Source organism: Phaethon aethereus (genome assembly GCF_964289735.1).
Source record: "Phaethon aethereus genome assembly, chromosome: 10".
Classification (NCBI taxonomy): Eukaryota; Metazoa; Chordata; class Aves; order Phaethontiformes; family Phaethontidae; genus Phaethon; species Phaethon aethereus.
The window spans coordinates 20,286,836-20,431,014 of NC_138586.1; positions in this window are offsets into that span (position 1 = coordinate 20,286,836).

Genomic DNA, 144,179 nt, shown 5'->3' on the forward strand with positions numbered 1-144,179 from the left:
AGGAAGGATATTTAGGAAAGTCGTAATAGCTATGAAGATCAGAGAGAATTTATTAAATATATATAATTTGAATTTTATAACCTATAAATCCTTAATGATAATATTGTTCTATGCTTCTCAATTTAATAATTCACTATAAATTTTACAGTTCATTACAATAGAAACTAATTATTCTATTCCCACATTTGTCTTCAAGTAGAAGATGTGGGAAAATGAAGGCAGGCAGACACTTCAGTGGCATAAATTTAGAATATTTAAGTTTTAACAAGAAACTTTCAGGGTGTCCCAGTACACTTCAGTGGGTGTTCTTTTCAATTTTAGTATGTTTCTTACTGTTTCTAAGTGATGGTAACTTAAAAAAACGTGAAATAGAACTTCAAAAACAATTTCCAAATGTCTCCATTCAGGAAGTAACAGTAGTAATAATTTTCTTGCTTGCTTGCTAATGATAGTAAATGGAGACACCAGAGAATTCTTTGGGAAGAGAGAAAAGGGGTAATTAGAGCTGATGGGGAGAAATGGATTATGTAAATTGGACATACCTTTCTCCAGAGAATCAGGTTCATAAATCGGAATGACAGGCAAATATTAGGGAACTGGTTCACAACCATTCATTTTCAAACTGTGGTGAGATGTCAGATTCTTCAATCCTGTAGTGTTTTCACATCACAGATGATGGCAGCTGTTGTAACAGAAAATGAAACGAGTAAATTGCCTGGAAATGTCACTGTAGTGTCCAGCATGAAATAGCAAGAGAGGTGAGTGGCATTTTTTGGAATGTCCATTTTCATTAGTAGGTATAAATTTGCTGTTGCTGAGGCTGGTAGTAATCACATTGTTTCCTAGTCATCATTTCAAAGATATGCAGCGAAGATTCACAATTCACACATTCTTAAATATGTATTGGTGTGGATATGTAATATTTTCTGGTTCTGTATTTTTAGGTTGTGCTTATTTCATTTTCAGCTTGCAGCTTACAGTTGGAAATTTGTTTTTTATGACCTCTGAGATTCTAAAGTAATCATTTTCTCAGTGTAAGGTGGGTTGCCAAGTACGCCTTGAATATATATTAATAAATTTGATATAGTTGCCTTTCTACTTTCATAATCAAGAAGTAAATTTCCCGTACCATGACAAGCAGGGTTTTGGTGATCACCTGGAAGTTACATTCTTTCTAAAGAAGCTAGAGACAATTTGAGATAAAACCATACTTCTCCAAATGTGAGACATTGTAGCTCTGATGAATTATTGTTGACATCCACATTCAAAAAGAAAAGACGGCTCATATTTAAGAGAGCTTCCAAAGTAATATTGAAACCTGAGATCTAAAAGACCTATTAGGAACCGTGTGCACACAAAATCTCCTGCTGTTACCATGTTTCAAGATGCAGGAAATCACAGAATCACAGAATCACAGAATCACAGAATCACTAGGTTGGAAAGGACCTTTAAGATCATCAAGTCCAACCATTAATCCAGAACCACCATGTCCCCTAAACCATGTCCTGAAGCGCCACATCCACACGTTTTTTGAACACTTCCAGGGATGGCGACTCCACCACCTCCCTGGGCAGCCTGTTCCAATGCCTGACCACCCTCTCAGTGAAGAAATTTTTCCTAATATCCAATCTAAACCTCCCCTGGCGCAACTTGAGGCCATTTCCTCTTGTCCTATCACTAGTTACTTGGGAGAAGAGACCAACACCCTCGTCGCCACAACCCCCTTTCAGGTAGTTGTAGAGAGCGATAAGGTCTCCCCTCAGCCTCCTCTTCTCCAGACTAAACAACCCCAGTTCCCTCAGCCGCTCCTCATATGACATGTGCTCCAGACCCCTCACCAGCTTCGTTGCCCTTCTCTGGACACGCTCCAGCACCTCAACATCCTTCTTGTAGTGATGGAGAACAATAAACCAGGCAGAAGAGAGAGATGATCCGAATTTGCTAATTATTGTTTGTTGCTTCAGAGAACAATACAAAGTTTTCTGGAATAGAAAGGAAAGACATTCTTAATTCTTTCAAATGTGAACTTCACTCAGCTGTATCAGGACAGAGTTAGCTGTGTTATCTCAAATCCCATTTTGTGTTTCCATACATGTAGCTTATTCAAATGCATCATTTTGCTGTTTCACTTCTTCCTGGAATGGCCAGGAGCTATCAAATAAGGTTAGTAATAAGATCATGTCCTGAGGCACCGTTAGATATAGCACAGAATTTTTCACACTAAACTACAATCATGCAAAACTGAACATAATTATTCTGTGTATCCTCATTTCACTGCAAAGGCTTTCTTTTATTCAAAGCTTTATTTAGAAAAAGAAAAAAAGTGTGCCATACACAACATTTCAGACATTCTATGTAAAGATGAAGACCAGTATCTCATAAAGTGATCCTACCATGTCCTCTGCCCAAAGAATAGGGAGAGCTGTAATCCTGGCAACTGGCACAGGATTAGAGAAAAACCCTAAAATGCCAGAAAGACATTTCCACTCACAGATGAGATTTCCACTGCAGGTTTTGGAAGCCCCTTTGCTTTCAGTGAGCACCAAGCCGTGGGATCTCAGCAGCCCATCCAGTTAAAGGACATTAGTCTATATATTATCCTCTTGTCGTTGTATTACTTAGCTGTCGAAGGATACTGGATGGCCACCGAAATTATTTCTCGTGTGCAGACAAATCTGTAGAAGGCAAAAGAACCTCGTGTATTTTATGCTTCCTATGTCGTATGTTGCAAAGAATCTCCGAATTCAGAGTTGAAAATGTATCTGTTAAAATTTTTAGAAATGAAATCTTCTGGACTGTTTAGCCATTATCAGCTTTAGTGCCAGCAAATTTGTTCCTCTTGGCGATTTTAATATTCATAAAATTAACATTAATGACTCCATACCCAGTGCGTTTCTATCACTGTTTAGATTCATTACGTCTTCTCTAACATATTCAACTCCTTAGTAATTTTCTCAATCTCATTGATATGGTGTAACATTTTTCCAGTAAATTGAATAGCTACCTAATCCCTCTTTGATCATTTTATAGTAAACTGTGAAGTTTATTTCCAGAAAGCAGATTGTTAACTGTGAAAATCCGTAAATTATTCATCTCCTAGAAACTACTTTAATGCTGATTTAGTTGTCAAGTATATTTTTATATGATGGTTTTAATTAAGTTTTTCAAAAGTTTTCCAGTATATGACCCTACTTCACATACAGTTTGAACTAAAAATATGTTGGTTGCTTTGTTTCCTGATTTTTTTTCTGGAGTACAAGAGATGCTGTATGTATAGGAATAATGCGCTGTATTGACTTCTTACTCCATTCATGGTTGCAAGGGCCGCTTCCCCACCCAATTATGTGTGACCCTGGCAAACGATGGTGAAGGTGGGAAGAAAAAGCAATCTGAGCCAAAAGGTACACAGTAGTTATTTCTCTGTATGTGGGGTTGAGAAAAGATGAGTGTACTGCAATGAAAGGTTGATTAGAAGAATATGCTGCAGAGGTATGGCAGAATGTTAAAGTGTGATTCATCTTGTAAAGAGACTACTTGGCTCAGCCAGAGTGAGCTTTGTATTCTTAAAACTTCTGGTCAGGAAATTGCTACTTTCTTCCAGAGTTGGAAGATTTTTTTCCCCTTAAAAAAGCAGAAAGTAATGGAGGATGGCATATGACTACATTTTATTAATAATTTGCATTAATCGGTCCTATCCATGTTGACCATTTCAATGCATCCAAGGCTGCATACAGTTTTTCCAACTCTCTTGCTGTTGCAAAATATTGCTCCTCTGTGATAGCCTCACGTTCCATTAAATCAACTTTGCCACTTCTTTGTACAACCATACAACAGCTCTTCGTACTGGGACAATTGACGGTTGGTACATGCTAACTTTGAATATACCGTGTCCCATTCAGCAAGTCTGTGCATAGTAAAGGAAAATGTATACATGCATGTCTAGCATTCTGAAAGTTCATTTGCTATGATGGATAACCCCACTTCAGCTACCCTAATTTATAGACTGATAGGTTGTAGCTATACTAATAAATCAGAGGGATGGAACAGACTGCGTTCATAACATCAAGTTCATAGAGCTTCCAGAACAGATTCAAAAAAAGTCAGAATATCTACTGGGAATAGTCCGTGGTCTGAGCTAAATTCTGATACAGGATTTATAACTCTACCAGAACTCTTTTAGCAATTTCATAGTATAGGCAATTGAATTTCAGTCCCAGTAATTGTTTATTCCTTTGTGCCGTTAAATTTAATACTGTATGTGTAGCTGTTGGGTCTATGTGTGTGGAACCTTTCCTGTCACAGCTATTCCCAGGAGTATAGCATTTTTATACGTGTGTCCAACAGCACAGTGATTGCATAGATAGCATATGGGATAAAAATGACTGAAAGGCTACAGAAAGTTAAATAACTCTTACAGGTTCTGAAAACCTTGTTGGTGATGTTACTCTAAAAAAAAGTTTAAAATACCTTAGTGAATCCTGCAATTACAATTTAATAGAATTCTGGATAGCTTTAGAGAATTGTTGAGGAACTAGTGCATGTTCAGTTCCTGCAAGCTTGTTTGCTGTGGCAGGAATCTCAGCTTTACCTATGGCATATATAGCCTAGTTCTTCTCTCAGAAAGTTATGTCCTTTGTCTCACTTAAGAACCCACTGCCTCAGAACCTTCAAGTCCTTCTCACATTGAAATGCATTAGGCAAGATTGTACATAGCAAAAAGAATTAAAAAATAATGCTGACTGGAAATTTTTCTAATTATCTCTTTATTTGTATATTAAAAATACGTTAACAGCAGCAAAAATTCAGATCAGGTGAAAAATGGGATTCTAATATCTCCACTCAAAACTAGATAACAAATATTCACCGGCACTTCTGCCAGCAATGAGGATGTTGTCAGTCTTCATTACAGTATATCAGGATATCTTTTAAACAATTTTCTGTGGCGATCTGGAAAAATTCAGATGTTGCTGACATTTTCTGTGTTTAAGTGATATACTGGAACAACTGCCTGTGGGTATATATAGCAATGTATTTCTTGCAGTCCTCTTCTGGTTTCATCTTCTAATATGCCTGGAACAGATAGTAGTTTTCATTTTTTCGCCGCTCTCAGCCACGCTATCCATGTCTTATGTGCAGTGTCATTCACTGGCGAGTGTGTGTTGCGTTAAGAGGCAGAGCAATTTGGCAGAAACTAAACCCCCTTGCTTTCCAGTCGTTCCTCAGATATCAGAGGGACTGGGGGCGGCTGAGCTTAGGTTCTGAGTGATGCCCAAAGTTAGCGTTAGTAGTCTGGTCACGCCCAACAGCTTCGTTGGACTATCACGGGTCCGGATGCTCTACTAACATCACACTACCTGCTCAGCCGGACACCTCCTGAACTCACACGGCTGCACTCAGAGGTACGGTCACGTTCAAGGACACACACACACGGCTGAGTCAATCAATACTGAGATTTATTGAAGCAACAGATGCACAAGTTCTTTTGGATTGCTGGTGATAAATTCACTGTCTACAAAGCACGTGTAATAGATTAAATATGGCCGGGTTACACCACGTGTGGGGTAATAAAACAACTCTATATAGAGATTCCTAAAGTTCCTGGGGATTCACTCGGGATAGCCAAGTGTTTGAACCTCACCAAAGGCATCCCAATGGGGGGGAAGAGAGGGTCAGCCTGTCGGCGGTTCCTAAAAGTCAGGAGTGATGGTATCTTCCCTGACATCCAGTTCTTTTCACACTATTTTATAGTGTTTTACTTTGCAGGTGGAGCTTGAGTGACTCTAGTCATACATACCTTTATCAAGATTGGTTCAGAATTCTCTCGCTTCGTGTTTAAAGGTACAGACTAGGAAAAATTCAGTGCACATGCTCATTGAGGGGTGGTCGCACCTTGGGAGATGGGTAACTTTTGAGAGGGGTGTGCGTTTTAGTATTATAATGATATTATAATAAGCAAAGTTCACTCCAAGTACAGCATTTCGTCAGAAACAGACAGACCGTTGGCTCAGGGTAGTGAATATGCAGCTTATCGGTTCCATTGTACCTTCGAGTTCTCTATATCTCACAGAGCCTGGCCGCGGTGTCTCCACTCCGCTCCACCCTCTGTACAGTTCCTCTTAGAGTCAGCACATCAAGTTCCCCTGTTGTGGTAACATCTAAGGTTAGAGGCCTAGGGAACTCCTGTGGAATGGATCCCTTGCATACCAGCCGCATTGCACCCTGGAAGCTTCTTCAGTGCTGTACCTTTCTTTAAAACATGGATATAAGCTAGATTTCTAGGTCACCTCCAGCAATCATTCCACAGAGTACTCTGCATGTTGGTATGTCTATGTATTTGCTGAACACTGAGAATGAAGAGGTCTTGCCTATTTATAACTAAAAGCAATTATTTTTGCTCTGAATTTATGACAGCTCCAGCTGTGATTGTTTAGATAATATTTAATGTTTATTCTTGTACCATCCTATCCATGAAGAGCTTCATGCCTTCTGCGGAAGGAGAATCTTCAGTACTGTTTGGTAAAGCAAGCTGGTAAATGCAAGCTACGTCCCAAATGTGTACGGCATGGTACCCTTTCTAAGTATGAATAAATCTGAAATGTATTCTCTTGGAACAGAAGCCGTTACTGACTGCCTCAGTCCCATCTGCTAAATGCAATTTTAATACAGTTTCTTTGGTTTTCCTTACTTTTTATACACAAGCATGTAAATTCTTTCTTCCTAAATCTCTTGTTGCAGTTCATGGTGTTACTTTCACCAAGCCCCTTCTACCAGCATTGTCTGTATGATCGTATATTAACTACAGGTAGTAATCTGTCCTGCAGCTTGTTCTGTAATGTGCTTCCACAGTGGCAGTACTCTGTTATTGTGCGTGAGCAGGAGTAAAAGACCAAAGGTTCCTCTCAGCCTTGGATGGTTCTTGACATACCGTACCCTAATGCTTGGCTGTGGCATTTTGTTCGCTGTTGAATCCATGAAGAGGCTGTCTAAGCTTTTGTTGAGGTTAACAAACTCCTTAAGAGAAGGCAGGCCACAAACAATGAAATAAATAGCCAGTAAGATCAGTCTATTTGTCTTCTTTCAGCTAATGACATGATAAGGTTCTGAGTTTGCTGCTGCTGTTAAGTACTGAATAGTCAAGAAAAAGGTAGAATATTGTGGACCAGAAATCTGCATTAATTAGGCTGGAGGGTGTATCCCAGTAATACCAGTATCAGTATCACTAAGTCTTTGTATCAAGCAATTTCAAAGACTGAGGCTGTGTTGCGAGAGCGGTAAGGGATATACGCAGGCCTATTTTGTAATACCTTGGCATTAAGATTTTAACTATGCTTGTTAGTTGTGAGTATGCTGAGATGACGATTAATTGCTAGATTAAAAAGAACTCTTTGATCTTGAAATATTTAATGCCTGCTGTCCATGGAGACTGATATTAAAACAACTAACTTCTGTAAAAGTTCATGTAACACCAGTCTTGTCTTATCTTTACGTAGGCCCTTTCATTAGTTGAAGCAGAGAGAAATTTTACTGTTGTAATTCAGAGCCCAAAGACCCTCAGAGGTCATAACAAGTAATGCTACAGGAAGGCTTCAGTTATCTGCTCACCTCACTTAAACGCTGGCACAGACATAAAAATGGATTGAAACAGATTAAGTCAGCAGTGAGAGCCGTCTCTACACAGGGAAGACATGGAATGCGCACCAGTTTAAGTACAGCCGGACAGACTGGGATTTTCAGAGAAATCTACTAAAATTACATTTGTGTGTTCTGGTGTTAATAGCAGTTAGCTCTCTTACAGGCAGAAAATAGCTACCTGGTTGCCTGAGCGCAGCTGAACCTTGAACAGAAAAGACTCTGCTACTGTAAATGCAACTGGATTCGGTGATCTGGCAGTGGAGCTACGGCAAATCTAGTTCTGGTAATGTGAATTAGCGTGGGAAATTGGGGTCTGTGGTTCATTCACAGGTCGTACAAGGTTGACAGTCAGAGTAACTTCGTGCTGAAATACCAGATAGTGCTGAAAGAGAGAAGGTGATGTCACATGTTTCATTTTCCGCTACAGGGATGGTAACATCTGGCCAAGTGATAATGAACAGCTGGGGGAAGCACAGCTTTACGTTGCCACAGCTGTTTGCTTAGTGAGCGTGAGTCGGAGCTTTCCATCTCCTACCGTGCTATAACCTCATGACTTCACTAGAAGTAGACTTGAGATTTCTACTTGACTTTTTCCTAGGCTCCCTGTTGCCAACAGGAACTTCACTTGTTTTTACTATCAGAATGGTGTAAGCAAAAGAAGGGTTTTGTACTACTACTCTGCTAGATTCCTGACATATTATGTTAAATTTTAATGGATTAGGGGGTTGGGGTGGGTGTCTGTCTGTTAAAACAGGAATGCCTCTTTAAACAGACAACTTACTTAGCTCTGCATATAAATCTCATTTGTATTTGGAGCGTTTGTGAGACACAAAATAATCACATAAAGAAAGGTAAGGCCGGTGAAGCATTTTTCCAGATTAATAGCAAATTTAAAATTTAGTCCCTTCCTGTAATGGCAAGGCATATTTGGCGTTTGTGAGTTCATCTGCAGGAACATCCTTTCATCAGGCTTCTTCCACTGCAGGAGCTTCTGGCATATCTGGCCACTCAGTCACTGACATTTTCATGAGAACTGTAATGCTCCCTCTTAGAGCTCGTCATGGAGAGATCTGGCTGAGATGTGAGAGCTGGTGACTGGTGATGGACAGGAAGCTAGATCAGATGAGATCTTCATGAGATCAGATGAGTCTTTTCTGACCTTAAAATCATGCAATAAAAATAACAACAATAAATCAAAATACCTTGAAGTTTCACGCTTGAATATTACAAAAGAATAAAATTTACTTTGCCTGCCACTTGCTACATGGCTGTTAAGTTTAAAAGCTTACTTTGATAATTCATAATATGCAAAGGATTCCGGTATGGTCTTGTAGGTTATGAAGACAACATAAAACTTTCCTGAATCCTAGACTTCAAATGCATAGTTTATACCACTGAGGTTCTTGACTATTATTTTGATCAACTTCTTATATAAAGTCTATAAATCAACTCTTAAAAATAACTTTTGCTTCAAATACAAAATTAACTCCCATGGCTGAGTGTTTATGTACACTGATGTTATTTCTTCATCAGGGAACTGCTCAGTGGGGTGACCACCTACATAATCAGGACATTAATTTTCTATCATAATGTTTAAATCTGGTGGGAATTATTAAATGCATTTTCAAGTATTAAAACTAAGTTGTGAAATGAAACATACTTCTGCTTCATTTACTTTACGTTAGTAGGATCTTTCCTGTAAGATAAGATGCAGCTGTACTTTGCTTTTGGTCTTGCTACCAATGATTTATTTGTTATTTTTTCCTACTCATTGCCTAACTTTGTGCTCTATATTGCAGATTCAGCAGAGATGGGCAACTGAGACTTAAAGTTGAAATAGACTTTTCAGAAAGCAGTCATTATTTAGGTTTTTAACACTGAACCTTCCTGTCATATTGATCTATAGCTCATTGATTGATTGAAATAGATCACATGCCTCCTACTCTAACAAGCTAAGCTGTTGCTGGCATGCTTCAGACACAACTGGGTTCTGTTCAGGAAAGCCCTCATTGGGATTAGCTGGTATGCATTATCACATGCATTTGTTGAATATTCCAAGATGAAAGATGAAATTTTTGCCCCAGTGAAGCCAGTAGGAATTTTGAAATTCACTTTGATGGAGCTGTGTGTTCATGTAGGCTTTCTGTTTCCAAAATCCGTGGAGTTCAATGTCCTCATCTTATTCCTGTAATATACAGATGAAATATCCAGGCTCATATGAGACAGAAAATGCTGTTTTTAGCTGCCCAAAAGATGGTTTTTAGTAAAATGCTCAACATTTATTTGGGACTAGGTCATCTTCTGGTTTAGGAGATTAAATGACCTAGTCACATCTCCCACATCTCCCTGCTGGACTGACCAGCAAAAGATCAGAATACAGGGGTCTTCAGAATGCCAAGGCTTGGACTTCATACTCAAGAAACATAAACCCAGGACAGATAAAGATGTTTCCAAACTAAGGTTAAGAAGATTGTGTTTTTCATGGACTCCCAAGCATTCCAAGGATCTCATTAGAAACATATTGATAATCAATCTAAATCAACAAAAACTGGATTTAACGGAATGAACTTTCCTTTCTGGCAGACACACAAGCCATCTATTTGTATAGTATCAATCTTACCCATAGTGACTCAAGAAGCTGTTTTGATTTTCAGTAGGGTTTACTGGGCAGATACCATCCATATCCACAGGTTAAAATTGGGAACAGGACTTGGAAGAAGGCAAAATACCAACTCTGTAGTTCTAGTAGTTCCGTACTGTGTGTAGAAAGGTGCGTAAATACATCTCTGTACACCCATACACATACAGTGTACATCCCTGCTTCCTGTATTTAGCTTTGGAAAATGCAGAAGCACCATCTCCTCCATACCCGTGTAACATGCTAAGCATTGTTTGAGTAGTATGTACCACTACCGTATTAATAACAATGTAAGATTTGAAGAAAATCTATTAACTTGGTAGTCAATAAATTCCCAGGTGTATGCACAGAGAGTGTATACCTTAGGGTTCCTATTTCACACCTTGACAGCCTTTACCATTGTATCAAGGAAGCATTGCAAACGGGCTGTATAATCCTCATTGCTGGGATAATATTATGCCTATGCAGGGAAAAGCCTCTGAGCAAAACAAAGCAATGTATTCTGGGGCCTGTATGGCGTTATCATGATTCCTCTCAAATATTGCATTTTAGGCTGTTACGTTCTGATATGTGAGAGCTTGTTATCTGGGTAAAGTCATCCCGTGCCCCCTTAAGGGTTAAGGAGAGGGCAAGTGTGTTAGCTTTAAAGATGCCCAGTGTCAATGCAACCATGGAAAGCAAATCAGTTACAAAGCATAAAACTCAATGTGTGGGAATAGTAATGAAGTATTATTTACAAAAATATTAGAAATACAGATCATTCCTTTCTGTCACCTTTGTTTAAAATCTAATGAATGTATGCCAAGACGGAATGGCAACCTTCCAGAAAACCGTCCTGTGATGTCTTCACCCTCAAGTCTTTCATATTTATTATCTCCAAGGTCCAGGCTGGTGTCTATGTCAGGCAGAGCCAAGAGAAACTACAAAGATTTCCTCTATTGTTTTCTGAAAATTGCCGTGGCCTCTGCAATGTGTTATTTGCTCTTTCCCTTCCGCTCGCACTCTCAGTTCCTTCGGCAGCGCTCTGTAGCCACGTCCTATCTTCGCTAAGGGGAAAATACGATAATGAGAAGACAGATGGGATCCTCTTCATGAACTCTAATCTCTTTCACTTTCATTGGTGACAGGTGCTGGAATGAATTCTGTGCTAATGGGAACTCCTGAACTACTGGGGTAAAATTTAAATGCCTGGCAGAGGAAAATTATCATATGGTTAAAGTACCAGACTTTGGTTCAGGAGCTCTTCTGAAGACTTTTGTTTGATTTGTGGCATGACACTTAATCTTCAGTACTTCATCCATAAAGTGTGGATAATATTCCCTTCTTTTAGTCCAAGAAAGGGTGATGATTCACAGAGGCTAGAAAGGAAAAGACTTATAAAATTATTGCTTGAATTTTAAAAGGCTCATGTTAATGCACTGTGTAGAGGATCTGGAGCACATATTAAATGAATTATTACTGTTTTCACTTCCTATGAGCTATCGTTTCTTTTCAGCCCTTGAACAGCCTAAGTTTCTGATACAAGGTTTACTCTGAGCAAACACTTGCCCTCTCGGAATTGGTTTTATTTCAGATTGAAGGAGAGAAAGGGGAATAAATGAATAAGGAACTAATACGAGATCAACGTGAGAGAGAAGGCAGGAACCATTCTCTTCATCACAGCCATTTTGAGTAGATTTTCAGTCCTGTGTTGAAGCAGAGCGTGTGGGAGAGCATTAGTTAAAGTGATGTAAATGAAACAGAGAATGAGGTGGCCACTTACACCTCCATAACCCAGGAAACCTAGTATTTTAGCACAAATCTCCATTTATCTCTGCTGCAGCATTACATCACTCATAAACTAAGAATTATCTGCTGTTTATGTATGAACTCTTCTCTTTTTTCCTTGTCAGCAAGGTGAGGCAGAGGTCTGGAAAAAGAGGAGGTGGCATTAGGGGTGCAGGGGGGGTGTCAGCACAGGTTGAAGACCCAGACCTACCTGCCTCTATGGGAGGCGAGTGCCAGAGGAACAGTTTTTGCAGATGGCTCCTTTCCTTGGTCTTGCAACAGGGTAACAAACTCCACTGGGAAAGTCCCTCACAAAAAGTAGCTTATTTCTTAGCATAAGAGAGTATGCTGTGTTCCTCCTTCCACCCCCAATTTCCCCAGAAATACCTTATTTGTTAGAACTTCTTCATCCATTTCATCCAAATATTTTCATCCAACTTCCTTTAACATCAAACCTGATACCTTATGTCTCAATATTTTAGGATGTTGGGTCTGAATCGTTTGTATACTCTTGGCTATTGAAATCACTTTTCTTTCTTTTATGATAACCTTTCCACTACCATTTTCTTTCAGCTCCTCTCTTAAAAAAACTTGCATTTCAGTGCTCAGATGACTTGCTAAATGTCATAAAATTATTTGTGAATTTCTAAAAATTATTTGTGAATTTCTAGTGAATGTTCTTGGGAAAAAAAGGGCAATAAGAGTGAGAAGAATGCTGATAATACATGACTCGGCTCTGTAAGGCTCTTACAACAGAAAACTTGGAATTCATTCAAAAATAGATTGCAGATAATGCTCTTATTACATGAAGTACAAAGTTAAAAAGGGGTTACTGTTCTTGTAATCCAGTTTACTTGTGAAATTTAGGAGCATTATAAACCCTGAACAGTTTGTGGCAGATGTGATATTTAGGTGGCCTTGGTATATTTAGAATAAGCTTTTCTAAAAACCATGGTGGAAATTTTTATTTTGTGCCCTTCTTTCTGATACTGGATGGAAATATGCAGATATTTTTTCTCTTTAAAAGTTTTGTCGCTGATCATCATTCCAAGGACCTTTGAAACGTTACTTGTAACAGAAAGACCAGATTAACCAAGAATGTAATTAGGAAAATCAAACATTGCTTATTATAAAAATGAGTCCTTTTTTCGGTTCTGCGATATGTTTTCTTAGCATATACTTCCATGCAGTTGTTACACTTTGTGCAAAATATGGGTACGAGGTGAAGGTCACCACAAGGCGCACAAACAGCGAGTGGTATTTTCTCTTTTCTTATATCCTTCCTGTATGTGAGTTAGGAGTGATACAGCATTTTGAAATGATATGTTAATGAAAGGAGATGATCTTCTACTGCTAGATCACAGGCCTTAGCCACGGACTGTGCAGCTCAAGTCTGGGATAGCTCTGTAGCATCACAGATGGATAAAGAATGGTGCAGAACGTCTGTTGCGTGATTGTACGGACCGGAGGGAGCAGGTGACTCTTCTGTTTTCTCCTACCATGCATCTCTTTAGCTAAGGACTGTGTGTGGTAGCTGTTCGCTTCTCACCTTAGCTTCTTAACAGAGTCCCTGTTTCCTCTATATTGCTATTTTTTGGATAACACAGAAACTCTCCTGATCTGTGCAGACTTCATCAGCAACATAAGCTTATTAAAGCCAGAAAAATGGGAGAGTTTTTCTCCTTTTTGAAAATCTTTTGTAGTATGGCTCTTGTCCTTGCTACTGTAAGTCTTTGCAGTATCACATAACACTTCATCTAATAACTCTTCTTCAACCTTGTACACACCAATTCATATTGCCCTCTCGGAATTGGTTTTATTTCAGATTGAAGGAGAGAAAGGGGAATAAATGAATAAGGAACTAATACGAGATAACCACAAGCAAACCTCCTATCAGGAATGAAGAGGATCACTTCTGCATATCCTTTAGCTCAACAGGAGAGTTTACAAGAGAATAAATGCATCTTAGGTATATAAATGTTTTCTTTCTTTTGGCAACAGGTTTTCTAGAAAATTGCAGCATTCTGATGTCGGTTAAAAACCTTCTCCCCAGAGGAGTATTTTAGACGTGATGTTTGGGCAAAATACATTTATGGGGGAGGGGGCTTTGTTTTTTCAGTACCTGCATTATTCAGTGCTGAGTGCATCACTTCTTATCGTGATCCAAATAGAGATGCTGCTAGGAAGCTTTCATGTTACAATGTTCAAAGAAAAGGTCGCTTTGCATTGACTGTTTCTTGCCCTAATTTTAATTAAAAATTCACATGAGATTTTCTTTCTCTTATTGTTCAGTTTTAGGCATCTGTTTGTTGTAAGAAAAGGAGAACATGAAGGATTTCAGATATTTTCTCTTCTGAGAACAGGTAAATCACCCTGTAAACTTACTAATGTTTAATGCTTTCTGATGCCAATTCCTTCAGCTTTGTAGATAGATTCCTTTTAGTTTCCCCCAGTTTTCTTCCTGTGCATCTTGGCATTTTGTCACTTGGTTAAGAATACTTGTCAGGCTCATCAAGAGCCCTCTTCTCACCAAGGTGCCCCAACACCTTTGCAGCTCCTGTTCCTCCTAAGAAACCAAAGCTAAACCACAAAGACCTCCAAGCCACCTGCAACAAATCCATACCCTCCACCACCTCTCTCAACTGCTTCTGAACAGCGTCCTGCCACGGTCACTGCCTGACATCTCCACCCAGAGTACCCTGCCCTGTCAGGAGTAAGAAGAGGACTTCAGCACCTGGGAACCATTGTGGACAGTTGGGGCCATCTTAAAATGCTGATGATAAATCTGCTAGTGTTCTTCTGGCCGATCTGTGAGTAACCCATGAAACACCATCTCTGAATTATTCTAAGAAATGAACCTCTTCTAAGTCTACTCTGTTGAATGCATGTTCGTCACGCTCAAGAACACCGACACACTGCGAGGTCTGTTTCTCGACATAGCTGTTGTGAAAAGTCTATCTGATAGTCAGACAAAACTTGAAATTGGTATTTTTCATGAGGAATTTTAGAGGTAACCATAGTTGACCTAACGTCCAAAATGTCCATTTAAATTCAATCTAATGAATATTATGCATGGAGACTTTGTTATGTGAAGTAAGAATTGAAAGCATTTATGTCCTTATAAAGTTAAATATTACATTTGTTTTTAAAACTTGGAAAACCAGTTTGTTTAATATGGTGCTGTTAGTTTAAAAAAAGCAAGCTGATATCTAATGATGGCTTTTAATGCACTGACAAGTGTCTTAGTTTTCAGGATAATGATAATCAGGATAATTACTGATAAAACAGTACAAATAAATGCTATCTATCTATTATTTTCAATCGCTGGCTTAATACACAACAGGTTATTGTTACCTGAGTTATGTCCCTCTTCCTATTAATTTCCATTTCATGTTGCTATATTCTCATCCACTATGCTAGCTATGTCATTGGCCTGGAATAGCTGTGTCCCTGAGAAGGACTGTATCTCTGGTGGGTTTCCAGTGAAAAATGAGAGAAAATACTGCGAAGTATGGTGAGGACAGCCTATGATATTTTTCTGTAACAGGAAAAAAAGAATCCTCTGCAAAAATCAAAGTAGCTGTCTCCTTAGAGCTTACTTAGCAAAACTAAATTCCTTTAGCATAACAGAGTTTTATCAGAAAAATTAATAAAATAATTTTACATGGAAAGATTTTAGCTTTCATGAGTTTCACTGATAATGTTAAAGAATTACATAGGTTTTCAAAACCATGTAGTTCTAGGTCAGTTTAATCCACCCGGTGTCGCAAGATTTCTGTGTATCAAGTACTGTATTTTACCAGTACTTTCTTTAGGGTAAGCTATATCCTAAAGAAAGGGATCACCTTGGACAGACTAGCAAGGTTGTCATTCAAGAAGCATAAACCTTCTCCCCTGAGCAATTAGGGAACAAGCTCACTACTGACCAACTAACCCTGCCAGTTATGCTTCACTGAGGGGTAACTTGTCAAATGTCACTTTTTAGCCTGAAAACTAGAATTCGTGAGTGCTCTTTAAGATGAGTAGCTGCTGCAAGGAGATTTGTTTCTTTCAATAAAGAACCTGCTGAAAGTCACAACCACAAGGTTGTTGGGTCTTAAGGCTCAAATCAGGCATCAGAATGGGCCTGTGTGAACCTCACTGAGGTTCAACGAGGACAAGTGCAGGGTCCTGCACCTGGGTTGGGCCAACCCCTGGTATCAGCACAGGCTGGGGGATGAAGGGATTGAGAGCAGCCCTGCCGAGAAGGACTTGGGGGTGCTGGTGGATGAAAAGCTGGACAGGAGCCGGCAATGTGTGCTTGCAGCCCAGAAGCCAACCATCAATGCTGCATCAAAAGAAGCGTGGCCAGGAGGTCGAGGGAGGGGGTTCTGCCCTTCTGCTCTGCTCTGGTGAGACCCCACTGCAGTGCTGCGTCCAGCTCTGGAGCCCTCAGCACAGGAGAGACGTGGACCTGTTGGAGTGAGCCCAGTGGAGGGCCACCAAAATGATCAGGGGGCTGGAACACATCTCTGATGAGGACAGGCTGAGAGGGTTGGGACTGTTCAGCCTGGAGGCGAGAAGGCTCCAGGGACACCTTATTGCAGCCTGCCAGTACTTTAAGGGGGCTTATAAGAAAGATGGGGACAGACTTTTTAGCAGGGCCTGTAGTGATAGGACAAGGGGTAATGGTTTTAAACTGAAAGAGGGTAGATTTAGCCTAGAGATAAGGAAGACATTTTTCACAATGAGGATGGTAAAATCCTGGTGCACGTTTCCCAGATACCTCATCCCTGGGAACATTCCAGGTCAGGTTGGACGGGGCTCTGAGCAACCTGATCAAGTTGAAGATGTTCCTGCTCATTGCAGGGGGGTGGACTACATGGCCTCTAAAGGTCCCTTCCAACCCACAGATTCTATGATTCTATGATCAGATAGGGGTATTCCTGTCTGCTTGGCCCAACAGCAGCTGAATTCAAGTGTAAGGTGGTTGTTGTTTGGCTGAGAAATAGTGACAGCAAGTTGGGGGATTTTCTTACTGTGACATATTTGTTTGTAAAAAAATAAAATAGTGGTTTATCTTTCCTTGACAAGTGGTAGGTATAAAATAAACAAGCAGCATTCCTCCTCTCACTTTTCTGGAAGGACAGTGAATGCTGGGCTCTGAATCTGTGCTGCTTTAGGAGGTGCAGAGCTGTCCTTCCCAGTTTCTGTGTTGTAGTTTTGTCTCCACTGTGCACTTGTGAAATAATGTAGGAATTACGCCTGTTAGGTCCACGCTTCTCTCTGACCACTTTGTCTCAGGTGGTAGCACCAGGCACCCTCTTTTGTGATTTTACTATACAGAGGAGTCTAATCTCAGTGCTTAGTATTCTTTTATTTAAATGAGATCAGTTAACGTATTTGCTTCCAACTCCCATAGAGGAGGACTATTAACACCTCATTCCTAACAATGTATCTACAAAACTCCGTGCATATCAAGTAGTATATGGAAATGTCCTCTGCTTGCAGGTTAGCCACTAGACTTGTTATTGTTCCTAAATTCTAGTAGCCTAACAGAAGAGTGTGCTCATGCAGAGAGATCTTACTAGAACTATAAGAAGGATTTTGTGAAATTTGTTGCGGGCATAACATTGTACGTGATCAAATCAGTTAGTGCACCTGACTGGAACAGCTGTATTTTGTTCCTTAAGGAAGGACAACTCTGAAGACTTGGCTGAAATAGGCTATGATTCTGTTTTTTGCACTAGGAAAGGGTTAATGCCTTTAGTGGATGGTTTGAAAGTGAGGATTGACAGTGGCTAAAGGAGTGAGCTTGACATTCAAGAAAACCACAAATACAAGCAGGTGAAACTGTAACAAGCAGTAATTGCAGGCCAGTTACTTTTTTTTAACAATTCTGCACCAATGAATGTGAAATAGAAGAAAATAAAAAGTCTTTCCCCAACACAGAGACTATGGATAAACTTTTAAGGCAGAAAGTTTGTAGAACAACTTCTTGTAGTAGTAGTGTGTCTGATGTTTATTGCATTTGCTGGTAAGCTTGGAAGTTTTCTTAATAGGATGGTCAGGAATCAGTCAAACAGAGAAACTATAGCCTGGGAAAAAAACGTACCCTTTTGTTCTCTTTTATTGGCTTGAATTTTCTCCAAGTGAGTAAGTCAAGCAGAACAGGAAGTCTTGAAAGCATTTGTTCTCTTGCTCGTCTAAACTTGGCTGCTCTGCAGTGCTACAATCCCAAATCAGCAGCTGAAGAGGTGAGATTTAAAAACTGTGGATAGAGTTTGAATTAAATCAGAATTTCAAAAACTGAATTTCAGTGTTTCTCTGTTAGAAATGAGAGAAGCCACTTCTACCTAGGTTAAAATAGACAAGCTCATCTGGATGATGTCCTCTTCTTCCTAAGCTTTGGATTTATATTGTGTTTTTATTGTTCAAGGCTATGGTGCTTTTCAGTTCCCTGATGTTCTCTAGTATGTTTAGAGTTTTAAAAAGCTGTTATTTTATTTTGAACAATCCTCAACTGCCTGGAATAAAAAGAATTTGTTTGGATCCTCTGAGGAGAGAAAGGGAGAGGGAAGTGTTTGTTCCTTTGTGTTTCTTGATGCACAGCATGCGTAGAGCACTAGATATGTGTTGCTGTTTTTTTCTCTAGCTTTGGTGAGGAAGCAGAGAAGTGCTGAGGGAGTATGTCTTCTTCTGGGTTCCAGTTCAGATCTCTCGTAATGTGCTATGTAGAAAAGGAAAGGGAAAGATACAAAAATCTGAAAACATCCTTTAACTAAGTTGAGTTGAGTGAGGTACACACATGACTTTGCTCTATACCCTGTTAGATGTGGTCATATTGCGTGCTGTGACTTGACTCACAGTCACTCGGTGCAGATTGGTGCATACACTCCATTACTTTCCAGTCTGAAGTGTACTGTCTCCTGTAACAGGCAACTCAAAGTTAAAATTGCCCTGCTGCTTTATGTAGCTTTGTTTTACAGAATATAATACTACACTTAAGAATTTTGTTGTTCTCATCAAAATGACATAGATTAACCTAACTTCTGTGAGAAAACATAGGGAGCCTGACAGCTTGTTTGCTAATCATGATAGAATATTGATAAAAATGTAGAATGGGTTGTCTTTGATTAGCTGGCTTAAATATACGCTATGAACAACATTTAATGCAATGATCTGTCATTTTGTGCTTGACTGAGTAGTTTTAGAAGTGAAATAAAGCGGACTTTTATGAGAAAGTCATACAGGAGATAGCTCAACACATGTGTGTTAATTGTTGCCGCTTTTCTCTCTTTTTATGAGATTTCAGAACATTTTGTGTTTTTTACAAGAATTCACTGGTGTGCTGGGGACCAAGGTTTTATGTACAAAGAACAGTAACTGGATAAGAGCCAAAAAGAAAAACAAACGCACATTGTTAAATTTATAGCCTACATGAAATACGTAATTCTCTATTCTGCTTATTAACCTCTTCTGCAATCTAGTTTGCATGCAGAAAATGAAATCCCCTACTAGGATAAAGGGCTACATAAAGGGCTTATGTAGTGTTATGTAGTGTAGTAATATTAAAATACAAGGTGTGTAGCTTGGTGGCTGGAAAAAAATAAAATCCCTCAAACCCAAAGTAATAACTGACTTGTTGTAATAAACATGGCCAGTGCACAACTTAGTTTAAAGTTCTCTTCTGGCAACTGACAGGTCATTTTGTCCTCTCATCCCTTATGGTTACTTGCATCCTCACTTGAAAAACGTATGGCCAGATCTGAAAATATTATCTCAGTACCAAAATGCAGTGGGACTCTTAGGAGTGAGTGGTACTCCATCACAGTGGTAATGATTGGTGGTGTTTGGGATGTTTTGGGTTATTTTTTAAAGAATGATAATTCTATTTTCATCTTGTGACTAAATATTCTTGACTATGTGTACTTTGAGTGGTTTTGCCTACACTTTTAATTGTTCACGAAAACTCCCTAGAATAATGTGTATTTTAAAATATTGTTATAATCATCTTGATATGATTATTTTCAAGGTAATTTTGAAAATATGAAACTTGCTTATACAAAAAAAATACTAATGAAACCTCTTCTACTTGCTGACTAGAACTGTTTGCACTTCATGTAAAAACTCGAAAACATCTTGCAGGTGAATCAAAAAATTGATAGAGGTTTGCCAAAACCAAACAAAATGCTTGATAGGCTCATTCTGCAGATGAGACTGTTGCTCAGGTGGCTTCCACAGTTCTGCCTAGAAGCAAGCGGAATTGTGGAAGGCACATTTCCAGGCAGAAAGTGAAGTAAGAATTTATACCCCAAGGAAAAATACTGGGAAACACACAATGAGGTATTTCATAGCTTCTTGAAGAGGAAGGATTCATTACATTTTCGCCAATGCTGATGCAGATTATTCCCTTCAAGTAGTTATTTGCTCAGAGATGCTTTCACTTCTTCAAGGGAAGCATAAGTAGTATCTCCCTGGGTGCTTATCTTAGTGTTTGTTTAGGGCAGATTCCGATTTATCTTCCAGATATCTTCATCTTTGCTGTTCAAGGAGAAATTCAGAGCTGACTCAGAAACTTAACCTTTGTCTCATCAGAGAATGCTGGTTTTATTTTACAGGATACATAACAATCAGCTATACACATTTATGAAATCTAAGTATTATTGTTCATGCGGGGTTGAGAAAAAAGAGGGAGCACTTACAATATTAACAGACAGATGTCAAGTATTTACGTTTCTCTCTGAACGTGTTCTAATTTTAAAGGGCCTTGTGGTAGGAATGTAGTATCAGAACAGGATGTTTTGCAAAACTAAGTAAACAAAATACTACACACATTGTAAACATTGCTGCAAAACGTAACTTGTGTTGGAAAAAAATTTGTCCCTTATATAATTGATGGAAAGAGAAAAGAATTCTAATCAGCCCCTAGCATTATACCAGTTGAATGTAATTCATACATAAGGCTCTGCATATGCCTTTTATACCTGCTGTGTGACTTTTACTTGTATTGTACTATTTTCTTATGAACTGCATTCTTATTTCTAACCGCTATTTGTCTCCTAAATATATAATATATTTTAAATATATTTTGCATTTACAGGGAAATGCCAATTTGGAGTCCTCTGTGGTCGCTGACTTTTCCTTTAGAGAGAAAATAGGAATTCAGGGTAACAGAAATGGTAGCAGTTAATTAAAGTAGTTACCTACAATGCTATTACATGGCAAAGTAAGGCTTGGGATGGAACACTTTCTCTCTCTCATCCTCAGCAATTTTGGATTTGAAATCTGGATGGCTTCATAGATTTCGTCTTTCTCTATAGGCAAATGAAGCCATTGGAGAGAAAAAAGGATTTACAGTTCCTGCCGTTCCAATCCAGCTGTTAAGTATCTCCCACTTAAAGTTTTTCCTTCAGTGTCCATTGGTTTACATATATAGATAAACAATGTTGGTGTCAGACATCACATAATTTTTAAAATTTATGCTCATATAAATTGAGAACTGTGTATTTGACCATGTTTCTCTCTCCTGTAGTCTTCTTTAAGAAACCACATTGTTTTTAGGTTCTCTCTTATGGTGAATCAGTTCTGAGAGACAGGGAGCACAAGACCCAAAACATGTTTCCATCTCCGTGGTAGAACACACACCACAACATCACTATATACACGAAACAGTTTATTTTATGAATAGTCTAGTAGCATATCAGGAATAAACGTCTTTTATCCATAGCTTTATTTACTTGGACCATCACAGAGGAGGCATTCATGTCTAGAAGAAGAGTTTGTTGGGGAAACAAAATGTAAAGATTTACTGAGTTCTAAGAGTTTCAGAATTAGTCTTTTTTTTTTTCCCCTCAGGTGTTTAGGAGAAATTAGGAACTAGCTGTATCCTCGTGCTCAACTAAAACATAGTCATTCCTTTTCTCCCTTTTACCAAAAGGTAAAGTGAACTTATAAAGGTATTTTCAGGTTTTATGATGAGCTAATGTCTGTTGGAGGCAATACTGGCAAGAGCCATTGCACAAGCAAATGCTCACTCATAGGGGCTGGTGGCAGCAGAGCTCCTGTGCTGAGCGCAGCTCCTCCCGGAGCGCGACGAAGCTTCAAAGGACCAGCTGTGCTGTTTCCAGCTTCTCCTCTGGAGCTATAGCCTTCTTCAAGAATGGCAACATGGAGACATTCTCCGATTCCCCCTTGTCCCGCTCTTGAGAATAGATGTCTGAGAAAGGTCAGAGCAACTGCTGCTGAAACAAAAAGCCGTAGTTCGGAATGAGCTGTCTGAAGGAATTTTGTTTATTTTTTCTTCTGTTGTGGTGCATAAAAGGAACAGGGTTGGCAGCACTTATCACAGTGGAAAGAGCAACACTAAAAATTACAAAAGAGGACTTGACAAACATGTAAAGTGGTTTTTAATTTCAGACACCCTGGAGCATGATGCATTTGAAAATTTTTAATTGGGAGCTCGAAGTTGGATAGATTTAATTGCAAATGATAGTTGGAAGTCCTGAGCCCAATGAGTACAAACAAGAGCGTATATAGTTTTGAAGCTTTCTTTTAATGTTAGAGAGCCACCATGTGCATAAGATGTGCCTTGTTTGTATCTTCTGTGCCGTGACCCCTCCTTCCACAAGTGACCGAGTTAATCTCTGATTTTCAGAGTATGTATTTTTGTATCTTGGAAGCTATAAAATGCACATATTAAAAGAATACGAGTGGGGGGACTCATAAACCTCAGGCCAGCTGCCTAACTGCAGGAACCACATAGGGCTTTTTGTCTGCCAGTGTGAAGGCTGATAGCACTCCATGCAAGTACCGCATGTTGTCAGCTGTCAAGTCAAAATCACTCTGCTACATCCCGAACAGGGTTATAGCATATTTCTTCAGAGAAAAAAATTCTGAGTTTATATAATCTGTTGGTTTGGGGTTTTTTTGAGGAGGGTGGTGGTGGCTTTTTCATCCTTTGTTAGGCTTGCTTTATAAATATGTGTATTTCAGTAATTCTTTCAGATTTACTCAAATTCTCCAACAGACAAATTGCATATAAGTATGTCAACACCTTACTTAAATGCAGGGTTTGGGGTTTTGGTTGTTTTTATCATACTGGCACAGTATGTTCAAACAATGTTCAACTACATCCCTGTTTATACTGGTGTAAATACGTAGGTCTACAGAATTAATGCGGTCCATCTGCGGGTCGGCAAACTTACATATTCTTCTGATAAATGGTGAATGCCTCATTTAGAGGGTTTTTCATTCTTATTGTTAGGCACTGTTAGTGCCTGCGCTGGTTAAAGCTTGGAGAGCTTAGCGCAGCCGATGATTCTGCCTACAAGCATGTCATATAGGAGACTTTCTCCTTCATTCTGGTCCCTGAAGGTATCTCTGTTTAGAGAAACATTTTTAATTGCTCTTTATAATGTTGCAAAACTTCCTTTGGGCTTTGTTAGAGACAGTTACAGATAGAGAAGGAATCTTATCTGTAAGGCAGGAAAAATTACCGACTCGAGACTAGATATACTGATGTTGTAATCGGCCTGAAAGACAGATCGCTTTCTTCCAGCGTTAGAGATTGGTGGCCAGTTACTGCCTGTGTTATGCTGCTGTCTGAAGTTTTCATGTGGTCTCCAGGTATTGACCCAAGTAAAGACTTGCTAAAATCAAACTAAGAAACTGTTAGAATATTTTGTTTGTTTTGCTGGCGCTTTGATTTTGTATTTTTCCATACTTGTTCATTTGGAGCTTAGAAGTTGATTTGTTTTTGTTCTTCTATTGTCAGGGAGATAGTTGGAAAAATAATGACATTTGTATAACAGAGAGCTAGCTGATGATACACCACGCTAAGTGCAAACTTTCCCAGATAAAAGTGGCTTTTAGAGCAAAACTTCTTAACCTTTTGAGTAATGTAGGAGTGAAACGTTGGTACTAGTGTTCTAGCATTTTCTCAATCACAATGGGATGCTGAATTATGTAATTTTATATATGCATAATTTTTCTAATATATATGTCTCCAGGTGGGTGAAAGTTTTCTCAAACGGTTTAAAAATAGCAACCATATAATATTAGTATCTTATTCATTTATCTGTTGTGCTTTTCAGAAGATCAAAGCTTTATAATTTGTTGGAAATATGTAAGAATTACATGGTTAACTTAATGAAATGGTTTTGCTCCTCCATTGAGTACAGACATCATTAGTATTGGAAGAATATTACTGAAATCCAGGCTTCACTGAGAAACAAGGCTTAGTATAGCTATTTTGTGCAATATTCCTTTCAAAATGCAATTAGTGAAAGTACTTTTCCCATTAAAAGCTTGTATAGGGCCGGTCAAAATAACAAACTGTTTTTTCGAAGAAATGCAATTGTTTCAGTCTACACATTAGCTTGTGAAGGTGGGGTGTAGGGTTTTTGGTTTTGTATTTCTTTTGAGAATTCAAGACATTGGGGAGGAATACATAAAAAGAAATAAGTGGAAACTGAAGTAACTAATGAGCTGCTTTGTGTTCATGTGTTTTTCTGTGAAACTACTAAACTAATTTTGAAAAAAATGTTCATTATACAGTCTTGCTTCCATGACAGCCATTTTTATTGAAAAAATAGTACACATTTCACTGATTAGTTAATTATTCTCTGTTGCCATACTGCCTTTCTTATTCTGTAAGTTAATTTTTATTTTAGGTGAATAGCAAATGAATGTAAAGTATCTATGAAAAACTGTTGGGTGGCTGGTAATGGAAGGAAGGAGAATTTGTCTTCCAGTCAATTAAATACTGAAAAATGCTGCATAATTCTCTAAAATTTTAATTAATTTGTAGGAGCAATTGGGCCATACTTCTTCCTTTTTATTCTGATATTCCATTTAATTTTCTGTACTTTCACTAAAAGTAAGCAACTGCATACATTAAAGCTGCCGTGGGAAAGAAGTAGGTTAAGGATTTAGGTCAAATTACATGTATATATACCTAAATTATATATTGTATGCCCATGAGGAGATAAGAGCTCAGTTTTCAGCAATGCCGTCCTAAGATACTAAGGACTTTGAAAGTTACCACTTTGTGTAAGTGTAACTTTCGGAGTTGCTGGGTTCTTGCATTGAGAAGATAAAATATGAGTGATATCTTGTGGGGGGTTTGGGGTTTTTTTTTGCCTTTGCCTTTATAAATTTCCTCTTTTAATCATAACAGCTCTTCCTCTCATCTCACTTTACTGCCCTTTTCACACGGAAGAAGAAAAGTTATATCATCTTAGTGAAGAGTTAAGGCCACTTTTTTAAGGTGTCCAGTTATGAATTGCTCTAATAAATTAAAGAGTTCTATTTTCACACCTTATAAATAGCCATCAAATTCTGGCCATTAGGCACTTGTTATCTACTGGTGACAGTTTCTTAGAACAGTTGACTATTTTCATTATCATACCTGATCATTGCATATTATTTCATTATTTTGACAGTTCTTTTGCATCAGGAATTATGTTTTCTTACTCTCTATTCCATCTCAAAGGAAAGGGGCAGCTACTCAAGCACAAAGCTGATTTCCTAGTTTATTTTCTATGATAAGTTGGCCCTAGTGGTGTTTGGGGACCTTGAACACTGGTACATTTCTGACTGATCTAAGGATCATTCTTTTGTGACTAACATGAGCTAAAGACTGAACTTCCTAAGGTATGTTTGAAAAATTCAGAAAAGCTTATCTTGGATTTTTGTTATGTTTGTCATGACTAGAATTAATCATATCCACTCACACTATTTATATCTGTATGTTCCTTCAAATAGTCAAGATCAAAGCCATTTCTAATCATTAAAAAGCCAACATACGTATATCTTAAATGCAGGCAGAAAGGAATGCAAATTTTAAAGCAAACAAAGAGCAGTTCTGCAAAACCGTGCTTCCCACACATTCCTGTTTGATTGATTGTCACTTAATATTTTATTAGGTAGCAAAGCCTAATCCCTCTTGTGAGATCTCTTGGTCCCCTCTCCCCCTGCCCCTCCTTCAGAATATCTAACATTTAAACCCATCTCCCTCTGGTGAATAAATCTATTTTTAACCTGTTTTCAGTACTAATCTCATTTAACCTGGTTTTAGTATGCATTAGGCAGAAACAATGTAATTTAAGAATTATGAGATTTTGCACTGGGAATGGGAAAGCAGTAAATGATTCCAATACTTCAATAAACTATTATTGGTGAAAATATACTTCACTTATAAAAGAATGGTGCAGTAGGTGAAATACAGACTTTGCTTTTCTTGCCAAACGTGGCACAAAACACAAAGTACAAGAATCAAAGCTGTTCACTGGGGTTTATGTTAATTGTCTGCTTCACCTTTGGGCAAGGGGTATTAGCGTATTATTATTCCCATGGTCATGGTAAATATTCTGTTCTAAATGACTTTTTGGTTGTTTATACTGTTGGCTGAATAGCAAGAAGGGACCAAAGATCTGGGCAGTCTGGGTTTTCAATCTATAATTGGTTTGCTCTTAATTTATAATCTATAATCGGTTTGCTCTTAATCATCGAATTTGCTCTTAACTCTTAAATTCATTGTGGTACATTGCGAAAAAGATTTTAAAATTAAGATTGTTCTAAGAGAAATGTATCAATTGTATCTTCATTTTAAAAGAGAATCTGGTTTATAGCTGAAGAGGGGTATTCAGTGTAAGAGTGAATCAATCTTTATCTTTGCAGACTAAAAGTAAAAGGAGAGTTTCGATGTGCACTGCCTGTGCTGATGCAGTTGCATTTGTTGTCCCAACAGTTCTTGCTGAATACACTCCCTTTTGGTGCCAAACTAAGCCAATAGAAGAGCCAGAAGTTACCAACAGCCTAAATTTAGTCATTTGAGGAAAACACTGCAGATGGTGGAGGCTTTCAGATACCCACTCATTTGCAGCCCAGGAAAGGTGTTTTCTGGTATTACTTAAGTAGAACAAAGGCAACTGCAAAGTTGAAGTGTGGATAGCTTTTCTTTGAAGTATTTAATGTATTTTAATTAAGAATATTATGAAGGTAGCTGTCAAGTTGTGAAGTAGCTATACAAAAGCATGGAAATATATATAGTGAAGCAAACTGAAAGGAGGTGTTATTTCCTAGCTCCAGATTTAATCATTACATTTTCCCTACAAATATGCATTTGAACATACAAGAAAATTTTTATCTGTCTCTCCTTATGGCTCTGCATATACTGACTTTCACTACTTAATCCTGGGTTCAGTTTTACTAGGATGAATTTTGTGAAAAGGATATTGAATTTCAAATCATTAAAACTTTGCTCGAGACAATTGGCCTTGACGATTGGTGGGCCAGTTTTATGAGGTTTGCAACAAAAAATGAGGTTTCCAACAAAAGAGCATAAAGAGTGCCATGTGCTGCTTGGCACAAGTTCTGAACTGACAGAGGTTGTGGTTGGTTGTCCCCTGCCAGCGGCTGAGGACTACATAGCTGCTCATTCACCCCCCGTGCCCGGCTGGATGGGGCAGAGAATAGAAGAGCAAAAGCAAGAAAATTCTTGTGTCAAGTTAAAGACAGTCTAATAAGTGAAAGAAAGAGGAAATAAAAAAAAAAACAAACAAAACAAGTGACGCAAAGATAATGGGCACCTGCCACAAGCAGACCAAAGCCCAGCCAGTCTCTGAGCAGTGGCTACTTTGGAAAGACTATCCCCAGTTTTACTGCCGAGTGTGACGTTATAGGGCATGGACTATCCCTTTGGCCAGTTTGGGTCAGCTGTCCTGGCTGTGCCCCTTCCCAGCCTCTTTTCCAGCTGTCCAAAAATTATACATGTGTAGTGTTCAGAAGTATGCAAACAGCGCATGAAAGAAGACAGTACATTCAGATACATTTATTCTGTAAGACCCAGGAAAGATTCTGTTTTGTTTTAAGCACTTTTTTTTTTTAAATTTGTTACCATTTGGGGAATACATATTTCTTCCTTAAGGAATAATGGGTCACTGTGTTGGAATCTTTGTTATCAGTATTTCCATAAATAAGAAATCCACATTAAGACAAGACGTTCCATTGAAATCAAGACAGTGTGAGAAATAAATTAGTAAAGGGAATATGACCTGTTTGTTTACTCTGCTCCCATTACTGCCTAGTTCCTTGGCTTTCTCTGGTAGTCCATGACTGTAGAGAAGAACTGTATTTGGCATTTAACTATTTTATAGCCATACACTCAGTTACAGATGAATGCTATTGTTCAGTCAGATTGTGGACATTGTTGAGTTTTCATAAATCAGATTTGTTCCTGTTTTAAAACTGTCAGAAAATGTTGTGCAAATGAACTTCAGTCCACTGCATCTGAGTCCAGTTAATTGGAATTTACCCTATTAAAAGAATGGTATGGTTTGGATTGTACCAGTCATATCTGTAGACAAAACTCAAGCTTTTGATTTTGTTTGCTACATTTTCAAAGGAACATTTTCTATTGGACAACATTTTTTGTTAACTCGATTTTTATTCACTGCAATATTTTCACTTTCTAATATTTTCTCTCTTTTAAAGAAAGTAAACTCTATCAAGTTTATCTTCAGTTTCTGTTTCCATTTGCTCTTTACAAGTGAACAATGCATCTGAAGACTTCTTTTCTTCTAAGTCTTTGAACTGTGAGACAATTACATTTCCATGGTAGGAACAGGTAGCAGATTACATGTATAATGGTGTTTTCTTCCTCAAGAATTTGTTGAAACAGAGGGACTTTGGACACGCTGAGAATTGAGAACTTTAAGAAGAAACCACTACAGCAAAAAATCTGTTGCTTTGGCTTTAATAACTTTCATATTTGGTGGAATTAAGATTAAAAAAAATGGCTAGGAATATCTTAACTCATAAAGGGAAACATATATAGTGGCTGAGTAGAAGAAAAATTACTTACAGATCCTTCCCACTTAAGGTCTGTTTGTTAGCTGCTGAATTAATGTGGTTGTAGACCTATAGATTGCTATTTTTTTCTTTTTTTACTGCTATGAAGAGATGCAGTTTTTATACCAGTGTGTTTTGATGGTTCGTGTCTCTTAATGCAGAATAATTAAGTGAAACGTGATCCTACACCAGCACTCAGGGTTGAACTTAAGAGTCCTATGAGGCATAGGACATTAGAGTCTTCATTTTGCAATATAAACGAAGCGGTTTGAACACAAAGCCCCAGCTTTTCATCAAAACACTTGTTAGCATGTGGGTCACAAAGTTTTAACAACTCCCTGTAGCTGCTGAGAAGGCAACTTCTGGAAGTGCCAGACTGGGTTTTGACTACGCTCTTTTATTCCAAGGAATTCCTCCCTTACCAATTGTCAGGCTTTCCTTTAAACTTCTTAAATTGACTCCTCCTTTTTCTAAGGAGTCTTTTTGTAATTCACTGGTTATTCTGTAATCTAAGTTGTGCTAAGAGTAAACCTATCATCTCCTCCATCCCATAAGAACTCTCATAACACATTTCATGATACACATATTTCACATATATACAAATAAAGTTAAACTTCACTGTTTTTTTTAAAATAAAGTTTTGTAGCAATTTCTTGTTGCTACTCTGAGCTACAATTTTATGTATTGTAATGATATATTATTGGTGTAATCATGAGGAGTTTTCCCCTAACTTGATTTAAAAGTCCATTTATTTCCATGCTGCTTTTCTTTTCCCCGTAGTCTTCTTGGGGATATTAAAAGCTTTTTTCTTTATCTTTCTTTCTTTTTTTTTTCAGACTGTAAAACTAAGAATTTGCTAAACCATTTTGGCTTATGTTTTGCAGGAACAAGTTGCTGACCTGCTCAAAAAATGCCTTTGCTAATTCAATAGAATGTTTTCTACATTTCAGTACTACTATGTGCAGTGGTACTTGAGTATTTGGTTACAATTTTAGGTTCTAAATTGTTACGAAAATTTTGACACCACACAGTGAATGTCAGTTATTGGAGTCAGTTTAGTATATATTCCTCTGTATTTCACTTTTAAAACATGTTTGACTTCACAGAGTGTGCTGTGGAAATTACAGGAACCACAGTGTCTTCTTCTGTCTTTTTCATTTTTCTTTTTAAATTGCAATATTAGTTTGTTTAATTTGACAAGTTCTGATGACCAAAATGTGATGCTGAAAGGCTTGAATAATAGCTCAGATGATTTTGTCCGTTTGGAAGAGAAATGTGCCAGAGACAAGCTGTCCTCTCTGGCAATCTTATTAGAAAGATTGAGAAATGAATGGAGCTATTAGAAAACCCAGTTAGAACGTATATCTGAAGAATTATGGCTCTGCCCACAGGGGTGAAAAGCAATGGCTCCATTTAGATTTTCAGAATTACATTTTCTAGAAATGTCGCAGAGGAGTAAAGAAGACTCCATCTTCATCGCTCATCACATAATTGGCTGAACTACTGTCAAGGTTCATCAGACTCCTAATGTTGTTGGCATTAGTCTCAAAAACTCCAAGACAAAGATAAGATTTTTGCTGTGACATATAATCAAAAAGATATTACTTTTTAAAGATAAATAGTTCATTCTATTCTCTGATCTAGATCTAATAAACTAAGATCAAAAGCAGGCTTTTTTTTTTGCTATGTTATAAAATGCTACTTTTGGAACAGAAGTCAAAGCTTATTCTGTTTCTTCACTATTGCAATTCTGCAAAACTGGACCTTATCAAAGAGTATTGGTTGTTCTTATTTCATGGCTATGCTTTAGAATTAATGATTTCTGATAAAAGTACTAAGTTGCTGCCAAAAAATACAAATTTCAGATTGTTCTGACTTCCTGACTAAGTCTTCATGCCTTTGCATAGATTTTACATAAATCTTCATTAGAATTAAATGAAATAGAAAAATATGTTAGATAAAGAGGCTTAAATAAACATTAAATGGCATTATACTTTTGATTGTTCTAGTCTGATAGGATTGTAAGGTGGCTTTTTTTATTATAAGTTTCTCCTCTTTACTGACCTAACACTTACACTGAGCTGGTATTCATTTATTTCCTACGGATTTTTTTGTGTACTGTATTTATTAATCAGTAAGTAACAGATGGACAAGCAACATATGATGAATCAGTGGGTTAAATCTAAAAAACAGGCGTATTCAAACAAGAAACAACATGACTCGGTGGATTTAATATTTACAATTGTTTTAGGTTTAATGTGTGTGATTTATTTTCATCGCGTTGTTGAAATTGTAGTTATTTTCCTGATGGTTAACTGGTAACAAAGGTTAGCGTTCCACCGGGGTAGTAATGACCAGCGCTTAACCAAGGCGGTTCCAGTATGTTTACCCCGGGGCACGGAAGAGCATGTCCGACGCATCGCAGCCTCTCGGGGGAGAGGCGGGCGGAGGGGAGAGCGCAGCGGCGGCAGGCTGGCGCAGCCTGCGCTCTGCCCCGGGGGCCGCCTTTGCCCGCTTGCCCTGCCACCAAGCGAGCAGCGGGCGACAATCGGGGAGGCTGGTCCCTGGAGCGCAGGCTGGGCGTTTCTGCATTAGGGCGCAGCTGCAGCTGCAGCCACGTTTCCAAGGTAATTCCAGGCTCGTGGGTTTTCTTATGCATCTGCTGCATCTTTACTGTAAAATATTAATAGAAGTGTAGTTAACAAGTAATAGTTTGCCAAAAGTCTTGGCTGTGGCTGAATTACTGGTACTGTCCAGTTTTATGCTCTGGCTTGCTCGTTTGTAGGTTTAGCTTCTAGTAGTGCATTTAAGTAGTTTTCTGGGATCTCTGCATTGTGCTATAAATGAAAGCGAGGTCATGCACCCAATGTGACAGTCAGGTGTCATTCTCGGTTCTGAATGTTGGTATGGGCTTTTGTTGCACTATTTGCAAGTTTCTGGAATATGAAAAAGATGTAGGGCATGAGGCAGGAACAGGTGATTGTAAATGTACCTCAGCTTAAGTACGATTTGGGCCTATGTTCTTTCTGTTTGGAAAGAATCAATTATCTTAGTTAATACTGCATCATTTGTTTATCTTTTGTACCTCATGTAAAAGACCTCTTCTAATTTCTGTTTAACCCTAACATGTTTGATACTGATTCCTTTTTTTCTTCTGCTCTGATTGTCTGTGTCCAATGTCACATAGAAGGCATGTTATTACAGTCTGACATCACAATTAATGGGTAGATGATGAGGTTTAATTTTATTCTGAGCCCACAGGGCCTGAATTAGAGAATTTGTGAAGAATGCAAACATATTTCCCATTTTCAAATACGATTTTGTTGATTACTGAAAGAAAACAATATTGAGGCCAGCAATGGACATTTTTATAGTTCACGATCTAGTTTGTAATAATCTTTGTAGTTAGGCTGTCTGTATCACTAGATTTTGAAGTGCATTGGGTGGTCTATACTCTCAGCTCATTATTTTGTTTTTTATGACCAGCTTAACTCTTGTTGTTAACCTACCTGGAATTTCTTTTGTACAAGGTAATGGTGCTTACACTATCAGAAGAATATTTTAATGTTTAATGTATTTTAAAGTTAAAATTGTTATTTTAATTTATTTTGTTTCAAACACACAGTTTCATTCCTGTTTTATATTTAGTTCTGGATTTCATCAGAGGATAGCTGTCCCAAGAGAAATGTTCTCATCGCCAAAGTATTTTCAATGGTACATTGCTACAACAAGGAAGTGAAGGACAACTTCAGACTTGCTGTGTGAGTATACTTCAGCTTGTTTTGAGATTTTGAATAGGTTTTAGTAAAAAGATTTATGGAATTCCTATAACTGCTGTTGAATATATTGGTTTAGAAGGGTAGAATGGCAATTAAACTTAGATGATTGTTGATTATAATAGAGAGTTAAGTTGTTATAGCAACTGGAGCTCTCATCGTACCACTGTGCACAGAAAAGCACATACTAAAGAAAAGTGAAAAAAGACTGATCTTTTCCTTTCTCCCAATAGTCTGTAATCATAATTATCGTAATTGATATTCAGAATTTTTCCTTTTGCTGTTTCTAGTACTTAAACATTACTATGCAAATACAGTTAATTCTGCAATCACCAGACTTACTTCACTGGAATAATTCTATTTGTTCAGTTAATACTGGATTTCAGTTCTCTCTATCATTTTAACGATTTAAATAAAAAATACGTAATTCTTTCAGTCCTTTTACAATTTATAGGGAGATAAGGTTTTGTTATTTTTCATTCCTTTTCAACTGTTAAGGAGATGTAATGTTGTGCTCTGTCATAGTGTTGTTAAAGCTTGGTATATTCTGCTCATTATAAACCATAACAGTGCAATTAGTCAACAGTAGTTAATGGAAGAATTGAGGCAAGAATATTTTCCGTGTGCTCAATGTATTGGATTAGATTAAAGGTATTAAAAATGCAAGTCCAAGACTTCTATTCCAATTTATGCCAGCTGATTATTTGGACTGGTATGATGTTTTTCATCAAATTGTGGGTGTCTTGGGGAGTCTTTCAGAGACTATCTTAATCAGCTGGCAGCACTTTGAAAGTTCTGTAGGTGTGACACAACTGAAAGTTAGGGATTCTTGAATTTATTTCCTGTTCTGCCCCTGATCAGAGACACTAGCTAATTTATAGATGAGAAGGAGCCATGATTCACTGTCTGTGGAAACCTTGCATCTCGCAACAGGTGTGTTCTTTTTTTTTTTTTTGTCCCTGCAGTACGGCAGAACTCTGCTTTTGGGTTGACTCTGATTTATTACCAATTCTTTTGACCTGTGCCAGATTAGAAGACTATAGTTCCATGTGGAATAAGCAACAAGTTTTTAATAACATTTTCATAGAGTCATTTTTGAATGATTCTGTTCCTTGAAATAACGACACTATAGAATAGCAGTGTTTTCCTTCTAAGTTGGTCATCAGAAGATGTGAATACTGGAGTCTGTTAGCTACAGGAAATTGTATTTGGATGTACTGGATTTGCATGCCCAGGTTTTGGTAGCGGGGGGCTACAGGGGTGGCTTCTGTGAGAAGCTGCCAGAAGCTTCCCCTGTGTCAATCAGCTTCCCCAAGCACCAGTGCCAGCAGCTCCAAGATGGACCCGTCACTGGCCAAGGCTGAGCCCATCAGTGATGGTGGCAGCACCTCTGGGATAACAGAGTTCAGAACAGAAAAAACCCAGACAGTGCAACTGCAGCCAGAGAGAGGAGTGAGAACGTGTGAGAGGAGCAGCCCTGCAGCCCCCAGCCCAGAGCAGGAGGGGCAGGAGGGGATCCAGGCACCGGAGCAGAGGTTCCCCAGCAGCCCCTGAAGGATGGCACCCGTGGGGGACCCAGGCTGGAGCGGCTCGTGAAGAACTGCAGCCTGTGGGAAGGACTCACACTGGAGAAGTTGGTGGAGGACTGTCTGCCGTGGGAGGGACCCCACGCTGGAGCAGGGGAGGAGTGTGAGGAGCCTCCCCCTGAGGAGGAAGGAGCGGCAGAGACAAGGTGTGATGAACTGACCACAACAACCGTTCCCCGTCCCCCTGCGCCGCTGGCGGGGAGGAAGGAGAGAATTTGGGAGCAAAGTTGAGCCCAGGAAGAAGGGAGGGGTGGGGGGAATGTGTTTTAAGATTTGGTTTTAGAGACATTACCCTACTCTGATTTGATTTGCAATAAATTAATTTCCTCAAGTCCAGTCTGTTTTGCCCGTGATGGTAATGGCTGACGGATCCCTGTCCTTATCTCGACCCACCAGCCTTTCGTTACATTTTCTGTCCCCTGTCCAGCTGAGGAGTGACAGCGCGGCTTTGGTGGACACCTGGCATCCAGCCAAGCTCAACCCACCACATTGGACTTCTGCCTTCATTTGGTTAAAAGCACAGGCACTTCTGTACTTTGTTTCACAACAACTGCAAAAAAGTGTTGTTTTAAACTTACAGGACAAGAGAAGTTAGTTTTGTGTGAATGAAATGAAGAGCACTCAGAGTTTCAATTTTCTTGATAACATGCAATTATTTGTTTTGAATATGTTTACCATTTCTAAAGAGAACGATTTTAAGCTGGTTAGAGCTATTGAGGACAGAAATGGCAACTAATAGTTTTAATGACTTGCTCATGATCCTTCCAAAAGTGGTTTGAAAGGAAATGAACACAGGCTCTCCATTAAAACAGAATGAGAACTAAACATATCCCAATAATACCTGATTTCATGTTGTAGAAGTTTAGAGTTTATGTAAAGCAGGTGAATAGACTGTTTTGTGGAACCAGGTCTAGGAAAGCTAGGGTGTGTCATTACAGCAGAAGAGTAGTTAAGTCTGACCATTAGAAACCCTTATCATTAGAGTTTGTTATTTAGCTATAAAAATTTGCTCCAGGCGAAAAATTAGACTTGGCAATTCCCAACATATGAGGCTTTAAATTACTTTTAAGATGTACACAAAAAGCAAGTTTGCTTATGCATCCATTACATCTACATCAATAGTTCTCTTTTAGCTCAATATTTTATGTGCTATGAACTAAGTGCTCTGAAAGTACATTGAGAATGCCTACGGTCACTAGAGCCTATTTTTCTATCTGCTCCAGGTTTATTTCAGGTCTTCTATGGAGCCTTTAAATTACATCTGTGCAAAATTAGAGTATTTTATTTCCTCAGATTTAACTTTATGGTTTCCATTGTTAATACTTTTTACTTTCTTGAAGTATGATAGCCTCAACCAAGGCCATCCGCTTCTTTTCCTGCCCTTTTTAAGAGAACTTTTCTGGTTTGGGCAGCTTGCCTTCAGCTGACCACAGGGTGACATAATAGAACTGTCCTGGTTTGACTGGATCGCCAAGCCAAATCCCTCTGTAGTGCAGGTGTGTCTTTTCAGCAGGTGCAGCTTTGTTCAGCTTCATGTACATCGTCTGTTTGCAGCCATAATACTGTTTTGTAAAGAATCTTTCCAAAACACAATATTGTCTAATCTCAGAGATGGGAACGAACCGTAATGCAAGGAAAGATTTAGAGCTGTAACAGTATGTAGGAAGACAATTTCTGTGTTTCAGAGGATTTTGACAGTTCACAGTGAGTGACTGGTTGGAACCCAAATTGCAGAAATTCTCTGGGCAAGAAACCTCCACACTGGCTACTGGAGGACTGCAGACCTGGGAAGTGCAGTATTTTGGCAGTCTGCCTGTTTGGTAGCTCATAACCTTGCAGGGAGCCGGGTAGATCTTGATAGCTTCTGAGCCAGCAGAGTCCCCTATTCCTCGAGCATCGATTCTTATGTCAACTATCCTAGGCAGACTGCTGCCTCATTGCTGCATTTTCTCAGAGCTGTAGGTTCTATGCACCACAAAGCTCTATTTTCAATACCTACCACAATCTCAGTTTCTGACCTTCTCTCAGGTTACAAGCCAAACTTTTAAATTTAGTACAGTGAAAGGTAGTGATTCAAAATACATGACACCTACTTCACCTTTGAAGTACAGATTAGCCAGGACACATTGTGATGGCCATCTGTAGAAACAGGTTTTCACCTCTGCTTTTTCTTTCGGAAACTTGAATAGTCACCTGTACAAACTGGCTCTGAAATAAATGAGGTTCCATGTAGTGTAGAATCTGCCTACTCACCATCTTTCTAGTACTGAGCGCTAAATAGCTAGTTGTTGCAGATAGAGCTTTCTCAATAAGTTACAAATAATTATTTTAATTAATGTCATTGAGTCAAACAGCTGATAACACAATATCTATCAACATATATATAAAAGATGTTAGCATATTACAAGTAGCATCCGTGTCTAATACCACAGTTTTAGAGTTTTTTCTGTTTGGAGTTCTGGGTCTGCATTCATTTGCTGTTACTTCAGTGCTGTCTGCACTAGCTTCTGTTGCACTACTTCTGTACCTCAGCAAGTATTAGTAATCAGATAAAGCATTTAAAAATGCTATTTGTAGTCTTTGTCCATGATTATGATTATGTACACATTTATCAGCAATATTGTAATAGACTTTCAATCTTCAAGACAATACTTGGAATTTCATATGGTCAAACCTTTCCTGTCGAGTGGGCGGAAATTGTTCTTGTGCAATTGTCACATTTTGTGATTCCATAAGCACAGTTTTGGGGGGTTAACAGAGATGTATAATTCTCACCTAGCTCTAATGTGAGAGTTCAGATACTTTCAGAGCTGCTTTCAGTGAGGCATTGCAAGTAACATCTGTACTTGGTACTTCACCTAACTGCTTTATTAACGCTTTATCAGGCACTTTGTCAGCCTTATCAACATTGAGACATATATATGGAAGTCCTTAGTCCTTTCACCATGATCACAAAAAACATGGAGCATTCTGTTTGGCAAAGGAGACCACAGTTAGCTAGCTATGTAGGGCAGAAATGGTAAACTCCTTTCTTGCTAATGCATTGATAAACTGGAAGAAAGCATATTATGTTTTTAGTTATTTCAATTCATGGAGAATTCTCAGTAGTTCTCAAAATTATCCAAGTTATTTGAGTCTACAATTACTTCCTAAATCTTGAAAGGTGTCTAGGACCATGTTTTTCACAAAAGCAAACCCTGAAGAATGTAGTCATCTCCAGCTTCAGCAAGATGACCTTTCTTGATTTGCAAAAGTAGCTTTGAATGTTGTATCCTCATTTATTAGCTGGAGAAACGCTGCATTTTGTGCGCTACATGGTTTCTCAGCTGTCTAAAATAATGTTTGTTGTCTTGGATTGGAGATGGGTAAAAGACAATCCTGTCCATTTTCCTGTCTAGTTCGGATGAGCAAATCCAGTCGTGAGATGTAAATTTCCTTGGTGTTTGAAGGGATAGTCCACCCTTGCCCTGCCACGTAGACTGCTATTTGTTTGGGCAATATGCATAGTCAAGCAAGTTAGTGAAGGCAGAGATCACAATTTTCTGTTGATATTCCTTTTTCATTTGCAGATAACATTAAGAAATTTGGGGAACCAACTATTTTAATTTTTTGTCTTCTCAAGTAAGTTAACTTTTTTCTTTAAAGGTTTTGATGAAATTAGTGCAGCCACTTTCAAATCATGCACATTGAAGTGTATGAAAACAGACCGTGTTTTCCAGTTAGGAATTTTGTACAAATGCTCATATAAATGCAAGAGGGAGAGAGTGCGCAATTAACCTTAGCTTATTCTGTAGAAGACATTGAGACCAAAGGAATGTAAGAGGTTTGGTATTTTTAAATTGATTTGATATATTCAAAATTGTAAGCCTGCTAAGTAGACTTATGATGGATGTTCAATAGAGATTGAATCATTTATTATTTTGTGATATTGTTGAGTAAACAATTTTGTCTACTAGAGACCTTAACTGATTTTATTCTGAAACGCTGTACAATGTGAAGAGACCTGATGTATTTCATGTTTTCAAGTATGTGAGAATGAGACATGACATAATTATCCTCCAGAAGGAGGTAAATTCTGAGAAATACATTTTTTTACATACTTTGTAAAATAAGGTTTACAGGCTAGTTGTTGTTATATCTTTCCAGTCAGAACATAATACTCCATACTCCATAGTCATTTAGGTATAACATTTTAGAATCAGTCTTCTTTCTGATCAAGCAAAAAAATTGATGCAAGTCCACTAAAATAAATACCTGCCTTCACATCAGTCAGCCACCCTTTCATATCATCTGGAAGAGCAGCTCTCCCTGTTATACACCCTAAGGAGCTGCACTAGCCCAATCCTAATCTTTTCTGAGTAGGAGACTTTCAAGTCTGCCAGCAGGGATTTAGATACCTACATATATATACACTTGTCTTGCATGAGGGACAATCTTCTTAAACATTTCTGTATGTCCCATTGCAGGAAATACAAATCCTGCTGTAAAGTCAACAAAAAGAACAAATGAAAAAGAAAGCAGGAGTTTCTGGCAGCATGTTTTCCAGCAGGGTGTATTATACTTGGGCAGAAGTTGAAGGCAAGTATTTTGCTGTCTTCCATGCTTGTAACTAGATGGAGTATTTGTTAGGGAAGTGTGGCCTCTCAGAAACTTGCAGAGGGCTTTCACCTTTTCCTTTGTGGTACTTTTCAATTTAGAGTTGGTTAAATATGACCATTACATTACTCCTGTGCAGACTTTCTTTTTCCTTTTCTTCTGTATATTCATGAATTTCTCTTCTCTTCCCACCTTAATGTTATACATTGTTCTTCACGGAGGCCTTTCAAATACTGTCTAATTTTTTACACACACACACCCCCCCCCCCCGAAGAAAAAATCCTATGAAGATGTAAGTAAAAACAGAGTAAATACATAATAGTCTCTCTGATTTTCATGTGTTTTAATCATTTCAAATATCTCAAGCTTTTTGTTTAAGAAGAAAAAAAAACCTTTGTGGGATATTTATAAGGCAAGGACGGTAGTATTGTCACAGTAGGAGGTGAAGGCCTGACAGATTTTAACAGTGCTGAATGTGAGGCAGTTTTGGTTTGTTTTTTTTTTTTAATATTTCTGCTGTAATTTGGGTAAAAATAAAGTGTTCCCAGCATGCAGGAAAACATACAACTTTTTCCATTAAATGCTTCATTATTTAAAAAAAAAGTCATTGATTGTAAATGAACTTTCAAGAATCTCTTTGACAGGATATAATTTATGCTGTTTCAGTTGTAGTCTCTGAAAGCAACACAGTTATTGTGAACTAATTATTGAACAGGCAGATTTATTGCGTGTTTTTTCTTTGGTACCAATAATTTTCAAAACTAGTTTGAAAGTATTTGTCGCATTAAGGTCCTAGTCTGCAGAAGGTTTAAGTGCATAAATAGTAGCTCATACAATTAGTTCTGACATCAGGTACTTGATACAAATGGAAAACTGACCGTGACTTCTTTACTAGGCTCAGTGCTCCAGTCTCAGCAAATCTACCTGAAATATGCTATAGCTTCTCCATTTTGAAGTGTTTCAAAAAATTTGCAATCGAAACTATGTATACTTTGATTTTGTTCTGATAATATAATCTGCAAAAGTCAGTCTATGGGTGTGTAACATTTGCATGTACAACTGTGGACCTGTAACAAGGAGTTTAGGTGGAGTGATCTGAAAGTCTGATGATGAAATGAGGCACCACTAGGATGGCTGATCTGCAAGGGATCCATGGACGTTGAAAGTATTAGTCTTGCTGGGTTGCAGAAATGTACTGTAATTAAAGGAAGTGAAATGTTTAAGAGAGTGTCTCTTAAAAGACTCTTTTCTAGTATTTATTATCTTATCTATTGTATGTTAAAGATCCCTCTTTGTTTTGATGCCAGAAATAAACTTCTCATTAACCACAGTTAGTCTAACAGCATGGAGCGACTTATCAACAGTTAACGAAATACTCATTGGCAAAGTCCAGCACAGAAGCCATAGATCCTGAATTCATAATTGCATCTTGACTGCTTAATTGTGCACCCCTCAGTAGGCCAGGAATCATTTAAGCATCTGGTTAAAACATTATTTCCTTTAAAAAATACTTAAGCATGTGTGTAACCACTTGCTGAGTAGAGAGGTAGATGGACTGTTATATCTAGGTCTTTCTGACCTTGGTATTTTATCATAGAAACATGGTAAAAAAAGCATGCAGTTAAAGTGAAATAGTTCAACTAGTACAAAAGAAGAATCTAAAGCCTTATCTTGCTATATTGGTCCTGCTTTCTAATCTTGCTGCATTGTGGATAAGCAACAGTATCATTAGATAAGCTACCAAAAGTCAGTTAAGAATAGTATTTCCAACAAGAGTTTAGGAATAAAGCATAACATTAAAATTTAAAAATCCAGTATTAGAGTATTACAGTTTGATTCAGTCATGCTTGGCTTATTTTATACATCAAGAAAATGATTGCAAGTGAGATATCAAGACAGTTTTCTTTATCCCGTTTAATTACTGCTTGATAAATATTTGATGCAGGGTTTGCAGAAAGAGATTTTTTTTTAAGACAGTAAAAACTAATTTTGGAAAATATAGGTGTTTTATCTCGTATCAGTCAATAAAATACAAACCTCCTTGTTAGTGGGTTATTCTACCCTTTATTGTATCAGTGACAGTCTTCATCCTATATATCTAATATCTACATTGACCAGAGCAGAAATTACTGCATGCACCCTGCAATTTGTTATCCACTCTAACCAGCTCCTCATCAATTATTTTTGCTGCAAAATGTAGTGCCACTGATAGGTATTTTATCTTAGTGCTGCATTCCCACTGCCTGCAGACTGTTGCTTTGAAGAGTCTTAAAAGCATTGCTATTTAATAGTACTAGCCAGTGCATCTGCTCTAAAATTTGTTCCAAGTTACATACATTCTGTTTTTAACAATACACTTTCATACATAGATAGTAAACACATTTTGTTTAGTACCAATTTATTCTGAAGCGAACCTTTCCGAAATTCTTAGTGAGACTATGTTAAAATGTGGGATTCAGTAAAAAATTGTTCACAATGTGGGAAAAAAAAAAAGTTTTTCCTTTAAATTACTGTAATAGAATTTTATGTAATTAAAATGTAAACTAAATGCTGTGTGCTTTAAAGAGAACATTGTGACCATTTTTCATATTAGTGTGTTTCTCGCAGAAAGGTTTCTCTGAAGTCCTTACACAGTGAGAACTTCCCACTGAGTAAATGAAAGTATACCAGTGGACGATCACAACCCATATAATAAACATCCATTCACCCCATTTTCACAGTAAAAACTCCTCTAACAGGTCCAATAAATTATTTGTGTATGTGCTGACCCCTAAATATGTTAAAGCCAATGTAAAAGTACACTTGGGGGAAAAAAATTATGTGTTTGTGAGATTAATTATACTACAAATATTTGTGAGACACTTCTTAAACCTGTGTGGTTTCTTCATGAAATTTTTTTGAGAGACTTGACTGTGTATTTTTTCTCTCTATGTGTGTTAAATTATCTGTAACTGTTTATAGTCATGAATCTATTGGATGGATCTGAATGGGAAGAAGAACTTTCAGGGATTGTGCTGAGCTGTATAGTCTTTCTTACATCTGTGCAGGTTAAGCCAGAATGCTCTTTTCAGTGTTGGATCTCCATCCACTGGGCTGGATGAGGGAAATGGAATAGGCTTTGGCCAGTTACTTGTTTTTCTTATTTTTCAGAGTTAGGAAATGAAGGAACTTTACAAATTCTTTCTTACCACCAATATATTGTCCTTGGCTACAACTAATCTAACATCTAATTTAATGTAGTATGGAAACTGGGCAAACAAACCTCTTTTTACATTAAAGTCTTTGTGTCTTTCCTTTTCTGGTGGAAACTACAAATTCTGAGGTTTGCTTTTTGACAAACCTGATTACTTTCATGCAAGAAAATGTTCTTTGTGTTTTTCATTATCTATCTGTGTCCGTGCTGCTATCCTGTGTGTGGATTTCTTAAACATGTATGTCTTCAAAAAAGTTTCCTTAAAAATAAATCTTAAACACAGACAGTAAGTGAACTCATTCCAATTTATATGCTCTTGAGGTTTGTGTCTGTGCTGGAAGTTTTTATATTTGGCTCTTAAATATTGTCAAAAGCGCAGTGTATGTATGATGCCATCCAGTCCAGTTCTGCATTCCTCTCACAATGGCTATATCGTGGACTGTATGGCTGTGCAGATAGTCAGGTAGTTCTACACACTGATAAATCCCACCTTCTTATATCACCGCTTCTTTTGGTAAGTGAAACCTTTAGCAGCTTTTGCATCTAAAAACCGTGTTAGCTTTTTTCTTTCTCTCTTTTCCATATGCTCGCCACAGTTTTTTGTATTTTAGCAGCTGTCTTTTCCTGGTCATACATTGTTGGTTGTGCTTCAAACAGGAAGCTGACTTTAGTTAAGGTTGTAGTATGGCAGTAACATCACAGTTTGTTACCACACTCAGCTCTGCTAAAGCATCTAGAAATCGTTTGGGTATTGACCAACATAGATGTGGTGTCAGCAAGATTACTTTTTCTACCTAGGGATGTGTCAGCTATTAAAATTGCTTGACCAATCTCATTTTCTGACTTATATGACTTTGGTAATAGCGTAGAAGGAAAGAAATCTTTAGGAGAGACAAGTTTTGAACACTGGATAGCTATTCTCTTGGATTATGTAGGTCACTCCTTTTGTAGATGCAGTATGAGATGTAACTTCAGTGTCAGATGTGGCTTCATTTATCCCTAAACAGCACATGACAAAATAGTGGCATCCCACCTTTTTATCTTTATGGTACTGAGAACGTTTGCAGGGTTGCAAATCAGCACTGAGGCTATTTTACCTATTTTATCTTTCAGATGTCATTATCTCATCAGATATGCGCTGTAATGCATTGCTGGCTTTGACTAGGTTTTCTTGAAGTATAGGAACCAAATCTGGGATCAGCAAAAACATTGGTGGGTTTTAATTATCAATATCGTTAGAAGAAGTTAGGTCAGAATAATGTATAACGGGAGAGGAGTAGAGACAGGAACCGTGAGAACAAGAATGCAAGGATGGAAGAGACTGCTCAAAGAATGTGCACTTTGGAAGCCGGAACATGGACCAGTGTGTGAAGGAGATTTTTTTTTTTTTTTAGGCAGAAATTAATAACACATGGTGGCGTTACAGCAAAGAAATAATTGTTATATAAAAAAACAGATATGAAAATATGCTGAAGGAAGACACTTGTAGCAAATTGTAGATCTCTCTATTGGTCTAAATAGCTGAGAGATTGTACTATTTCCTGCAAACTGTCAGCTTTTGTGACTTTGTTATTTACTAGTCAAAGTGGTGCAAGGAATGCCTGAGTGAATATGCAACAAATAATAATTTGTACTGAGTATCAAGTTCTCTTTTGGTTGAAACCATATTTATTCGTTGTCTAAGGACATATCTGTGCAACCCTCTGTACACTTTCCTTTTCTGTTTATCCAGCAGCAGCTGTTGCACTAGCAATAGCAGAATGAAGTGGGACATGAAAATTCCAGCTTTGGATTTTTTTATTTAATGCCTACTTTGGGGTGCTACATTGCTTTCTGTGAATCAAATTAATTAGCTTTTTGGGTGCTCATTTTTGGGAGGATGAATCCTGGGTATATGTGTGTGTAAATAATTTCAAGCACCGGAAAATTTTCACCATGGAAAAGTTGTACCACAGTAGTGATTATTAGGGACTACAAGCACGTCAGTTCTAAGTTAATACACCAATGTAATTATTCTGTCCTGCTCCTTTCTTTGTGAGCAACTGGTAGGTGGTAAGTAATCTCTTTTTAAGCTATTTTCCCCTCAATATGTCAGAGGAATTATTTGAAATAATTATGAAAGAGACATAGAACATAAATGTCGGAATAGATGTAGATGAGAAAATACTACTACAGAGGGGTTTTGTAATATGTTGGAAATGTCATTTATGGTTCTGTTTTAATGAATGGGTAATTAGTTGGCTCACTTCTTAATGGAATCTTGGTGGATTAACTACATGCCTCATTCATATTATCCAACAGAATTTTTCTGCCTTCTTATAATGAATAATCTTTTTGCAGGACACCAGTATGAAAAAGGAGGGGCTCTTCTAATGTAGAGAATTTGTGCTGTTGTTCACTGCTTAGTGAATGTGGATTCTGTTTTAAAAATACTTAAAGTACTTATGTTGGTGCCATTCCTATACTTCTTTCTGCAGAAACAACCCAAGTTGCTTTGAATACTAACCTTAACACCTGCATTTTTTTCATTGTTTTGTTTTGGTTTTGGGTTTTTTAAATGTTTTTTTATTGGGTTTTATTCTCCCTTTTTTTGCATGGCCTTATTATTTTGCCTTGACATCACTTAAGAGATTTCACCTTTACAGGTCTTAGTTCCTTTGCTGAAAGGGTCACCCACCATAGGTGTGCTTGCCAGATCTCTCTGAGGATCTCCAAGCGGGGACTCTGTTATTTACTAATGTGGTAGGTAAAGGCAAGAACATGCCATCCTGCTGCTTGCATTTCTTAGCCGCATGTATTGTAGCCAGAAAACTGATTTTTTCAATGCACACATGTACTGTTTGGACAAAACTGTTGCCTTATGGTTGCCAGACCTCTTAGACCTGTCTTATATCCATGCTATCAACTCGACTAAACTGACAAACTGCATTCCTGAGCTTTCATGTTCAGTTTGGAGTTTGAGTTTGGAGTTTATGGCTGGTATATGTGCAGTTATATACTTTAAAGTTGTCCAGGTTCAGACTGACAAGAGTAGGAGATACATAGTGTTATGTAAAACCAAATACATCTTGTCTTAAAAATCGCCTAACACTCACTTAAGACTGTCTCTAGATTTAAATGTTGATTTCAAACTCTTTGTATTTTGACCTATAAAGCTTTAAAAATCTCAAATACAGGTGTTGGTTGTTGACTTTCCCTAAAAGTGCACAAAGATAGCCCAGTTCAGCTGTTTGCTTTTCCTTATATACGAATGCATTCCTGTAGGAAGTTTAGAATTGTAGAATCATAGAATAGTTTGGATTGGAAGGGACCTTTAAAGGTCATCTAGTCCAAGATGTGTTCGTTTATGTCCATAAAAGCTCTTAACATGTAAACTCTACTTTTTACTTTTCTTAGTGTGTATCACATCTTCGTTATATATACACTGTATACTTAACTGTTACGTGTTTTCCAAAACCTATTTCTAATTGGGCAGAAGGCTGCCAAGGCATTTAAAAAAAAAAAAATATCTGCGTAACAATTAACTTTGCTGTTTGCCCTAAAGCTATAATTACTTAGGTAATTTTTTCATATCACCTGCTTGTAAATTCCTGCATTAGGTTATAGCTTACCAAAAAACCTTGTCTGAGGCATTATGTTTCTTGCTTGTGCTATATTTACATTTGCCAGGTAAATGTCTAAAATATGTGTAAGAGGACCTTATGATACACAATTATGAATAAAGACAACTTACCATGGTTCTGTCTTTTCATTGAAGCAGGAATTAACCTACTTCTTGAAGCCTACCTTGACAGATTAGAATCTAGGTATTCAAAGAGAGAAGAATACATGCCTCAATTTTTCTCAGTTGGTAATCATTTTTCCTGCTGCCATTTCAGAGAATCCTGGTACAGTTGGGAGGAAAAGAGAGTGAGTATCAATATTATGTGTTTTGTGTTAGAATGAATAAACATTTATCTGTTAGTTTTACTTAAAAAAAATAAAATCTTCAGATTTTCTGAATAAGCACTGGACAATGTTATCTGCTACCTTATACCTTTCAATAGCTTAGAAAAAACAAGTTTTCAGCTAAAATAACTTGAATTTATAATTTGTTTTCATTTTATTTTATTTACTCTCTAGCAAACTGTTATTTGCAGTGAAATTTGATATCTCAGCTGAACCATTATATTCAGCTGTAATTAGAATAAACCGTCGACATGAATTACCGTACATTGGTTTTAGAGATCTGTTTGGAGACAACCATTTCTTGCCAAAGCAGACACAGCAATTTACTGTCTAACTTTGTACATTTGCAAAATACACTTAGTGTAAAATTAATTAGGTCATTAGAAACCTAGTATCTTGCCTCAAAGGAACTGATTTTAAAACTAAATGTGTTTTCTGTAAAAAGTGACATCTTTGCATTCAAACCTAGTTGTGATTCTTTCTTAAGGTTTTATTCTTGCTTTTCTTTCTTCATCAAAATGGAGAGGCGTATAACCAGGTTATAAGTAATTCTCAGTATTGTGTTATGTGTGAAAGAAGAAAAGATATTTCTTTAAAGGCCAACTTTATTGTTCAATGGCATTAATCGTATAGTGTCCAATAACTTACATTCTGCAAAAATAGCTTTGTTTCTTTCATTTTAAGAATTGTCCACAAACACAGTAGAATTTTAGTTAGTTCTTCAGTGTTCAGAACAATGTAATTAATATTTTATGTGGGCAAGTTTCATTCTATCAAACACTATTTTTTATGACTATCTCAACTATAGTTAATTCTTGCAGTCCATTTAGCTTTGAGGGCTTCCTGGTATTTCACTGATGGTATGCAATTGGTTTTCTTACCTATCTGGATGATCTGAGCAAATAATTAGGGATTTTAGGCTCTATCTTTTCCTTTCTTTTATTCCCCAGAGAAAACCCTTATCTTTGGCTAAGTACAGAACTATAACTTCTCAGGAGTCTCCCGAGAAAGGAAACAGAAAAGCCAAAGCCATAGTTACTTGTTATTTATCAGGCTTTATGACCACTTTTCTCTTGCCAGTTGCAAGCATTTTCTGTCATTGTCTCTTGGTAGACAAAAGCTCTACGGCCTAAGGAATAGAAGTTTTATATTCCTACTGTATAGAACCTAGGCTTGTTATTGCACAGTGATGTGGTGAGAGGCATTTTAAAAATATTTAGTGATGATGATGTAACACATTGCAGGCTAAACATAAGGAAAGAGTACAGAAGGAGTCAGGCTAATAAAGAAAGGTATGTCTGTGAGCTACGCAAGTTAGGGTTCTGGGTCTTCTTAAAGTCAGACCGGTTACACATGAATTGCAGGTCTAGTCTAAAGCTTTTCTTGTCTCCACAGTAGTGTCTCCATTCTGAAGAGACCGACCCTTTGTAAGTGTCATAGATTAAATCAGTGTATGATTTCTAATACATGTTTAAGCATTATCTTTACTACTGTAATGAAATTTTGTAGAAGAAAAAACAAATCTGAAAAGTTTAGTAGTCTCTTCTTAACTATTATTGTGTCTTATGTACTGTATTCTAGGCATTTATTACACCCTTTTTGTACCATTGAATTGCCTAGAGACAAATGGGTCAGTTTATGCCTTAACCCAAGATTGACATTTTCATGGTGCCCAGAAAATAGAGTTTTAAAATTCTAGTATTTGAAAAATGGTCTTGGTATCTGAGGGAAACAAACCACAGTTCTGTGAAAAAGGAAGTCTGTATTATGCTACTGAGGAAGAAATAGTTTGCCTGTCAAAAGTTAGTTAGACTGAGACCTTCCAAGCTGCTTAAGCAATTTGAGCTCCTTGGTTCCATTTATTTCGATAGGAACAAATGCTCTCAGATGGGGACGTGTTAAAGCCTGGACTAGCAATCTGAGATAAGTGTCTGAGTGAATACCGAGTTTAATTCGCAAACAGCTGTGTTTCAGAATGCATTTCCTTTTTTTTTTTGAGTAATTGTAAAGAGCAGCTGTTCTTCTTTCTTCTGTAGCTATTTTTGAACTCTGCTTACTCCTCCCACCCCCAAATTATGAACTGCCTTTTAAAAATTCATAATTAATCCAGTCTTTAATATTTTGAAGCTCCTGCTGACTAGTAATGATGAAGCAGGAATGACTCCTGTTTATTGCATAAACTCTCTGATGGGAGCATCTTACAGCTATGTCATTGCAGTGAAGGCCCATGACTATTTCTGACCCCCTGCTTTCAGGACAAGACGATGCTGTATCTATTGCCCCCATGCAATTTATTCTTGTGTTCACAGCTATCGGCTGAACCTTTCGCTGGCTGATTCATTCAAATACACCCCTTCCTCTGTCTCACTGGTTTCTTTAGTGTGTCCCTCATTCTGTCCATTTCGAAAACAGAACATCTATAAAGAAATTGTATATAATGAACAAGTCTTCCATACATGCATGTGCTTTTCATGCTCTTGCAATGCTTTTCTGTCCACTCCTTAAAGTAGGGAAATCTGTGTAGGCCCTTTTCCTCCATAGGTGTGCTGTAGGCAATTTAACCAATTTCACTTCTCAACCGGAATTTTTTAGTATGGTTTTTTGTGCTTTCTTTAAAGCCACCTGCCTACTTTTCCCTCTCTTTTGCAGACTTCCCTGCCGGGAATCTGAATGCTGTTGGTCATACAGGACTCAATGCAAAAAAACCCAGCAAGCATAATTTACCTTTCAGTTTCCAGCCCCTCTGTTGTGTCAGGGTTTTGTTTTTGCTTGCAGTGAATGCGCAAGCTTACTACAAAGATTGTTTTGGCTGTCTTTAAAACATGGAAAATTTTCTTTTCACCTTTTATATTCCAAACTTCAAAACCCTAATAGACAAATCCAGTAGGCACTCTCAATGTGACAGAGAATTATTTTACAATTAGACTACAACATGTCAAGAGACTGTATCAGATGAAGGAGAAAAATAGCCATACCTCATCTGTTGACCTCTGTTCTGAGTCAATACACTAGAAGCAGAAGCAAAAAACATCAGGCTTTAGTAACAACTGTCCTGAAGGGTCTACTTCAAGCACTGGTCCTATAAATACTGCTTTTTAGGTTGTGAATTACATGGAGTTATAAGCACAAGGCGTCTTCCTTTTTAAGTAAACAGACTAGAATTTTTTTAGAGAAACCTGGAGAAAGTTGTATTGATCACATCTTAGTCCTTAGGTATTAGTTAAAGGTATCTTAATAGGCACCTGTATTTTAATATTCTTGGTTTGAGACTACATTGAGTGTTCAAATACTGAAAAACATATAAACCTGTACAAATGCTTCATATAGAGAATGTGCATAATATTGATATAATCAACATTTTGGCCTCTTCTGAGCATTTTAAGAGTAAGATGCAGCAGACTGACAGTGACTTTACAATTTTGCAGTGCAAGTTTATTTGACCATAATATTCATCTGATATTTTACAAGCTAAAATATCATTTCTGCAGAATAGTCAGAATACAGTTAATTAGCAAAGCGCTGACCAGGCAGAAACCCAGATCCCTCTAAAATGTTAAGATGACAGTAAGCTGATCCTGCAAGTTTGCTATGTTTTTAATTGTCTGCTTGTGGCAAGCTTGCCCAGTACTGATGTATACACATGGCGCAGGCAAGCAGTAGGCATGCTAAATTCCTCCTCACAGAAACCTGATCTAAACTTAACTTTGGTTTTGCAGACAAACTTCTGTAAATCCAGTATGAGCCAATGTTTTGTTTTGTTTTGTTTTTTAAGGTAAGCTTGGTAAAAGGTTTGAAGTACCAGGAGTTCTTGGTAAAAGCTGAAGTGATTTGGCTGATCTCAGGAAGGCAGAAGACCATTGCAATTTTGCTTTGTCCTTTCAAAAAACCCCCAAATTTTGCTGACTGGCATCTGCTCCCAGCTTGCAGTATTTGGTGGCAAACAGAAAGCTAACTCCTTATTACACAGTATTTTCAGGGGGTTAATGGGTAAGCTGTTGAGTACAAAATAGTAAGGCAATGAGGTGATGCCTAGGAGAACAAAAAGCTGTAATTAAGATTCTCCATTGCGGCATTTTTGTTTTCTGTCTCTTATCAATGTTCTCTTACTTTATGTCAAGTAATGCATAACTAAAAGCTGCCCATAGTAGGTTGACACAAAACACAGTGAAGATGTGGTCATCCATATCCAAGTAGACAGTTCTGTATGCCCATTTATATTTGTAGCTGTTACGTAAGGAATTTATGGAAGGGGGACACCTGGGAAAAATTAGTTATTTACAACAGTAGAATGGATATTTTAGAGAAGGATAATGTGATAAAGTGTAACACTTTTCTCAAAGTCTTCTAGCTTCCATAAAATAAATTCTCACCCTTCTTACCATAGAGGAAAGCAGATGAAAATACAAATGCAGAACTCATTTATTGTTTCTTACTCTGATTTTATCCCATTTGTTTCTCCTTTTATTGACAGCTTCATTTTCAAATTAGGATAATAGCTTCATATTCTTTCTCTAAGTGTGTATATTTAAGTCTTTTTCTTGGGGGTTTTGTGTTATGATAAAGAAATCCAGCTGAAACGGAGTTTTCTCTTACATCATCATGGGCAAGCATACCGGTTCAAGTATGTGTTCCACATCAGCTTTGCACAGTTCTATAGTTCTAGAGTGAACAATCATATTTCACATTCTGGAGTTTTATGGGAGCTGCTTAACACAAGAAGAGAGAGAGTGAAGTTTCTCTATTGTATTTAGCTGAATCATATATTTTGATTGGTTGATTTTGCATGAATATGGGAAGAGAAGGCGATATCCGTACATGTTATCTTGAGAGATGAAGCAAAAGATATAAGGGTTTGGTTTCCTTTGCTTTGGCTCTACTGCCAGGTGCAAAGCAGTACTTTTATTTCCCATATTTTCTCCTGCTCTTTGGGGGCCTTTCTTTTCTCTTACAGGGCTAGTAACATGGTATTAAAAAGACATAAATTTAGATAAATCTTGTAGAATGACAATGTAAACTACTACTTTGTACCACTTAAGAGGGTAAACAACCAAAGGCATGGGAACTTTCTTTTCATGTAATGAAAGAGCAGTCATGCAGGGAGCATGTGGGCACTGCACTTCAACTTTCTAGGCTATAGGCTGTTGCAGACACAGTAATTTTTAAAATTAGAAATAACCCCTTTTAATTTTATGGGACATCTGAATCTAGGGATGTAGAATGAAGATAGCTACATGTACAGTAGCTGAACCAAAACATTTGGACTGTGCACTACCATCTGTTTATTGTTTTATTTGTGATGGTTTATACAGCTGTGTGAAAGAGATTATTTATTTATGGTTTATTTATGAATAGCAATGCTAACAAATTAGTAACATGACAAGCATGCTGCAAAGGTGCTGACCTTTAGAAAGGAAGAGCTGTAACACAAAGAAGGTTGACTTTACTCGAATCTATTAGATACTTTTGCAACCAGTCCCAAGGGTGGAATTTCAGACAAGCCTGAACCATGGAGCACCTGATGCATCATTAAGATGGTAAGGCCATTTCATCAGAAAAATTGTACATCTGATAGTGTGATCATGTGCATGAATCGCAGCTTCAGTGATTTATGTTGATTTAACTAAAATCTTATTTATTTTTCGTTGTGCAATAAATATTTCCAACTACTGGAATCACTAGCTAGATGGCTAAAGTTAGGGTGAATTGCCATTTTAAAATGAGTGTAATCTCACAGAATAATTCTGGAGAGCTTCCCAACTGACTTCACTACAGGTTGTTATTGTCAGCTGCCAGACCCCAGGCTAGTTTTGACACTTTTATCCGTATGACTTTTTTTTTTTTTTTTTACCATTAGAATGTGCAGATTTAAGGCTTTTTATGAGCATTTTCCCTCAGTGTATTTGCTGAGTGGAAAAGGGATGAAGGTGCATAAGGGCTCTTGAGGCTATTTAATAGAACCCTTAAATACTTGTTTTTGAAGTTTGTGATGATTTGGACTTAAATCTGTCAACTTGACTTAAAATTACTGCTCATACTATTTTCTGTTGGAAAATAACATATTCTAGGTCAGTAGGAAGTTAGCTGTGATGTTCTTTTTTCTGACATCCTACCGAATCATTTGTCATGTATCCTGTTATGGATGTATGATTAGTACTTCTAAGGAGTTTTGTGTGTCACATTTCAATAGTCCTTTTTTTTCCCAATCCTGTTTCTAATGAAGTCTGTGAGAAATTATTAAATAACTAAGGAATACAGCTTGAATTTTGAGCTCCACTAACATCGATATCTTGTATTTCCATATAGAAATTGCTCTTCAGGACTCCAGCTGAGCCATTGGGATGCCCCTTCTAGTTCTGTATGCATTTTTAAGTGAGGTGAAAGCCTGCTTTTAATTTTAACCATTTGTTTTGGATAGCTGAAATGGAGATGGGATCATGCAGTTCTTGTATACTTGAAGAAACTTGACGGTGAAGTAAGTGGAAGAATACTGTTGGTGGCTCATTGCTGATGCTATTTGCTTTGTTGGTCTGTGTGAGATATAGCACACTATGAAGTTGGTGATCCTTCATGCGTCCACCCACAAAAAGATGACTAGACCCTGAAAAGTGACACGCTTATTGAGCAAATAAATATCTTTTGCCGTTAAATCAGTTCATGGAAGTCATCAGGATGTCTATTTTGTGTGATGGCAACAAATAAGAAAATTCCCAACCTTGGACCAAAAAAAGAGAAAAAGTCTGCATTTTGTTTACCCTACTGAAATGATCAGTGCTTTCAGACTGTAAGGTTTATTTTCAATGCTCTTATGAATATTAAGGTACTTGAAATGTCCTGGAAATATTTAAGGGAAAAAGATTCCACAAGGATCAGTTTGTTCATTATTTCCTGACTCCATAGTATAATTATGTTGACTGATTCCTTAATAAACTTAAATTTAGCCAAATTAAGTTCATCAAAAAGTTTTTCTGCTTATACCTGTAATTCTTTTATGCAAGTTTAAGGCAATTTCAGAGGGATGGCTTGGTAAGCTATAGTACAGTAGCAGATACTGGTGGAAGATGGATTAGAAGATTATCCATGGGAAATGTATTGTTCACTATTCTTTTTTTTTTATTTTATTTTATTGAGTTTTGAAAGTGCTTTTCCATAAAATCTGACACATCAAAAGTTTAACAGCTTTTGTTAAATGTTTTGCAGTCCATGGAAGGACTTTTGCAGAAGAACATTTGCAGAAAGGTGTACAAAAACACTGACATACCTTACACATGCAGTCAGCAAGTTTTACAAGATAAATGCTAAAGAAAGCGTTAAAGACCCTTGACCTTAGTTTTCATGAGCAAAGAAGCCCACAGACATGAGCCATGCAGGGGTACATGAGGCAGAGCTTTTCTCTGCTTTTATTGCAGAGAAGGGGCTTGTAGTAAAAGAGTATTTGTATTCAGGTTTTGTTTAAGTCATTTGAGGATAAGAAGTAAAAAGATGTGTAACAAAAGTGTCTGGTGGAATGTGAGAAAAGGTGAAATCTCACAGAAAACATGAGGACAAAACTATGAAAGGTGATAGATTGAAATGAGCCCAGACTAGTATTTTTCTATTTTCACAGCAAATGTGACTGATCTGACGTTGGTTGTATCAGCTGCACAATGGTACATACACACACGGGTCTGATGGTTCAGGATAACTACACAGAGATACACACTACCCTTGAGAACTCTTTGAGTCAATGGTAAATACTGTTTTAAGTGTAAACACACTTCAAACAAAGATAAGGATTACAAACTTTCATATGAGGAATATTGCTGGTATTGTGTATTATTGTCAAGAAAAGAATGCCTCGAACAGAGAGACAAAGACAGCTTGATTTAACTTCGTATTAACTTCTTAGTCATATTACCTTCTTAGTGTATTGCATTCATTACGCTTGGATGTTATCTCTAAAAATAGCACTTGAAAGTGCCTATGAGTTAAATTTTATGACATGAAAATGTCATTTCTGAAAGAATCAGATATTATACAAGATATGACAGTGCCCAGTGAACAAATTGGGAGCAAAACATTTTTGTCTTTCCCTTGGGTATGGGTTGAACTCTAACTTCAGATATAGGTTAACTTATGTAGAGTTAATAGCTAGTTGGATTTGTTTGGTTCATCTGGCTTTTTTTTTATCGATTCCGAGGTCCTTAAAATACCATTCAAAAGCTAAATTCAACTGTCTTTTTTTGTACAACAAGTTAAATTCAGGAATGAGAGAGATTGTAAATCAAGCTGGATTATAGCAAGTGTGTATAATTTATAGTGTGGCAGGATAGGAAAGGATAGAAAAGTTGTTCTGAAAAGTGGTTTCTTGTGGGCATATGGTAAATTACCTTTTTAATTTTTTTTAAACTAGGTACTTGTCTGTGTTAAAGTTTATAAAGGATTGTTAAATCATAATAAAAAGACATCATTGTAATAATATTACAATTGTAATGAGGATATCAAGTGCTGTACATTCCGTGAAAGCAAAACATTTGCTGAAAGCAGTCTAGATTGAATCCTTTATATAGTACAAATATCTTCAATAATGGATTCCCTTAGTCTAGATAGCCTGTTATTGCATGAGTCTCAGCTCAGAGGCAAAGCCTTGTTTGATGTAAACACCACTTTCTTTGTGCTGCTGAAACCACCATGTTTTAACTTTTATATGTGTCTGCATTGCCCTGAGGAAAGCATTGATAATTGACTCATGCAACTCCACAGTAGAGCCTATATGATTCCAAAAGTGGATGCTTTAGTGTTTATCGCTTTAAAAGGGCAGTGTGTCATTGTTACCTGGGTTTTAGTTACAGTGATGTTACTTTTATTTTTCCCCTGGTATGACAGCTATTCTTTTTTGTTTCATTGTTTGTTTTGGTCAGGTTTTATTTTAGGCAGTAAGACCATAGAAGGAGGCTCTTTGTAATTATTTGCTCTACAGTAAACACAGGCCGGTGTCTCTATCGCTACCTGGGATTGTCCCTTTTTCTCATTGTCACTTTAATATTCTTAATTCCACATTAAAGAAATGTAATGTCTGCTTTAAGCCATAAAACCATTTTAAACAGTCTTTCTGATACAGACTAGACTGATTTAATAGGCAGGTTACAGCCTAGCATCATGCTTTTTTGATTCTTGTAATTGAAAACCAGACTACAATAATCAAGCACAATATTTAAAGACTCTTCAACTTCATAGCTTAAAATCTAAAAGACTTGGATTAACAGACTTTGCTTAGATGGCACAGTGCTTGAAATTTTGCTTAGAATTAATGAATATTGCTCATTTATCACTAAATTGATTTATAATATATATTAGTGGTGAATATTGCATACATTGAACTAAGGGTCATTGAAGGTACATAGAACTGGAGCCAAAAATGCTCTCAATGTCCTTGAGTATTACCAGGAGTTTGATTTCACTGCAAAAGAAGTCTAGAATTGCTGATAGCACTTAAGATCTGTCAATTTACTGTTGTTCCTTACTTACTTGCTGTTTTTACTTACACCCCTTGGATTTGGTGTTCAAGTGTATGTTTTGTGATGGGAATTCAGCACATAGAAGATCATGGCTGTTAGCAGTCCAGCAGCTTTGAAGCTAGCTCTGCTGAGAGATTAGTGCAAATAAATGAACTGATTCTCCCTGGTCAAGCTCTTCACAGGAGTTCAGCTGTTTGCATTGCATACAGTGGTTAAAAAAATATTAAATACAGAGTAAAGAATACTTTACAATATTGATGTTAAAGCTTATTTCAGCTAAGTCATAATGTGAGAAAGAAACAGGATGATGTCTTTTTTTTGTCCATGCTGTAGTTTCAACAGTACTGCATCTATCTCAGCTGTTCTTAAGTGCCTTGCATACAGCCTTTAATCTGAAGGACTTTTTTTTCCTTTTTTTTAAAGATCACTAAATAAAACTAGAAATCGGTTCACTGAGGTTTTACAATCAAATACTTTTCCTTCTGTATTATCTGCTTACATATATGCTGTGGGAGAAGGATTCTTTTGGCAAGTTAAAGAAAAAAACCCTGAATTTACAGTAGACTCAGTGTCTGATCCCAGGAGGTGTACATCAATTGACTACCTAGTTGCAAAGTCTTGTTGCTGAAAGTGAAACTGCAGGTACCCAGCATCTTCACATACAGTGTCTAATTTTGTGATTTTGCTTGGACCCCAACTTTGCTACTTGCAAAAGTGACGTTGCTATTGTAATACAACGATATATAGCGCTGTTCAATGCAGTTTTTAGTTCAGCATTTTCTGTGATCAGATTTAAAGCTGCAAAAGCTTGACAAAAAGCTACCTGGCAAGCACTCTCTCACTGAGGATCTTTTCCAAAGCTTTTGTATCTACAGAGAGTTAAATTAAGGTGGATGGAGAATTTAAAGTTGAGAATTAATTAGGGTAGGATGAAGTAGTAAAAATGCTTGGTGGAGGAAATCATTGAGGACATCAGTGAAGGGCAGAGAAGTCAAATATTAAAAAAAAAGGAAGCAATCTATTGTAGAAACTATAATGGGAAGACATATGGTGACAGTCCCACCTACTTGTTCTTAGCTGAAAAATAATGTGTTATAATCACGCATGTCAAATATATATGATTATGGTCACTTGCTGCTTGAAAATACTAGCAGAAATATCTACGTAGTGTGATCTGATAATACACACTTAAGCATAATAACTGAACTAGAGAGAAGTTATTTTGCTAATAAGTCAAAACTGTTCTATAGAAATAAAGGGAAATAGAAAGCTTTTAAAAATTTCACTTGACACAGCATAACATACCTAATATTATACCTTGCTATTAAATAATAACCGAAAATCTGGACATCTGGTGGAATCTTGGCACCACTGAGATCAATGGTAAAAATTCTGTTGTCATATTGTGAGAACAATTTCATGCTTTTAATCAATTTTTGCCAGATATATGATGCCTTTGCCAGTTCCTTTGCATATTCTTTTTTTTTCTTTCTTGAATTAAAATATCACACTAGAACGTGTTGTCAATGTCAAAGGATACTATATATCAGCATGCATAATGATATAAAAGGAATTAGCATATTCTCATGAAAGGTAATGTACTGCTAGGATATCAGTCCTAGTTTAGAGACATGTCAATGATGAGTGACAGGAACTCACATTGCACTAAGTAGGCAGATGTTATGAATAACAGTTTGCTTAGTGAGGGTAGACATTGCTGTGTCTCAACTGGGCATACAGGTTTCAGGAGCAGGTCTCAAATGCTTATTTTTCTTTCTATTGCATCTTGATTAGTTTGATGTAAACTGAAGATATCTGAGAGACATGGTATGGAGTGTACTAAAGAAACTGAAGAAAATCAGTAAATGTAGTCTTTCAGCAATTCCTCTCCCAAGTCCCATTTTAAGTTATGAAACCAATATAGCTATGGCTAGATTTGTGAAATGAATTAAAATCCATCTGTGCTCTTACCTGAGCCCAAGTTGCACGTACTTCTTTAATCTCATGTAGACTCAGTAATAAATTGGTTTAAATAGTGGTAGGTGACAGGCGACTAGAGAGTGATTTGAGAAAGTATTTAAGTCCTTTAGCAAAAAAAAAAAGAATATCAAAATGTGATGTGCATATGACTGTTTATTCCCCTTCACTGTAGGATAACTTTACGGGTTTCTCTTCCTTCGTTCCTTGTGAAATGGAAGAAACCATCACAAGAGAATCTCTAATGGAGATTCTCTCTGCTGAATCCTGCCATCAAGAGGACAGTATGATTTCAAACTTCTTCCAAGGCTCCCTCTTGGAGACTATTTTGCATTGGTAGGAAAGGGTTTAAATATATAGTCTGAGGAAAACTAGCTTCTGAATGTCACAGTGCTGCCTTTTAGTGGTTGCTAAGTGCTGATTTGTTAATAGACACCTGGACTTTGAAAAAAGTAAATACATTTCAGCAGCAAAGATAACATTTTCTTGTTTGCCTGATTCTGGATGCAGCATACTGGATCAGGGGAACCCAGGTGTGGGATATATAAATGTTACTTTCAATAAAGAATATTTGTGGGAGAAAAAGGAGGAACAGGAATAGTGTCTGCAAGAAAATATGACAAGAGAGCTTTTAGCACAGACAGGACTGCAGAGAGCATGGAGAAGATGCAAAGACAGTCCAGAGAACTGATGGAAAGTAAGACTTTTTTTCAGTTCTTCTAAGTGAACTATAAAAAATGTATTACAACCAGAAAGCCACTGAAAAATCATTTCATTGACATTCTAAAGGAGAAGATCCATCTTGCAAAGGGATGGTAATCAGTTAACCCATTTTAGTTTTATATTTTTTCTATATATCCTTCATTTGCTTTAACTGACAATGGTCATTCTCTCATCTCTTCTGACACAGGAATAACATACATAATAAAACCTTGCTAGGGAGTTTATGAAGTCCTTTTGGTAGACTTGTATGTTTGCTGTTAGACAAAGGTGAAGGCAGTACTAACATTTCTGTACTGCTTTAGATCAAGCAAAATATGAGTTAATATTTTGAATATAATAAATAATCTTGCTTTTTCTTTCTTCCACTTTCAAAGTTAAAGATGCATTGGATCAGTGATAATCTCAAGAAAAAATGTTCTTTTTTTTTTTTAAAACCATTTTGCTATTTAAACAGATGAATGGTTTTACCATAGAATAAAAGCTTTAAATCTGTTTTAAATGTTTTTGCTTTTTTACAACCCAACTTTACAAAACTAGTAGACACAATAATAAAGAGTTCTGTATATTTCAAGTATTCTACCTCTCTTCTTATGATTATCCAAGTGTAGCTTTATTTTCCTATTCACTTGTTGTGAACAACTGGTATCTAAGGATGCCATAAGTCCAGTGACTTGATGGTGTCAGTAAAATTTGTACAAAGCATCAGCTCAAGTCTCAGAAACTTCTGTACAGGCTCAGTCTGAATAATCTAATTTTATCTGAGAGGGTAAAACAAGAACATCTAGGGAATCTCGCTAAAGAGTAAGTAAAATGCTGAAGAAATTTTATTTTCTACAGTGAGTTAAAAATATGGAGATGAGCAGAGACTACCTCTTAGCTCTGGGATTTCATTGCGTAGGATTCTTATTGACTGGTTCTTATTAACTGTGGTGGCAGAACTGGGTATATGGTGTTTCTCAAGGCCTTGCCAACTCACGCTGTGTTGTGTTTCTTTGCCTACAGCTAAGTTTGTTGCTCACTAAACCTAAAGTAAATAAAAAAAATAGACCAAACATACTCTTAGAATAAAAAAGAAACAAGAAATCAGAATATATATTCTCTTAAAGTTTTCTGAATTAACATGAATCTAAACAGGTTTTTCCATTCTCTTTAAATGATTGATCTTTCTCACACAAAGAATTAAAAAGTATTAAACTGTATTTGAGAGCTCATAATGTGGGATTCCAGTGACCCCTAAACATTTTGTGACCTCAGAAAGCATTTGCGCTTCTTTTATAAAGAAAAGTATTGAAACTTAGAACAAGATCTCTCATGGATGTATGCATACAAGTCAAAATAAATCTTTGATTAGATGAATTTTGATCTAGGGCTATCCGAAAGTTTCCATTTTAGATTAAAATCTTTAGTCCTTTAGCTGAAATAACTTTTGTTCTTTAGGTGAAACTAGATAAACAAGAAACAGCCAACAGCCATGACAGGAATATTCAGGTTTTCTTATATCTAGGAAAAGCTTCTTATCAGTTCCTTGATTCCATTTGGCTTCAGGTTTAGCAGAACAGTATTGCTAAAATACGCTGTTTATCTCTGCTTCCAGAAGATTAGTAGATAAGACTAAGTATGGTTAAAATAAAAGATACTTTATTTGCATCGTAGGGGATGAAACAACTAAGTGTAGCTGACTTTGGAAATAGGACCTGAGCTTTGTCTTTGAATTACTTTGTCATAAAAACAAAGCCAGAAAAAGAAAAAATCCAGCCTTTTTGAGGTGTGATTACTTAAGCATTTCACCAGAAGAAAAATACAAATATTATAAAACTGAAAATGCAAATTTTGAAGAAATGGAACATCTGGTGCCAATTGTTTGTAATTATTTTGCAAATTATGTTTTTCCCAGTGGCATTCTATTGTTTTAATTGATTTCCCAATATTTGACAAAAATATAAACACACAGTGCATGCCAATCATTAAAATAACACTAATAATAATAAAAACACTTCAGCATTCACACTGTTAAGTGGTGGTATTATTTGGCAAGATAGTTAACAAAGAAATGCCTTACTCAAACTTACGTAGGCATTCCTAGGCTATTCTTGTTGCAACAGACATACGAGGGAGCACCCTGCATTTGTATTTGTTGTGCCAATGACACAAAAAAAGGTAGAAGAGGTGCTGGAGTTAAAATGTAAATGTACAGTTAGGAAGTTCTCTGAAATGTTCTCAGGGTCAGATAGAAAGATGGAGATGCAGCATTTGAAGATGTAACTTGATATTGATATTCTTTTTTTGGAAAATTAATAAGCTTCATTAGGAAATGGAGAACTTTTTGAAACAAAGGAGTAGGCACAGGAAGAATAATCTTCATCTGAATCAAAATTAAATTGAATTGCTGGCATTAAAATGAAATACAGACAAAGGAGTGAGGAAAAGCTGATGTACATGTAAAAGCACATTACGAATGTTGCTACACCCTTCGAATGAAGGAAATATATATATATTTTTTAAAGTGAATAAATCTAAAAAAACGTCTTGGAAAACCTGCATTTAAATGGGCTTCTGAACATAATATACATGCTAGAAACACACATGCTAGAAGAAAGATGGTAATGAAACACCGTAATAGTAAGACACAAGGTAGAAGGGAAACACTGAATAGACTACTGATGGAAAGACTGAAGTTGAATGCAAATGGAAACTAAGAAAAATCAGATACGTGTGTTAGTGAGTGATACAGACTTTGACTTTCAGGAAAAAAGTATTTGTAATACAGCTATGAAACAGGACAGCAATAGTGTCCTGTGTGTTAAGGGAACTCAGCCTGTGAGAGAAGGAATCTCAATAATAATGATAGGGTTCAATTAGGTAAGACAGGAAATGTCTGCAGTGCATAGATTAAATTTTCGGATTTCATAAATAACTACTTCATATGGTGCAGTTTGGTAACCCCTCGGAGATAGAAATCTTCACCTAGTTCATCATTGCACAAGAAATGCTGTGAAACAAGCCACTTTTTACAGTGATAGTAGCATATTCAGATTTAATCTCCCTACAGAAACCTTTTTCTTATAGTTTTAGAAAAGGAAGCTATCTATAAATAAGAAGGTCGACTAAAAAGAGACTTGAGGGGCAGCCAATAGGCAGAAATTTTGCAAGTGGTGGATAGAATATTTGAAATACTATATTGATAAACTTTGAGTAATTGCATTATAATGTACCAAAAAGTACTTTAGGAAGTGTAAAAAAAACCTAAAACAAACTAGCATGACTTTGTGGGATAAGGAAGTCCACAGAAGTAAGATGATTTCCCTCAAGGAATTAGAGTATCGTCTGTAAGAATAATACAGAAGTACGTAACCAAGACATTACAGAGCAGCAGAGCAAAATGAGGTAAACAACTCATTTTACTCATGAGGTAAAATATGAATAAAGGAAAAATTAACAGAGAGCTGCAAAGCCCCTATAGATGGTCAGTCATAGAGATGATCAAGGTACAAAATGACATGAACCTAAGGTCTTGCCAGAAAGTTATGTTTTTTGCATAGGTATTTACTAGTGAAGAGCTCAGGGTTGTTCCAGTGCTGGAACCTTTCTTTGCAGGGGAAACGCTATGGGTAACACCTCAAATTCTGGTATTAGTATAAAAAGTTTATTGGCAGGACCTGATGGCATTAACTAGACTTCTAAAGCATTTCATCGTTGAAAAATCTGAACTGTAGTATGCAGTCTTTTCTTTTAGACCTTTTTTAGCATGAATAAAATAGAAAGTAGCAAATATGACTCAATCTTTTAAAAGGAATTTTGGAATTACTTGTAAATCCGTTCTTGTAATTGTACACATAGTTACAAAAACTAAAACTGATTGTTTGTATTGAGATGATCAGTATGGTTTAGTAAAGGGAAGTCAGTCATGCCTAGCGAATCATTGAAGGAGCGAAAGAATAGGTAGACTGCCAGATATATGTATCTCACATTGTATACTTAGATTTTTTCAAAGCTATTCCACCAATAACTTTTAAAGAGTGTAAGCTGCATTGAGACAACAGAAAAGTTTTCATATGGATAAACAATGGGTTAAAAATTGCAGCACCTAATATCTAATATGGGAAGTCAGGTTTCAATCTTGGCCGTTGACGTTCATTGGTCTATTTCTTTGTTGGTGAGAATTTGTTTATTAATACATATTCTTGATTTTTTTTGCTTTGAAATGGAAAAACATTGAACATTTCAGTCATTTTTATGAGATGGGAAAAGCACTGCTTAAGAATCTTAACTTCTTGCTAATCATTTCCTGAAGTCATCCTGAAGAATTCAGTGATGAGAAGGTTCAATGAGTGAATCCATAAACACTATCCAACAGTTTCAGGTTGTTTCCCATCTGTCACCTGAGTCTTCTGTAAAAGAGTAAAAGTCTACTGGCCAGCTCATAACTATATCAAATTTGTGCTGTTGGCTTATTTTCCTGTTTTTGTCAACATGTTGGTATCAGTATTTATAAAGAAACACAATAGTAATGTTCAAGAAAATTGACAAACATGAAGGAATTCTGTATGGGTTGCAAAGCTTTATATCTCTTTTTCCCCCTAGATTATGTAGTGGAACCTTCAGGCACTTTCAAAGATGAGTAAATGTATTAAATGAATACACTGAGTAGCAAGATCTTGTTTGTAATATAAAAATTAGATTGCATTATGTGCAGCTGTCCTTAGCTTCTGCAAGTTAGACCTGTGAGGCTGTATTTAGTTTTAAAACTTTATGGCTTTGTTTTACAGCTGTAAAACATATTACACCAACACAGAAGAAGAGGGTAAGTAATATCATATACATTATCCTAAAGCCAGGTTATAACCATATGAACATGCCGACTGCAAAGCAAATCCATTAAATATTCAAAGAAAGATACCAGCAAGAGATGTGTGTAATGGGCCTTGTGTATGAACAACTTCAGAAGTATTTTGGTCAGAGTAATGATTTTTACTATTCAAGTAGTTAAATTGATGCAATCCCTATGGTGAATAGTTAGACTGCAATGAAATAAAAGCATGTTTATGCCAATATGTTGACTCCCCTGTGTGATATGTAAGTATCTTCATACTGATATAATGCATGTTCCAAAGGCAACTGTTCTAGTTGTTCATTATGTAGTTAAACTAATTATGGACGGGGTCACAGGAACAAAATTCTCTCTAATGAGCCTTCTTTCTCACTCTTTTTGGGAAGTTCAGCACTCAGGAATTCATGGACAAAAGAAATGTGCAATACCCTTGGAAAAATATTTTCCTGTCCATAATGGTCAGAGAGCAATGAATTCGGATTTCTGGCCAGCAGGAACAATCTGCACGTCTAAGCTGCTGAATGCTTCCACCAGCAGAATCTCTTGAAACTGTGTTGGTTTATACGTTCTTCACTGAATGTTCAGTCTGAACTGAGTGTATATCAGTTTTTTACTTTACAATTTTTATTTACCATTTCAGTGTTGCACTTCTCTTTACTACTGTCATTACAGTATTGACAAAAGTAGTCCTGATAATTTTGCAGTAGAACTTAATACTATAGCGAACACTGTTTTGCAAGGTAGGTAAGGTTTCAGTGAGTCCATTCTCAAGCCATTGTGAATCTCTCCATACCACATAGCACCAACAAAAATGGGTTTGTGAAAATTAAAAAAATAATATCCAATTAGTATAATGCTGGTGTAACTAAAGCTTATCTCTGCTAAGGCTAATAGTAGTAACAGAAATTCTACTGTATTGACAAAAAGTACAGTAAATTTACATCTGATGTAAAGGAGTAATGAGACATATGAGTAAATATCAGGTCTGCAGAAAGAACATTTTATGGTTCTTGAAATGGCAAGAGCTGCTTCTGGTGCATTTGATTTTTCTTTTTAAAGCCCACCCTGACACAAGAAAATGCTTATACAAGGCTGAACTTTTACAGGCCTTGGGCACAGGCTCTCTGAGAAAAATAACAAAAATATGGCAAACCTCTGGGGTCTGATCTTTCTGCAGGGACTATTTCTGTTCTTATTTGTACAGTGCCTTCTACAGTGGGGATATATCCTCTAGGCAATACAGTATTGCATATAATAAATAACGATGTTGGAAGCAAAAACTTTATTCACGTTTTACTGTAAGCAGCTGAAAACAAAAAAATCTATTGTGTGCCAGCCAGCTTCAAAAAGGTTCTCTCTCTGTGTGTGGCATGTGTGCTTATGTATATTAATCAACAACAAGCAAAAATAGGAAGAACTGGATTCTGAGTTTAGGAATGGCTCATACTTTCCTTCCATCAATTTTCCCCAATACTATGATGACAAAGTGCCATCTCTGCATGATCAACAGTAATGAAGCAAAAATGAATGGAATTTTTCTGGGTTTGCAAATCTTTCTTCATACTGCCATATAAATATTAGTGTTTGCTACAAAGAAAATGTGAGATGAAAGAGGAAGAACAGTACAGTGAAAACTATGGTGTCTCTACTATATTTTGGTGCATGTCCCAAATATTTGGTGCTGATGTCTTGCTCAGTTTTAAATTCCCATTCTTACAAGTATCCTGGTGAAAATCGGAATATACCCATTATAAAAAAATAGTGTTGCCCTGCCTGCTGCACTAGAAAGTCCATAACCTGTCCAAGTTGGTGGCAGTTTTTACAGACACCAGAAATTTGTATTGCCACCAGCACATGGTTTGGAAAATGACAGTGGCACATTTGAAATGAAACACACATGTTAGCCTTTATGGAATTCTCATTAATATTACAGCTCTAACTTCTACACTTAATAGGAAACGTTAGCTTGGAAAGGACAAAAAATGTTGATAAAATATTCAAAGAATTCACATGAAAAGGTCTCTGTTGCTAGAAAGTAAAAAATTTAAAGAATTGTTATGTCCAGATTTTGTATTTTTTGTTATTTTTTTACCTTTTTAATACAGGCATTAGAATATTTTAAGACAGGCTTAAGACTGTTTCCATAACTTTGAGTTAACCTCCCTTATGGGTGATTCCAAAGGCTATTTATCAGTGGCGGCATGTTCCATTATACTAACCAAGACCCCTCTTGTCTTCATGGTATGTATTAGCTCTTATTTTCTTGTTGACAATGTCATATTTGTTCTTAATAAATTCAGTAAAAATTTTCCACTTGAATTCTGTTCACTTTTGCAGTTTTGGAGATCTAATTTCTACAGAGTTTAGTACAAATTCAAATACGTTATCAAGAGAGTTGAGATACAAGAAGTTAAATTCTTAGACACTGGCCAAATTGCCACCTTTTTTAAGTGAGAAAAAGTGAAATTCTGGTTCTGCTGAAGATAAAAAAGATTTTAGCTGTAGGACTAAACAGGCTCTGCCCAATGCTTTACATATCCAGAGTACTTGCCGTGAATTTTGTTCTATTTGTGTTTCCTTAAAACTTTCACTGATTCCCCTGATGTCAATATATTTAATGAGTTGTAAATCAGTGCCAAATTTAGCTTCTACCTGAAGCACTAAACCAACAAAAGCAAAGCAATTCTGAATTCACTAAATCTTAATGTTGTTTTAAAATAGTTTTTAATGGGGTTAATTTCTTTAGGTTTTTCTTTCTCTCAGGGTACTATAACTTGATTGATATAGTTTCCTTTCATTTTGACATTGTAACACGGTCTCATTAGGCCTGCAATGAAATTGAATTGCCGTCATAATATCACATCATAAAGGCATATTAACAAAATCTCTATAGACTTCTATTGGAATCATTTTCCATCATAACCTTAATGTCATTGAAGAAGGCTCTTTCTGAGTGTAGGAAGAAAGCATAGGAAGAAACAAACTGGCTCTGGGACTCTCATTTTTAAAACCTAGATTTGTCTTACATTTCTTACCACTTACAGCAAACTGACTGGTTTGAATTTTACAAATACTGTGTAGTATCTCAGTTATAACTACAGTCAATTTTATTGCTTATTGTTTTCATGATTTATGTGCTCATCCCTCAAAAGTCTTACTAGCCAGTTATGCTTCACTATTTTGTAGAATGCTCTTTGTAACACTACTCTTCTTACTTTGGCAAGCAAGATCAGTTTTATCCTTTTACAAAAGATACCGCTGACATCTTTTGGTGGCATGCAAGAGTTGTCAAACTTCCAGATATCTTTTGATCCTTTCTTGTCTTATTAGCTAGCTTATATCCACAAGATGGATTTTAATATTCCTAACTAATTACGTTTGATTGGTTGGATACATTTTCTAAAGCTGAATATTTTACACAGCTAAACTAAAACTGGTTTGGCCAGTTGACTATAGGACAGAGTTTAAAACTCAGGGAACTTCTTTTGAAGGTTTTTGAGACTATTGCTAAAGTTTATTTTCTGGACTGAGCTACCGTGTTTTAATTACCTTTACTTGTTTTAACAGTGTCTAGGTGGGTTAATCAAGGAATAGAATTCGGATAGTAGGCAGTACATAAAGTTAGACATACATATTAACAGTTATTAATAGACATATTTTAATGCACATGAAAAGATATGCTTCAGTAGAGAACAGATGATTTATAAAACTAAGTAGTTAGGTTAACTTTATAAAACTGTGGTGTTTCTTTTACTATATTCTGTCCTTTTCCAACTGCTCTAATAAATGAGAGCTTTAAAGAAGGTCAGCTGTAACATCAAAATATATGATCTAGATACAACCTTTTCCAACCATCCCAGAGATAGGAAAGGGGAAGTGGTAGGAAAGGTTCAGATTCTGTTCAAAATAAAATAGGGTTTTCACTGAAAGGTGGAATCTGTGATTCACCTCATTCATCCTAAAATTCCGTTCACACAGAAAGGAAGGTAGAAAAAAGGATTACTATGAATAGTAAATGAGTCTCACATCCGGTAGAAGCTGCCTGTCTCCAAAAAAGAGTGTGCAAAGATCATTTAGGAACACCGTCACTGTCCTCATGTGCAGTGGGCACAGAAAAGTCTAGTCTAATTCCATAAAGCATATGTGGTAAGCTTGAACATCTGTGCATGAGCAGTGAAGCTGTGGGATCCATGTTTGGTGTTGGGAGCTATGCTGTATCCTTACTCCCTCCTAATTGGAGCCAATGGGCCCATACCTCCTGCAATGGTGTAAAGTCTGGCGAATTTTATATTCTTCTGATTAAAGTTTTTAATTGTATTACTTTATTTGCCTTAGTATTTTGCTAGTTAATAAATTTTTCTATTGCCCAGTCACTGAAGAGTTGTAGTTCACAGCGCAGAATACAGAAGCTTCGGAGGATTGCATGCTACAAAACACAGCTTTGCAAATTGAAATATCTGAAGACATTTGCATGATTAACTCCCCGACTATCCTGGGATGATTAGATCTGCCAAAATCACATGTTTAAAGCATTCAACCAATTTAATCAGTCTGAAAAGGCTTCATTTATTTCCAACTGTTTAGTGTGATTATTGGTTTAAATCATAAACAAAAGTTAACCAAAAAAAAGCAAAAAATGTGGGTGGTACATCACTTATTACTTTAGGTAATGAGGCATACTGATACTTCATACTGATATTTCTAACACAGAATGGGAAATATATGCATATTTTTTTGTATTGGCAACTGGGTGTTATGTTAAAATATGTAACAAAAGCAACACCTCCCTTTTTAAGACAGCCCCCACTCCCCTTCCAGCCTGTATGATCACAGCCTGAATTTTCACAGCTCCTGAATCATTGAAGTACATTTTCAGTACAGAGCTACAGAGTACTGAGAAATGATGTGACAAGCAATTCTCTTTCTCTCTCACTTTCTTTCTCTCTTGAGTATTCTTTCCAGTAAGAAAAAATTCTCATTTTAAATGAGAAAGAAAATTAATTTAGGTGATACTAAAAACTGTTTATAAGGAGCATTGAAAACCAGGAAAATGTCTAATTATAATGTTTTTTGTTGCTATTTGAAATACAGCACAAAAGCAGTCTGTGCTTTTTCAGAGGGCATCCTTTATGAAGATGTTATTAATCTAAGGAACAATAGCATCGTTTATTAACTTTGGCTGTGTGATCATACTAGGCTTTTGTGTTTTGAAAGTATCGCTAAAACATTAACCAACTGATACATGACAGCATCCCATGAGGTAGATAAATATTATTAAAACTGCTGAAATGTGTATCCACAAATAATTGTTTGATGGAAAATTGCCTGGTATTATTCAGAACATTTACTCAGATGACTGGGACGATGCTTCTCAGATTTACATTGAGAAACGAGGTGTGCTGAAGGTGAGGAGTTTGCCTAGTGTCAAAGAGAAAGCAAGTGTGAGATGTCAGCTACAAATCATGGTCTTTATTGCTGCAGTCTATCTTTAAACACACTGCGCTTCCTTCTACAATGACACTGTAGGAAAATCACAACAGGCCTTTTGTATGACGCAATATGGTGGCTCAGTTTTAGTAAATACCTCTTACGGGTTTCTTCGTACTGAAAACTTCTTGTTTGTTTGCTTGTTTTGTTTCAGCATACCAGAAAGAAATACTTTCCTCAACCTAGATTCCCAAATTAAGCAGTTTTATGTCTTATTTGCACACAAGGTGTCACTACTGTTTTGCATGGTGTGGGGCTACCCTCAGCTGCTGGGGGTGTGCAAGGGTGCAGCAAAAGCTTGGTCCCACCCTACTCTGCAACTACTAGAGTGATTATAAGCACTCAGTATGTGTGTTGTTGCTGATACTAATGAACATACCTTTACTTCCTGCTGACTTCTTCATTTCTGTGTATTTAATTTCACAAAACAACAAAATAAGTTGTTGAGGCTGTAGTTAATACACCTTAAGTCACCTTTTAAAATTCATTTCTTGGGCTGTTCAGACTGAATATGTTCATGAAGTGTAACAAGCCGGGTTTTGGAAGGATAGATACTGCTGTGGCTATGGCACTCGTTCCAAACTGTGGCATCGTCTATGGTGTGATAAATCAAGTGGAAAAAAATAACCTTCAGTAAATAGCTGGCTAGAACATTTCAAAGTAACACTTGAATTATTACAGTGCTGGGTGAGTAGGGTATAAATATGATCCTTACCTAATCTGTATAGCACTCTTGTGTGCAAGTACATGAAGTATTTTGGACACCGCAACGCAGCAGTAAAGGTACTCACTTTTGTTCTTTGTGTCCATTGCACTTATTTTTGTCAACTCATTTGGAAAATAAACTGATAATGTTGGGGTTCGTTCTCAAGACTCATAACTGTGCTTTTGGGCCTCTGGTAGGATGAAAGTGCAAAATGATCTTCAGAATTTGGAGAAGTAGTTTGGAAAGGAATGGGATGCAGTTCAGTGAGGAAAGGTAGAAAGTATTCCACGTGGGGAGTGCCATAGGTAAAACGGCCTTTGACTTGGGGAACTTTTAATGAATTTAATTTACTGGCAATTAATACCATCTTCTGATCAGTAATCTGGGTATGAGGGGGAAAAAACCCCAAACACTTCAGTAAGCACCTTTCTCCTTTCCCAGGCTCAATTTGACCCAGTCGCCTATCCTCTGCCTTCCCTAACCCATGCTTCTGACTGCCCTCAACCTGGCGTGGGCGGCCCAAAGCCGCAGTCCCTCAGGGGGTCCCTGCCTGGCGTGGGCCACCCGTGGGCTGCATTCCCTCAGCGATGGCACGGAGTGCCATCTCCAGCCGCAGGCCTCCCCAGCCATCCCTCCCTCCCACGTCTCCTTGAGCATCTCCCCTTACGTGTCTCTCCTTATGTGTTTCCTCACACATCTCCTCCCGTAGCTGCCACGGCTCCTTCTGGAACACGTTTGAGGGGCAGCGCCGTGCCACGCCGCTGGCTGGGGGCAGTTCTGGCGCATAGCGGGTTGCTCCTGTCAGGCTGTGGCAGCCTGGAACCGGCTGCAACCGGTACCAGGCAGTTCGTGTCCTCCTCCCACCCAGGCACTGCTGCAGCCCCTGGCTACCAAAACCCCACTGTTCGTGCCCAATACAGGTAGGAATAAATCTTATTTGTGTAATTAACAGCCAGGGAATGTCTGGCTAGGTGGGGTGGAGGATGCGGAGGTTGTTTTAGGTGACAATTTGAGTGTTAATCACCGATGATGTCAGTTGTGAAAAGGCAGCCCGCTGCCGTGTGTGAACAGGAGCCCTGCTGGTAAAGACACACAAAGCAAACTTTCCTTAGTTGGGGTTGTGTTTCACTGGACTTCAGGCTGTTGTACAGCATACTTCACACCACTGGAGAGAAGCGAGAGGCGAGGGCAAGGATTGTGGGAGGCTTGGGAAACCCAGTTTTAATTGTTCGATTTAAGCGAGAGCGAGGGGGAGCATGATGAACCTCCAAGTGTCTCCAAATTGTTTCAAAGAGAAAGGGAATAATTTGTTTTCCATTGCTTCTGGGGACAGGATAAAGAATAATAGAATTAAACTGCAGCAAGGGAGATTTAGGCTAGACCAGGAAAAAAATTCCAGCTGTAAAAATAGTTGCGTGCTAGAGTATATTGCTTGGGGAAATACTGGGACCTCTGTCACTGCAGTACTTAAGAGCAGACTAAACAAGCATTTTCCAGGGATAATTTAAGCAGAGTTGGTCCTGCTTTGGCTTATGAAGATGAACGAGTTCAGTTCTTCAGATCCACCTTTCCATTTTGTGATGCATGTTGATTCAAATCATGAAATTGGTACAATTTTGGTTTTGAGTCGGTTACTTTAGGACAACTGTCAAGTGATACCTCTCTCCTGTCCACTACAAGGATGAAGACAGAGGAGATACAGGTTAATCTTGTTTTATTTCCAGCAGTTGTCCTCCGTTGTAGAAAGGCTTTTCCTTGCAGAAAACGATGTTTCTTTTGCTATCTAGCTCCTTGCTGCAGACTACAAATTACAGCACTTTATTTTCTTTGTATGCTCTCTCGTTTGTTTTAATCACAGCTGAAATGTATTTGGTGAAGATATTGAACTATGAGGTTCATACTGTGTGCCTGTGCATGTACATAAATGCCTTGATAAACCAAGGAAAGTAATCTATCACATTTAACTTGTTGAATTCATTAGAATAAATGGCTAATGCATTAAATGTGAAACTTTATGATTTTTATTGGATTTACTTAATTTATAAAGAACAATGTCATGAGATGGATGATTTTTTTTATTTTGATGCTAACTCAAGGTAGCAGTCATGCAGTCTTGCTCTAACATATGCCAGTACAGCATGTAAAAAGAATGCCCCTTTAAAAATAGCAGACCATACTGAGCCTTCAAAATGTCACTACTTCCTTCCACTATCACTTGCTTATGGCAATCTTTCGACAATTTTATTGGAACAGATAATTCATTCTAACTATATTTTAAGATATAAATTGCATGTAATTTTCGTTAATTAAAGAGGAGATACTCTAAGGAAGACATCATGGCAGATTGAGTAACTTTTACTTTAAAACATGATTATTCCATTTGTGTGCTTGGGTGATGCACTGGGTCTTTTGCTCGATGAAAGCACAGGTCTCGGTGTCTTTCACACTTCTCTGACACAGGCATGTTGCATCACACTCACTGTGTCAAAGGTGATGCTGTCTGCATCAACTTGTCTGAATTCAACTTGTTTTTTACCTTGATTGCTCAGCCACCACATCTGTGGTATTTCAACCCAGAAAACATTTAGGTCTGAAAGTATGCCATAATTTTTCAAAATGTTTTAAGGCAGTAGAGTTAAAAGAACTAAGGTTATTGTTTGAGAACAGAACTAGACTTAAACGGTTGGAAGGGGAAGTTTTCACCACTTAAAAATGGTCACTCTTACTGGTTTTTGGGCTTATCCATGGTTTCTGGGCTTCACTGATGACATAAATAGATAAAATTGTTTAACATAGTTCTCTCTGCTGTTTGATTTTATTTTTTGTGGACATTTTCACAAAAAACTCTCTCTCTAATAATTAGCTGAGTTCAACTATGTGCCATGCCAGTAATATTAATTGGCTGGGCTTGCTGTTTAGAAATTTGCACTGCTGATTAAGATATTTGATGGAGTTTGTGTTTGACTGTAATAGATTTAGCAGTAACAGAACAAGATACAAAGAAGTACACCTAGGAAGCAGTTTGGAAGCATCAAGGACAGGTGGCTCTATATAAAATTTTCTAAAAATTATTATTAGATTGTTCTTGCTAAAAGACTTGCCATATCTGCAATTTTTAAGGACACCTGATGATTAAAAAGAGGAAAAAGTTTATTTTCAGTACTGTGCTTGAAAAAAATATTTTCCATCCACTGTAGATTTCTATTCTAGATATATATATGCAAATAAAAAAAACCAGTTCTCATCTCCACCTCAACATGATTATATTATTATTATGTATAGGGTTATTTATATAATGCGTGCACAAAATTGTTCTGTTTTTACTTTCATGATCACTGTGACAAAAACAATTTGGATTGATGAACTACAATCTGATTTGATAGTAGTCATTGGACCAGGAAAATATTTTTTTGAGAAATTTTAATAGTCACATCACATTACATAACAAATGTATTGTGTCATGTACTATTCTTTCAATTTCTAGATATCTGACATGATGTAATGTGATCTGAGATATAGTAGGTGATGTAGAATGCTGCATGATGCAGTGTGTCAGAAACATGTATAATGTTCCTGAATGTTCTTTAGCTTTATGTCCATTTTACTGATCTGGAGTGGCAAGTAATCTGTTAGTGCAGGTATGGCAAATGTAGCAAAAATACCATGGGAAAAGTCCTGTGCAGGAATGACTGTAATGAGTGGCTTCATTACATTTGGATCAGACCTATAATCTTTACATTTATATTGTATGTAGTCTGCCTGATAGCATACTTTTACTTCACCAGGTAAGTTGAACGCGTTTGTTGCAAGGATTACTTGAGATATACCAAATTTTCCTATTATGCTGTGTCCCATTGATAGCTCAGCCCTTTCTTGAAATTCAGAACATGCTCTATCATGCTTTGCATTCGTATGTAAATGTTTTTTGCTCATTGAAAATTGTAATTTCACATCCTGAACTCTGAGCGCCAGGCAATATTAGGTCAATACATATAACGAGATGTCTGACAGTGTGCTTGGCTCTGTCTGGATCTCAAAAGCAATCACGTCCTAAGATGAAGATCTGAGTTTGTTGTGTCTCAATCACTTCTCAAAGTGTGTTTAAGCAAAGTATTTCACCAACATCATCTTTCCCCGGTTACTTTCGTCAACCATGTCACATCCCAGCTGACGTCTCTCTTCCAGAGACTTTTAATTCTTTCCAACTGCTTGTTCACTCACAGCTGTTCTCTTCTTACTTACTTGTTTTCAAATGTGAAATTAAAAATTTTGAAGAGTATCTATTTGCAAAATCTTCACTTAATAAGTGGGTTTACTAGTGACAACCAGGAAGTTGTCATTCTTCTTATGTCAGAGTGCAAAGCTAGTGAGAGTAACCTGGAGAACAAGGAATTTTCTGTACCTGAGAGTTACACAAATGCATGCTGGAGGCATTGCAGGCTCCCTGTTATCTGTATATCACCGGAGCACTGTGCAAACAGAATATAAAAATAATACATGTGAAAAAAGAAAAGAAAGGAAGGGTATACATTATGTAAATTTACTAAAAAGCCCTTAGAGTGATTTGCGTGAAGTAATGTGGAAACTGAAAGTATAATAGGTATGGAGACCTTTTTCTGTCTTTTTGGTGATTGTTTGTGCTTAGTACACCACTGCCCATATCAAATAGATGTGAAACTGTTTTCAGTGGTCAGAAATTTCCTGCTGTGTACAGCGGTTCTGTTCATAGATGTATGGCGTAGACACAAAGTTGGTGCTGAAAACTGAAGAGAAACTTGTGATTTATATAGCGTGCTTTGAAAATATAGGCAAAGTCTTGCTAGACAGTGCTAGGCTTAATAAAAAGATTCTGTTTAAGTGTTAATTAATGGAAAAAGTGAGTGAATTCAGTGTTTTGTGATTCTCATTCATAGTTAGTCCAAAAAGAAAGAAAGAAAGAAACAAAACCTTTGGACTTCTGCTTTCAGATGTAATATGACTTGGGTAGGTTTTTCCTTACATATTTCTGTACCTTCTTCAGAGTCCCTACTCATCACTGAGTTACTCATGTTAGGCAAGCTTTAAATTTACCTTGTCTTTTAATACCTTGTGTACAATGGCGCTATTCATGATTCATGAAATCGTGAAAAGCTCAAGGTGACAAATGACAATCCTGTTATTGCAGGAGCTGACTCTCCTGCACAGTGTATTGAAGTTTTGGTACATCTGTGCAGTGGAATATTTCCCAAATATTAACTAATGAAATGGGAAGACAAGAGACAAGTCATGGAACTTCTCATGTGGCAGAACTGAGGTTTTGCCAAATGTGGGACTATGAGATGGAGAACTTCATTAGAAGTAGATAATCTTCAGCCCTCGAAGAGCTGTAGTTATTCAGCTTGTAAATTTGAATACAGAGGAGAAAAATGTAATTTCTAAAATGTCCCAATCCTATGCATGGTAAGTCTTGTATTACGATTTGGATTATGAGGAACATCTGCTTTTTCTGATGTTTTCAGTGAATGTAATAACTTCCTTCAGTGTTTCTTTTAATTCAAATTTATAGGGAAATTTTAATGAAATAGCATGTTTAATTTGGAAAGAGCCACTAGTTGCCAAAAGGTTAAGTTAAATAACATGTTACATCTTAATGCAATGTTTGCTACAGCGATATCACCTATGCATGGAATTAGAAAAATGTTGTTTTTACAAAACTAAGGTAGTTTTATGTTGTGTGTTTGCTTAGAGGAAAAGGAAAAGGCTAGGTTGTGTTTTGTCCTGTGCTCAAATTAATCTCCTTTCTTTCCCTTTTAAGTATTTTTACCTTGGAATAAGTCTAGAACATTTATATTGTCTGATGCAGGAACTCTGACAACTTGCATGTGAGTATGAAGGAGAAGCATGAAGTGGAACAACAGACAGCCGAATTCAAACAATTTGGCTACGCTTTGGTACTTGATAAGGCCCACTCAATTCCCAAGCAGCAACCTGATGTCCAAACGTCAACCAACATGTCTAAATGTCCTGTGTGGAGATGATGGATCAGGGAGAAAAAAGCATTTATCTGAAGTGAAAGGGTTAAAAATGGGACTTCAATACCTTTCTAAGGGTATTCTTATAGTATCCTATTTACTTACCGCAAACTGTCATAAACCTTGCAGTAGCTTGCAACGTATCTGTATTGCTTTGAAGAAAGATGCTCAGACAGTAGGATTTTAAAGAGTGTCACAGGAACAGAGGTCAATTTTTCCAGAAGCATGAATCAAACAGGCCAGATTCATTGCATGTTGGGCTTTTTTTTTTCCTTCTTCCTTTCATTAACAGCAGTAGCAGGAGCTGGAGTTAAAGGAAAAAATAACAAAGGAAACACTTATTTTCTTACAAGTGGTGTACTGTGTTGCATTTAAATGGTTTGAATGGAACAGTCGTCAAGAACAAATCCAGAAGGAATGTTTATGTAAGGCTTCAGCAAAAGTAATGTTTTACATTCACACATTTTCAACTTTCAAACTGACAGAAACATGTGCGAAATAGTACAGAGTCTGAATAGTCTGAGATACTTCCAGATGTATCTCGAGGCCTTTTATGATGCCATCCACTAGAGTCATTCACACGGTCCTTGGTTGTATTCAAGAACTATACAACATAGATTAAATGAACTTTAAACTGTTTTTCTATGGAAATTTTGGCCAAACATGGCCCAAGTATTCCTATGCAATTCTCCAGAGTGCCAGCTGTGTACAATACTGCTCCTGTTGGCTCAGTATAGCGGCCGCTCTTGAAAACATTGTCTTGTTTCTGTGTGTGTATTCTGAATGTTGCTATGTTGGCAGCTGGTGGTATACCACTCTTTACTGCTAACTTGAACCCCCAGGTCATTTCTCTAGGAGCAAAGGACAGCCTGGGATGTCAGCTTTTGTATTCATTACAGCTGTTTTTCAAAAAGCTTTATGTTTGCTTTCTGTATACATTTTATACTTTGTCCATGTATTCTGTCCAAATATTCTGTATTATATATTTCCATATAAATAAACGTGAAATATCAGCCTCTGTTAGTTTGTGTTCCAGTGGTAGGCTGACTTTTTGGTTTTGGGGCTTTTCCAAAATTATTTTCCTATTGTTTTAAATACTACAAACAAGTAGGCAGTGATTGGTCTTTAGAGAACTTTCCATATATCTATTTAAATGCCAGAGTGCACAAAGGCCAAAAACGGTTGAGAAAGTTTGAGCGTAGTTCTCTAGGATTTGAATACCTTTTCTGTTACTTCTTTTTCCTTCAAGTAAACTTGACACAAATTACTTCTTGGAATTCACTGAAACTGATGTTCTCTATTCTCCTTTTGAACTCTGCTAACATTTAACCAAACTCATCTTGACAGTTTACCAGATCTCTCTGGATTTACTGAAATCAACATGACTCTCAGTCACTTGACAGGAATTGGTTTAATTTGCAAGTGTGAAATGGTTGTTGCCAGCTATAAGTACATAATATATCCAGGAAAACAAGTTTTATATTTGGGCCGATGACAAAGATACTTTGCACTGCACACAGCACATGCTTAGTAAGTTGAAAATAAAACAGAATACTTCAATTTCAAAATTTGGATAAGTACTTTAAGGGTCGCTCTGTTCAGGGTACTAACTGATTGATTAAACATGTAGGCCATTTACCAAGCACACTTGACAGTTAATCAATAATTCTTTGTTCTATTCACAATCATTATCGATATTTAACATTCCAAATACAATCTACCTAATTTTATGTGTTCTGTATTACTTTTATAATTAAAAAAGAATTAACAATCTGTCCAAAATTATTTTATACACTAAGAAAACTAAGAAACTCACGTAAGCTGTGGACATTAAGATTCAGGTTTCAAGGAGCTTTGAAGTAGCAATAATATCTCAATATCATATAAATTGTGCTATTTTTTTGTTAAATCTTAGTAACATTCAATTCTTCTTTCTTGAAATTCTCCATGACTGTTAAGATAGATGCAATATTCTTTTTTGAAAGATCTATTCATGCAACTCAAGCTACAACTTTCAGACTTGTGCTCTTCTTTCTGCAAATCCAAGAACTAAATAGACTCATTGCATGAGTTTATACTGTACTTAGAAAGTTGATTGGTTTTCAGTTTCACTAAAAAGACATGACCCCTGACAGATTCTTCATTGCACTGAGACATTGTCAGCAGAGGACAGGTTTTTTCTTATCCAGATCAGTCTGTTTCATTCGATAAGAGAACAGTACTGTGTTTTGCAACTAGCAGTGTAATGTCACAGAGGGACAACATGCTATTGAGAGTTCAGGCCTGAGCCCTGACACGTAACTGTACACAAAGGTACGATTTGTCATATGTCATGTTATCTGTAGTAGCGTAATAACTACCAAGGCTAGCAATAGTGATTGTGTGACTGCAGAGATCTTTGTGTGACACACCCATTTGATACAGTCTATGCTAGACTGTATTTCATTCTAGATAATCATGACTGACAAAAGTAATCCATGCAGGTTAAACTTAGCTCAGATGTACACAATGTTGTTCTGATCTACCTTGACTTTGCTGAAGAAGGGAACAAATACCCTCAGCTGAGCAACAGATTAGCAGATATGAGAGAATGTCTTTGTTGGCTAAAAAGGTGCAAAATGGCTGCATAGAGTCTGACCATATGTTTAGTATCACATTTATAAATGATATGCAAATGTGCTTCATGTAAATGTCATGAGATTCCATTTTAGTTAACTGACTAATCTCAGAGTGCTATCTAAGAGTATCTCAGGAAAGAAGGGTTATGGTATCATAAACTTTAATTATAAACTTCAATTACGATCCTTCTGGGCCAGCTTCTGCCATTTTTATAAATGGTTCCTTTCTCTGGATAAAAACAAGGGTTTTCAGTATGTCTTCCTCTTTTTGTAGCTGTATTTTAATTAAAAGTTCAAGTGGAATTGGGGTAGCTAGCAAGAGTAGGAACTCATTGATGGGTAATATGAACATGGTGCAACTTTTTCTCAATTTGTGTAGTCCTAATATCAGAGCTGGTAACATTCTGCAAATCTCTTATTTTTGCACCAATTTTTTACTTCAATGGAAAAAGCAAAGCTGCTGCCAAAACATGCATAATGTCATTCTGAAGAATGAATTATTAATAAAAATACTGATAAAGCTTGGTCCTGCTACTGGCAATGACAGAAATTCTGTTTACTTCAGTGAGGTCAGGGCTTCCCTCTCATGACTACTGACAACACAGGGAGAAAAGGCAGCTGAAAGGTATTTTTGCATTTCACAGTCCTTGGGATGCTTTATATCCCTTTTTAACACAGAATTGCTTGAAAGAGGATCATGTTAAGTGCCAAGAGCTGCCCCAGTGTCTGCTTGGAAACAATTTCAGATCTCTGAATAAATGATTAGTTGCAAATAGTGCACTCATATCTATAGTTGTTATCACCCTTGTTTCCATCATGTGCAGGATTCTCTGCTTCCTTTCTACAGAATGAGCTAAACCGACAGCTTTATATATGATTTGTGCTAGATAAAAATTTATTAGAATTCACAATGTGGTTATTATCATTTGGGATATTATGTGCCTGCATAAGTCATTGTATAAAGGACTAAAAGCCTAAAAAATGTTAATAATAAAGCCCCCAGATCTAATAACTCTAGAAATTAGAAATAATTGAATTAGTCTTTGATCTTGGGTGTTAAGTTTTAAAAGAAAAGTTCAGTAGGCATTTGCCATTCTGTTTTCAAAGAACCAGCCATTGCTAAGTATGGGGTTGGAATGCATCTGTACAATCATGTGTATGGCAAAAAGTGGACATCAAAAGCAAAGCTGAAGAGAATTTTTCCATCCTGCTTTGTGTCAAGGCAATCAGAACTGAAGTGATTGTTGTTCAGAATTTATAGATATTTTAGCTTGACCAGTTTCACCATATTACTGGTGGGAACTGGACGAGCTGGAAGCACTTACACTTCTTTATGTGGTGTATCTAAAGAAACTGTATGGTAAACTAAACAAGCATAGACAGATATGAGAAAAAGAATCCAATTCAACAAATATTTGGGTGAATAAACCAGGAAGATTTTTTTTTTAGTTATTTTAATTTTTAATTTGAGGAATATTTGCTGAAAGGTCTTTACTAGCTGATGAGGTGGTAGTAGTTAAAAATGGTGAAGCCTTTGTATATGGCTGTCTGAACATTATTATTACATGGATTAAAGTAACATCTAAATTATTCAATATCCATCTCTCAACCAATTAATATTAGCTGATGTACATTTATTCAGATAGCTCTGTTGTCATAAGCTTCAGGCAGGTAGTGAGATCAGAACCATTTATTCAAGTTTATTATTTTTATGTCAAATCTGTAAAGCTATTTCATTTCACATTATTCCATCATTTTATTTATGTCTAATGCAAATGCCCGCCGTTGTTTTTTTGTTTTGTTTTGGTTTTTTTTCTTTTCAGTTACACAGTTGTGTAAGTAATGTGTTATGCTACTATAAAAATCCTGGTATGATTGTCACAGAAGGCTCTATCTCCTGCTACTTTCCTTACCAGTATCAGAAGTGGTAAACATATATCTTCTCAGCTGCCTGCTTTGCTACAAGTCATGTTTTTGCAGATAACTTTGTCTTTATATTTGTGTTGCTTTTTATTATTCGGAAAAGCCGTAAAGCCTCATTCATTGCTGAGTGAATATAGTGAATCCCAAACACAAATATTTCTTCATGTCAGATGGTGATGTTTTATCTGAAGAGGTTTACAATTACCAGGAAAGTTAAAAAAGAAAGGAAAGGCAAAACCAAAGCAAAGCTCCAGGAAATTAGTATTTAGGACATAGTCTTGGATGTTTGTGGCTGTCCGTGATGTGCTATGCTACCTGATGGTATCTTAGCAACTTTGAAAACCTATTAAAGTATCTTTAATTATATCTTTTACCATTCACATTAGCCTGCAGTGCATCTCCAAGCATGTCTCTGCATTTGTATGTGCCCGCATGTCACAGTGGAATTTACTAAATTCCTGCATTGTGTTTGCTGTGATAATTAGTAAAGCACAGTGAATATTTCAGAATGAATAATTTATCCCATTAATTTATCCTCTTAAGTTATATACAAACAGGTTTCAGCAATTTTTTGGGGTCTATTTTAAATTATGGATCAGTTGCAAGCATCTCTGTGACTCGTCGATTCCTTAGTCATTTGAATTATGATGATTGTGTTTGCTTCTTCAGATGAATTGTATGATAGCATTGTTTACTTCATTGTCTTTAAGGACTGCCTATTTATTAGGTTAAATATTTCACTAAATATAGGCAGATTTGAGATATGCTTCAATATGTGGCTGAAATGAAGCTTTCCAGTAGCAAAGAACTATATCCTTACATCAAGAAAGAACTTAATATTTGCTGTATTCAAATTTTAAGGGATCTAATTTCTTCTCTCTCTTTTTGTTTCCCATTTTTCTTTGTTCCCTAAATATTAAGGTGCTCTAAAACTTTATATTGATCTACACCAACTAGGTCCCTGAATGGGAGGTACAGATTCTGGGAGGATAGGAAGGAGAGAGGAGAGTCCCACAGAGGTACACACTATCCAGATTATATTTGATTAGGCTGACTTGTAGTCATTCAGAGGTGCCCTGCTTAACCTGACTGTAGTTCCTACTGCATTATTGCCTTGCACCACATTGTGCCACACCACAGATACCGACCTTCTGTGCCGAGTGCCAAAAATGTGCGTGGTGGGCAGCACCCTGCACTGTTGCCGCTCCCGTCTTGTGAAGGTGCATAAGGCAGGCTGCTCCCAGCCTCTGAAGTTCAGTGCGTGTCACAGGACAGAGTTGGCCCAGCAGTCCAGAAAAGCTTCCCACCTAGCCTCCATCAGTGAAGTGATCACTGAGATAGCCTACTCTTAGTGCAGGTTTTGGGCGAGTAGGCCTTTGTGTGTCATATGTCAATGTCATTTCTAAATGGAGAAATACCATCTTTACGCAACTATATTTCTGTGAAACAAAGCTAGATACCCTCATACACATCCATCAGCAAATTCGGTAAAGATTGGGTAAGAAGCCTAAAGGACCTGATTTACCCTGACATTCATAGGTAGCCTTCTCTTTGGCTTCAGTGAGATTTGCATCTGCCTGCTGACACAGAGCTTACACACCATGACTCATTGTGCCATTAAACAATTATGACATTGGAAATTAGAAAAAGGTATAAACACTCAGGAGACTTCTTTATCTTTTATGATGCGTGAATATCCTAGAAGTGACTGCTGCTGCTGCTGCTGCTTCTTGGGTTGCATACTGGAGTATGAATTTGTCCTGTGTCTTATCAGTCACTAAAACATAGTCTTTTGGTATCTTCCTGGGAGGAGAAGAAGAAAAAAAAAAAAAATCTAAAATTGGAGGTCTTTACCCCCTTTGATCATAGTTGATAGAGGTGAAGTTCTAGGTCTGACAAAAGTCCTTTAACTGATTGGCAAATATAATAGGAGTGCATTTAGTAGAATAGTCTGCAAAAATTGAGGTCAGCCATTGATGTTGTCCTTTCAAGTCCTACTAGGAAAACATATATTTTGGCCCTGAAAGAAAAATATGGTTACTGTCAATCTAATCTATGTTAAAATCATGAAAGAACTGAAAAAAATGGTGTGCTACTGAAACTGTTCAGTGTGGCTGGTGAAACTTTTACGTTCAAGAATACGAAACCCTCCAACAATAAAAATCTTATGCTTGTGCAGCTCCCTTACATTTTAATCATTCAAGAAAAAGAACCTCCTATTGCAGTGGGGTTAGTGTCAATAGATTTCAATGTCTTTATCCAAATGAAGTGACTGTATATGGTAGTCTGTATATGATGATACATATATATGACTGCATATTAATAAAAGCAAGAAGATAATAAGCATATTTTATATCTTGAAGCACATTGAACAGTAAAAGATCTGCATGAAACAGTTAATGCAAAATTAAATATGTAAACTAGTGAGACAAGAAGGCCTGTCACTTAAGTTAGTTAAAAACCCTCAGGCTGGAAGGCAGTTCACCAGAACCAGAGAATCTTAATTTTCCACATGACAGGCTACCATCTCATTTATAATGATGTTTTAGTCATAAGACATCCTTTCTCTTAAAAGGAAAAAAAATCCAAGTTCTAATGAACAAGACTTACATTGAACAATTCTGTCATTTCTCCCTTTAGGTGACAGATACTGCTGTTGGATTGCAAGGTTTCATTTAAGAGAAAGTTTCATGGTAAATGTTTCCAGTGTGAACTAGTGAATGGTAGTCAACTGTGATTATCCTTCAGTTCATTACAACTGTGTTTCTAACTTATATTGCTGACATCCTATTTCTGAAATGTATTTGAACTCAATTGACTTGCTTCTTTTTGATGTAAAAGGGCACGTCAAACGGGAACCTTCAAAAGAGAACCTACCAAAATACGTTGCATAAAGTTTTATTGACTTTGTGAGAAAATATAATTAGAAATTAAGGAAACACCAATAACTTTCCCTGTCATCCTTATTGTTTGAAGAAAGAGAAGCTTAAGTCAGATTGCTATAAATACCTTCTTCTCAAAGTTGAGTTGTTGAAAAAATATTTTGTCCGTGAGGATGAAGATGTGAAAGCAGTAAGCTACTTCATGGGGTTTAGATAGCTTAAATATTTTAATTAACCATGATAAAGGAAGTAGCACCGAGATCCTGAAAAATAATGGTGGAGTACTGTAATAAGCAAAATGGGTTGTATACTGTTGATGCAGTGAGTGTATCAAAGTAAATTAGTTGGCTAAGACATTTTGAACCTGAAAGCTTGAGTGCATACATGCCGCAGAAGTATCAAAGTATCTGGAAGGGTTTTCTGTAGCCCTGAGTGAAGCTTGCATAATAACTTGCAAGTAAAAACATCACATTTTACTCAACATTTACCTTGATTCAAAATAAGGATGGCAGTCACAGGAGAGGCATGAGTAAATATCTCAAAAATGATTTTATTTAATACTTTCAATTCTGTATGATTGATCAAATAAGCCACACAGTATTGTATCTATCCATGGATGAATGAATGTGGACAAAGCCACAAAATTGTTGTACATGGAAATAAAATATTTTTTTCAATGCACAAATCATTCATACAATTATATGAACATTCCTGTTAAAAACAAATTTTAAAGGGTAAATTAATTGCTTATAGAAAAACTCATTATGGTTCTCCAATAATGTGCTTAAATTTTTTGTTTGTTTGTTTGTTTCAAATCAACCCCTTATCACCTTGGGGGACATACAAGCAAACAGACTCGCTGATGTCAAGGGAAATATTGTTGCCCTAAATGTAAAAGCTCTCTTACAGAGCCCTCAGTTGAAAACAAGCCCTTTTGCTCATGGACCTAAGATGATACACTTAGAAGACTTATGGCTATTGTATTCTGCACTTCAGTTAACTCAGGAGCTGAACTGCTGATTTAGCCATGAATTGTTAGGTGTAACTTCGATTTGTTCTAACGTTATTAAAACTTAAGGCAGTGTCTGTAGCTGTTTAAACAGTGCCAAGGCTGGAAGAACATGAATGTGGTGCTATCTTTTTCTTTCTCTCATCTTTGCTAAGTAATAGCAGCTGTTGACCCAAGATGATAGGTAACAAAATATAAAAATACACCAAGGTCTAAACTCTGTGAGGCATATGTAGGGAGTACCAATTCTTATGCAAATTCTTTACATTTCTATTAATAGATAAGTATTTAGATAGCCAAGGTTTTTTTTTTAAAGTAACTAAACAAACAGAGTGGATAATAAGCAAATGTTTAGCCTGATTGAAATACCGTATATACTTTCCATTGACACATAAATAGTGCTGGGTACATCTCAAAAGATGCTTTTCATTGTACAGGATTGGACTAATAAGAATAAAAGAACAAATAGATTTAAATGGTTTGAAGAGAAAGCAATATCTGAAACAGACTAGTAGTCATTTTAATTTAAATGAGTTATCTCTTCAACACCTAGTCAGTAGCTATTTAAGCTAATTTTTTCTTTTTTAACATTCTTGTCCCTTTCATTGACAGGGCAGATTGGCTGAGTTGAGAAAATTTTATTTTTTCTGTTTCTATAACAGGCACCTGGGAATTCCTGTAATTGTTTTAAAGCAAAAAGTCTGATACTTATGCTTGATTTCACAGCTTTTTTCCCTGGGATTGAAATGGGTTTTTTTAAACTAAAATCTTGGGGGAAATGTATTTTACCTAATGATTGACAGGGAATTACCAGTCTTATGAGGTAGACGATAGTATAAAAATAAAAACTGGTGGTGGTGAAGAGAAGAACTTGTTCAGATTAACTGTATTTGCAAAAGTGATTTTTCATTCTAAAAGGCTGCAAAAATATTCAAAATTCAGTTGCTCTTCAGTAAAATAAAATTTGAAAGTGCTTCCATTAGAATTAATTAGAAAATGATGCTTTGTCTTCCTACAGCTGGCCTCAGGGTGTTTTTAAGATTTTAAATTAAATTCTAAATATAACTGAATTCTGTAACTTTTAATCAATGTCAGTTTAATATATCCTTATAGAGCTTTACTGAAAAAAGTGTTACACAAACATAGACACAATAACACTCCACACCAACTGGTTCTGGTATTTATTCATGGTAATGCAAATATGCTTTCAGTATCTCACAACTCATAACTCAGCTGAATTCAGCAGCAGACACACACTTGGAACAGGTGAGCTAATCGGTGAACTAACAGTGCATTCTCTTCTCAGGCAAAAATCTTGCTAAATGAGCAGGAGCTGTTGTAGTATTTGCAGTCAGTATCAGTTATTGCTGTGCTGTATCTTATGGTCCCAAATTGCCTCACTGATGGCTTTCTTCTGAGAAAGCTGTTGTGGTTTTGTTCTTTCTTTTTTCTTCTATTTTGCAGATGGGGAAATGAAGCCATAGAGAGCCTGGTAGATCTGCTCATTGTCGTAAAGGGCTTAAGGGAAAATCAGAAGTAGGAGCTGAAAGAACGACTTCTCTTTGGATGGCACAGACAGAATTTCTGAAGCTCTGATAACAGTGTAAATATAAAAGTACTTCTTAAAAATACTAGTTTACACATGCTACTTTATGTCTACATGGTGCTTTTCATCCAATGTTTTGAAAGGCATGAGCAACCTACCCAGCATGACGGATTTATAAGCCTTGCAAAGCTGAATAAAAGATAACTGAAATCCAAAGCTAAGAAGCTCAGATACCATCAGCAAGGGAGGAGCAGGTTCAAATGTTTTTGCTGATAGCCTAGGGATTTTGGTAGTTTGGGTTCAGCCTCCCATTTTTCCACAAATATGCAGCCTTAGGAAAGACTGGTTGACCCAGGTTCATTCCATTTCAGCACTCATGTGAGGCAGCTTGGAAGTTGATTAACTCATGAGACAGAGAAGCACCTCCAGAAGGTATGTCAGGTATTAGGTGTACTGAAATGCCCTGTGTATGAACCCCTCTCTTTTTTGATGTGGGAGGAGCATTGGGCTTCGTCATTTCTGCCCACCTCAGTGCACTGGTCAGGACCTGGAGGGCATCCTCCTGCTAGGAGTTTAGTTGTCTAAGTCAGAGTTTAGCTGTTTGAGCCCAAGGTCAGCTCCTTTGCTGATAAGAGCTGTGTTAAAGAAAGCAGCTGTGGAGCAGTTCTGTCTGTGCCTGATCTCGTTCTGACCTGCTGGCTCGGTTTCCTGCCTTGACCTCACCCTGCCCTGTTCCTGTGGGCTTTCTGGGTAGTCACTGGATTGTGTCCGATCCTGACCACTGTCTCTGGCCCAGATCCTGTCCTGAACTGGCAGCTCTGCATCCTGGCTACTTGTTGGTAAGAACACTGCCTTACTTTATTGCGTTCTGCTCCAGGCTCACCTCCCCTTGTGGAGCAGCTGGCCCTCCCGGCTCCCTGACATGCCTGAAGTTAGGTGGGATGAATCTGGGCCTTCATTTCTCTCTGTCCAGAGAGAGGACGTTAGGCAAGTTTGAGGCACTCAGGCTTCATATCAGCACCTCGTTGTTATACAGCACTGATTAGTACTACATAGCAAAGACGCACTGTTACACAGCACTGTAAGAGTAGCATAACAATATACACAATATTGTTGTGTAATGGTAAATAGATACTGTAGCATAAAAAGTTTGTGTTTGACATTTTTCAGAGGAGCTAGAAGCAACATCCAGTGGAAGTAAGTGTGGAGCTTAAATTTCTTACTTTCTTGCAGGTTTCTTTAAAAATAACATACAAATTTAAGGGAACCTGAATTAAGTATTTGCATTTGAAAATCTATGAGGTTTATAATACACTTGTATCTATGTTCAGTATAAAATTGGTGTTTTAAACTGTTTTTTTAGCTCAGTGATATGTTCAAGGTCACGTACTAATTGCTGGCAGAGCTAAATAATGAATCTAGGAGTATCTGCTCTAACCGATACATCATACTCATTACTGGTTATTTGTCTACTGACTGGCTCATGGCTCTGGGACACCATGTCTGGCTGACTGAGTTATTACTTTTAGGTTTGCAGAAATTCATAAATGTTGAATGCTTCAACAAATAACTAGCAATCTAGAGAAATGAATGGCAAAATATCCTTAACCTGCCCTTTCTTTATATAGAATCTCAGATTTATTGCCAATTTCATGATGATCTTGGCCAAGCTTAATTTTTTTAGTAGATAAAACTATGACTTCATGATAGATTTCAAGACTTTGGGAGTTAGGCTAGTGCAACATACTGCGTCTAGTGCAGAACTCTCTTCACACCCCCCCCCCCCTTTTTTTTTGAGAGAGAGTTTTGAGTAATAACCTGTGATTTATTGGCATACTTCATGAAAAAAACATTCAGCTGTTTCTTTACAGGGAACATGCCATGCGGGATGTGAAATTGTAGGTAGTTGACCTGACTTGGACATGATAGTTTTATTGGAAATCTACTGGTGTTAGTGATCGTTTTTCTACCTTTTTTTAGCTCTTTGAATGAACTGCTGTGACAAGGAAGCTCTCTAATGTGATGTGAATATAAGAGTAATAATATTTTTGTAAAAGTTTATCTGTTAATAAAGTTGTATTTTCTTTAGCTAATCTGAATCTAAAATATAATGACTCAAATTATTTTTGATCCTAATACAGTTAGGCAGCCAAAACTCCTGGGAATGAGCACAGCTTTGAAACAGACTTAATGCAGATTATTTCCATGCTAATATCTCTGTTGAATGAGAAGCAGCACCTATGGAAACAAGGAGCAGTTCAGAGGCAATGAAGAGAAAGACACTATCTACTTTATGCTTCCTTCCCTGTGTTTCTAATTACTTAATTCAGTTTCAGTAGAAATTGTGATTTACATTCAAGTGCTTGTAGAAACTGGGAACTAAATTACATGACATTAATGCTGTTCAGTTCCAGGCTTTTGTGTCACAGGATTGTCTCTTTGTATATTTTGCCCTGTGGAATTCTTCAGTCTGGGATATTCTTGTCTAGATCAACCGTACCTTGAGATATGCAGTATGGGGAGCAGTATCAGACAGTTAAGAGACTCTCCCCTAAAATGGGAGAGATCAGTGTAAGCTGTAGAATATACTTCTGGTAGCACAGAAGGGAAAAATCTTTATCCTCAAAATATGCTTTATGAGCTGAAAATAAGCTTTCCTGTTGGCTATGGAGCCTTTAATGGAAATGAAAAGGAATGTTCTTCCTTTCACTTTTAGGTAAGGGCTGAATATGAGTAGAATAATGAAAAGAGATTTGCTTCTCTTCCTCTCTGCTGGGTATGGCTGTCACAATATGATTATCTTGTGTTTTCTTTGTGACTGCAAGTAAGACAAAGTGACTTCCCAGCTGTTAACGGGAGACTGACATTGCAGTAGATCTTTTACAGTAAATCAATTTCCAGCAAAAGCAAAGAGAATGAAAATAAGAAATGGCTAAAAAATGGGGAGGGAAACCTGCAATTTCTGTCCATCACCAGAGGTATCTTAACTGCATGTTTGCAAGCACTAGAAAGCTTGAGGAGATTGATTTTGCACAGTATTAACAGGATTAGATGCAGTCTGTCTTTGTTCTGACATGTTTCTTTTTTGGACCTTTGTAAGAAGTTTCTCAGGGCTTGGTTTCAACAATTTGGAGAGAAGCACATAAAGCACCTCACAAACTCAGCAAAGCTCATGCTTTTGCTATGCAAATACATCATCCATGAGCAGATTGCTTACTTGGGTAATACTTTGGGTCTGAATAAGGTATGTATGCAAGGACTTTGCACTCAAGCACAAGTATCAGTTACATGATAACCTGTATTCAAGAAGATGGGTCAGATAATTACTTACAACTGGGCAATATGTTGCTGGTGATATGTGGAATATGTTCAGGTTTGGGCCCCTTAGTTCTAGAAGGTATTGACAAACTGGAGAGGCCATAAATATGGAGCCTAGAGCATGTGACCTGTGAGGAGAGGTTCAGGGAGCTGGACTTGTTTAGGCTGGCAAAGATGAGACTTATGGGGGATCAGGCAGTTTGCAACTATGTGAAGAAGAGTTGCAGACAGTGAAGCCAACTCTTTTCACATAGAGGCAGAGAGTAAAGCAAGGACCAGGAGCTACAAGATCAGGCTGGAGAGATTCGTAGCGCACATTAGAGGCAACTTCTTCAGTACAATTGTAGAGAAGTATTGTAATGGTTTGCTCAGAAAGCTTGGAGCTTTAAAGACTTGGCCATACAAGGCTGATCCGATTGAGTACTGCTTCACCCAGAGATTCCTTCCAGCCAGCGTTTCTATGATTCCATAATTTTAATTCATATTATTAAAATATTAAAATGAGATAATATTAATGTTGTCTAGGTTTTTCTTCTTTATTCATTGCATTCACTTGATTGTTTTATTTTTACATAACAGAATTTGTAGTAGGCAAAGAGTCCTCTCAGTGGTTGTGTAAGAAAGAGGAAAAGTTAGAAAGTAAAAATGTTACAAAGGGGATGACACTGTATGTCTAAATTTACTTTCTTCCCTTCCCGTGTCTATTTTCTTCTTGTATCGTGAATGAACGTGGTGGAGTGCTTACCTTTCTTCATATTAAAAAAAGATACTAGAATGCATTTGTGGTAAGATACTCACTAAGTGGTGGTGTCATCATTTCTTTGTATAGAATGTCATATAGTGTTAATCTAAATTTGAAGAAGGTACTCCTTATTAGGAATTTTCAGTCTCTATTATGTCTCTATTATTAATTGAAAAATTAATTGGTACAGTGGACGTTAACCATTGCTGAAAGTCTTCTTTAGAAACAGCCTGTAGAGTAGTGAGAAAGTGAGGATAAATTATAACCTGAATTTATCACAGAGCATTGTAGAACCTGAAGTACTGTATGTTGAACTGAAGAGACAAAACTTGATCATTCTGTCCTTGACTGTATATACTGAAAATACCTTAAGTCCTGCAACTCAGTTTGCCAGGCATTGTTATCAATGGACATTCATTTTTTTCCACATCAGAGACCTACCTTTAGCACATGAGAAGGTATACAGTGTTCTTTTAACCTCTGAATCCAGCCTTACGATGCTAATCTCTAATCCATTAATCGCCTTTTTAATTCTACGTCCCGGTTACCGGCTCCCCAGCTGTGCAACTTAGATGATACTGGTTAAACAAGAGTAAAAGGTCTCCTGTATTTTTAACGCATTGTCTGTATTCACCAATTTAAGTTTGTCCTAAACCAACCTGCACGTACCTCAAGAAAATCCTTTTAATGTTACTTCCACAGTAAATGAATTTTTAATCATTAGAATATAGTTAAACAAATATAATAATATAAGGTGGACCTATTTTCTAGATGTAATTTACTGTATTTTAATGAATTTCTTAATTCTTTCTTGGAAGTGAAACAGGATTATGATATGGTAGAAATCCTTTTGTGGGGACAAATACAATGTCAAACTCCTTCCCTCAACCCGCACCTCCGCCTCTGCTGTCTGTTCAGGTAACACACTCAGCACTTGCATCTGAATTACAGATGCATTGGTTAAATGATCCAAGCTAACTGAAAATCTAGCCTCTTCCATGTGTGAAGAGAAAATGGAAGCATGTCATCTGCGTTAGACTCATCATAAATTTGATTTTTCAATTGGGTTGCTGTAGATTTGACAGACGGCCTTGTGTTTTCATTTATTTAAACGGTATCATCATGGTTAAAAATTTTGAAGACACATCTGTGAGTTTTTAAAGAAACAGTCTTTTTTGTTCTCAATTTGACATTCTTCAGATCTGCATTTAACAGCACTTAACAATGCAAAAAATGAATATATTATTTTAGAAATTACATGAGCTTTGGGTTGCAAGAAGTCACAGCTCTAGTTAGAACATTATTTACTGGGTCACAAGCGTAAAAGTTAATGTACCAGAGCTTCTATCTTTCGCTTTCTCTGGATGGATTGTAACTGTAATGAACCTTAACTGATTTCTATTCATCTGGCTTTTAACAGCTGAGATTTGCAAAGAGAATTAAAAATAAGACCCTTTATGTTGCCATCTTTTCTCCTTTCATTTTAGTTAATAATTTGAATCGCACATTTTTGTTAAACCAGATATTCAGGGCATGAACAGTAATTTCAATAACCTCCAAAGTGGCATCACATTGAAGTGCAATGCAAAGAAAAGAAAAGCAAAATGAACTACCACATGTCATGATATGTTAAGAATAACAGGACTCAAAACTAGTACTGCTTTTAATACTTCAGTGCATGTACGTTTAGTACGACTAGGTACCTAAATAAGAAAACCAGAAAATAAGTAGTAATTTGAGTGAGTGGCGTAAATCTGAATATTGATTACCCGTTCTCTGATTTGTATTTGCAGCTGCATGGAAAACCACACTTGAGTTACTGAAGCCATGTTTAGATCTGCATTTATATACATAAGATGTAAAATTCCTGAGGGTGTGCCCTAATGTTATTTGTTTCTCAGTAGGCTATACCATTGGTCCTTTTCCAGATAACTGTGGGAGAATTTTTGTGTCCTTCTCTCCAAATATAAGAAAGTACAGTAGGACAGCATTGGAGAGGTGTCAATACTTGCACAATGCCATGTCTGTGTTCACAGTCAGTAGACTACTGAATTCTTGTGTGTAAACATCTTTCAATTTTAATTTTTATCTTTCATTTTAATGAATTGGCTCAAGTGTAAGGAAACGCTGAAGGGAGGTAAAAGGATAGTGTTTAGAGCAGATGCATCTTAGGAACAATGCTGGAGTGATAGCAGTGAATTCCACGTAAATGAAAACAAAGTTCATTATAGGTCAGGATGGTTATACAGGTGTTAAAGTTTTTGGAAGGAACACTGAGAGTTGAGACCAAGACAGACCAAAGTAAGGACCAGAAGGTTAAAGTAGCGGTTGCACAGGGAAAGTGTCTGTATTCTTCCATGTCAGTTCTCATGATACTTCTGTGTGCTGCCATAGCTCAAGTGGTATGTTAGGAAAAAAAGAATATTACTACAGATTTAAGAATAATTTATATTGAATCAAAAGGCTTAGGCAGAGGTGTTCTGGGTTTTTTTTCTCTCAAGAAAATAGAGAGGCTGAGACATTCCAAAAATTCTTTTAAGCAGTCAGCATTCTTATTTTTGAGCCAATGACTGACCACAGATAGCTTTATTTTATATGCAATGCATACGATAATTTAATGTCAGATTTCCTATTTGATTTGTATTCTGGTGATTGATTGATATCATTCTTTTAAGATATCTTACTTGGGTAGTTTTTCCATTTCTTTGTGTTTGGTACTTATTCTATTTTATCTTACATGATACTTACCTTTTATGAATGCTGCACAATTATATGCAAATTCAGTCTCTTGTATGGACAGTAGTAAAGTCAAAGGAACAGTATTTAATCTGAAATGAATGAAATTATTAATGCCTGTGAGTGCTAAATGATTGATAAATTTGTGCATTAGAACTAGTTTTTTTCTTCATTTCCTGATGTATTTAGACATTCCCCAAGCACTTAAGTCTATTCTTCTGAAGATCCACATAATGTGAGCTAACTAGAGCAACAGAACTAAAACCAATGCAGTCTTTACAGCAGAAACCAGAGGGAAAGCAGTCATCTGTGTCAGCCTGCCATTTATACTTCCTTCTCCAAGTCTGGGCACTGAGATGACTTCTTCCATGTCCCTGAAGATCAGCAGATTTAGATCATTTCAGAGTGGATGAAGGTGGAACATGACTTCTGAATTTTCTGGTTAGCATCCTGGTATACAAGCTATAGATATTACTTACTACTGCACTTACTGACAGCGTATCGCCCAAAGTGAGTAAGAATATATCTTTTCTTGATAATATATCTGGGTTTCTTCTGACTTCAGTGGATTTTTTTTGCTGCACTGGTATTGGTTGCATTATTTATGTCGTTTTTGAGTACTGCCTTTTCAGGAATGCTGTAACACTGAACTATTGTGTCACAATGTTGCCTTTTTTGTTTTAAGAAAAGAACAGAGAACTGATGGGCAATACTGAATCCAATTCCCAGCCAAAGCTAACATTTTCATGTTTATAATCCTCTCTCCTACTCTCTAACAAAGTCAAAGGTCCAGTTCTTAAAGAATCTTTGCAGGAGACAAATGTTTGAACAAAACATAGATGCTAATAGCTGATTACCAGTCTGCATGTTTACATACCCTGAGAAAAGTTATTATCATGGGCATTTCACCTATTCGCAAAATTGTGTCATAGTGACAAAAATAAAGTAAGATAGAAGCTGATGAATTTATCTCATCAAATATTACAAGCAGAACACAAGTTGCTCACCAATTAAAGCAAGTTGCTGGGTATTTTAAGGAGAGGTTTGTTCTCTATATCAAGGAAATAAACACCAAGTCAGATTTTTAACAGGGATAAATGGGCATGGGTCAATCAGTGTCAGTGGACTTTCGGTGATTCACTCAGTCTGTGAATCATTATCTGTACAAAACAACTCATCCCTCTAAAGTAACTTCAGTCTCTGCTTAAAAGCTGAGCAGACGCCTGTGCTTGTTGTTAGAATGTTAAGTCTAAACTCACCAGAGCTGCTGATTTTGAACAGACTGCTAAGAGACAAAAACACTCACAGAAGTGATGAGCATTGTCAACAGGAAATAATGTATTTCCTACATAAGCACAAAGATGCATTTCAAAAGAATGTGGATGTTACACGTTCCCTATAGCAGGGGAGGTGGAAAAAAATAGACAACACTGGAACAACTTCTGGAGGTAAACTGACGTGTGTGAAAGCATAGGTTTACCTCTGTGATCAAACAGACTGCTAAGGGAACAAGGAATTAGGAAAGGTAGTTTTCATTTGAGTTCTCAGATCATAGATTTGACCTGTAAAACTTTCATATCATTCATCCACTCTTTTTGGTCATTGTTGAACTATATTCATGGTTGAACGGTACTGCTGAACATGCATTTTCAATACACTTGAAGCATGCTTGTATTTTTTCATCAGGGAATGGCAAAACCAATGTCACTGTAGGATTTGAGATCACACTGAAGGCAGGGAGTAAAAGGTTGCCTGTAATTTCAGGGGGCTGTGGAATAGCCATTGCTATTTCCCTTTGTATTGCTGAATTTGGAGCAGCCCTTTTTCACAGAGACCCTTGGTCTCACAGTGAAAGAACATTCAGTGATATTAACCTTGAGCACCTGAGAGCAGCAGCCACAGGGAGAGCTCCTAGTAGGGTTTGTAAATGCTGATGCCTAAAATCCATCCAGAATAATAACACTGTATTAAGGAAAAATATCACTCATACATAGCATCAAAAATATCAGAAATGTGTTTTAATTGGGTGAATTGGTAGCAAAAAGACTTTCACTAGGAATTATAAAAAATTATCAGGATAACGCTGACAGCATATTTTTAAAAGCAGTATTCCTCAACATTCATTTTGTGTTTGATCTCCTTATATTTACTATACTTTCATATTACCCATGTAACTTTATACACTGGCATTCTATTATTTTCTGTTGTACAGGGAGTGCATAAGAAACATTAAATTGACAATGCAAATTATGTCTGTTTAGTCCATCTCGATCCTTTCTTACACAGTATTGTCTGTATGGTTTAAAAGCCTGGGAAATATACCTTTTAATTAATTATTTTTTGCCATTGGATCTTGACTTGGGGATGGAGTAAAGCACTGCAACTGTGGGGGAGATAGAGGCACTGCAGTTAGTTTTTCTCAGCAACAGTGGCAACATTCCTGCTAAATGATTTGTTATGTTTTTAATTACTGGATTATATCTGAAATCAAGTATTCAACTTTGCATATTTCTAATTTGTTCAAATTATAGTCACATCATTATGTTCAAATCACAGTACCAAAAATGTAGTTTTGCAACAGGATAATTAACCAATGACTTTGAAATATGCAAGCAGGGAGTCTCATTTAGGTAGACAGCACAAGAAATAAGAGGAGCTAGTGATGCATTCCATTGCATTCTTATCTTTTGAAAACAAAGCTTCAATTTGCTTTGCTCTTGATTGCATTATTCCATGACAGATTTTGTTATCTATAGTTATCTTACATTGCTGCAACACTGAAACTTTTCACCCTTTAACATGTGCTCCTGAACTAATTGCTTTGAAGTTCCCAAAAGAATTACTCCAGTGAAAAATAAATAGAACTAGCAAGACAAGCTCAGTGATATGAATAGTAAGAATAATGAGTTGTATATACTATGAATTTTGCAATATTCCCACCAAATTATTACATATAGGAGTATTTATATACTGAAGGGGCCATATTGTATCTTTATTTTTCCTTATCAATTGAATTTTTGCACAAAGATAGGGTAGAATATGGATTTCAATGAATTGTTAAGTGGTATTATAGCAGTTGAGCAGTAGGGTTGTTCATGGTAAAACTGCTGGAGTTAAGAGTGCTTTTCCTACTTTCACTTTCTGATCCATCCATCTTATTTATTTCTATGAGTGTCCATCTTTTCCAAATCAGTAATGTTTTTAAGCCTTGCAAAGAAGTGTATGTGTGACAACTTCAAATGGGTGAACTCTTTTTCATTAATTATTTTGTCATACTAAATGATTCAAATAATTTTTTAAGTGTACTTTGAGCACAGACCCATGGGAATGTAAACCCAAGACATAGCCAGACTACAGTACAGCATGTTAGTAAATGTAATAATTACAATAAAAGGAACAAAGATGTAATCAAAATACATGGCACCCTTAGTTCCTATCTTCATCTTTCATCCTTCCAAATATCTGTTCCATTTGATAAAATCACTTTCCCATGTGTTTAGAGATAAATGGCTTCCGTCCTGGACTTCAGATGCCATATACGCTGGCCACTATCTATATTAATTGCCCTACTGGTAGAATGAAATTTGTGAAAATAAAAAATCACCACACAGCTACATTACTTCTAAATCACTGTATCATTTTCTCTCTTTTCTGATGAGGTGCAGATTTATAGATCAGATTCAAAATTGTTCTCATAACATGTTTCTGTGCATATGAGAGAAAAAAATTGGACCACAAAGTGCATATTAAGAAATTACCTAGTTCCATCCATAATGCTCCTTGCATTTCCTTTACCATATGGTCCACATACTTTTTTTTATTTTCCCTACTCACTGGCTTACCTTTCCTGCATCACTGCTGTCTAACTTACTGGCAGTATTGCCAAACATTTACTTTAGAAGACTGACATTGTTTGCCTGAAAGAGCCATGTAGCAAGGGGAAAGCTTACCTACTCAAGTGAACCTCGGAGATAAATAAGCTGTTTCTGACTTTGGAAAACCAGTTTGCAGTACACTCATGTAAGGTATTTGAGCTGTGCTACATATAGATACATTTTAGGAAATGTTTGAATGGAAGACCGTATGTATGAATACTTTATAAATTGATGAGCTCCCTGTGATAATACTGGACTGTTCAAAACCGTAATTTATTGGCATTTCTGAATTCAGTTACTGAATTTATACTGGAAATTTCTCCCATTCTCTTCCCTGTTTTCTTTCCAATCCTTACTCAAGTTGGAATGTTCATTTTTTTCCTGTTGAAGTTGTTTATATACTATTGCTTTTCTTTCTGATTACTTTCACCTAAATCTATGGGAGGATGCAAGATAGGAGGTTAATGCTCATTAAAAACATTTGAATAAATTTTCCCATACTGATCTGAACTTTGATTTGGAGTATGCTCACATAAATCTGTAAAGGGAAATATAAGCTTACAATTTAATAAATTTATTCTAAACCATTGATCAATTAATTTAGAAACAAGGGTTGGCAAGAGAATGTTAAAAACCTATAAATGTCTACCTGCTGCTTAAAGACTGTTATGTCTGTGCAAAGTTTCACAAGATGATTGCTAGCATGATACAAATATTACAACAGTATATTTCACTGGTGGATGGATATAGACAATAGTGTTAGGTATGAATTGACCTTCTAACTGAATTTTGTTATGCATAATATATGCTTATTGGATAAGGGTATGCTTGAAGGGTGCACAGAAGGTATTGCTTTTATAATCTAGAAGTAATTTCTTTCTGTTTTGGTGTAAATGTAGTTGCAGAATTGCTAAGGAAAGTGTTCTATTAAGCCCAACGGAGATCTCAGGCACAGTCTTTATTAAAGTGGTACAAAGACCACACCATCTGCTACAACTAGTCCCAGCTCTCACTGGGTTTGTTTGCTCAGTAGTTCCTGCTGGCTGAAGCCACCTGTTCACTTAATTAGAAACACGTTCTTAAAATACTGCGTACTACAAGCACTGTGTCTCTCAAGACGTGGGGTTCTCAGGCAAAGCAGCAAGTTGCAAGTAAGGAGAAACTTTGCTCATAGCTTAAGTTTGGGAAACTGAATAAATGAAAGGAGGAAATAAGGTATAACTTTGAGAAAATACCTCACCAAATTTTGTTTTGCTGTGGGTAGAAGACGTGTTTACTTCTCCCTCTTTTTCAGCAGTACTGGTTTTATTCAGCCCTACTGAATCAGTTAAGACAGTTCCGCTTTTCACTAGCGTGAAGAAGAGAACGTTGTGACCTTGCAAACACAAAATTAAAGGTAAAATAAAGAAAGTACAGCTCTTAGTTTTTTACTGTCATCATAAATCAAGATACAAAATGAAAGCAAAAGTTGCATTTGAAACTTGCATGTAACAAAATGGAAGTGAAAGTTCAAATCTGATCGAAAACATTCTTTCTTGCCAATCAAAATACAAAAAATATTTTCAGCAGACTAAGGTACAGCAGGGAAGCATGCCAATAGAAACTTACTATTATGCAAAACAAGTCTACATGAACTCTGAACTTGACAAACATTTCAATCTCCCTAGAAAAGGTAAAAATTCTATGTGGTTTTCTTTTCCACTGGCTAGCTGCCTGAAAGCAAATAATATCAATAATATGTCCACCTATTTTACTGGGAAAACTCTGACCCGTCTGGGTCCCCCTGAAAAGGAAAGGGAGTTTAAAAACACAGAAGAGAATATTGATGTTAGGCATTGGAAACTAGTTTCCGTTCCAGTTAAGACACGTGTATACTTTGCAGATGGTTTTTGTAAGACCTTCTTACTCAAGGCCTCGTAGTAACTATGTAATTGCTCTTGTTTTATAACTGTAGGATTTGGTCAACTGAAATCAAAAAGTTGATGGGATTACTGGAACGGTGTATAATAAATAGATCAGTGTTCATTTCTGCTTTGTTTTATGAAATTTATGGTTTTACCATTGTTTGGTAGGATTTGCAGGGTAGATTTTTATCTCAAACACACACATGCATATCCCTGTGCAGTCTTTTCCAACTGAAATTGTACAACCCAACAGCAACTTCTGAAAAGATAAGAACTTCAAAAAAAATATGTTCTTCAGCTTTGTTTTTTGTAACTGTAGGACTGGATCATTATTATGTTAAGAAATAAATGTTAATTTTTTTACTGTTGAAATTATTAAATGTTGGACCTGCAGGGTGTGTCTCTGTAACTTTATTGCTTGCTTTTACACTAGCAATCTTAATGAATTGGTTAATTACTTAATGGGACTTGAAGATAATAAACCTTCACTAAGAGTTTAATATTAATTATTACTATTATCATTATTAAGTATTACTCACTTACTGCAGGAGGGAGTAGATCATGGCTGCTGGTACAGAAGATATTGTAGAATTCAGAGTGTATCTTAATTTTGTCCTCTGTTTAACTCAGGGCGGTTTCTAGCTGTGATGAGGGATAAAGAGTTGAATCACGGAAATGAATTATTCCCTACTGGAAACTCAACAGTGTATACAATACTTCATGACCAGTCTTATTTCTTTCTCCCTCTAATCTCTCCTGGTACTGTATTCTCATGATGTTGCAGCCTTGAATTATTTCTTTCCTTCTGTAATTACCTATCCTATTATATCCAGTTTCCTTTCCAGTCATGCTGTAGTTATTATTCCTGCTGTATTTATTATTCTCTTTAACCCTACAACCTCCCTTTGGGATCTGTCTTAATTTTGGCAGTTCTAGGGCTGTATATTTTTCATCTTCTGATTTCACTAGTAAATCAGATGTCAATGAAATTTAGTTTAACAGGTCAAGCGGAGATAGATCACCAATTATCCTTTGTTATCCCCAGTTTCTGAACTGTGGGCTTCTATGTCTGTGAACTGTATGTGTATAGTTCTGCTCTTTACTTTGACCATGATCTATATATCCAAACATTGTGATTTAATAAGTCTGGCCATTTCCACAGATGCAGATGAGGAATGATGTGGGCCCCGTCCCTTCAGTGAACCAAGGACACAGTCGAGTCAATTAACATACTGTGAATTTACAATAGTTTAACCTATCAGTTGTGTAAACTCTTTCTTTTCATGGCATTGGAGCCTAGGACGAAGATCAGAAAAGGTGTTTTGAGTATTCATCTCTGAGCAAGTCACAAGGCAGTAACAGATTGCTCTTGCCGAGATGCATTCAGATGTGGACTAGGCTCTTCCAGAGGTCTAGAACATTTTTAAGGGAACTTAGAATATAGAAGCTATTGACTATGGAGCCTGAAGTGTAAGAAAAGATGGTAGAAAAAGATAATTAGAGAAACTGTATTTTTACTGGGATACATATGTTTTCCTGTTTGTATTTCTTTTTTCAAAATTGTAGTTGGTATAAATTAAAAAAACTAAATAACTTTGTTAGTGGAAGAACAACTGGTTGAGTAATATTGAAAGGTTGTCATGATTTTTTCCCCCAACTGATTTAATTGACTGACCAATTCTGTGGTTGGCAAATACCTTTTAGTCATATACATTATACTAGAAAATTTACAAGTACCTTTTACGCTTAGAATAAGTTGAAACATATATTGAGAATTTGTTGTTATTTCTCTTTAAATACCATTAAAATATGGATGAATTCTAACAAGGAGATAAATGTATCTGAACAAAATTACTTCTGTGTATGCCAAGTTGATATAGCAGTTGCCATGGTAAACAAACATTGTACATAAAGACTTAAATAAATAGTTGTATATTTAGAATGGTAGGAAGCTGTTAACCAAGATTTAGACACTGATAAACAAGACCCTGTAGAGAATCTTCGTGCTTTAAACTATCTATATATCTATTCAATTAGCGAACTTAGAATTCAATAAAACCTAATTGTTGCAGCCTTTAATTGGAGGTTGGAGAAGCAGGTGAAGGAGGGAGAATAATAAGCATCATAGAAAGTTTTAAGAGAAAGTATTCTGAATCCATACAGCTTGGCATCACAGTATAAGTCTGCTCCTGAGACTGTGGGCATTAAAAAGGAAAAAAAAATTCAGTATGCGTTGCAAATCCAAATATTTTGATGACGACTTAAATCAAATATTTCAACACAAATCATTATAGTCTTCTCAAAATAATAGACCTTGAATGTTTTTGTTAGCCCCAAATGAAGATTAAGTGCATCTCTGTTTAGATTATGGGGAGGGCAGCGTTCCAGATAAAGACAGAAGGTAATGTCAGACTGACTGAAAACAGAAAGGATTTGGGGCTAAAAATAAGTAAACAAAATGAATTCTTTTGATGCTACATCTTAGCATTTTAAAATAGTAGATTTTGAAGTTATTCATGAACATCAGTGTTCTTGTATTCTGTGTTTAAATATATTTGCTTGCATTCCAAGCCCAGTCAGGGATTGTAGTATTTTGTATGTGTCTCTTGATTTTTTACTATGCTTAGCTGCTCAGAGATTCTTTTCCTCTTCCCTTTAACTCATATCTCTTCAGGCTTATCCTAAGGCAGCTAAGTTTTGTACCTCATTACATCTCACATTTAGCCATGGTATAATAAAGAATGATCCGTATTAACAGCTTGTTAGAATAACTTACCCTGCTTTTGCTATCGTGCTGTTAGACCAGTAGCCCCAACTTAGTACTTACGTGCTTTCCTGCTAACAACTTACCAGTGGTTTTCTGTGCAGGTGATAATACAGCCTGCATGTCCTTATGCTCTATTTGGGATTTAAATTAACATTAGGACTGCATCCTGTGTGCTTCTAATTAATTAATCTAATAATTAATGGTCATCCATGCTGTATTACTGTCATCAGTGCAGATGGGACAGGGCTGAGGTCAGGCCAGGACATCAGCCTGTGGGCTGGGCTATAGAGTAACAGGGTCCATGGCCCGATAAAAGGCTGTAGCTCAGGTGAGGCCAAGGACTAGAGCCTCAGCTGAAAGCACCTCCCATGGGCAGGGACTCTGGCTGGGACTCCCTGGCTCCCTTCCCACAGCACTGCCTGGGAGCTCTTCTTCAAGGGGGAAGAAGGCAGCCTGCAGCCACAGTTGCTAAATTGGTCCTGAGTCCCAGCCCCCCGGTCCTGAGTCCCAGCCCCCCAGTCCTGAGCCTCCTAGTGGGGGCATGCTCTTGGGGTCATTATACGCAATTGAAGACTGACAGTGTTCTTGCCATCTACAGTAATTCTCACAGTCTTTTCCAGTTTTAAGTCAAATTAGTTGTTCTTTATCTCATGTATAAAATATTACAAATTTTGTAAGCCTGTGCTCTGAGGTCAGAAGGAAAGTGGGCATGATCTCCAGACTGTGTGATAATGATGTAATTCTGTTTGGTGCTGGATTTGCTTCAAGAAAGAGGGTTATTGTGGTACAGATTAATACATTTTTTAATTATTATCTTTTCCAAAGAACTGTAAATGTAGCATTCCTTTCTCATATGTTTATCATTCATTATGATTTATTTTACTTCAGGAAAAAGCAAATAGGAAAAACAATGGTGCTATGCATTCGGCAGTCTCCTAGGACTAAGGAATTATTGCAATATTTCTGTAGCACAACAAAACAGACATACAGAAGATTTATTCAATTATAATATTCTTTGTAATATTTCTATGCATTTTGAATGGTGTAACATTTAGTTGTCCCTAGAAGAGGTATTTTTAGTAAATTGATCACCGTTTGTCTACCCATTGCGTAGTTCATACAGGAAAAATGTTTCTGAAAAGTGAGTAATTTGTGGGTATAAACTGATATAGTCATATAGGTCCAATTCATTGTTCAGACACTTAACCTAGGTAAGAGTTCCTAAGTATAAAATTGGTAATACTTTCCATTGTAAATTAAACCTATCTTAGGTTTTGACCTACTACCAGCTTCCATGCTGAGTATCCCTCATGTAAAATTAATAGTTCTGGAATACTTATTTAGTTTTACAGTGTTAGAAATGTCTCACAGCTTACAAATCTTCGGTGAGATCATCTATTTTACAATGAGAGAGGGAAAAGTTAAGAAGGAAGAACTGCATTTTTCTAAAATGCAATGCATATATCCAGAGTTTAAGTAACATGGCAACTTTGTGCCCAGAGTTACCATTGCCATGTATTCCCCATATGTAACCCTATAACCTTGTCAGTTCTCAAGCATTTGATACTGAACTTTCTGATTTGTATATGACACTGGTTCCCATTTTTCTGAATCATTGTCCTTAGAGTCCAAAGAATCTTCAGAAATTAAATGACTCCTTACTGTCTCAGCCCACACAGATCACAACTTAGTTTCATGTGCCATCATAGCATCACTACACAAAGATTTTTTTTTTTAGCATCCCAGGGAATGGCCTGCATTTATTGTCTGTCATGACAAACCTAAATAATGTGCAATTTAGACAGCTTAGCAACTCTGTTTTGGTTTTTTTTTTTAACAGAGAATAGATAACTACCAACTTGAACCTGTTCAACTGTTGAAGCTTTTTCATTTACTTACACCATCCATTTTTCTGTCTTTTAAATTGTTCCCAATTCAGGAAAAAATTAGATCTCTTATCTTAAAGACAATTGAAGTTCCCTAGAATAGTTCACAAGGAATTTTGCCACAAACTTGATGACCATAAATGCCACCAAAAGCTACCTGCCATTATGTACTTAGCATTACATCTGATGAATGGCTTGGGGAAAGAAATAAATAAATTGTGGCTAAATAACAATAAACTAATTAATTACTGTTTGTGTTTTCTTGCTAGGACATAAGAAACTCATTTAGAGCTGCCATTACTTGTTGGGTAAATATATTCAGAGAATAATAAATGTATAAGATTATTCACTGTTCAGAGTAAATACATGATTAGTAGTTGTCAAAATGCATATTCTTGACAACAATAGGGCCTAACAGCTGCTTTGCTGCGCTGTGCCAAGACTTGCTCAGGAACTCCTCAGTTCATGGACCAGTGAAGCAATAGACAATAACAATTCCCTTGCTGCCATTAAATTCTGCAGAGTCACTGTGGATGCCAGGTGTCACTGACATGTGAAACACTAATAGTTCTTTGGCAGACTTTTAAAAAATAACTGAAAATCCAAAAACATAGTAATTGCATGCTGAGAGGGATGTTCCAGTGCAAATCCAAACTGATTGCAGTGAAATTAAATAATGTGTAAAACTGGTATCACTGAGAGCATATGGAGCGTTTTTCATTCATCAGGCTTTTTAATATGTGGTTCAGAGCTCTGATAGATCTGCCTTTGTTGTTCAGCATATGTGTGGCTCAATGTATATAAACTGATAGAAGAATTCAGGATTAGTTGGGAAGTATTCAATGAAAAAAAAAACCCACAGGGTGGAGGACACGTGAAGAGGCTTTACTGAACCGTACTGCTCAGGTCTAGGACCAGTTCCAGTTCAGATAGAAGTGTCTACAGCTATTAAAAGCAGTCTCAGGAAGTAAGTTTGGTTATCTCCCCTAATAGTACGTGAACCAAGCCTAGAGAAGGTTCCTTCAGCTTTTATTTCTCTAAGATCTTCCTATCTCTTACCATAGGGCAGAAGAACAAGGGCAGCTGATAGTTACAGAGGAACTAGTACTCTCATCTAGCACCCTTTCCACAGGCAATAACTTGGCTTGGTAGATAAGGTACTAGCAAGTTTTCTGGTTAATTATTCTGGACTTGGGTATTTGAACCCATCCAGTGACTGCTTTTAGTACCTAAGGATTTTATTGGATCTCCTGTTACGGTCCCTCATAGGATTTAAGGTTTTGTGTTACATAAAACATATCCTTTTCAGAAAAAAACTTTGGAGAAAATTACATCATTCATTATACCTTTCTTTATTGAGAGAAATACGGACGCAAAGATTAATCTATCTTTTGTTTTTATGACATTTGATTTTGTCCATACAAAGAGTAGAGAGGAATGAAAATAGCCTGAAAGGGCTTCAGAACTTAACATTCTGTCAGAGGTTTTAGTGTTTCCTTTGATAAAGGAGGTAAATTGGAAAGAAAGAGAAAGAGGAGCTTCAGTTAAATCTTCCACTTAGGGTGTGTATTTTAGGTTTTTAACCTAATAAGTGTGGTTTGTTCTGAGGATTTACAGTTCCACTATTTGCTTTCTCTTTTGGTAGTTTACCAAAAATACAAGTATTCTGTGAACACTGCACTCCAGGTTTAGTAACAAAGCTGTCTTAGAATGATATAATTGCTTTGTTAACTTATAGCATCTTTTAACATGTTGAAAAGCAGTATACTTTTTGCACTGAGTCTGAAATAGAGTTTTTTAGGTGAGAAATATTTTCTAAATGTCTAATTCAAAGAACACCTAAAGCTTTTTAAATGGTGGGGTTTTTTTATTTAAATGCACAAGATTACTTTATGCATACTCCTGTGTTCCAAGGTAAATTTCAGCTTGAAGAAATCTTTTGCAGTTTTTATATAATAAAACTTCTGAAAACAGATATAAAATAAAAATGCTAGTAACTATGTGTCCAAGCCATCATATGGAAGTGATTTTAATATTCTTTCAAGTTCCAAAAAATCTTACCAAGAACCGCTTAGCAAATCTCAAAGTTGCAAAGGCAATGCCATTGCTTTAACAACAGCTTTCTTTACCCTTTACAGTCAGCTCATGTCAATAGCTTAATTTCTTTGCTGTAATTCTAATTACCTGAAGTTATTATGTATGATATATGCATAAGTGATATGTTAGAGTATTAACATAGTTCTTTTCTCAGTTCTAGGATTTTAATACATAATGATTTGTCATTTCCTTTTTCTTATATCAGATGTGAATGTTGTGATTCTTAAAATACTGAGTTGCTTAAAAAGTGCCCTCAGCATAAAACACACAGCTGCAGCTCCTGGTAACTCACCACCTTAACCCATAAAAGTTAACATCATCTGGCAAAATGAGTTCCCGTTACCTCTTGGGCAATCAACAGAAATTTTTATAAACAAGATACGTTCCTGAATTAGAGTTCCATTGCAGAGGAGACCAAGGTGACTCATATGCCACTAATGCATATTTTATATATATATAAATTTAATTTACCCCTTTTGGTTTGTTATGAGTTCAGCTATGAAAGGAATTAATGATATTTCAAGTACGAGCCTGCAGCTGCAGCTCCACTGCAGCTAACGAGTGCTTTAAAATGTGTCAGTACTCTTACATCAGAAAACATTAGTAATTTCCTGTATTTTTAAAGAAAATAAAATTCTCTCCCTAGAACACCTCACTTCATTAGTACTTAGACAGCAGACTTAGGAGAAAGTCAGTACTTTATAATTAGAATTTCTGAAAAGGAAAATTCAGAGAGAAAAAACAAGAAAACCATTTATTTTGCATATGTGGTGGCCAAGGCAGAGACTGGGTGTACCTAGTTAGAGTATCAAACTCTGTAACAACGGATCGTAAATACGTAAGCCCAAGGCAATGCACTTCAGTTACTTAGGAGTGTCTAAAGAAATGAAAGTCAAGAGGGCTGGTCAATTGTTGGATTTTGAAACGTTCAAATGATTCCCACAGAATAAGCTAGCCGTAATGGTTACATGAGAAACAGCAATGCATACATTTCCTCCAAAATATGTAGGTGCATCTGGTGCTTGCAACATGTGTTAGCAAAACTCCTGGTGCTGTGGCAATGAAAGAGAGATACAGATTTTAGAAGCTGTCTGGGAGAGAAAGGGAAGCAGAAATACAATGGTGTCAGTATGTCTAGAAGGCATAGAGAGAAGGAAATTTTTTTCAAGGCTGGCTTGCAGGAAAAGTGTTTTAGGATGCTATTTCTCAAATTGAGAAGTTTGGGGAAAAAAATCTTAAAAACAAGCAAACAGTCCAAGTATGATTGCACAATACATACGTGTAGGAGGTAAAAGTGAAATGTGATGTTTACTTCTCCAAGTCAAGTTGTATGCTATAACTCCCAGTTAATATATTTAGTCACTGTTTGTATGTCTGTTTTTCCTGGTGAGCTGTTATTTCCTCTGCACATAAACTGTTGGGGCACAGGAATATTAATTTAAAGGGTGAGATACAGAAGAAAATGTGTGTTTTAAAGTGACAGAGCAGATGCAAGGAACAGATCAGAGGTAAAACTGAGACTAGATCTTTGGTTTCCTTGTGACAAATGTTGAGCAGTGCAATGCAGCAATATTCAAGTTAGTGCAGACATCAGAATTAATATAGCCCACTACACCTAGGCTGATTACATTGCTGAAAATCTGAGCTTGTACCCTAAAACAGAAAAAGATACTTAATCTGTATGTGATTCTGTTGTTTCAGAAAGGAAAAGTTACCTTCTATTGTGAAGGAATTCAAAAGTTGCGATTTTTTGCAAACTAATCTTGCAAATAGCAAGAGGGGAAAACACTATAGTCTCTGAAAATTTTATTTACTGTAGTGATCTGGGACAAATATTGTTTGCATATTGCATTATCATCTAAGAGTAATGGCATATTTACTACACTGATACTAAAAGCAAACACTTTAATATTTGTAGTTACAGTTTCAATTTTTGCCTTTCTTTTTCCAAAGGCACCATAGAAAAAGGATGAAAATTAAAAAAGTATTGCATTATGAAAAATTGCAAGTGCTGTAAATTACAAGTGTTGCAGAGTTCCCTTGAATTATTCAGTGTTTTTTTTAAGGTTTTATGCTCTGTGTACAACAGTGTCTATGTTTATTTGATCTATTATTTTTATGTAGTTGTCTGACATGTCTTTATGAAAAAGAATAAAAGATGTGAAGCTTACCCATGATGTCAAACTTTTATCATGTCCAAAGATTTTATGGTTCTGCATGTTTCAGATCAAAGAATGCTAGGTTATGTTTTTACTTGTTTGATTTGATCTAACAGAGAGTAACAATATTTTAGAGTACAATTTACATATATAGATGTTTGGTCAATGAAGTGAGGAGTTTAAAAATTGTTAATTTTTAGCACAATATTTATTCTCTAAAAATATTTTGGGAAGGATAACTTTTTTTTCAGAATTTGGTTTCCTGTTGAATAAAGAATTAGTAGTAAAGTATGCATAGGAGATCTTGTTTTGCTAATACATTCACAAGACAGCTAGTAGCCTATTCTGGGGAAGAGCAGCAGTGAAAAATGTTAATTTGAGTTTTTAACAATATGGACTGATAAACTATATTTTTTACCAAAATAGATAGAGTTAGCTATAGCAGTTATAATACTGCTTTTGATTCCAGCTGGTGATGTCTTTATTTTATTTGCTCATTGTAGCTTACCATGTTATGACTGTACAGTGTAGTCCTTAATTTATACCGGCTGAGGGTCTGGTGCTGTAATTTTGTCATTACACTCAAAAAGCTAATGATATACTAGCACCAAACTTCAGTAGCTTTTCCTGTGCAGAGTTTTATCAAGTTTTTAAATACATCTTTATTTGCAAAAAATGTTTGCATTATCTTGGGATTTGAAATCGGTTTCTATTGTATTCATTATATTGCAGGAAGTGTACTCAAGGAATACTGTATCTATTGTGTTAAATGACATAAACTTAGATCATATATGGAATTGGTTAGAATATTAATATGTTTTCTAACAGTGGGCAGGAAGGCATTTTCGTTTTCATTGGTGTTTTACTCTTTTGGATTATTTCTGGAAATATCTCACCTCTGCTGTAACTTTTGTATGCCTTCATGTGTCTTGCTCCTGCCTGTATAACAGCAAATATACAGGTTTTCATTTGATAACAAAATACACAGGTCCCAAATGCTTCCTCAAGGAAAACTCCTGGAGACTATAGTTCTTAGCTTGCCACAGATCAGATAGCCTTTTGCAGTTTATCACATACAGAAACATTTCTAAAATAACTTATTTATAAAGAAAGTGTCTGAGACTGTTCAGTTAGGGGGAAATATGTCACTTGCTTTTAGATCCAATAAAGGTGTATTCTTTGGGGAGTGCAATAGAAGAAATGGCAAATAGATTGAATATATGCACCTGCAAGAAAAACTGTCAGGAATAGAAGTGTTACACGGTACTCTAGTATCCCTTGTGAGAGACAAAGAACTGTGTTGGAGAACTATTGAGTCAACATTGTTACTAGCAAACCTGATATGTGACAGTTTCCCAGCTTTCGTTACAGCCCTGAAAAATATTTTGTTGTCTAATGGTAATGCATGAATTGAATTTTATGTCACATATGCATGATTTAGTAAGGAAATATTTATATTTCACTTTTCTAGGGACCATCTACGTACATTTTTTAGTGATTCAAGGTTTGTAGGGAGTTTATGTATATGGAACATTTCCCTCTGTGATCCCCTCACTGTGTAGACCATCAGTGCTGCAGTAATGTTACTTCTGTTAAAACTTTTTGTCAGTTGAGATTAACTGTCTCATGGAAGCAGCGATTTCTTTCTACATCCTGTGTACAAGATTTTTCTATATCTTTCCTGTCTAAATGGTTTCTGCATTTAAGCTGGATGTTTAGAAAGTCATAGACATTGACCCAAATCTCCTTCTTTGGTGGAAACAAAGGTCATGTGATTTTCTGCACTGTTGCTTTTTTGGGGTTAGAAAATCTGTACCTCTTAGCCTCCTAATGCGTGTTAGAATATATGAAAGGTATAAAATTTTGACCAATCAAGAGAATGCTCATCCTATAAAAGCCTAAAACCTCTATGGTGTGTAATTAAAATTCTGAATGCCAATTCACATATCCTGTACTGATTCGTGAAAAGAAAACACGCGATTTCTTTAAAATTAAAAAAAGTGTAACTTTTTTTACACCATTTGTCTAAATCTTCCTTTGTTTCACTACTTTTCTACAAAACGTTATGATGGGAAATTTATAAGGTTTTAAATGAATACTGATTCATGGTCTGTTTCTTTAGACAGTACACGAAAGACATTAAATTAAAAAACATTCTCATTAAATATTTCCAGTTGTTAGATGGGCAGTATTTGTATAATCTACTTTCCTGTCTTTGTCGAAGTATTGTTTGGAATAGATGCATTAAGTATGTAGAAATGTAATTCCAGTTCTTTAAAAAAAAAAAAAAGTCGCCAAACTGACATTGATAACTGACCAATGAGAAGAAAAGCATATAGGAAAATTACATCATCATTTGAAAACCAGTGATACTGAAAGCCTTTATGTGCCCTTATGGATTTGTAGTGAAAAGGAGTTTTATTTTCGTAAGATATATGCTGTAGATGAGTTTATGGAATGTGCTTTAGTAGCTGTCTAATTGTATGTAATTGTATAGTGCACATTGCACAATTGTGCAATGGCTGCACTATCTACTTTCAGAATTTCAGAGGAGATTTTTCTAAATCTTTTAAGATTCATAATATTGTGACTCAAATACAAAATTAATGTCCAAAGAGAATGTATATTTTCATTCTTTACTGAAAAGTAAGACAAGTTTATTGGCTGTATTTCATTGAGGTCGACTGCAGGAGAGCAAACGCATTCCACATTTAGATCCTGAATCTACTGTTTTGTAGTGACTGCTTAAAAAAAGAGAAAAAGATGTCCAGATCTTTCTGGCTGTTATTCATATCAGGACAACCTGGGATACGTTGGACAAAATAGAAATGAAACTGCTACCAAAACTAGTGTTTCATTTTTTGATGTGTTAGATAATTGCAGGAAAGGATCTAACTTGTAAAACTAGCAGATGCTGTATCTACACTTGCATTCAAGTGGATACTTCCTTTTTGTCTGAGCTAATCTTTGTTGGGAGTTCTCATTTGAGTGTGTGCTGTCAAAGTTTCTGTCTTGTCTTTTCTTCCTGCTCAAACTTTGTTGAGGGATGCAGTTGTCACCTTTGGGAGTTGGTCTAGCCTAACTGACTAAGGCATATCAAATATATCAGCCATTCTCTGTCTCTTTCTGCTCTTTGCCTATTTTCAGGGAGAGAGCAGATAGAAATTGTTTCTACATCATACAGAAAAGGATAGAGTACTACCTTCCTTATACAATCCACATCAGAATCTGGCCTTCCTGAATACAATCTGAAATAAAACCAGAAGAGTTTTTGCTGCACATTTATTTTTGAAAGAGACTTAGCCCTCTGTCTTAGCTTGTAGTATCCTGCAAATAGGATTGGACATCCTTTTTTTTTTTGTTTTTACTACAATACTGAATTTGAACTGGAGCCATCCAAAAATAAAATGTGTTCCTTGTGTGCAAATTAAGGGCGATCACAAGCAGAAATCATTCCTCCAGTCAGTGTATAGCCGATTAATTCAGATCGGTGTTTAGGACAGTGTATGGCTTTGTGTATCTTCCTTACTCTCTTTGAAATTAACGGGACTTGCATCTGCAACCTTAAAAAATGTTTCTGAAAATCTCAATCATAGTCTTTCTGGAGATTTCATTTCTTTTTCTAGTTTATTAATTGTTGAGTTCATGCCATAATTTGCCCTGAATCCAAATTCATACTGTTATCTTTCTGTTTCCTGGAATAGCAGAGCAAGCCTGATGGAAATCCCTGCTAGATAATGGCTTTAAGTTAAATGTAACTGTAAATTAAATGTATAACCATTACACAGATGCAGAGAGGCGATTGTTTCATGTGCTTTTCCTCTTTTTTTTCTTGCGCATCTCTGGAACTGCTAATTTCTTGGTGTGTAATGGCAAGAACAGACTCAATATAGAGTGGATATTTCTGGCAGTAATAGAGCGGCAATTTTAGATTTGCTAGGAAATTAAATTTGTGAAGAAGATCTGAAAACAGCTCTTGTTGCAAGAGTGAAAAGGACAATAGGTATGTCAATAAAGGCCAGTGGACAAGAGTGTCTGGACCCTAGTTGGATGGGGGTCCAGCAAATCCCCAATTTGTAGTCCTGAGTTTCCTTGGAATGCTATTTCAGGCAAAGTATGCTTCATTCAGAGGAGAGAGTTAGAAATTCTACACAACCTCCTTGTAAATATCTCTCAACATCTTCTGCCTTTCTTAAGTTACATTTTCTCCTTAGAAAAAAAGGTAGACATCTGCAAAGCTTCCTCTTGTCCAAAAACGTTTCTCTGATCCAATCTATAAGCGTAAATACCACCACCTGATCTGTGAGACAAGATGTAACAGAACACGCCCAAAATTTCAGATTATTCAAGTCCTAGGTATGGATGTTGGGTATTTACGAAGAATTGTTTGTGATCAGGGCACAGAAGGAGAAATCTTAAATGCAAAAAATACTCACTGCATGCATGTGGAGAAGTATTATTTTGGGGATTGGTATTACAATATTATCACTTGTTTCTGGCTACCTATGAACAGTTCCTTTTCACATTGAAAGTATATTGCTATTTACTTAGATACAATTACTGTTAATTAAAAAGGTAAAGTAAAAATCTGTATTGGCAGATGGAACGGATTTTGGATTCTAACCTGGTTTTATATAGGTGAGAGTAATTGCAGTTTTAAGCCTCTTCAGTGGAAATCTCAAAAGGCAAAAAGAAATATTGTAGGCTTTTGGTGCAGGTGTATGCCTATAACTTGGATCCGATGATCTGGGAAGTGCTTACAAGCAAGAACAGCTCCCCACAATCTGATGTTCTCTATGTTTTTGGAGAACTAAGTCTCACACTCCTTGAGTGATTTTGCCAGAATAATCCCAGTGCTTTGTCTTTGTGCTGGGCTCCTCACTGAGAGCACTGAGCTGCTGAGACAGAATTCCTCTTTGAGCCGAGGCAGACAGAGGGATGGCTCTCACCGTTATCCCACTGCTTTTGTAGGAATCAGGACTACCCAGTTCTGGTTTTGTGACATGAAAGTGGGAGCAGAAACCACCACCTTCTCAGTCTTCAAAGAGTATGTGGAAAAATTGTCTGTGGCTCTCTTGACCTGTTACAAAGATGCCACAGCCAGATCATAGATTGCAAAGGCTTTTTGTATTAGCACATACGATTAGCACATCGTATGCATTTCCTGTCAGGGTTAACTGCTCTGTGAGTGTGTCATTGCTGGTAATCAAACAAATTTAGGGCTGACAGTAAACATTCTGGTTTTGAAAGGATACAGCACCATATTTCTTTGAATGGAATTGTCTCACTAAAATGCTCGTGGTATGATAAAACAACTCATTTGAATAACATGTTGCAGTGGGACTCTTGCATTACATTTTCTATTTGTTAAATTCCTGTTGTGGACTTTCAACAGGTGTCAATTAAATATGTCATTCTTAAAGAGATTATAAAGCAGATTAAATCTAGCTTCTTTTTCAGCTTTTAAATTGTATAGAAATAAAAGAAATTACTTGATTTGGCATGTGTAGACTACAGTGTATATTTCTCACAGACAAAGTAAAAGCGTTCAAGTAAGGTAGACTGTAAATAGTGATTTACAGAAAGGCGTAGTAATTCAAGGTGCCTTAATTTAGTAGGTATCTGACTTGCTCACATAGCTCCTCAAATCCAAGTTTAAATTTCCTGAGACATTGTGACTTGGGTTTCACAATTAGGTATGATCTCAGTTTTTAGGTTGCCGTGTAGTTCATGTGTTCTGTAGTCATAATTATTCAGTTATATTTGAAGTTTTTTTCTGTTGTATTACAGTGTGTGTGCGCAGTATGTCTTTCCTGAAAAACCTCTGCCAAGCTATTCTGCATCTTCCATTTCAGATTTCTTCATGAGTCATTTCACTACTCAATGGAAAAGTAACAGCATGGGAAGGAAACTAGCCTGCTTCACACAGAAAAATAGTTGGAAAGCTCTCTCCTTTCTTATAGCAAAGGCAGGCAATTTGTGTTCTATGTTAGAATGCATCCTACTGAGGTGCTTTCCTACATTTCCAATAAAGGCATTGTGGTAAATACTATAGTTACATAAAGCTATGCAACCAACCATACCTATCCCTCCCACTTTGGGGACAACCTGATAAGTTTTGCCAGAGTGTCTCAGCTTGATGCAAGGTTGTGCGAGGGTCAGTGCAAGTAAATCAGCCCTATTCTCAGCAGAGAGGAAAACCAGAGAATCCAGCAGCCTGGTAAGTTCAGTTTGTGATGAAAAGATTCACAGACTGGGAAACTTCCTTGCCTTCTGACACACATAGTCATTTTGAGATTTATAGTAAGATCTAAACCCAAGTAATATATTTTTTAAAAAATGTACTTCATTTATGGTTGTACAAAAGAGCAACACAATTCCTTTTAAACTCCAGCACTAAGAATGAATAAATTAAGGATAGAATAAATTTAATTTTTCTTTATTATGAGAAAATACGTAACATTTAATGCTGGCAGAATAGGAGTTGAACATTAATGTTAAATGCGGCTTGCAACACAAAATGTATTACAGGATCATTCAACATCTTCCCTATAGCATACCTAAATATGTATCAGTACAGAACCCCTTGTTGCTGATCTCTTTGTGTCTCTGCTATATGTTTTGTCACCATGAGCCCATGAAATTAAGCATACAGACAATGTCCTTAAAAGAAATGCTGAATCTTTGTGAATAACCTACAAAATAGAACTCCTGCTGTTCAATACATCTTCACACCCTCTGAATGCAGTTAGCTGAACCTATTAGCACACTTCAGTGTTGAGCCATAGTACTTGTACTTAGTCTCTATTTAATAAATTAAGGTACCTTCTTGATCTCCAAAGTGTCATGCCTATAATTTATCTAACTAGACACACTTTCATAATCCATCAAGATTTGATGGCAGCTTTTAAAATTAGAACCATTAGAATATCTTAAAAGTTTCCCTTCATACATACCTTTTCCTGTTGCCTCATTCATTCATTTTTATGTCTCGGAAAATAAATGTTCAACTGATTTGTCATAGTCTTACCATTCAATAGAGAAAGGGAGCTTATAAGAAAGAGAGAGAAAGACTTTTTGCCAAGGCCTGTAGTGACAGGACAAGGGGCAACAGTTTTAAAGTGAAAGAAGGTAAATTTAGATTGGATATAAGAAAGAAATCTTTCACAATGAGGGTGGTGAGATGCTGGAGCAGGTTGCCCACAGAAGTTGTGGATGTCCCATCATTGTAAGTGTTCAAAGTCAGGTTGGATAGGGCTTTGAGCAACCTGTTGTAGTGAAAATGTCCCTGCCTATGGCAGGGAGGTTGGACTAGGGTGTCTTCCAACCCAAACCGTTCCGTGATTCTAAATGCGATCCTCTGTTGTAAAATTAACTTAATGTCTTCTTGTTACCCCTGCAAAAGAGTACAGGGCCTTATTTGTTGGACCTGTAATCAGCCCTATATGTTTATACTAAAACAGTGTTTTAATACTGTGGACAATAAAGAACAGCTATGGCTATAAACATTCATGTCAAAAGTATCAGAATTCAGCATTGCCTCCGTCTTTAGAAAGGTGGATTCATTGCTATGAATCATCTAAAAGTATTTTGTAGAAATACGTACAGAAATAGGAAGCTCAATAAAATTTTCCAGAATCTGATGAACTGGTTAGGATGTGCTATTAAATTACAAATATCTCTGTTTTCAAAAGAGTTTCGTGTTTTGAGACCATTAGTGAATTAGTAAATTTAATTACTAATGTCTTATTAAATGTTTATCTAATACAACTTGGTACTTTCTCTTGTAATATATTTTCTTCATGGTACCTATGGTTGACAGTAGTCATTTGAAACTATATTTTTGATTTGATATTCATTTCACCAAAAGTTTCAAAAACAACCCATAAATTTCTATTTACAGTTTTTTCATACACGGTTGTCTTTGATAATATCTGCTTCATCTCTCCCGCTTAAAGTACAGCCAAGCTTTTTTTTCTTAGGTGAAACAAAATTTTCACTCCTTCTAAAAATGAAATATTCTCGCTAGAAAAGGGAGCTAAAGGAGATAACAGTGTGATAAAATATTTGCAGTTTGGTTAGTAGACCAAAAATAACAAATGCAGCTTCCAATGCTGCACAATTGTCTGAATTAGCCCTAAGTAAGAGGACCAATTATAAGTGGCCTTCCTGAAAACGCATTTACCAAACCAGTCACTTCTAACTGCAGCCTTAAAAAAGGACTGTTTACTTTAAGCATTTGTGTATTCATGAAATAACCCGAATATATTTAATTTTAAGCTGTGGTAAAAACTCTTTTTTGCTTTCATGGAATAATAGTAGCACTTTTGCCCATTTGGTCATGTTCTTAAATTCTTTCCTGAACTGAGGTTTTGTGTGAAAGCAGGAAATGTCATTGGGGGCTGCTGGTATTGGGGCAGTTTTCATACACTGTGTGGATTTTTTCAGGACTGTGACCTTAGCTATGTGTTTTTGTGTATCACATTCTCTGTAATACATGTCCAATTCCACATACTTTAAAAGAATTTGGGGATATAACAGGTAAAACTTGTGTTTATTTACTACAGTAGATATCTTAATCACTTACAAGGGCAGATTCTACTAGAAGTTCATAAAAACCTAGCGGTGTAGACAGGTGCAGAAAATTAGCTGATTTAAAGCAGGCTGATTCCTAGCACTGTGTCAGCCAAAATCGATATAGGTATTACTAACCTGAGAACAGATTAGTAAATGATGAACAAAATAAAAATCTCTGTTCAGATTTTCTTAAAACTAGGTGTTGCATAGCAGTCTCAAACAACAGACAGCAAAATTTGTCACAGTATTTTAGATCCAGATTTCATTAGGACAAACGTGGAGAAATATGTTTGGCCTCTCTTTTTTTTTTTATATTAACCATGTTTTGGAGTTTACACTCAAGTCTGAACAACAGTCGTGTTATTTGTTCTTAGTATTTGTAGTTATGTTTTTAATTTACATGCTTTATAGACTTTAAAAGGTCATCTATTAATTTTTTAATTTCTTTTTTGTAAAGATCATTATGAATGAATGCTGACTTCCTGAGAATGGAGCTGAGGCATAGTGCAGTAGGTCGGCATTGTTTATGCAGTAATCTTCCCGAGGTTTCTCCATTCCTTTCCTGTTTGCCATTACTAATCAGGAGATGTGCCTAAAATAATCATGACTATTCTCACTTGTGACCTGTTTGCTTTCTAATTTGCTACCATTTCATTGGGAACACACATTCATTGACGTAAGAAAATAAATTTTCTTAGTGGACTTCCAACCCAGATGCAATTCAATATTTGAACAAGTCTGAAACTTAGATTTACTTGATGAAAATTACTGCTTTTGATCATAAGACAGGGAGGCACAATTTAGCATTTTCCTAAGAAGTCAAATTCTGCTTGAATGCATGAAAATAACTTCTCTGATTAGTGTCACTGTGAAAATAAGTTCTGATTAATTTCACTGTGAAAATAAAGGGAAGCTCGTGATTTTGATAACTCTAGGATTCTTCTGAGCCTGAATTTAGTTTAAAGCAATGTAATTTCACCTGGATAAGGAACAAAGAATGTTTTCTCACAAGTCTTGCTGAATGAAAATGCTGGTTTTCTGCTATCTCTTTCACAGAACCTTTAGAGTAGCATAATTATTAACTATAATTTTGTTCCTTCAAGACAAATATCTTGAAGGTATGATGAGATACATTTTCTTAGGAAACTCATGTCTGAGTAGCTATTTATTTTTTCTCATGTTCATATAAGCAGTAGAAACCTAATTTTTTAAACCAACAATTGCAAAGTATTCTTTCTAGCACTACTTTTTCCGCTAATGTATGAGAGAGGAGAAAAGAATTGGGAAAAATAGCATTGTGTTTGAAAATAATGTCCATAATCAGATATCTGAAGATTGAATTAAAAAGAAAAAGTTACTTCTGTAATAGTTTAATCATGCTATCAGTATCTGTTGTTTATTCTTCCTAATTTTAGTTACAATATGTAATGCCTCCTATAATTTCTCTTTATTATGATGATTGGAACTGAGCTATTCACTTGCTTTTCAAACAGTACTTTGTATAAGTGTACCGATGTTATCAGAGGACTACCTACCATCCTTAGCTTACACTTCTTGGCTGCGAAGTTCTTTTACTAAGCAGAAAATGGGAACTCTTCTCAATAGTTTCATAATAGGAATTAACAATGCAGGCATAGATATGTAAATGTTACAGATTTAGAACAGTCTCATGAAGTAAAACAAATATGTCTGATAGGAAAATTAAGCTAGAAAAAATTGGTGTATCTCTTGTCCTTGTTAATTGCTAAATAGAACACTTTTATGTTCTGAATTCACATCACCAAGCTATTTTGACAGGTCCTAGATGAAATACACTCCAGACATTTTTCCCTTAAGAAACTAACTTAGAAGAAACAGATTCATTTTTTGCCTTGCTCATAAGTTTCAGGCCCATCAAAAATCCCCTTTTATCTGACTTCAGATTGTGTTGGTTGTCAGTCTCTTCACAGTGGTTTAGATAGCATTTTTGCTTGTCAACTTATTTAGAGAATAATCTGAAATAGCATAAAGGAATTTCAAACATTTCAAGAACTATACAACGGTAAGATATGTCTACTATGAAACTTGATATATGAATTTAATAACTTTTACTGGTATGCAAAGTAAGGTCATTCCATAACCCAAATCAGTAACCATTTCAAAATTACTTATAAAAGACTCCTAATGCACTCTGGGTATCTGCAGGCAGTTCATCTGTATAAGGAGAATTCTTGCTGACTGTGTGAGATTGGGGAAAGGGTTTCAAGTAGGCCAAATCCTGTCAAGGTTGTATTTGATTTAAAAGACTGGATGTCTTTATGGTCTACTTTAAATATAGCATTCTATAAAACTGGAGACCATGTAAGAAATGTCACCGTTTATTGAAATAAAATTATTGAACTATTGAAAATAGTCAGTTTGCATGTCAGTAACTCTAAGGCAATACAATAACTTTTGATAATATAAAATTTCACCTATGAAGCATATTTTTAGGTGTAAATACATATTTGATAGGTGTGAGAGAATGCAAGGCTGTAATTTTTCTGAACAGCATCTTGATCCTTGTGCATGCCTCTGCTCTACCTGTGTGAGGAAAGGAAGAAATACTAAAGAAATCATTGCATGCTTTTCCCCTTCTGCCTCTCCTGTCAATTCTAAGAGTAATGTGGAATATACTAGTGCTTGAACATAGTAAATACCTCTCCATCGAACATCAGGTGCAGAGGGGCATTTCAAGTGTTCCCAAATGTAAGCACTTTTGTCTTATGGAAATTTCTTCTCTTATGGAAATTTCTTCTCTAACCTGTTATTGTGTATGGTGAGTCTCCAAACTTTTCCCTTAGTTTTTCTTCTTCCTTTGCACAGGAACACACAAGAGGATGATTTTGTCCTTGGCCTACAAAGTAAAGGGATGAAGGTCTTCAAAAAGAACAACATGCTGCACTTTTCCATTCTGTCATCTTACAGCATATGTATGTTGTTCGTAGGAGAATGTAATGTACAATAGCTAATACTGCAGGAGAGTGTTAATTCCTGAAACAGTGTCAATGAAATATGTGTTCTCAAGGTATAGGCATGAACTGATGCAATTACAGGTATTGCCTTGTATATAGGTCTGAAGAATATGCAATTCTTTTGAAGACCATTCTTTCCCACCTCTTGCAAAAAGGTAGCTTCATGGAGGTGAATGGTGAATATTTGGTGCGCTTTTATATGGTAATCTGCCCTGTTGTGCCAGGCTCTGCTAAAAAGAGATCATTTTACATGATATAAAAAAAGCAGAAACCTGACTTAACAAAAGGGGGGGAAGTAATTTTACCATCATTCCATCTAGAGCTTGATTGTCTCTGAAAGCACAGTTCAATGGCTGTGGAATAGTGTTCTCCTTGGAGCCTTTTCAAAATGGTAACTCATTATTCTTTTTCAGATTCCAGAAGTAAAGAGGTAGTTTGACATTAGTGTCATAACAGAAATATAGGCAGATAGGTTAAGGGACTTCTCCATTGAAGGTGGCATGAAACCTGACACTAGAATCCATAAATGAAGTGGTTGATCTACTGGAGGCAACAGATTGAAAACAAATGTTCAGGCTGCTAGTCCATTCTACCTTTGTATGTAGGTATATTGCTTTATCTGGGGATACCTAATGAACACAGAGATAAGTACAAACTTAACCACTCAAATAAAATAGAACAAAGATATAGTGATGCTTTTTTTTTTTAGCCTCATGCATTCATGTTTTGAAGAATAAATATTAAATGTATGAATTTGTTGAAGAATAAGTATTTAAAGGAATATATTTCTTTTCCTTCCTAAAATGATAATATGTTTATATAAGGAATATTTCTTCACATCACTATCTGTGCTCTCCAGATACCTAGATAGGTCTCAGCTACTAGCAGTATTTTCAAAGGAGTCTGAGGACTCTGAATGCTTCTGGTTTTGGAAAGTTTAACTGTAACCTCTGGAACGTGCCTTATGGAAATGTATATATTCATATAAATTAACTTTTTCTGCTAACCTGATGACAGATTCATTTATACTGAGTTTTTGGTGGGGTACACAAAGAGTAGAGCTGTGACCCTGTGGTTACTTATGGAAATTCATTACTACTGTGGAGTTTGTTTCTGCTCTTCTTGCCCTGTTTAATGTCAGAGGGTTGGAATATGCAGGATCCTCAACAGGATTCTGGTTTCAGAATTTATCCTGAAGATGTCACAAAAGTAGAATTTTACTTCATGTCTGTCAACTTTGTAAAGAGCAATAAAGTTTTCATCATTTCTTTTGGATGAAAGAGTTACCTGTGTGTCTAACAACATAGCCAATTTTTCTAGTAGCACTACAGCAATTTCAAAATTATGTAAGTGTGGTTAGTGGGAGAAAAACAGTAGCAGTTACACTGTAGTAGTACAAGATAGTACTGCAGAACTTATTTTCATTTCTAAGGAAGTTACCCCCTAACTCATACTAAAGAATGATAAAATCTTCTCTTATTTTCTAATTTGAAGGCAAAGGCTAAAGTAAAAATAAATTTATAAAAACCTCTTTTCCCATCAAATTAATCTTTTCATATTGTTAATAGTGTTTATCTTTTTAATTGGGACAATTATTATTTTACTGCAATGAGTTTCTTGACTGGAGTTTAAGGAAATTTCAACTTAGAGCTGTGAAATACACAAGCAGAGATTTAACAAAAGGGGGATTTATGTATCTATGAAATATGGGTAGTTCCGTGCATGCAGAAGTAAGATGTGCTTCCTACCATGTAAATGAACTGAGAATACTGTGGTATTAACATTTTACAAGGGAATTAGATTGTTCAAAAACCTCTGAGGACCAGGGAGCATAATTTCATATTGGATGCTCCCTTGAAGATATCGCAGCCTTTCTAAAGCAGAAGGAAATTAATGTGCTGCTGTTTGTTTGCTCTGTCATTATTTCCACATTTATTTTTTACATCTAAAATTCCAAGAAAAGAGGAGCTACCTCTTTCAGGCATTTGAAAGTTTTATTGAAAAAATAAATCATTTCTAACTAGAAAACAGTGTGGTCAAAAGGCAGATGTATTTGAGGGGAGAAGTAGATCTAATTTATTAGCTTAAACAACAGCTCAGGTGGAGTGGATGAAAAGATTGATTTTCATTTCCAGCACAACAGTGGAAACTTAAAGGAAGTCCACTGAATGAAATCATATGGATCAATGAAACGATACTGCTTTAGGGAAAAACCTATTCAAAGTAAGTGAGGACAAAATACATCAACTTAAATGTATTTGAAAATTTTGGGATGACTTTCTTTAAGCAAAGAATAGTGTACACATAGGAGTGATTATATTTTAAATTTTTATATGTGTGTTTGTTTTACACATTGGAATTATTCTTGATTTACGTTTGGATGAGACCGGACTAGAATAATGTTTTAAAATAGGCACACACTTTTTAAAATTATAAAACAGATTTGTGAATAAAAACATGGACAGATTAAAAAAATTAGAATTTAGTAAAGGAAAGAAGAAAATGAAAGAGTCTTTAGTAGTTTCTCTTGAAGTAAACTGTGAAACTTACAGTCACTTTCATTTTATCATTGCATATGTAATCATTAGTTTTTAATTTCAAAGAATTATGTTCCCTTGTTTTTGTCAGTTTATTTGGAAATTTCAATCCATTTAGAAATTGCTGTATGGAAGAGCATGACTGGTTTTAATGTTGCTTTGTGCTGTAGTCCCCTTACGTAGCCTGCCAGTATCTTGGCTGAGGTGTGTTGAGAAGAGCTTCTGGCCCAGCCTTTGTGTTGTGTTTAGAGGCAGAGTAGTGGAGTGTAGGTTCAGCTTTGGGGCTGAAAACTAGACAAAGACCGCAGTGACAGCTTGTCCTGATTTTCAGAGGCAAGAAAGAAACAGATGAAAAGAAATCAGAGGGGCTCTGGAATATTCTTTTCTGTGGTCTTTTTAAAATCAGTTTCCTCCCTGCAAAAATAAATTATCACTTTGTGAAACATTATTCCTCAAAAAGTGGTTATAATATTCAACTCAGTTGTTTTGTACCATGGGTGCTCAGTTAAGTACAGTACATTTATGGTTCCATCTGGAAAGAATCTGCAGTAATGAACTCGTGTTGTTGTTTTGCCAATTTAACACTTCATGAAATACTGAAGTGCCTCTTGCATGTTCAGAAAGGATTTCTGCTAGTGATTTTGTGAGAAGCAATTCAAATTGAATACAGTAATTTTGAACTGTTTGTTTAATAATATGAAGAGCAATAATAACAATCATAAAATCATCTGTGCTTATATATTAACATGGCAAGAACCAGAATTGATGTAAGAATGACGGAGTGCCTTCATCCCTCAGTGCATGACCACTGGCTACAGCAGAGCCACCAAGCTGATTTACGCCTCTGAATGATCTGTCTCTAGATCTCCACAAATTCAGGCTATTCATATCAGCTGTTCGTTTTGTGTATAATGTTTTCCAGAGCTGAATGAATATCATTAAAAAAAAAAAGAGCTGCTGAATATTCAGTTGAATTCGCATCAGCCAGGCTAGTGGCCTTTCATTTGACTTTCAATTTGCTCTGAAAAGTAAGTTTTCCTTGCATGAATGCAGATAGAAAGTGAATGCTAAACTGACTTGAGTACTTGCCAAAAGTAGACTTGACTTTAGTCTAACTGGAGCTGATGTAGATCAGGGTAGCAGCTCAAGAATCAGTGGAATAAAAAAGTGAGAAGAGAACAAACTAGATAGCACATCGCCTTATAAAGTGTGCTATGTCTTTGTGATATATTAAAAGCTATGTGGTACTCTAGGACCACACTTTCCCAAAATTAATAACTAATATTTGCTATGTGTCTGGGATCTAAATGTATCCTTCACAATATGACTCTACAAATACAGATATTTCCACTCGTATTTACCAGTATTTTACTAAATTACAGAATAGTAAGTTCAGAACTGACTCTTCTTTTTTCTGAAGGAGGAACACTGTTTCGCACCTCCCATATCCATTTGCCCATAAACAAAGATCGAATCATCAAACTCTTTGTAGCTTTTTTTGTTTAAGCAGTAAGCATCCTACCAAAACTACTTCACATGACCTCCTCAAGTTCTTTTCATTCAGAAGAATTCTGTTTTGTAATATTAAAATTTTCTAAGCTTTTTTATGGACAATTTTAATAGTTTTATTTAGTACAACATATACTTACATGCATACACTTTCTGTCCTTTGTAGTGTTCTGGCTTATGATATAAGCTATCTCCTAGTTTCATAAGGGTATAATTAAAATATTGTTTTAACTTACAACGTGATTCAAGCTCTGTATTACAAAGGACTACTCCTTTTCCTTTTTGATACTATATACACTGAAATCACCTGGGATGCTCAGGTCAGCAACCTAGGCTCTAAGTCTAAGAGGCAGTTTCATTTAAAGGACCACAGCATAGAAATGTGTTCCTTTTTAACAGAAACTTTTTCACTTTTAAATTGTCACAGTCTGTCTGATTTCCCAAACATATTTTCTACAGAGAAACAGAGTGAAGGGATATAAGAATTGTTTTATTTACTTTTTGATTCACTTGTTTTATTTTGGAGATTTCTTGAAAGATTGAGTAGTAAGTTCAGTTTTAGTATCAGACATCCTTCAGTGAATTTCTTACACACATTTTGCATATGCAATTACTTTGGATCTGCATAAAAGTGTGTAAATATGTTTTAGGTTGCTAGTTATTTAGTTTATGAGATGATAGACACAGAAACATAGAAAAAACCCCTATAAACTGTGTGGATGGTTTGCATATTCTATTTAGACTTAAATATAACCATACATACTGTGTGTTCTTTCAGGTATGAAATGTCTTTTTCTATCTGGGGTTTCAGGTTCTGTGGCAGCTAGGTTATTGCTCATGACAGGAACTCTGAAGTGCTGCTGAATTAGTAATAAATAGCGGTGATGATAATGAAGATAATAATAGTAAAGATAGAATGATTTAAATCCAAATCTAAGATTTTCAGGCATTGGTGTGTTGTCAGGGTCTCTTGGGACATTTTTTTGACAATGTTTTCCACCGGGACTTATGACTACATGGCTTTACTATGTTGCCCATATGTCTGTGATAAAGAAGTAGGAATAGAGATGTAAATGCAGCAGGTAAGCCTGGCATGCATTTGACAGCACTGGAACTCTGCAGTCCCAGATTGGCACCATCTGGATTGCACCATTCGTAATGGGATCATATGTGCACATGCAATTAGTTTATGTCGGTAGCTGTGGGGATTAGATGAAATTATGGAGCAGTAAATGCTGCTTTGAAACCAGTTTGTTTTTGTAAACTCAACTTGAAAACCACTATAATTCTGGCAATTACCCTAGGACTGCTGGGCTTAGAGGCAAAAATAGAACTTTCATATTCATAACACATCATCACGTCTTCTCCTGGAGCTGAAGAGCTTCTTAAATGCAAGGTGATTTGGGGGAGGTGTTTTTGTAAAACTGGAGGAGTATGGAGTGGAAAATCAGAAGCTGAAGATAGTTTGATATAAGGGAGGACTGGTGAGAATGATGACCAAGGAGGCTCAATGTGACAAAAGAGAGGAGGCAAAGGCTAGAAAGACAAGGAAAAAAAATCTTTAGAAGTGATTTCTTTATTAGTGTGAGAATTCCTGGCAGAGTTATGTGTCGTCAGAGGAATCTTTAATTAACGTCTGCTTGCTTCTCTTCAATGAATTAGCCGAAAATCCACTATGTGGATTAATGACTTTTTTTTTAATTATATTGACAATTACTCAATGACTGCTTTCATGTAATAAAAATCAGTCTGGAGTAAACTTAGAGGCTGAATCACTCTTCCCAAGGGATAACAGGTGAAATTCTGAGATGATGTCAGTAGTGAATCAACTGATGTTGGCATTAAATCTCTCTCAGTGTAGAAATGACTCACAATGCACATCCAAATTGAAATCTCCTATGAATTTGTTCTGCTTACCTCTGGGGCTGAAAGAACCTCTGTCTCTGTGTTCTTTCCAATCTGTTGGATGCTCTACATCTTTATTATCCATTTTTGACTCTTTTTAATGGAAAATGTAAGAAAAAATACTGCTCTGTCATGCAGGTAAGATTCCCTTAGTGATTAAGCCCCCAGTTGTTCCACTTTTGGACTCTCAGAGAAACAATACATCTGCATGTAACAGTAGTCTAAAAATATTTTCTTCAGGGATCCAGGAAATGAACACACATCTATAGGCACACATATATATAAAGGCAGAGCGGTTTCCAAAGGAAATTGATAACAAATGTAAGAAAATCTTTGAACATCAAACACTGCAGATACTGGTATTTTCAAAAGCCTAAGGACCTAAAAAGTAATTGTTGGGCTTTCTGTGTCATGGTTAAAGCATTTCTATCCTGGTGGCTCTGATACTCAGAGGATTATGAGTATGTAAGATAATTTTAAGAAAGAGTATTTCTGAGTAACAGTTCCAGGTTTTTTGCACTATATACCTGGTGGAAATTGTACCTCTACTTAAGTATTAAATGTTTCTATTTGTAAAATGTACCTTATAAAGCTTTTAAAATAATGTCTTTTACTTTCTTCAGACAGTGAACTAGGAGAGGTAAAAATAAGTTTAAAAAAAAAAAAGGCACAAAAAAGAGAGAAGATTCAGTACAAAACCAACAACAACAAAGAATAGGAGATTACCACATAGTAACAATACTATATCTTCCTCAAAATAGAAAACATGTTGCTAAAAGGTTACACATCACAAATGTGTGTAACATCATAGTGAACTCTTTACTAGATTGTATCACTAGTGATGTATACTTAAGGGCTTTGATATGAGGCTTGTTGAAGGAGATATATTACCTCTGAAGTTGATGGTACATAATGCTTTATTTCTATGTTTTTGTTTCTTTTCCAGTAGAAATTAATTGCATTTACCTTGAGGTGATGAATTTAAATTGGAAAAAAAAAGAAAAAACAAAAACAAAAAACAGAGGGACAACTACTGTAGCTATAGTAGCAAGAGAGCAGATTAATGCTCTGCAGAGGATCACCCACCCAATTGCTGAATTAAACACAAAACCTTATATGTACACTCCATGTACCCTGATTTGGCTTTAAGGTTTAATTTTTTTTAATCCATCACTGAACTGATTTTTTTTTTTCATCCTTTCTTCTAATGTAAGAATTTTTTTCTAAAGATGGTCTGTAAAATTGATAAATTTTATTAGAGTGTGTACAAGCAAAAACACAGGCACGCATACAGTACAAAATGATGCTCACCTATCTCGCTGGACCCAGCCATGCTGAAGTATCTTCCCCAAATGCTATAAACACTGACTTCTGCATCAATAGCCTCCTTTTACAAAGTTTGTAAAGGTGAGTATAGACAGAGACGACACAGTGGTGTGCCATATTGATTTATTCCAGCTGGGTCAATGACGCTGGCTTACAGGATAGCCACAAAAGCTTGCTGCACAGGCTTTATCACGCAGCTGTAAGCCAGGCAGGTATCTTCATTAGCACCATGCTGGGCTGGCCAGATCCAGCTTGTGGCATAGCTCACAGCCATGTCCCTTTGTTGTTCCCAACCTCTTGCTTGTCATATGTCCCTGAGGAAAACTTCAGGAAGAAGCAAGTTAGAGACTTAACAGGGAAGAGAAACCACCAGTAACAATGAAAGCCACAGTAACATAGTACGTTCCAAAGAGTGCTATGGTTCTTATTCAGTGCAGTCAGATGTCATTTTCATCAAAACTTGACTGTGGGTATAGAGGAAAGAAAACATGTCTGAGTCTTGGCCCAGTATGGGACTGGGGATAGAAATGGAACTTTTCAGACAATGCTGTTCTTTCAACTGGGCTTACACATTGGCTGTTTGTTACAATCCTTTCTTCTCTTGGACATCATTTAACATCTCTCTTTATCTTAATTTCCCCTTCCCCCCCACGTCATCTCACTTCCATAAGACTGATTTAGTTGTCTTTCCAGTAGCCTAATTTCCTCTTAACTCAAAAGTTCAAATGAATCATGTCATTTGTACAAACCCAGTGTTCAGTCTTCCGTGGCTGCTGTTCCCTTTCCCTACACGGTATCAAGCCTTTCTCTCTCTAGATTGCAAATATTGTAGGTACAAATTATCTACATGATTACAATGGATACTATTTCAGTACCACCATAATAAACGTGTTGAATAACAATCCAATAAAACAGTTTAATCATGCCCCACAGTCATGCCAAATATATTTTGCTTATATGTTACATTAGAAAAAAAACACACAGGTATAAATGACTTTGTGTGTGATCGTGGTCATGTATGCATTCACATTTCTGTGTTAATATGTGTCTCTGTAATGTATGTACATCTGTGTACAAATTGATATAGGCAACATATTCCCATTACATACTAGTTTTCTTTTAGAAAGAAAAGCTAATCATATCGTGATTCGAAATCAAAACACTGTACTCTCAAAATACTTTCAGAGTAGACTTATCCTTAGTAGGCTCAGAGTTTACAACTCTGTATTTAAATAATAAAAAAAAGGTGCTGAATTTTCTTTTTTCTCTGAGGCAGAGATTTGCCTTTCTGAAAAGAGAAGAATAGAGAGAGAAGGAATTTATATGCATTGCATATTGCATATATGTAGAGATTTTTTTTTTTTTAACCAGGTCCAGGAATCTAAACTTTGTTTTCTAGGAATAAAAAAAGCATATACAAAAAACATACAAGCCATAAGCTTCAGGTTCCTGGATGTGGGAAAACATAACTCCCCCTCCCCTGCCATTTTTGAAGCTGATATCCCACTATATCAGAGCGCCTTGTGTTTGGTTATTCTTTAAGAATAATGCATTGTGGGTATACAGCCTGAGAATGAAGAGCTATCCTGTATATACTGGCACTGTAGCCTTTGGAGGGAGAGATCTGTGCCTTTTACTGTTTCTGCTGAGAGGCTTTAACATGACTTCTAATACTCAGTCTTGTTATTTTGAAATTACAGTAGTTTATTTAAAATGAAATATAGTACTTTCTGTGTTCAAAACATGTTTTTGATAAAAGGAAGAAAAATATATAAGCCTCACTAAAATCTTGTTATTTTCATAATTATTTTCCTATGATTGTGCTATAACGACCTCATTTGTTTTTACAAGATATGCAGAGCGCAGAGCACATACACTACTCTGTATTTTTGCTGCTGTCATAATGAAAAATTATATTTACTGGGAGAGCTGACATTTTTTGCCTTTTGACAAATTCATGGAAATCTCTTTTTTACTTGCAAATATTTGCAAAGTCAGAATTGATACCTTTGCACAGATCTGCCTTGTGAGGTGCTATGACACTTTGAAGTTCTTTGATCATTTTATTTAGTTTGTCACACTCCAGGCTGTTTAAATATACTTGGGCATGTTGATAGACTTATAAAACTGGCTAGAAGGGCTGTGTGTGGAGTAGAATTCATTATTGTGGGATTGGATGTAATAGAACAAAAGACCGGAAGTTCGTAACATGTATTTGCGAGTTTTACAACAAAATTTAGAACCAGGTGACACTCCAGTCAAACCTGAATGCGTAGCTGTCTTTAATGTCCTTAGACAAATTGCAGTGCCAGTTAACTGTAAACTGAAGTTAAATGATGTCTCATACTGTTGGTGCTACACTATTCATTTCATAATGCACATAAAATTCTTCAGGCTGATGAAGAGGTTTCTTGAGTGATTTTTTTTGTAGAGCTCTTGGAGTAAACCACAAGGTCAGGACAGAATAAAGACAGCAGTTAACAGTGAAGCTATTGTCCTCACCAGTTGCTAGAGTAAAGCTAGAGTCTTTTTAGAAGATTTCTGTGTGGCGGGTGAGACTTGAAGAAAGACAGCCTTTGGCAAAATGGAGCCTGCTAGAATCCACTGTGGAATATGAATAAAACACCTCTGCATTACTGACAAATGTTTGTGTCGCAGACCAGATGAGTAAAACAGTGAAAATTGTGCATTGACCTTCACAAATCCAAAGTCTTCAGATGTGTGACTGTGTAATTTTTAAATGTTTTCAGATTGTAGGAATTCTGTTTTCTCCACAGAGGTGCCATAACTAATATAATATGGTGTTCTGTAGTAATTTGCAATTTCTGTCAGACTGGGTATATAAATATGGAAGGTATTTTTTGCTTAAAGAGGTGCCAGCAGTGCTTTCTTAAACTTGTATTTATCAATGTTTAAAAGAATAATTAACCAGACAGATTACTTAACTGTAGTTACATACTTCATTGAAGAGCTTCAGGTCTTCAGCTCAAAACTGTAAAATTGACTACCAGGCAGTTAAAAATATGTACCTAGCACAGTATTTCATATTTAATGGAAATTCATCAGAAATCCATCAGTCAAAACAGACTTGTACAGAAGGAGAAGTATTATTCTGTCCCTTTCTAGTTCTTCTCAGATACCAACTGCATATCTGAAATAGCTGCTATGGCTTTTGCGTAACTAAGCTGTTTTATGCCCTCTGAGAATCTGAGCCCATGCTCATTAGTGGAATTTGTTTTGCTTTGTTTTACCTCTGGTTATACTATGATATATAGAACTTGAACAATTAGCCCAGAAGTGGTAGGCTATGTGAAATGCCGCTTCACTTGAAGAAAATAATGTTTTTTGTTGTTGCCACCATAAATTTGATTCACATTTCATTTTCCTTTTGGCATGTACAAAAGGCACCTTTCTCTTTTCCGTAACAGAAATTGCTTTCTATTGTAGTAAATGCCTGACTTTCGATGCTTCCTGCAAAGCTGAAGGATTCCTTCTGCAGGGAAAATGTCTCATCTGAAAATGATTGCTAGGTCCAATTTATAAAAATGTGTCAACATGACTAATTGTAAGATGAGTGGTGAGGCTTATTATGTGCCGCATAATGCTGAATATCTTCGCTGAATACAGCAACATATTTCAACTGTGGCAGTAACATCTCAAACCTTTTCTCACAGCAGGTCAGGAAAATAAATGTCATGCTGCTTCAGAATAAATGGCATAAATGGTTCTCAAACACATGACAACTGGCAAATTGATGTTTATTCTGTTTAAGAACTGAGTCACATTTTAAATATATGTTTCACAGTGGTCATAGTTTTTGTTAGAAATCCTTTGCATTTGCTTGCAATTTTGCTAGCACCTTTCTATAATACTTCCTACGTGTTCTTCTATGTGTTTTCTTAGCCTCTTAGGACAAAATACAGCACAATTCTTAAGGGAGAACTGAGATGCAGCTGTCTGTACTGTGCTGGCATTGCAGTTAAACTACTAATGAATACATATTCCCCAAGAGATGTATTTCCTAGGGAAATTTTCCGAATTCAGCATGAGGTAAGAAAAAGAAAGGGAAGATGAGAAAAGAAAAATCCATCCCACCCAAAAAAAATGTTTTGTCTTCCTGTTACTTTAGAAATAAGAATAAACAGAAATAATTACATAGTGTAACAGTGGGAAGACTGTCACCAGACATCAGAGAGTTGATAGAACTGACTCCGGTGTTGCTCCACTCTTTGCCTTTAATACTCTCAGTTTTATAAAGTGCCTTGGTACCTTTACCACTCATTGACTTCAGTAGAATTTGAAGTTTTCACAAAATGTCTAAGAATCACACTGTTCTTTTGGTTTTTGCTTAGTTTTTCCATAGGTGGTAAGTTAAGAATCTGATGATAAAAATAGGACAAGTCATTTTTTCAAGTCTTTTTTTCTTTAGTTTCTGTAATATTTTTTTCCTCCTAATCATACCTTCAATAGTTTAAATCTAGTTAACATTCAGATGCTTTTCCTTGCATGCAGTTTTTCCTAGCCATTCCCTTTTCTTTATTTCTTTCTAATCTTTCAAACAAGACCTGTCACTCATTTCTCCCTTGTTGCAGTATGAACAAGATCATCTTGCATGCATAGAGATTGATGCTCTTTGCATAATAAACTTTATTGCACACTTAGGAATCCCTAAACCTGTGTGACCTTACCAGTAGCTGTGACGATAAAAGTGTATTGTAAAATTATAGAGAAAAGAAAGTCCAAACAACTGTTCCTGTGGTCTGTACACACAAGCAGGTGATAATCTGTCGGACATAAAGGCATGGGAGGGCGAATGCAAATGAGGGAAGTTGTGGTAGATCAAGGAAAGTGGTTGAGCGTTGACCACCACCACGTACAAAAATTATTGTACATGGGAGTTCAGAGGAAGATTTTTGCAACAGCACCATTTTGAACAAATCTTGTTGTCTCCAAAGATGACAGTCCTTAGAATCCAAAATATTTCACGGTAATACCTTCTCTTTTCAGATAAAAGTGTCCCTAACATCTGTATTTTCTATGTATCATCTAAGACACTCTAGGAGCTTTATCAAAGCTATAATCTTACAAATTATTTTCACTTCTGGAATGGAACTAGTATGATATTTTACACATCAGGGCTATTAAAATATAGCTCAGATTAACTCCCTGAATGTGTCAAAATCAACCCTCCTTTCTATGGAGTTTTCAAAAGTTATCACCAAAGGTACTCTAAAAGAAATTCAGCTTCTCAAAAAGTCCTTGTATTTTATGTCTCCTAACAAGCTATTGATAAAGAGCAGTGTACAAATTAATTGCCTGATGTAATATTTCATCTGTAGGGACGATTGGGGAACATAAAATCTCAAGAATTTCTCAGTATCTTGCAGAATTAAGCTCTAACACTTTGCTTTGCCACCTGGATGGCTTGATAAAGTCCCAGGTTGGCATTTCTTTGCCTCATCAACTTTCCATCTGCGTCTTTATCACATCTGAAAAACATCTCTTCATTCCATACCCACATTTTCTCCTTGTATTAATGGTTTCTTTTTGTTTTAACCTTTTAAATTCTATTTTATTCAACTATGTAAACAAGTGGACTATTTGGCTAAAAAGAAAAAAATGTTAACACCTATTTTTTGACTATAGAGCACAGCATGATTCATTCAGTAGTGGCTTTCTTAATTCCTTCCAGGCAGAATAGTTTATTACAGAATAGAAGTAATATATAAAACTCAAAACCTTTGCTATGGATAAGCTTTCAAAACTGGCTGCTTAGCTGAACATCATTACTTTGGAAATCAGGTTGGTAATCTCACAATAACAGAGTTTCTCCTTAATTTTTCAATATTTATTGGTTGATTTGTGGCAGATTAAGATACCAGACAACCAAAATACGTGTTGAACTCCAGATTATAACGGATGAAACCCAACAATGAATCCTGACATACATTCATATGAATAGAAAAAAGGTTGGATAGCATTAAGGTAAACTAGAATCTCAGCTGTCTGCCTGCCTGAACTACTAAGAATGTTCTTCTCAAGTCAGAAGGCACTTTTGCACAGTTTCCACATGCACAGATTGCAGTCTTCAGTTTGATACATCTTTAGCTCCCATGTGTATTGCTTGAAACAACTCTGCTAGAAGATAGGACTCAAATGTCACTTAGGTGTGGGTTTATATCACAGGGTCGATGCTGTGACCTCGAAAAATTCCTGCAAAACCATCTTTCATTCTGGGGAATAGCTTGAATCTGTATTTTTTTTACCATGATCTGTGAATCTTTAGGTAGGAAAATATGGTCCAAATAGAGTTAATGTTACACTTCCTTAAAAATCAAAACGTGAAGTGCAGAACGACCAATCTAGAATCCTGTATGAATTATTTCTTTGTTATTAAACAAACACCCTTATAGTAAGGAACTGTATGTTAGGAAGGCATAACTACATACAAGAAAATATTCCTCTATGTCATTTTACAAACAATTATAGGCATATTCATGCTGGACATCATTTTATAAGATCAGCAAGACTGAAAGGCTTAAAGTAGTCCTGTCATCCCTGGTCCTTTAGGACCCAAAGACTGTGGTGTAATATTAAAAGAAAGATGTTCTTTAGCAGGTGCATGATTTTCCTTAGTCAGTAGACCATTGACTTTCTCTCCATAAGTTCCATTTTTCTTCAGAGATCTCTAAGGCCCGGAACGCATTAAAGGTCTCAGTAGAGAACACCCCAATGTCTATTAAATTTAACAATAACAAGTCCCCAGATGACAGCAGTTAAGCTGCAAGGATTTGCAGACAGCTCATGTAGATGCTTTTTCCTTGCTTCAGAGAGAAAGCATTCAGGCAGCAAAGTAAAAATGAAAGAAAATAAAAAGCAGAAGGTTTGCTCTAAACATACCTCACCATATAAAGCCCACTGACTGTGGAACAGCTACTGACACTATACCCAGCAGAAGCATTATAAATCTGCATGGTGCAATCCAATGCTCTTAACTCTTACCTGACAAAATATTTGCTAGCTGAAAGTTAGATGATGCATTTCTTGCTTAGTCAGATCTTTTGGAAGTTGTACTTGTATGTGCATTGAGATGTGTGTGGCACCATGTAGAAATTTATAGATCATCTACACTTCATGTTTGCTAGATCTGTAGGCACAGAAGAAAGCAAGAAAGCAGAGGTACTGCCAAAAATGTCCTTTCAGTCTGAGTTTAAAAAAAAAACTTCTTTTTTGAAGTTTTTCATAACATAACTAGCTCACCGTGCAGAGTATTTCTACGGTTTGGTTCTGCTTGCTTTCTTGGTCTTTTAAAAATAAAAATCCACTTCATGAAAAAATGATTTTCATAATTATTATTTTATATGAGCTAACATAGTTTTATCGTTATGCATATGTAATGGAAAGTGGTTATTCTTGACTCTTGTTAGAGAGCTAGAATTAATTTCCCACTCTCACAGTTACTATAGTAACTGCACTGGAAAGTGCCTATTTGGATATTTTTATTCTGAAATAACTGGAATTTTCAATGTAACTTCAGCTGCTTCCAGAGAAACACATGTTAGAAGAAGGAATATACATCAGAGAATAACATCTCACCCGAGTTTTATATTGATATACCAGCAGCATTTTACATTTATATCCTTCATTTGGCATAATTTACTGAGGTAGTCAAAGTTCTGTAGGTACAGCCTGAAGTGTAGCAGGAGAGCGGACATATGAGGACAAGTCATTTAGACCTTTTCTTCACTTTGGGGAAAAAAAAAAAATCTATATTTGAACGAGCCAACTGAATTTAGCTAGCTTGAGGTGAAACTCTTAAGAAAGACAATGGAGTGTCAAGGACATTCTTGCCTCTTGCTGATTTATATGAAAATAATGCATGATACACAACATTTAGAATTTTAATTCAAGGTAGACAAAGCTGAGACAAAGACATGTCTCCAAGCAACACCTGGTTTACTCAGAGAAAATAGATTATGTTGGAAATTATTTTGATTTTTTTCAATATAACACCATACAAACTGTATGTCACCAAACCTGTTTAGTAGCCATCTAGTCTTCCTTTGTAAAGAGAGGAGAAGGAACTTTTACACCTATACATTTCATATGACGGTGATGTGTGAGAGAATATGAAGTCTGGAAATCTTGGAAACCAGCTTAGCATAAATTTCTAATTTACAAATGAGATAAAACTGCCCGTAAAATAACGAGATTTACTTACGAAATTAGTCATAGCTGTTGTGGAGAAGATTTAAGGGAAGACGCATCCCTTCCCACTTCTCAAGCACCGTGTTTTGCCCACCTTTCACTTGGGAAGCTGAAAAGTGTCTGTAACCGCGCTATCTACAATAATTATTCACTATTTTCTATAGAGAGTCCTAATACTATGGAGGCAGATTCTGTCTCTTGATCCTTTGAAGGCATCAATTCTTTGTTGGGAGTGTAATGTCAAAAAATTGTGCTTTCCAGTTTTTTGTTTTAAACACTTTTTCTAGTTATGTAAAGAACTTTTTTTCATCCATTCCATTCATTTATCAATTTAATTGAACACTCTGGTTTCAGGTTTACAGGTATAGGCAATTTTCCATACCATAATGTTAAGGAACTTCCTGAAGTCATGTTTTGTTAATCAGTGTTTGAAAATCAGGATTGTCTTCTCCTCAGATCTGGGTGAATAAATCTTTTCTGACTGAGTTCGTTAGATTGTCTAGTTGAAATGCTATTTAAGCATCAAAGTCCCATAGATAAACTGATGTTGTTTTCAGTAATAAGAAGGATGGAAAGGAATTCAAAAAAGCAGCTGTTCTCATACATTACAAAGAATCAATATTTAAATCAAAGCAGATGATGTGAGTTCATTCATTTCACAACCACGTGTTAGCAGGAGTTATTTTGGGGATCAATGCTGCAAAGTAAAAATGATTCTTGGAACCAAAGCAGCAAAGAAATCCACAAGCGTGCTTCATGAGTTTAATCTTATTGAGGATTTCTGGTTGTGGTGTTCTAGAGGTTAAAGTTACTGTTAAAGGTCCATTTCCTTTAAAACTTAACTTCTGTCTATTTTGAAAAGAAGTTTAATTCTTCTGTCACTTCAAATGCTTTTAAAAACTTGCCCTGGATTTAAAACTGAGCAGTAAGAAGGATATAAGAGTCTTTTCTTTGCAGTACTTGGAGTCTGGTTTTGGCTTCATGCATACATTAAAAAACATGTTTTAGCTCCTCTCCACTTCTTTCTTTGTCTTTAAGGTACCCTTTGCTCTTGATCCTGTTGAATCAATACCAAATAGCAGTTCACTATGAAACAGGGATTTAGAGATCGGTCACCTGCTGACAGTGTGTTCAGCTAGATTGAAACCCAAAAAGCAAAATGATCCTCTTCTGTTTTGAAAAAGTAGTTGTTAATATACTTCACAAAGTCTTCTGTGTTGATCATGTGGTTCTGGTTTGCCTTCTTTTCTTTTTTGAGGTGACAGTAGTTGTTGAGAAGAGACACACATCTTATAGCATTTTTCTTACCTAGAACTCTATAAATTGTTATTTTTTTATTTTATTTTAACATTTTTGGTTCCTGAATCCAGAAATTGGTAGAAAATTTGTGGCAGTGAAATTATTTTTTCAGTATGTTTTTGCTTCCTGAATTTTTTTAATACATTTTTTTCATTAGCAAATGTTTCATTAGTCCTGTAATGGATTGTTATATTTTTGAGCACTTGTAAGAAAATCAAAGGAGATAAAAAGCCATATTCAAAAAGCTGCCAGACAGAAAGAGATATTCGTCTCATCAAATAGTTCAGTAGTTAGGGTACTCAGAAAATAAGGGAACTGGTTTTGTTTCCTACAATATAATAAGATTAGCCACTTGTGTTCCCCCTTTCCAGAGAGCTTTTTAATCAGTAAGATTTATGTTATTCAGTGGTAGGCATCTGGTGGATCTGTTTTGCTTTGTATAAAACAAAGAATGAGGCAATGAGAATCATGGGGGGTTGAGTATTCATGTGGGAAGGATCTTTCTGTAACCTACTTAACCTGTTACCTATTTTTAAGGGTGATCCTCACAATTGCACAAGTCTTTTATGTCGTGGAGCCTCGTGCCTGGGATGTGAGAAGGGTACGGTGTTGGACTGAGTTCCCTCGAGCTGAGAATGGGTATCTGCCAGACTACCTAAAAAAAGTTCGCAGTTTGTTAAATTCTGTAAATATACTCAGCTGTTTGAAGCTTCCTAAATTGTGAAAAATTCTGACAAACTTGATATGCCAAGGAAAACTACAGCAAAACAAAACAATGTTCTACACAAATTTCTTCAGGACATTGTGTTTTAAGCTCTAATAGGTATTTTCAGCATGCAGGGAGTGATGGGGTATTGATTTCTGTATTTTTCAAGTGAAGTATCACAAGAGGTGAAACTATAATTTCCACATTGCTGTTTTAATAGCATTTAACAATTTTTCTGTTGTCTAATACTCTTAAAACACCCTCTTCATCTAACACTTCATTTGGAAGAGGAAAATATAGTAGACCTGACTGACAGTGACCAAATTACCCTTTAACCAAAACCTAAAATTTCACAGAAAGAACAGTATCTATTTAAATGGGCAAAATGCTATGTCTTCAGTTTTTAAATAGGAAATGTTAAACTAATGTGTAACACACTATTAAGCTTTCATTTCACTTTCACAAGAGTTTGAGATGTCCAAAATATTTTCTTTGTTCCCCCACACAGCTTTTTTTCTTGCCACTGAAGTACAAGATTGCATAAAATGGCCAAATTATTTAATTAATTCTTAGTAATTGACTTTTACTATTGACACTAGTAATTAAACAGGCTTGGGAAGACTCCCGGACACTGCAGCCAGTTGGCACAGATCAGCCCCATGCAAGTAAAGTCTCCTACTTGCCAAAACAGGGTGGCTGCATGTGAATGCCCTTTTGGGAGTCATCACTGGAAAGCTCCATCTTAGGCTTGGGAATTATTTGGGAGAGTGCAAATTGGCCTAGGCCAGAAACGTTTCCTGGATTATTTTAACAATATATAGGACCATATTGTATTGCCTGGGAATGGTATAATTAAATAGTATATATGTAGTCACAAACACTGTGTGGAAGAAATTTCACTGCCAAAGCACTGCATAAACATAATAGTCACTACTAACGAACAATTAGGTTTGTGTTTTTGATGGCTGATGATAGTAGACATTGTAAAGTGCTTTGAAATCTAATGATAATAAGCTACGTAGAAGAGCTGTGTCATGTTAATCGTGGAAGTAAAATTGGAGCCCTGCATTGCTGTGTCATCAGTGCAAATGGCACAAGTTCTTTAGATGGTTTCTTTGTTAACTGCTTTTGCTCAGATCCCTCAGGATACTTATTCAGCTTACAAAGATTGTTCCGAATGTTCTTCTTTTTCTAGCGAATGGAATAGCTTGGAAATGAAAGCTTTAAACTGACAGTTGAATCTTCACATCACTGAGAACCTCATTATTAGTTTGCAGTAGCTTGTATGAAATTGCATCTTGAATGCACAAGTCGCACATGTATATTTCAAACCCTGTAAATATGAAGCTAATTCTCAATATCGACCTCAGATTTTAGAAGAACCATGGGACAAATAAGGTTTACAGAATCAAGTTGTTCAGCTGTTGAGACTTCACACATGGTGATACTAAAACCAAATGGAAACAATTGAGCTGGAATAAAGGGAAGGATTTATCAATGCTTGTTGAGCTATTCTTCCCCAGTGCCTGTATTATTACAGAAAGTATATATAAGGAAAAAAAAAAACAACAAACCAAACAGTACTTACTATATTTTGCTACTACCTCCTTTTGCCCCACAGCCTTAATTAGGACAGATTTACTCTAATGTCTCAATTGTGTCTGTCCACCAAACTCATTGGTATGGCAATTATCTCTGAACTCCGCTGATTAAGGAAGCATGTTTCCGTGAGCAAACATTGAGCATTTCTGACTCAGACTCGTGCATTAATGCGTAATTGACTGATACATAATACATGTATTATCCCTGACCGTTCAGATCCAAATGCGTTTGATCAGAACACAGATACTCAGTTGTTTGTTCAGTATGCAAATGGTCAGTCTTCTTGAAGCTGCTAATTAAACAGTTCCCTTTTGTACCCAGGATATTCTTTGATGTGTGTTTTACCAGTTGAACCCACATGTCATACTTACACGATGTATTCCTTTCCCTTTGTTACGAAGCTGTCTTTTGAGTCAGCTTTGAATATCAATAAGCCAGCTGGCTGTTCATCTCTGGTTGTTCATCATTAGGCATTATTTGTCATTTATAGAAGTTCACATACTTCTAAAGGGAATGACCTTTGAAAAATTAAAAACACAAGAGTGTTATTTTTGTAACATCTTCAAAGATTACAGTCATTCACAGTGCTCTGGATGGAAATGAAGCAGTTCATCATGCTGAGCCATCTTTGATACAGGGGGAGAATATGCAGCTTAGTATCTTTTCTGTTTTCATGCATCCTTTCCACTTGTATACAGTCTGCACACGTGTTTTGGTGTGCATAATTCCACAGGAATAAGAGACATGATTTATTTGTCCGAGTAAAACAAACTGGCACAAATACACGCTAAATAAGAAGTTAATTTGGTCCCAGTTTAGATAAACAGAACTGCTTCCTAGTCCACTTGGTTTCTCATGTTAAACGAGCCAAGTATTGCAGTTCACATAAATAGGCTTTTGGGGTTTTAATCTTGCATTGAGAGAAAGGCTGAGGTCAAATAATGAAGGACTCTCTTGGGCAAACAATAGTGGCAGAAAAGATAATTGACAGGACTTCTACGTATGTAAGGCCCTGCTCTTTTTGAAGTCACTGATAGGGGTTGAAGCCCATAATATTCATCTTGTGGTCATTTAAAGAGACTCCATTTAAGTGATAAGGGGCTTTCTGATGATCCATTGGAAAATTAAAAATAACAGATCTAATATATTAAATGTTATTAGTACTTTTCAATTACCTTTCAGTTTCCTTTCATTAATCATGAATCTCAATGAACAAGATGATAAATTATAAGTACTCAAAAATCATAATTTTAAAAGCCGATTTTAATAAGAACTCATGGCTGTCATGAAATACCCTTCAGGAAAATATAAAAAGCAGTTTTGATAATTCTTCAGGTTTGTTTGTCTGAAGTCATCATTGTTTTATATCAGTAACACAAGAGTCTGATTTTTATGTCTGATTATGTTCTTGCCTTTTTGCAAGGGAATATGTATTACATTTTCTTGAGGAATTAGAGGAAGTATACAGATAATGCTTATAATTTCTGCATGACTATTTACTTACAGTTAGGATTAGTGAGTAGATCAATATTTGAAATGAGAGATACTAGCTCCATATGTTCCCCTCCTACTTAAAGCATTCAGCTGCGAATTAATTACTCTTGTATATTGCTGGGTTTGATAGGTAATGAATGATTTAGCCGATCAACTCTCCCTACCAGTTCTGGAGTTACAGCAATAGCATGAGTTAAAGTAAGGGTATGGCAAGAAAAGCAGCAATATAAAGAAAAAACTATACCACGGATCAGCCCACACACATATGATTTTTTTAGTCCACTGTGATCAGAAAGGCGGCATCTTGATTACTGTTTTTTAGTGCTTTAGACCTGGAATCATAAAGGAGTCATTATCATTGTCTGTTTGTGGTTTTTTTTTTTTCCCCAAAATGTGTTTTATGTGATATGGGGACTTCCTTGGAGTTATATTGTGCAGATCACTTACCTTTATTTTGCAGTGAGAATACCACTGAGAATGCCTGGTTGGTTCATCTTAACCTGGTGGATAGGTTCCACACATATCTTATTGCAGACATACAGAGGCAGAGAGTCTCTTCTGTTCACTCAGACGTACATGTCATATACAGTACGGCTTTTTCAGACAAAGGGATTTCATATTCTTGAGAAAATGTTAATATATGAGTAATTTCCCTGTGTGATTTTAAGGCATTCATGTCAGAAATTTTCCAATAATTATTTTCCTTATAATGAGTATATGTCCTCTTATCATTAAAATAGTTTTAATGACTAAGAATCTACCAGATTTAACTAATTTTAGTACTACTATGGTGTAAAAAACAAATCTTGAATAGAAAAACAAATAAATAGGAAATTCAGACTGGAAGGTAAAAAATGCAGCTTGGGAAATCTATGAAAGGAATCTCTTACCCTCTATCTCTTTGAGGTTCATTCAACCACTGATTAAAATGTAATTCCTTTTCTAAAACATACAAAGTATTTTATGATTACCAAGATGTTAATTAATCACAGGAATTTTAAAATGTGATTAAGTGTCTCAAATTTGATCACATTTATTGGTCTTCACAATAATATTTTCTATTAAAAAACAAAACAAAACAAACCCCCCAAAAAACCACCAAACCACAGCTCAAACAAGTCAGTCCAATACATCATGCATACCTGATGTAAAGTAACACACCCATTTTCTAACTACATTAAAAATCAGATATGTCACATACTGGAAAAGAACACTATAATTATAATTACGAAATAAAATATCAGTTAGCCCGATGATACACAGGTAAATATAATTCTAAATTTCAGAGAAGAAGCAACAAGAGTAAGAAATGGTTGTCAGACTTTAATCTTTTCACAATTTCTATGTGTTTTGATAAAAGTTTTACTGATATTGAAAGTAGTAGTTTCATTAAAGATAGAAGCTTTGACAAGTGAAAGGTAAATAAAGTTTTATGTCAATTAGCTCAAATCAAATAATTAAAAAACTGGCTAAGTTGTTTTTCAGACATGCTATACTTGACCAAATTTTGTCTTTTTTACAATAGTGAATAAAATCAATATTTTATTAGGAAAGTACAGTGTAATTAAATTAGCATATTAATCTTCTCCCTTCCTTCTAGATAGGAGCTATAATTGCCTTAAATGTAAAGCACAAAGGCAACTGGCAAAGCTTTAGGAAGGTTCTAGGTAGGAGAGGACAAAATTAGCTGTTGTCTGCAAAGGTAGTTTTTTCAAAATGTTTTAAAGGATGTGTGTTATGTATTCATCATTTGCAAGAGAATGGGAGACTAGGTCTGGAAAAAAATATTGTGATAAGAAGAAAGCAATAGGCTTCATATATTAAAAAAAATTTTAAATAGTTGATAAAATACACTTCAAACAATTATAACATTATAATGTTATTTAAAAAAGCTTTTATTTGAGCTACGCTATATTTTGTTGATTGCATTTGTTTGTTTTTTTCTGTTAGTATTGGCTTTGCTCTTTCATGGACCTGCTGCTTTGCTTGTATATTCATCTGTTTACATTTGCTAGGTGATTTGTCCTTGATAGATGCAAATTCTTATTTACCAAAATAAAAATCTAAGTTCAGCAGCCTTTTAAATCAGCCAGGGATAATCAGGAAGACAGAAAGGAAAAAAAAAAACCTATTAAAAGTTCATCTGATGCCTTAGTTTTCAAAATACAATCACTTGGTGGTAGGTCCTTAAGGGCTTGTAATGGTGATGCTAAAATTACCACATTGTAGAATTAAATGGCATACCTACTCAAAAGGAATCTAAGTTCAGCAGCCTTTTAAATCAGCCAGGGATAATCAGGAAGACAGAAAGGAAAAAAAAAAACCTATTAAAAGTTCATCTGATGCCTTAGTTTTCAAAATACAATCACTTGGTGGTAGGTCCTTAAGGGCTTGTAATGGTGATGCTAAAATTACCACATTGTAGAATTAAATGGCATACCTACTCAAAAGGAATTGTCAATCCCAAATCCTTTTACCTGTCAGTGTTTGAATTGGAAAATTATTTAGGAAGAACAGCCTTACCTGGATAACATACTCCCAGAAATTGCAATAATAGTTGTTGTGCAGTAATGAAAAAAAAATCTTGTAGCATAAACCAGACCTGGTTAGAAAAATATTTCATGAAGTCTGTTTCCTTGGCTTATTTCACTAAATCTGTTTCCTTGGTTTTGCCAAAATCCCATTTAAAAAAAATACTATGGAAGGCATTTTGAGTGGTGAAAGGAAGTCTTTCAGCGAGTGTCATATTTAGAGCAGAAGAATGGGTGTAAGGCCTCGTATCCAAAACCTGACCTTGAGAAGAACTGAGAAACCAAAATGACACTTTTTTAAAATAAGATTCAATGAATTGAAAACTTTCAGAATAATACAAAATTAAGTTAGGTTACCTAGATCTGCACCAAAACCCCCTTTGCATTTCAACATTTTAAAAAATCAAGTCACTTGGGTAGTGCCTAAATATAAACCTCTGGACAGCAAGGGTTTAATGCTCAGCCTTAACTTTTTTTTTCTTCTGAAGTAGAAAAATGAATATAATCAAGGATATTATAAGACATAAATAATGCTCATAAAGCATTCTGAGAACACTTAGTCAGTAGAAGTTATAGAATAGTAATATCCTTCATTTAACTTTTATTATCTGTAGCTCATTCTTGCTGCACGTTCCCAAAGCGTATATGTGAAGACACTGCCTTCCACTGTTGCAGTAGAGCCACATCAGTGTATTAACACATTTTCTCTGTTGTTCTCTATGGTTTTTTAAGAATATGTTTCTTGTTCTTATGTATCATGGAAATATGAAGAAAATCTAATCTGCAAGGTGCACCTGCCTGAAATTGCAGAGAACCTGAAGCAATGGTTCTGAGGGGAATTTTTACCATTTGATGGAAATTGTTTCACACATTTATCAAGGCCTATTAATAAGTAGTGTTTTATTATTTAGCACTCAGCTCTAGATACTTTAGGCAGAGCGCACTGCACACATACAACCACTTTATACATTTAGCTTTTTTATGTATGCTGAACTCAATATCAAGGTGTTTCTTGTTTCTCGAGTCCATGAAATACCCAGGTACTTTGCAGTGGAAATTGGTATATGGACTATTATTTCAAACTGTTTGACGTAACATCTCTAGGCAGTTTTTTACACATCTCAGTAGAACTCTGTCTAGTGACACCAAGAATATGCAGGGAAATGATTAGCTGTGAGGTTACTAAGTCCTTTTGCTGCAAACTGCCAAATGCCTTCCATTTGAATACAGGGTCTTGCTGAGCTTGATCAGTGAGGATTTTTGCAGTATTTTTTAAAGAGAATATAGAGGAAGATTCTATGGAATTGGAAACAATACAGTGCCTACATATACTCGGTATGCAGATGCCAACAGTTATGGAAAATAGAGTAAATATTTGGAGTTGGCAAAAAGGCATGTGGTTCAATTTTTTTCTCTGAAAGATATATCAGATCAAATAATTGGCAAGCTCTACTTTTTGGGAAACTCGAGAGAGGAGCAGGGGAAGCGATGTCCAGGAGCATTTAAACACACTGTATATCTTCATTAAGCGCACTATATAAATCTAACTGCCAGCTACCACAATGCCTTTTGCAGGTTGTATTAATCTCAGTGACAGTTAACACAATGCCCTCAGTATGAATCTAAATGCCAGTTGCATTTCTTCTGCTTAACTTTTGAGCAGAGCTGTGCAAAGGACCAGAATTCTGTCTGGGGAAGAATTGAGCTATCAGCATATGTCTTCATGCCAGGTAGGACAAACTCACTAATTCAGAAATGTTCTGAATGAAAAACAAGGGGAAAGACGTTTCAGGTTAGCAAGTGGAAATCTTTGATTAAAAGATGTCAGCAATACTAATTTAGGTAATGCTTTTATCTTTTATGTGGTTGTACTTCATGATTTAAGTAAATCAACTAAAGCAAGCATATAATAAAACAAACCAGGAAATTTCCATTCCAAAACAGTCTAGAGGAGTTTCTTGACCTTTTCTACTGCCAGTATTTTTCCTTTAATTTTTCCTCTAATTAAAATTGATAACCGTGTTATTAAGTGTTTCAACCTTAGCAGTTACTAAGTCCTTCTATAAAGGTGATTCACATGAAGATCCACACTTCATCAAGGTGCGAAGGTTCAGAGCTTTCTATGTTTTCTAAGTCTTTTTAAGAGAAATGGGAATCAGAAAATTAGTCCTTATAGAACAGCAGAAATCACAGGCAATTAAAACTAACTTCCCTACCTAAACAAGATCACTCTTTACCTTTAAGTAACTTTTACCTTTAAGTGTTCAAAAAACATGTGGATGTGGCGCTTCAAGACATGGTTTAGGGAACATGGTGGCGCTGGATTAATGGTTGGACTTGATGATCTTGAAGGTCCTTTCCAACCTAGCGATTCTGTGATTTTGCCCCATTATCTTTTGCTCTGTGTGCATGGGTACTACATGAGCAAATAGATGGCAATCTGATGCTACTTAAAAGAATATGGGACAAATTCAATTACACCACTGCACCTTCCCCATCTGGTTAAACACTACGCAGTGTCAAAAGATACAACTTTCTTTCACGGTCTGGCCAATTTTGCACAAGTTTGAGAGCAAGTCAAGAGAAGTGTGTATGAATTTGGGTTTATGAAATTCATTTTAATCAATGATTGCTAAAGCTTTTCAAATACATGTATGTGTGAATAGCTCAGAAGGAATGGTTATATAAGTTAGTGCTTCCACTTTCATAATACTCAGAAGAAAACACCGTTCCTCTGAACAGTTTTTAAGCATGTATCGGAGCAAAAGGAATTTGTGCATGGTTTTTAGAAAAGTCACATGGCTGTACAATCCCCTATGCTGGTGTTAAAAAGGC